The sequence below is a fragment of the Atractosteus spatula genome, chromosome 11 (assembly GCF_055471065.1).
Source record: "Atractosteus spatula isolate fAtrSpa1 chromosome 11, fAtrSpa1.hap1, whole genome shotgun sequence".
Taxonomy (NCBI): Eukaryota; Metazoa; Chordata; class Actinopteri; order Semionotiformes; family Lepisosteidae; genus Atractosteus; species Atractosteus spatula.
Genome location: NC_142716.1, coordinates 993666 through 1135709, shown reverse-complemented (window position 1 = coordinate 1135709; position 142044 = coordinate 993666). Strand labels below are relative to the sequence as shown.

The following is a 142044-nucleotide window of genomic DNA, read 5'->3' as shown; positions in this document are numbered from 1 at the left end:
CAAAACATTACATTTTAACAGCTCAAGCATCCTTCTCATCAACAGCAATGAGTCTTCAAAGACAGAGAAGACATGCTCAGGAAGTACAGGTCATTTGAGAAGAAAAAGTAATACAAAGAGGGGAAAAACGGTGCAGTTCCCCACGCAAGAGCTCAATCAAGCCTTTGAAAAACATACAGCAGGTTTAATAATTAATTCTGCAGGGGGGTTGAGCAGCTCTTTTAGTGTGAAAATCTCCAATCTCCTGATAGAAGATGGGTCTCAAAAGGCACATCTCCCCCAACCCCAGCCTGCTTCACGGAGACTCAGAGAGCACTTCCAGAAAACCAGTGCAGGCATCAGTGCACCGGTGTGAGGATATAGTGAAAAACAAATTAAAATGTTGCTCAGACCTATACTTTGTTAAATGTGCATTATTTATGATTTGCAAAACGAATCAAACTCTTTTAGCTCATTCCCAGCAAGGCACAGCAAAGTGAAAACCTGCAGCCCCAACTTTTGAGAGCACACTGCAAACCAATAAATTAAGTGCAAAGTTTTGCAGCAAAGCAATTATTGCAGCTGACTAGCATCTTTACTGGGGTTGCAGACTAACACGGGGTTGTAAATATTTAACTAACTTTGCACCCTAAACACATTCATATTTCATAAGTTTTTTTCCAGTTTATTCTCAAAGCAAAGTGTTGGACTGCATAATTATTTCAGTTTAGCATTTTTTTCAACCTATTACTTACATAAATACAAGAATTTTAGTTATAGCTCCTCCGAGGGCTAATTTAAGAAAAGCATGCATTAATTAAAACAGCCAAGACAGAAAATGAGAAATCCCTAAATAAGCTGTTGGTGAACATCAAGGAACGGTGTCTTATTTCTTCAAAGGAATAAGAAAAGATTGCACACTAAATGAGTCCTTTCTAGGCTGCTGTTTGTGCTCCTGGGAGACAGGTATCTCACTCTGAGGCACCTCCAGTCAGCTAGTGCGTCAGGGCAGTGGCGCTCTCTAGTAAGATAAAGGATGCTGTTAAAATGTACTACTGTACATAAAGACCTGAGTTCCTCATCAAGGATGTATACAATCGTGTGCGCAACGGTATAAGTAGCAGTCGTATTAATTTCTTACATCAAATAATACCGATTCTGCCATCTCCCATCAATAAAAGGCACAGGCAATAAGCAATGAGCCCGTTAAGGTCATGTAAAGCCGAGCTCGCTGAGGCGATCCGGAATGATACAGCACCTGCAGGTGAAGTGTCTGGCGGTGTTTTTCTGTCGGCCTCTTTCTCCCCCTCCAGCGGATTCGAGTGAAGAAATCAGTTCCGTTGTTTGCGAACAGAGAACTAGTGCATGGAAAACCAGACTGAGAGCTGTGGAAACTCCTGCTGCCAGACCAGGCTTCTTTCTGTCACGACGTACTGGACACAGTGACAGGCCTGATCCATCATGAACATTTCTCAGCAGAAAAGCCCTTTTCCAGAGGTGTCTTTTCTGCAAGGGCTGCTGTTCAGGCAGGGCCCTGGAGAGCCAGCTACACAGCGTCTCTCTCTCAGACACCCTGCTCCTCCACCGCCTGTCCGGGGAACTGCTCGCTGCTCCCAGCCCAGCGTGAGGAGGCCCAGCAGACAGAGCTGGAATCTCGCAGCTCGTCTTTCATTAAGGGACACTACGTGTGATTAGAACGTTTTCTTTACCCTTTAAAAGGAGAATCTAGGTTCTAAGATGATTAGGCTTACTGTGAAAGATACAATACAAATGTATGTACTCCACCTGTTTAGGCACAGTGAAAAAGTTGGAATTTCCACCAGGAAGGTTTGGGGCACAGGTGTGCATTTCAATACCTTCATATTCCATTGTTCAACCCTATTTTATAATGCAGCTATTACTCATAAATAATAAATAATATTTATATTTCAACATTTCACCAGGAATGATTCTGTATGATGGTTGGAAGTAAAGATGTTATTTCAGGTTGGCATTTCTTTGCCTAAAGGGTCATAATCAAGTGGCTTAATCTGTCAAGTGTCTTGTAAAATTGGTAAAAGCAGTTTTACATCCGTCATTACGTGTAATTGTATTTTCTCTCAAGGTTCATTTGCATTTAAGTGGGTGAAGGTATTGGGTTTAAAAACAAGAGAGACATCTTGAACCTGAAGCCTGGATTAGGGTTAAAGGAAGCCCAGTAACTGGGGCTGTGTTCCCAGAATCCCCAGGAAGAAGGCAGCAGGGAGACGGGAGGCGAAGCACGATGGTGCTCACTCTCCCATCACCCCTGGGCTCTCCAGGCAGGTGGATCTGACAAAGATCTCTTCCACTCAACTTTAACAGGAAAAATTAAGCTAAGCTCAAGAAAGATTCCTGGAACACATATATAAATGCCCGCTTTCTCCCTGGAATGGAAGAAAAATTAGTCAGGGTATCCTATGCTGACTCCTCTTCCTCTTTAAGACCTCTGTGTCCTCTTTCAGCCTAAGAATTTGGTCCCCAGAGCGACTGTTCAAAGGAAACGATTTATAGCCTCCAGGGGTTGTTTTACTGATTGCAACAGTAAGTATTTAGAGAATTTCTGTGGGAATTCAGCCCGTTCAGTGCTGTCAAATGCAGAATACTCCTGTCAGGTGGTATTAGTTTTAAAATAGCCTTGATAAGAAATAATGACCAATTACAAATTCCAACAAACAACAGGCCTACACAAAACTGAGGCTACTCTCTGTACTAGTCAATTTATAAATAAAAAGTGTTCTTTTAAACTGCTGGACAATGAACCTCCTTCGAAAACTGATTCCTGATATAAAGAATCGGGTTGTGGTGATCAGAGGTCTGTTTTTAGTTCTCTTATGAACAGTAATCAATTAAATTAGCACAGCTAATTAAAAGCATGAGTGTTTCCATGTTTGAATAGGAATGTCAATATAACTGAATTATTCAAATGCTGATGAGGATTTTATTTTCAATGAATTAGTGCAGAGTTTAATTAATAATTTAATTTCACAGGTTAGGCAAGGCAAAAGAGTTGTTTGCTTCTTATTTTAACCGTTTAATTTTTGTAAACACCTTTTGGAACATATAACTGCAATATAAGCAGTGTTTCTACAATCTCCTTCATAAAATCTATAAAAACACATTTGATCTTTTATACAAATGGCAGACAACATTAATTAAATCAAAATACATCACCGAATTTAAAACAATTTTGCAACGACGATTTTAAATATAATCTGTAAACAAAACCTGGTCTGAACCGTCCTTTAGTTTTAAGAATTACAGTTCTACTTGGAAGTTTAAAGTTGTGGTTTGAGCGCCCTCTATCGTCTACACTAGGAATAACAAGAGGGCTCGCTGTTGAGGGATGGCAGTTTTTAAGAGTTCACGTGTATTATCACATCGGCAAATTGAATGTAAAACATATAGCAGGGATAGCGAATGGATGTTGTTAGGCTTTTATATTATTTATATACCGCTGAAAGATGAAGTAAGAGGCTTTAAAAAATGTTTAAATAACATTTGGGATTTTCTTTCTGTGAATTCTCAGCACAGGTTGTGAGATCCTGCCAACAAAAACAAGAAGACGTCGTCCTACGTTCATGAGCAACTGTTTACTGTCGGCTTTCCCAGTAAAACACGAGTCCCTCCAGTTTCATGCGCTGGGCCGAGCTGGACCAGCTACTGCCCTCCTCCGGACTGACGCAGAGGACCGCCGGACAGCACAGCTCACAGCTCACCTTCCTCCTCTGCTTCTCCCCCCTTCCGCTCCATTCCCGCCTGGAGATGCCCCTGCTCCAATGTGAGGTGGCGTGTCTCGCTGGAGGCGGTGGTGCTCCACAGGCATGGGGTTTTCTCGGTGTCCGAGCGTCTCCGATCCTGAACCCGGACCCGACCTGCTCCCTCCGGCCACAAGGCCAGCCGGAGAGCCGGCAAGGTCAGGAGCTCCTGGACCGGAGATTGTCGCCGCAGCTCCGTTCTGACCTTCACGCTGCCCTCCTGACCCGGTGACTCACCATCGGACTCCTCCAGCTCTGCCCATGCCCGGGCAGCACGGCCCTGTGGGTAATCAGAGCTCCCGCTGGGCTCGTGGGGCTTCCGGGACTTGCTTTCTGGGCAGCCTTGTCATGACAGGATCAGGCATCGTGGGCCGTCACAGTGAAGCAGACCTGGCGCTGTGACTCAGCACGTCAAGAGCCCATCAGATCCTCCTCCAGACACCACCAATAATCTGGTGTGTGTCCTTGCATGCCTGTTTTAAATCCGCCAAAATATCCAATTTGCTTTTTAGACATCTGTGGGAACTGAACGAGATCAATTTAGCTTTTGCATGCATTGGGGTGATGGTTATTGATTATGTCTGATCAGCCAATGTGCCTCCTCCAGCTCCCAGTTTGCAATACCTTATAACGTCTACAGGGAAAAGGATATTTATCACCCCTAATCATAATTATCTTAAAGATTGTTGTTTTGATTACGGGAAACTGCTGTCGAACACTAAATTCTGGAGAGTCTGTTGGGACACTGCTAGGATGTCAACAAGACGTGCAGAAATAAATCACAAATAAACACAAGCAGCTTTGAAACTGCAGGGCTGAAATGTGAAAGCAGCCATCAGCCTCACCTGTAACACCTATGACATGTGAACTAAACACAAGAATTTAAGATCATTTACAAACGAGAGGAGGCCATTTCACCTGTATAACTAGTAGATCCAGTTCTTGAGGAAGAACTTCAACAAGGTGGTGGATCATGAGAAGCAGCTGGTGTGTTTCATAATTAGACAGCTACTGAAGGCCCGAGTCTGTTTCCCATTTGACAGTAAAGTTAACTGGGAGATGTTGCAATGTTGCATGACAAAAATAAACATCGACTTACTCAGGTTCCCAGAGTGACCTCTGTTCCTCTCCCGTCAACAGAAGGATGTCCAGAAGAAGACTGCGTGGGCCAGCAGGTGTCCTCCAACAGAACAATCATATTAAAAAACAAAAAGAACAACACAATTTACTTTCAGAGGCCGATAAGGTCAACAGGAACAAATGCAAATCTTGTTTGTTCATTGCCCGTTTCATTCACCTTCTTATTATGAGTATCAGCAGAAAGCTGTCTTCCAAAAATATTTTTCCACTAGTTCTGTTCTTTACAATACAATTTTCCTCTTTCGTGGCACTATCTGCTCACCTGAAGTCAGGGTGACCTTCTGGAATTACCAGCGTTGTTATATAGGTCAGTTCTCAGGGGCCTTGAACCCAGAATCAAAAATCCATTACCGGGCGATTTCACTCCCAGAGGACTGTGGGATTGCCAGATCTCCTCCAGCGGCACCTGAGGACGGAGCTCCGAGGCCTGCGTTCGGCTCTCCCGGCGGGGCCCCCAGGATCGGGAACCCCCTCTTCACAACCCAGGCGGGGAGGCAAAGCAAAAGATGGAAAAAAAAGGGAGATTTACGAGCATTTCAGCCGCGCTGGAGCTCGAGCACCAGGGCCAAAGCTACTGGGAGTGAGGGTGTCTCTAAATTTGGCGGCGGAGGCGAAGACGAAGCAGCGAGTCTGGCGTCGAGGGATCGCCCTGGGAGCCCCAGGACCGCACGGCAAAGCCCCCGAAGAACAAATTTATCAGTTATTAGAGAACAACACCCCTGCCTCCGCCGCCCCTGAACTCGGCCTGCTCACACAACAACAAGAAAAAAAGAGATGCAGGGGATTTTCATCAAGACATCTGTCATTTTCTAGTGACAGTGACCTTAATAAATGACAAGCCATCCAAACCCCTGGCGACTGCGGAGGACGAGCTGGCTCGCAGCAGGCGCATTGTAAGGCTGTCGTCAAAGTCAGGCTGATGCCCTTTTAAGCAAGTTGTCCTAATTGCAGCGAGCGGCCCATCCGCACCTCCAGCAGTGGGCGCTGGAGAGGAACGAGCAGCCTCCTTCCCCGACAGAGAAGATACTTCTGCAGCAGGCGCTTTGTACAGATTTGCCTCTTTTTCTGTGCATGGGTATGAGAGATGCCCCCTCCCCAAAAAATCATTAAATCACCATGACGGCGCTCCTGCTGCGAAGCCTTTGTGAAGTGCAGCCGCAGAGGTTCCATTAGTTCAACTGAGGCTCAGATTTAAGGAGGCGGCTCCACCCTGCTAAAGGCAGGCCTTGCCAAGCCGGGCCATCATGGTGATAGAGGTGCCGGAGAGCCAGCTGTCCGTCATGTTCCACAGCAGAACTCCTCTCAGAACCTGGCGCTCGTCCTGCTGCTCCCTGTTCATCATTCTCAATTAACCTCAGCGAGCTCCGCTCACTCGCCCATCAATTCGCCACTCCGCCACGCCATCCCCGTCCCGCCGGTCATTATCCACCGTCTCCCTAAAGCACCGCATCCGAGCGCGAGCAGAGGCAGCAAAACTTTCTCGAAGCAGCAGAATAACTTGAAGCAGAACAGCCAGTATAATGAACACAGACGAGAGATACAGCCGCCATGCTGTTGTCACACTTGGCTATACTCCGACTGCTGCTTTTCTGGCATTTTTTTTTAAAGAGGGGACCGTCTCCGGCGATGTCAGGAAAGGATCCTGCTTCCCAGCCCGTTCACTGAGCTCACGGCAAACACACATGCTGCCAGCGAGGATTTGCAGCACCGGAACAATAAACCCCTCATGAATGAATGGACGTGTAACAAAATGTTTTTTATTGCAATAACGTACAGAGCAAATCCATAAAAGGTGAAGTTTCTGGAGATGTTATAACACAATATCTTAACAAATAGATTAATCAGGATTTATATCTGTTTAAAATTAATACTTACAATTATATTTTATCAATGCTCTTTCTTTGTAATGTAGTGCAGAGAATAAAAAAGGACTGAAGATCAAGTGTATTTCCTGGCCTAGATGGCAGTCTGGATTTTAAATCTGTTGCAAGTACTCATCAGACAACTCAGGTAATGAAATTAAATCTTCCGGGCAGTAAACCTGCAAACAACAAACTCTCAACTCGGGTTACACAAGAAACAGTTCATCTTTTGCCAACACTTGTTCTGCAGTCTAACAGATCAACACGTGCCCACAAAGAATTCAAACACCAATACAAGAGCAAAATGAAAAGGTCTCTTTCAAAAGGAACGTTTTGTCTTTTCATGATTACCCATCCGATGAAGCTTTTAAATGATGGTACTTGGAGGGTTTTTTCTCGGTACTCACTTGCTATAAATATGGACACATAGCTCTGCCTGACATCATCATCTGATGCTCTGTGTACTGGCTATAGACATTGGTACCATTCATTGACTGCTAGCTTCATTTGAAAGCAAAATTTTAAAAAATAATCAATCCAAACATTCTTACACATAGGACTGCTCAAGTTTTCAGACTTCTCTATACTTCTTCTACAGCTGAAGCATTTTTTCGGATTTCCAAAATTAAGACCTTGTCACAACAAGATGTACGCAGGCCTAAAAGGTAGATTTTTCATTTAAAAGATTATGGTATCTTGCAATCAAATGCTCAGATGTGAAATCTGTTGTCAACTTCAAGTTCATTTAGGGTTTCATTGCAGCTGAATTGAAAACATCTGTAAGGGTGCCACTTGTAAGACACTACACTCTGTTCCATCAAATCACACTTAAAGTATTACTGGCGACCACAGAATAAGAAAAATAACAATGTGAAGTCTCGTGGTAAGAATGAAAGGCCAGTGCAGACAAAATTTGAGCTTTCTTTTAAAACGAGTTGTGTCACAGATACAGATATGGTAGCATTCCCAGGCTTAAAGAGAACAGTGAAGAGATGTCTCCTAAGACGCTGGGGGGAAGAGGCTCCATTTTCTGTCCTCACCAGTTGACTAGTGTTTTGATCACTCACAGTGTAAGACATTAACAAGGAGAGTTGTCAGAAAATCAGGATGTGCACCTGCTCCTTACTATCAAATGTACTGCACATGCAAAAATATCACGACTCCAACTTGAAGCCAGAACGAAAGGAAAGACTCACAAGCCCTCAACTCATTACGTTTTGTAAGTTGCCATCAGCTCAGGCCTCTTTATTGATGCAGCTGTCACTTAATCGCTTAGAATGCCCGCTAAGGAATTAATCCTTAATTACACTTAACAGCAGGGTAAAAACGTCTTTGATGCCCCTCATCTGCATGCTTTAAACAATGCAAAGTTGAAAAGAGGACAAGATCTGAAACCCTTTTTTTCCCTTTTTTTTAAGGCACTCCATCAAAACTTATAAGATTTTAATGTGATTTTATGTGAGTGAGCGAGTAACTATTCCATCATGAGACGGGCAAGATGCATCAAAAGCCGTACCCTCTAACGAAAGCTCTGCGTGCGTGAGACAGAGCCGGCCTGTGACAATTTTTGGCATGATAATTATGCAGAGTGACAGAGAATGACATGCTGGTTACTGAGGCCGAAGCCCATTAATCCTTCCTCTGCTTCAACCAGCAACTTCAAACCGCGTGACATTAAACAGCATTGACTGTGCAGTGATTATGACTTTCCCATCTGGTCCCCTAAAGAGGCGCTACCCTCTCTCTCTCACACAGACAACTGCCTGTTCTTAGAATAGCATTATTATCTTAGAATCAGGAGATCACTTCTCCAAAGCTGGTCCGTCCACTGGGTTCAATGTCAAAGAAGAGAGCTTTCCGGCACAACCATCATCTCAATTGCTGACATCCGTACCCCTCCTTTCCAAAGACAAATAGATAACAAGCTCTGAGATTTTCCAACTGGTTAATGGTCCTGGCAACCAAGCCTGCGACCCATTTCAGCGGCTGCAGATGTCAACTTTACATTCCAACAGCAAAGTTTATTTTTTTAACGACTCCTGGTCCACACAGCTCCCCCCCCCACCCCCCGGCGCACATCAAGGAGGAGAACATGAAAAAGACTGACACTGCTTACTTACCTGCTTGTGCTGAAAACAGGACTGGTGATGGATGCCTGGAATCATATCATGCCCGGCAGAAGGGTGAACACAGTGAAGGTCACATATAAATATCATAATTCAACTTGGGATTATTAAACTACTGTTGGAGTTTACACATAAGCACAACATGCCGAAGTGTGAGCTTATCACTCTTCCTGCTGTAGATGTAATTTTTTAGCTCACAAAAAGGGCAGTAGTGTAGAACAGGGGTTAAGGGCCTGGCCTTGATGCGACCCCAAGGTTGTGGGTTCCAGTCCCAGACGAGACACTAATGTTGAGCCCTTGAGCAAGGAACGTCACCTGCAGTAAAATGCCCACTTGTATAAATGGGTGTGAATGTAAGCTCTGCATAAAAGTGTCAGTGAAACACAAAGAATACTGCAAACCCTGAATCAGCTTTTTGTGCACAATACAGATCCTCAGGGGTCCCTGCAATTCAGCAACCCAGCAAATCAATGGAGAACTCATTTTTGATGGCAGCATTCCACAGCAAGTACTGAAAATCACTGACCACCACAGAAAACACGCAAAGAAAAACAGTGGCTGCTTCTTGCAAGGAAACCACTGTACCTGGAAACTACAGGGCTATACTAAGTTTTTCATGCTAGACAGGTAAGGTAACATTTATGAGGAAATACAAATATAAAGTGTACAAGTCGCTCCAAATAAACGGTTTTAATAAGAACTGTAATGAGAACGCAATGATTAAACATAGCTATTAAACACAGTTTCACAAAGACTTCTTTCTTTGCAGTCTGTTTTCTACAGAGCACAGGAATGAACAGCTTGTTCCTACTGGAATTCCTCTCACAGTACAAATGTTCTTTGACTCAGTCTATGATCTGCAAGTTTATTACTTTTTTTTCTTTTGGTCATCATTACTGCAGCCCCTCTCACTCGCTAACAAACCGAGTTTGTCCGAGTGCAAAAAGGATTGGTGGGTTTTCCTATCCTTACTTTAGAGTAGGGATATAACTTAATTCACAGTTGAGAGACGCTGTGCACTCCTGCTGCGTCAGATAGAGAGTGGGCTGTCGACAGTTACACACTGCTTCTGTGGACACTCCGCTCAAAAGACATCTTAAGCCGAGATTTCACTGCACTTTTTTTTCCTTCACTCCTGACAAATGTCCTACTCCCTACAGATGAGACAGCCCCATAACACTGCCTCCACCGTACCTCATAGTAGGAGTGGCGCTGACCTGATATACTGCACCTTTCTGGCCCTCTCCCAAGCATGCTTGTTTTTCCAGTAATGGCTTGACTCCTGCCACTTGGCCAATGTGTGCTGTATGACTACAGACTCCCCTTTCAGACACAGGACTTCACAGTTACTGTTGGCTTCACAGTCCTTGATTTCCTGCTTGCCCAGCTGCTCATTTTTGCAGGCCGGCTTTTCTGCCTCTTGACCACTCAATTGAATTTTAATTTTGAAAGCTCCTTGGACCTCTTGGTTTGTATGTTCAGTCACTGTGTACACTGTGCCTTGAAATACTAGATCTAAATGAGAGAGAATTTAAATTGCAAGATTGCATTACTGTGACGCCAAGTTAAACACCTTTAAATGCACAGAGATCCTTACCCTAATTTATGTGACCTTTCCAACTACTCAACTGAAGCTTGTATTTAGTTCTGTACAGTACTGATCAACACTACTAAGAGTAATCTCTGTAAATACCACTGCGAAATGTAGTTGCTAACACATGGTGCAGTAAGAAATGATCAGAAATAATATTCCACTGTTTAAACTGTTCTCACGCAATACTAAAATCCTAAAGGACAACTGTCATTCTTAAAAAAGAATGAGCAGCACTAGATGAAAACCTGAGCAACTTTGAGTGTTTACATCTATATTGCAGTTGAGATACACCGACTCATCACTGCAAATGTAAAACGCAAGATCAAGATCATTGGTATTCCAGACACTGCCATTTGAACTCTACATGGAAACTGGGAACATACACTGTTCATTGCTTGAACTTTGTGAATGTGATAAATCTTTCTTTTTAATCTTAAGAACATTGAAAAGGTAAATTATACAGAGTGTTATGCTCAAATATCACTAAATTCTGACAACACAAAAACACACACACTTCAAACGGCAATGTGAGCCCAGTTCAGGTATTTTCTTCTCAGCTTAAATGTTACATCTACCTGTGTGTATTGGTACTGCTACAGTGCTTAAAAATATTATTCAGTGAGTCGACTTGTAAGTGAAGCACCTTGCTCAAGGGTACAACAGCAGTGTTTTACTCTTACATTTTTAAAAAAAATTGTCAAGGGATCCAGGGCGGATTGAGGATCCATTGAAAAGTGCAATGAGTATATTTAGCATAACTGCCAGGCTTTTGGATGATTCAGGATCAACACAGAAGTATTTAAGACCTCTCCTCAGGTTTTTAGATTCTGCTTTATCATAATATTTAACACAGATGGGCTAGATGGGCCATATGTTCTAGGTCGAGCAAGAGATGAATTCCAGTGCTCAGTTTATATATGCAAAAGATTTGAGTAATAATATTTTGCCCAAAAAATTAAAACATGACAGGTGAATTTCAAAAGTATTTTAAGGCAATGAAAAAACACCACCATACCAAATAATTCTAAAACATTTATTGCCAGGCCCTACACAGAGGAAAGTAGCACACTTTTACCAACATTCTTACAGTTGTACTTCTTTACACTAAGAACACAATCACACATTACTAGATACAACATCCTAAAAAAAGACATGGAATTCATCACCATGGAAATTCCTCACAGAATTGAAACAATGGATCAACCTGTTAACACCACCACTGACAAGATGGACAACACTACTACAGGCCAAAAGGGGGAACAGGAAATCTGTGCACTGATAATACATGTGCTTTGTGCCTAAAAAGTTACAGAGTTTAATTTGTACCCATGCTAGGCAGTTTAAAATGAGCAGCGAACATACAGTATTTCCGATGCCCCTGAGAACAGGCATGGATTTCTTTTAAGGAAGTGTTCGTGTTAAAAACAGCTCCCCCATTTGTAGACCAAGGGATTCAGCAAACTGTCGTGTGGACGGTGTTCAGTTACCCTCCAGCTCCACACTGTCTTCGCCTAACCCGTCGTCAAACTGGGTCAGGTCCGCGTCGTTCTGATAGCTGTCCTGCTGGCTGCCTTCCACGGGCTCGTCTTTGGCTTCGACCTCGAAAGGATCCTCCCCCTGGTAACACAATTATCACCAAATCTGATCAATCAAAGAGTACTGCCCACGAAACGCGTCGCCCCTCAGGTTAAAGAAGATCCACTTCAGCAGCACAAAATGCTTCACTGTGTCCCATGATATCTAGGAATCGATAATAAAGCATAATGTTCACCCTGGAGGATCCCCACGTGATTTACAAAGAGAAATCAGCCCCACCTGGGTGACACGCGGCAGCCGTTCTGCGCCAGCAGAAGTGACAAACTAATGCACCCATTGAAGCAAGGGGGAACTTCAGGGGTGCTGCACTTTGGAAACCCAGGCAGAATTCAGCCAGGGCACCTCTGCTCTGACAGACACTTCCACTGAACCATTAATGGCATAAAGGACCTCTTCTCATCATTTCATCCAAAGAACAGCACGTTTACCACAGTGAGGCGCTGGAGATGGTCACCTACTGTCTCACCTGATCAGATCAGATCACTTTATTAGCCATATACAATTTCTTGCATTACGAATTTGTCTTTTCACAGACCCCAGTTTGCTCTCCATAATACACACAGACAGGGAGAGAAGCTTGGGGTCAGAGAGCAGGGTCAGCCATTGTACAGCGCCCCTGGAGCAGGTGGGGTTAAGGGCCTTGCTCAGGAGCCCAACGGAGTAGGATTCCTCTGCCGGCCGCGGGATTTGAACTGGCAACCTTCCAGCCACAGGCGCAGATCCTGAGCCACAGAGCCACCGCTCCGCCCCATGATGCAGATCGATCTGACTTATCTGTGACTTGTTTTGGCTCTATGAGCTACATACCGACATGACCAAAACACAGTTTCGAACCTTGGTAAAAATGACTGAAAGAGAAGATAAACAGTTCAGAGAGACACTATGTACTGTACATGTCAATCCCTTTTCACATTTTTCTTTTCAAAAATGAAGACTTGATCTGACTGACTTTCTGACTATTGTTCCTTAAGGCACTGTTAATATGATCTATCAAGATCACCCTAGAGAAAAAAGTTTTTCAGAAACTGCAATTTATTCTGATAAAAAATGGTCAAAAACCAAAGATTTAACCAAGCGCACATCTGATCTATAATTATCATCTACACTAAAAATAAGGAGGTTCATTACAACTACCAAAAAAGTAACTGCAGTCTTAACAGCAAACTCAGTCCCTGAGACTCCATACACATCTGCACTATGCACTTTTTGCATAGTCACCATTTTTTTCTCTCACTACTACATATTTATTGTCCCACAACATATTTATTGTTCCTGTTATTACTATTTATAGTATTAGTAATGTACTGTGTACTGTACATCATGTGGTGATGTCTGCTGTACTGTGCATATCCCAGGAGATAAGTACGAATAAGAATTCCAGCGTACATGTATAATATGACAAGAAACTCCTCTACTCGACTTATTTTAAGACCTGCACAGTAAAACATGCAGCCCTAGTACAACTTTTTCACACTTATAAGCACTTCCGCTGGCAGCTGAAATAAACTTACGTTTTCACTGTGCATCAATGCAAGATTTACACTAATTACCCACAAGGCATATACGTAACACTACTTGCATTTTGAAACATACTGTAAGGCAATATGGTAGAGCTCGCATTAATACACACATCACGAACTGTCGACTTGGTAAAGAGAAGACAGACATTTTCAGCCTTTCCAATGCGACAGTGCACAAAAAGAAGGCACTTTACCTTAATATACTTCTCGTAGCGAGCCTTGACTATGGGGTTGTTCAGGATGCTGGTAGCTGTCAGCACGCTCTCCTTCTTCAGCTGCTCTTTATACAGCTTTTGGGGAAAGAAGATTTACAGAGGGGTTCATGAAGTTCATGAGATACGCAGGTCGGAGCTTTAACAAGGCATAACATAACATAACATCACTTTATAAGCCCTATACAATTTTTCTTGCATTAGGAATTCGTCTTTTCGCATACCCCAGCTTGCTCTCCATGAGACACACAGACAGAGAGAGAAGCCTGGTCAGAGAGAGTGCAGGGTCAGCTATCGTACAGCGCCCCTGGAGCAGTTGGGGTTAAGGGCCTTGGCTCAGGGGCCCAATGGAGTAGGATTCCTCTGCCAGCTGCGGGATTTGAACCGGCAACCTTCCAGCCACAGCCGCAGATCCTGAGCCACAGAGCCACCGCTCCGCCAAGCAAAGTGACACCAAGATTCGATACCAAGCAAATTCTTTTTAGTTTTACACCAGGAGCCTTACTGAGTACAAGGTCTGCTAATACAACTGGGAAGTGCGGGTTCTGCATGAAAGTAACCCCCACAGCCCCAATCCAAAGGGAAACCCGGGAGCCGCTCCCCGCCGCGGGCACGTACCACTTTGTTCTTCTGGTGGTCGCTGGACTTGAGGTGCTGCTGCACAGAGGACAGGACAGCGGGGACATGAGCCCGGCAGGCCACGCAGTGGATGACCTCCACCTTCCTCATGTAGTCCTCCTCCGTGACTCCTGCACAGCCAAAGAGAACGTGAGGGACCAGAGCCAGGCCCGGAGACCCCGGAGAGAAGCCGGAAAAGGAAAAGACCAGCCGGTAAACTGACTCGCCGCGCACTAACCGGGGTAAGAGCATGGCAGCAATTCCCATTTTCCGATCACACGTGGGAGTCACGTGAACGGACATGCTAAGGGGTGACTCAAGAAACTGATTCTACGTCATTTAATTCTTGTGCACAGCACCACGTCAGTGGAATTCACTGCCAGGATCCATCAAAGACTCACTGACCATTTCAAAACCCGCCTGAAGACCTCTCTTTTTTTAGTACAGAGTTTAACATGCCATTTAAATAACGTACTAAAAAAATGGGTTTCGTTGGGTCAGTCTGCCGGCCATTTCCATTTTATATTGTATATTGTGGGTGCTCTCGTACAGAGCTTTGAGGTTTCTGAACAGCTTGCTGAACCGACAGCTATTTAACCAGCAGCACTGCACTTCCTGTGATTACAAGTCTCTTATTTCCAAGAACGGGACCCTTCCAACGCCTGGTTTTGGCGACTCAGCACCATCCCACGACTGCTGATTATTTGGACGTTTCCCCCCAAGACGACTACAGCCTGCTGAAGAAGTACACCGCCACAGGATTTTACAGCTTAACATATCTGACCTTCACCTAGTCCTCACCAAGTCCTAAAAGTAGATCAAGCTAACATCATTTGACAAATGACACAAAAGAATTCTACACTGTCATTATTTATTTTTTAAAAATGAGCCAGCACTCGGACGTAACTAAACAGTGCCAGTTACCTTCCATTAACTCTTTATGAATTTCCTCTAGGGTCTGCTCAGGGTGGTTGTTATTCAATTTCCGGGACACCGTCTTCCGAAATTTGTTGACCATGGACTCCTGCGGGGGGACATTCCCAACGTCAGCGACGGATCCACACATCACCGAGAGCTTATAGTACAGTGTTCATCTTAAACTCCTTATAAACAAGGATGGTGACTTCTCATTTTCTCTGACCACACTTGAATCTAGCCTTTGTTAATGCAGAGTTTTATTCTGATATTCGTCATTCATTGTTTTGTTTTCTACAACATTATCGATGACTTTTTCAGTGGATACTTAGCTGAGAGAAAATAAAGTTTAAAAGACACCACGTTGAGATTAAGGAACGTGAACAGTACTTACATGCAAGAAGTTAATGACGCCATCATCGAATTTGGCCTGCTTCTGGATGTAGTCGAGCGTTTCCTTGTGAGAAGGGCTTTCGAAGTGATTCTCGATGTCCTTCTCTTCAAACGTGCGGAACTTACAGAAAGTGCACGTGAACGCCAGTCTGCAGAAAACACACAGGCTTCGGCCTCAGAACTTGCAATCGCAAACCACACGCGTGAAACTCTGCAGCTCCTTCTGCCCATAAAAAGCATAAAGCACCGGGTCTGCATTTTCCCTGTTACTTACAGTTTTAACCTTAAACAAAGCAAAAGGTTCTTCACAAAGACCGAAGCAGTCGCACCAGAACACACACTAAAACATCTGAAATACCTCTCTGCTACTTACATGTACGTCAATTACAAAGCTCTTTGCAAGAATGTAGGCACTAGCAGTGTAGGTGTTGAAAGCAACAGTAAACAAGGTGATGTGTCAGGAAAAGAGTGAACCTTCTCCATCCAGCTTGCCCGCATCACAGTGGCATTCCATTAAAGGAGCTGTCGACATCACAAACTGACTGCGACCACGATTCCACAAGCACGAGCAGTGGTAAACAACTGAATGGCTTCTGCCAGGGTTGGCTGGGCTTGAGTTGCTAGGGTGTCCTGCGCCGACCACACAACAAAGAATTCTGCTGGTCATCTGCGGGCTCGTAGCGTTACTCCTCTAACAGATGCTAACTCCTGTGCAAGGCACTGTGGGACTAAGAGCGTGGAAAAGGGCAAAGAGCCCTGAAAGTGCACATGCTGGAGGAAGGTGTGTGCTGCCACCACTTGACCCTTGTTGGTCTAAGACCATACTGGTGAGCCAAGCTGGTCAACAGCGGGACATTTCAGACAAGGACAGGAGGAGAAAGAGTAGCGACTCTTGGTGTTAAAAAAAATTCTGCACCTGTATCCATCTCCATATTTTTCATTGTTCTTCTCACGTCTCCGTCTCTGCTTCTCTCTCCTGGCCTCAATTTTTCTCTGCTTCTCCTCCTCCATGGTGGCTTGTAGGAGAAAGGACAGTTTTAGAAAGACAGGCCCGGGAATGAAAACCGCAGGCCCGGAAGACAGGAAAGGACAGTAATACCTTCCGATTGGCTGCCGTTGTTTCCATCGTCTGTTTCACCACCAGCCTGCAATGGAGACGGGCAGCTCAGCACCAGGACAGAGAGGAAAACACCACCAAAGCCATCCAGGCAGCCTGCTCTGCAGCCCGTCCACCACAATGCTACAATAAAATAGTCTGATGCGAATCTCTCATGCAGTGAAAAATAACTTTACATTGAAAAAGACACAGACAAGGCCTCCCTGAAACACCGTCTTCAGTTCACAACACTACCATTCCATGTCAATCTTTAACAAAGCATTACCTCAGAAGGGCTGTTCGTTCCTGGAACAACAGAGAGGAAAATGTGTAAGAACAAGAGTGCACACAACCTGTTATACACTGCATGTGGCAAACAGAAAATGTATTAAAATTGATTGAAGTTGCTGAAGTGGGTAATCCAATGTGCTAGCCAAACACTTCATTAGAAAACTGCAAACCTTACTGATATACAAAAATAAAAAAGCACAGGACAGCTGAAAAACGACTGTAGATTTTTACATATAAGACACGACATGCCAATTCAGGCAATCCTAAATGAGCTGTAATTCTATGATGAAATCACTGTTCATTAAAGGGATTAATTGGAAGTGTAGATGTCCACTTCACTGTCAAAAGGTAAGAAAAGGGCAAATTCTGCGTAATTAACCAGAAAACTACTACATGCGAAATCATACTGACAGCGAAGTATCCAGCTCTGAAGGGCCCTAAGTATTCCCCCAGCTGCTGCATGACAAACACACGCCCACGTTTTACTGGGTCCAATTCCAATAAAACCCCGAATTTCCGAATGCGATAACAAACGGATCGAGTCGTTCTATTCATTTTACCCATTTTGCCTTTCGGGGCCAGGCCAGTTTTGGTCAGCTTCTGCTTCTTGACGAAGGTGTTGGGCCTGCTGGGCGCCATCATCTTCCTCTTCACGCCCCTGAAGGCGGGCTGGTGCTGGTAGTCGATCTGGAAGCCTGGTGGGGGGTTCCCGAACTGGCCCATGGGCTGCAAGGAGAGAGACCGTCATCGTCTCAGCACTGCAAGAGCTCAGGAGCAAACAGCCTGCGGCCCGGTTCAGACCTACACCTCACACTGCGGGACAGGGCTGCTCTTTTATTGCAGGGCAAAAACACGGAAAGAAAAAAATCTCTTGTGTACTGGAGTACATCCTGGTTCCCAGCTTCTGCTCTTTTTAATATATGCCGATGTCTGTTTATTGAATGAACAAGCTTTGATTTGTTCGTTCAGTATATTAGTTTTAACAAATTAAGAGCCGATACCAAAAATCACTTGAATTCAAGTTCAACTTTCTGCTACTGCAGAACGACTTTCGGGGTACCCCAAAAGAATAAAACAGTTTTCCTATCTTAAAGTCAAAAGAAAATATGTACCTTTAAAGGATTTACACTTCTAGCATTCAGGTTTTTCACCAACTTACTAACATATCAGCTGTAAAGTACTGGTCCAAACACCAGGCTCTTAGAACATGAGCACTTGGCTTACAAAAACAAACCTGTGAGCCATAAAATTCAGTCCTGGTCAAGAACATTAAATTCTAACAAGTAAATTTCTTAGAAAACGGGGTCTAATTCAGTGTCATCATCAAGCCCTGTGTTTTCTTCACAATGAAGTATCTTTTGTATAGAACTTTGGCACAGAGCTAAGAGAAACTTGTCCAGAGCTTTTCCAGGTGTAAATACTGTACCAATATGCTGCTTTAGTATATATGAAGAGGAAACAGAATTTTTCATGTGGAAAGGAGAAAATCCACTTAAAACAGAGAAAAGATCAAAATCTCACTGAAAGCTTTACTGGAGAACAATGATTTTGCCAATTCGATGCATGGTGTAAGTAAGAAAGCACAGGACAGCTGCAAAACTGTTTTTGCAGTTACCATATTTTTACAAACAAGACATGACACACAAGTTCAAATGATACTACATAACCTGTAATACTATGCTGAAACCATTAATCTCTGAAGGGTTATTTGAAGGTAGCTGTTAACTGCACTGTTTCACGGTGAGACAAATATAAGATCTTTAACAAGCAGCATAGTTAACCGGTTGTAAAAAGATGTAACTCTCTCTGACTTTAGGAACGTAAAGTACTCCTACTTTGCATACCTAAAATGGACTCTGCTTTGCAAGACGGCTGTAAAAAACAGACCGCATCACAAAGTTTCAGTGGTTCATTTTTTTCCGCCTTTAGCAATCACTTTCTAGTGTCAGAAAGCTGTTTTCTGGGCTCTGCATCGAGCACCTAAGCACAAGTAAAACATGCTGTTCTCCACAAGCACCATGTCCCACAGTCAATGAACCGCCGTTCAGCCGAAGAAGTGCGATTTCAACCAGAATCACAGAGCTAGAAGAACACAGTGAACCGGAAGGTCTTCCCTGATGACACTGCTCAGTTCCCTCTACAGTGGCGAGACCTCGACCAAGATAAAAATGCTAGGGTTCAGCATTGCCAAGCAGTAATAAAAACACACACATTAAAAGGGCAATATTCCAAAACTATACAGGAATGAAAACTGTTCCTGGAACATTTAATAACCAGATAAATGTGTCACATGGATATCCAGGAGTTCCTTGTTTCTTAAATGCGATAACTCAGCCATAACAGCTCATCTAACACATTAATTCACACGTTTAATGATATTAAAAACACAATTTATCAAAGTCCAGGGATTTAAATTTAGAATGATCGCCACAATGATAACCTCTCTCAGAAAAAAAAAACTTCTAGTTCTTCAGAAATTTAAAGTGGAGTTAGAGTTGGCCAAGTGCTTCAGAGTAAAAAGGTCTTTTCATCCCAGCCCTATCCAAGCAGTGTTTCCCTTCGCTACTGGCAGATCCCAGAGCAGAGCAGATGGCTTTGGTCCTTCTCTCTCTCACTGGAACGCTGCACATGAGCACTGGCATCAAGAACTAATCACCACAACACCGACCAGCTCCACAACCCTGACTTGCAAAATCTTATATAGCTGAAAGGAGGCTCTGACCATTACAACCAATAATTACAATAGCTTTACTGTCTCAGCAACAGCCAGCCTAGTTAAATGATGTCGGCCAGAAGATGTCCATGTCCTGAAGGATTCGACTCCCTGACCTTGCTTCCCAGCTCTTCCAAAGAGCCTTGGCTCAGTTATTAATACAGCCCTTCTGACAAGAAAAACAGAAAACAGAAGCTCAGAGCTCAAAACATTTGGGATTTCTTCAGGTGAAACTCCTTTGTGCTCGTTTATTCAGACAAATGGAAGATGAACTCTCCGCACAAATTCATCTCATGTCCACTTGATTTTATACAACGACAGAAAAATACGCGTGACCAACAATACAGCATAAGGCCACTTCACATTAACACTTCAAAACTTTCTTTAGATTTCGAAAGTGGGACTGATGTAAAACTAAGCATTTATTTGATGCGCCAAGTTATAGAAATACAAAACTCGTCATGACCATCAAATTTCTTATCTTTGCCAGTCTGAAATCCTTGGCCAGTTTTGTTCATGTTCTAACAGATAAATGTAGGAGGTAAAAGAGCACTGAACTGGCAACATACTGCAGCGCTTTAATGGCAAATTAGGCCCAGAAGCAGTCTGGGGAGCTCGCAATCCCATTTCCGCAATGACGCAGAATGACACAAGTACTGGTTTAAAAATAAATGACTGAGCCCGGTCAGGAAGGCCACACACACTGCATTGCTTGGGCGCCAAGTTCTCTCTCGGCTGATCAGATACGTTGCGGCTGCAGCTGTTGTCGTCACAAGGGTTCAGAAAGGGTGAGTTAATAGAATCCCGAAAGATTCTGTACTTACTCCTCTGCCTCGGCCTCTGACTGTAGTCGGTCCGCCCAGGTCACTGCTTCTACCTCCAAATTTGTTTTGAGGGTAAGCAGGCATCCCTCTGCCCCGAGAGCCTACAGGCGCAGGCTTCATACGGGGTGAAGAAAGGCTGCCGTAGGAAGAGTAACCACCTCTTCCAGCATTATCCATAAAGCCAGACCTTAAACCGGACCTTAGGTAGGACGACTCCCAGCTAGACACGTCATTATCGAATTGGTTATTCGGGAAGGAGCTGTCAAATCCGCCACCAAAACTACTTCCAAAGCCAGATCTGTACAGATCTCGGCTACCTCTAGAAGACCCGGAGTCGTAAGACTCGTAAGGTCCGAACCTGGAAAAGTCGCAGAGTGAGGAGAGAAGTGAACGGTTGCATATGGAGAGAGAGATATCACACAAAGCACAACTTCAAACAGAAAAATCAGGCTGATGCTTTTTTTTTTGAGGAGTGTCAGAACTGTGTGCGCATATCTTGGAACAGGACTGGGCACAAAATCCAGGAGTTGAGTTTAAATAAAGGGGGGATTTTTCCGTGAACACTGTACTGCAGGCCTAACTCTCCAAATGAAACCATGAATAAATGCATCCCCACCAAAGTGAAGCAGAGGGACCACTGGCTAAAGGGAGTAGCTCTTTGCGATTTGCACGTCGGACATTACTCTCGGCTCTGCGTAACTCCATCGTGGATTTCCATGACAGCCCAGTCCTGATTCAAAATGATTTTGTACAACAGCCTCCAAATATCAACAGCATGAATAACTTCAATATTAATGCTTATTCTAAGCAATACATAACATAAACATATTGAATTGCTAACAGCTTCATTAAAACTATCACTTTGGAAAAACATTCAACAATACGACAGCACCACACGTAGGTTTGAAACATTTAATTTTAAGCTGACATAACATCATGTTCGAGAAATTAAATATACATTTTTGCACTTCAAAACCTTCCTCACAAGCACACACAGGACTGCTCATTAAATTAAAAATTGCAAGTAACAATACAAGCTACACCAATGTTGAGTTGAAGTTCAAAAGCTGTTAGTAATTTGAAACTACTGGGTTTAATTCTAAAGGCAACAGACCCTTCCAATGATTCTAGTAACGTTACATATCTCCAATTGTTTTGGAAAACATGATGATTATATGCTTAATCAGAAGCCCTAATGCAAGGTGACTCACAAAACAGATTAGCATCCTTTCAATTTGTGAACAATGAAACATCCATGTATCACCTCTTTTTCTTCCTCAAGTCTGAATATCACTAGCTAATGTCCAGTGTATGCACACACTTCTGTGTGTGCAGCACAGGAAGACAGCATGCTGAATTCAGAGCCAATACCTTTTCTTTTACAAACCAGTCTTCCAACAAAAAAAAGTCTGGAAAATGTGATTAAAATTAATGTCACGAAAAAAACAGTTTGTCAGCTTGGTTTTAAATAATATCCATCTTGTCCGAGGACAGTACGATGATAAAGCCATGTCTCTTTAAACTTGTGTTTTTTTTAACTTTAAACAAATCTTTCTGGGTTTTTGAGTAAATAAAATATTTCATTTTCACAATACAGAAATACAGGAAGAAACTAAAGAGCTCTATTTCAGCTTGTTAACTGTGAAATAACTAAGCAATATCTATTTTCTTTATGTACATATTTAGGGAAAGAGCAAATCACATTCAGCTTGTAAACTCCGTTTACAACACTACAGTTCTGTCTTGTTCCATGAAGTGTAAACATTATACACAGACATGGAAAAAATACTATCCATTCAATGCAGCCTGAAAAACAGAATAAACATTTCTGTCTTGGACAAACTAGAAATATCCCCTACCTTTCAAGACTGTTTCCTTCGAAGCTGTCAAAGGGCCTTGAGACTGGGCCTGCGTACCTTCTCTGGGAACAGCCATGGCTCATATCTGCAGACCAACAGAAACCAACAGCACCTTTATGTTACAGGGATAGATTGTACTGCTTCCAGAAAAATCATGTTAATGTTACACAGCACCTTTAATGACAATGTCACTATGGTTCTTCCAGAGATAGAAAAATACATCTCTGGAACCACTGCAGTCCCACATCTTCAAATTAGCACATTGTACAGTTTTAATAGGCTTTAATAAGACCTCATTTAGCACACTCACTTAGCCAAGGCTGGAATAAACCTACATACAATTCAGCTAAACTAGAAGATAAGAAAAACCCATCACAGGGTTACTTGTTATTTTTTCCCCAAGTCCAAGAAGGTTTTCAGGGAGCAAAGACAAGATGAGACAGGAAGCGTGCTATGCTAGGCACAGCAGATAAAACGTGCTAGGCACAGAAGGAAAACTCAGTAATACAAAGTCATGCAACCACAAAGCAGAAACTTCAAATTAAAAAGCACACCACGGGGTCTTTTTTTTTTCCTCCAAAAGCTTCAGCAAAACTGACGTTTTTTTACCAAAATATTTAATTGATAGCACACTCTTCAGTGTACAACTTTGGTCACGTTATAAAAGAGAGATTGCCGAGTCTTAAAAAGCTGGAAAAGATCTTCAGACTGCTTGGCTACAAGCAACGAACAAATGAGCTAAAAGAGTGGAAGGGCTTCCTTCGCCTCTGTGAACTCTCGCATTCCTGAAATGCAGGACTCGAAGGTTCTCACCTCCACTTCCCAAAGGTGATGTCATCAGGTCTTCTTTGTCCGAGTACCTGCGGAGAAAATGTTTGCTCTTAAGTTTGCATGTAGAAGAAGAAAAAAACAACACGCACTACTATTAACAAAACTTAGCTCCTAACTGGAGCACAAGCTAATGACATCACACTGAAGCACACTCACAACTGGGACAAAACTCAGCTTTGAAGCATTGAGCCTGGACTGCAGCACTCGTAATATTTCACATAACAGTTCCTTGTGCGCTTGAACTCACCTTTCAAAGGAGTTGTACGGTTCCAGGGGTCTTGGAGCTGGTCCTCCGAACCGTCCTCTGCCATTTCCACGAATCATTTCTGTAGACAGAACCATGTCAGCTTTGTTAACCGAAGGAGCAATAACAAAGACACCAATTGTGATGGTATGAAAGGGTTTTTCAAGAAACCACACCCCACCCTTTGAGAATACTGATATTTAAAAACACCTGAGGTGCTACAGGTCCAGCAGATCTTATACGTCACCTCTAAATAATACATTTGTGAAGATTTTGGAACACGTCGGTTTTGAGGAATTTAGAAAGTTCAATGGTTCAATTAAGGCAGCAATGGGATATTTTAATTTCATGTCATTTTCATGATTTACTTATTTCAACAAATCGCCTGCAGAAGCATGAAATGAAATTCTGTTCCAGCTGTTCAGGCACTGGAATTTGAGGGTGACCCACAGAGTCTGCTGGACTGTGGTTGTCCGGGACCTGGGCTCCCCACCGGCGAAATATAAAACGTATCACCTTATAAAATACAAAATAACTGTTTCACAAACCACCAGTAATCATGTCACTATTGGGAACAAATATAGTTATCTGTTTGGTTAATATATTTAAATACGTACAAAGTAAATGTTAAAACACAATAGACCAAAGAGAACCATAACGCTAGGTCTAACTTGGACACACCCTAGTCTTCAAAATATGATTACAGTCAAAAGCGTATGTTTGGTTTAAAACGCATTTGCATGTGGTTATAATACAAGTCTTTAAATATTTAAACAGGCATCCGATTGCATTATGAATCCGCCTGTGTAAAACTGGATGTATTCACCACGGCATCCCAGTACAATCGGTCAGAGGAGCGTCGTTTTCCGCAGAACCAGTTAATTACGAATTATTTTCCGCCTCTATCCCTAAATCAAGAAATCAATAGCTTCGTGTAGTACAGTTTCTCATTTTCGTTTTTCACCATGAAATTATTGGTAGACGTTTCCACACATTTTCAGTTTAATCATATTCAACAAAGGCCCGGTGAGCTGCGCAAAAATGGGGAAAAAAAATCGCCCCGCACACATGAAAGAAAAAATGGATACGGAGATATATAAATATCAAGAACATTTAATATTGTTTTAAATTCTAGAAAGCGGCACACTTAAAAATGAGAAAATCTGTATCATGTTCAGTATTTACCTGCAACATCCAGATGCTATTCGCTCCTTTGTTGTTCGTGTTACAGACAGAAAGGTCCGGCTGGAATTGCGTCTTTCACTTTTCACGTTCCGGGCTACAAAAGCGTAACCTTTCACCTGGCGTTAGAGCTAGACGTTATGTACAGTATCAGAATATAAATGCGAGTTGAAACCTTTACTAGCTGTCAAACCCGTAACTGCTTGACTGCTTACTCGTCTACCCAGTTCATATTACGCGCACAAAGGTTTTTAATTTGTAAATACCCATTCCTGTTTTAATCAGGGTATCGATACTATGGATTCTGTTCTGTGTAATTACAGGCAAAGACTAGAATTTACTACAGACTACAGAAAATTGATGCAGTTAAAATGTAATACTTCATGTGTTACGTTTAACGAAAGTTGTTACTATTTCATGGACCATGTTAATAAAATAAAAACTGTAATGATCAGAAGTCTACCAATCCTATTTCTTAAATGAGATAATTTTAAAGTTTGGAAATTTGTGAGCACATTTTGTGAATGTGGATTTCAACTGTCGTACAGTATGAGCCCTTGAACGAACCCCTGAACACGCTTTGAAAATCTCGGTTTTCATTTTGTGCATTTAATTCACTTTTCACTAAGAAACTGTATTCGCCGTTTTTCCCATTAGGGGGCGCTCTGGGCTTCAGGAAAAATACACTTCCCAATACTTCTTTGTGATGGTCAGCCTGGAATCGGCGCAGGTCCACCTCGATAATTGCTCCGTTGTTTCCAACATGATCTTTAAATTAGATTCCTCGTCCGTCCAGGCAAATGAAGTTGACGAAAAGTCCTTGGAAAAAGTCCTTCACCTGCACTGAAGGCCTATATTTTAACAATAAGTAATAAACGCTACCTTCTCCTAAAGGCTTTTTAAAATTCAGCTGTTCATTCCATTGAAATAAAACGTAACAGGCCGTTTGTTGACGGTATTTCTAAGCATCTAAAAAACAGGATGAAATATAGTGAGGCACTTTAAATTAAACAGTCTTTAAATTAAACATAGTATCCGTTTACACATATTTTAATGAACAAGTTAAAAGGAGGAAGCAAATCACAATTTAGTTCTTTTTAAATATTGTATTAACGAAATAAATTTTTAAATTTCCTAGATTGGAATCATTAAATATTGGTGGCATTTCTACACAGCTTAACACATAAGAGGGAACCTATATATACACAAACATATTACATGTGCCACGGTATTTCTTAACGTGCACAACTAATTTTGTTGATAAAGTTTAAACAATATCCTAATTGTCGGGCCATCGACAACACTGGAGTCAATGCTATGCTTCCCAGCTTTCACGTTCTGCACAGAATTTTTAATTAGCACAAATCACAGAACTCAAATATTCATGTTTTTACTGCATTTATTCTTCCAAAAATCTTGCAAATTATATACAGCACTTAGAAAAAAACAAACAGAACAAGTAAGAATTTACAGGAGAATTTAGTTAAAATACATTTTTCAGATTATTGCAATATGCCGACACTTTGTCCATGGTTTGATGTCAGATCAGAATCTTCAGACATACTGTATACTGCACGCAGAGCTACTGCAGCATTTTTGATCAAACGTGCACAGGTCATCCTTATTCCTTGAAACACTCAGTGGGGACACCTTGGAAGCCAAATGAGTCCATTTTGCTGCATTGATTTCAGACAGGTGTATAAAATATCACGTGGAATGATTTACATAAATTAAAAAAACATTTGGTGGGCCTTGGTATACACAAGAACACCAGAAGAAAAGACAATCATTTTTGGTATAAAATCAGACAGGTAACTTCCAATCATTATTTGGCCACAGTTATGCCTCACAGAAGGGATTTTTAGGTTCGATTTATCCTGATACATTTTGCTGATGTTATTAAACAAACTGACCCCATAGTCTTTATTGTACAATAAAAAACAACCTTTTACATTGATCCTCAGAAACAAAAGTTTTATAAGTACAATAAAAATGAAGTCCTTCCCCTAGTACTTCCTCATCAAGTTTTCAATTTGAAGTTGCTTTAAATATTGATACCATATGGGTGAATGTCAGAGCTTTTACTACACTAAAAACACAAAGAAGCAAAACAGATTTGAGGTAAAAATACTAAACTAAACCTATGAGCTTGCTCCTGCCCTCTGTAAAACAGGAGTGTATAGAGAGCTTATACTGTGGGCAGAAATCTAGAAAAGCCAGTTCAATCTTTGTCCTATTTTGTTCAAATTCTTACACTTAGAAGTGTGGGCTAAAAGTCCTACTACATCCTCAAAGACAAGCAAAATGTCAGTAAAGGCTCGTCTGTGCGAGGGCCTGGTCTGGTGAGGCTGTAAACAGAGGGGATATTGTGTCGCGGTGTCAGATTTCCCAGGCAACAGCGCACTCGGACACGAAGCGGGGTCCTTCGATTCCGGCGGGTCCTGCACTTCCAGAGGCCCTGGGGCCGTCACACGGACACACCTGTTCCACAGGCCCAGCGGAGCGACATGGAAACGAGAAGCCATTTGGAAGTTTAACAAGGGTTAACAACGTCAAAACCAGTAACAAGCAAAATTGGTTTATCCCCAGCTGTCAGATCTAGCTAGCTTCAGGAGGAGTTAATGAGGGATATTTAATCACAGGACGAGCAACAAAGTCCCTGAAGGGGAATGGAATGAGAAACACGTCGCTATTTCCTCCTCTCCTGGCTCTCAGAGTAAAGCTGAATATTCACTCACATCCGCCTTGATTCAAGTCACATCAGGCTTCCACTGCATTCCAAGCACAGCTCGAGAGCTGGAGCTAAGAGGCCTGTTTTTAAATTGTGGGGCTTATTTCAGTCCAGACTGAGTAGAACAGGGAAATCAAGTCCGTAATGAAGCTCTGTAGAGAGACTGTCTTGTTTACTGAAGACATAGAACAGTGTATGTGAGCTAGATGAGCACAGATGAAATGATAAAAGCTGATATAAAATGACGTTTCTGGTCATTTCTACCATTCACACATAATAGTAAGCCCCGTTTACCGAGCAGGGACCATGACAACCCACAGCCTGTGCCTGACGTATGGCTTGAAGATAATGTTTATTGTTAAATATTAATTACATATTTTATTATTTTTAAACAACCACTGAAATATTAACTGACCACACCCGGGTCGTCTTTGTCTCATTCAAAATGAAAGCTCTGTGTAAAGTAGTCTCACTAAAATATCGAGTGACATAAGAGGGTCTAGTGTTACTTCACCTCTTTCGGCCCCGTCTCTACACCATGCAGAAATAATTTCTGTTGTTAAATATCTATTAAACGCAAGACGCCAACAAGAGCTAATCCTATACGTAGGATGTGTGACAGATCTGTCTCAACACTTACTACTGCATATTTCGCCTACTCTTAGAGCATGAACTCTCCCCACGGAAGGTATCTGTTCATTCAGAGATATGTGCTGTTCATGCGTTACCTTTTGCATACTCATTAAAATGTACTGTGTTTTTTTTGGAGGGAAAATGAAATGCCTTCCACGGTAAAAAAAAAACAAATTTTTACGCAAATTTGTATTTAAAAAAATCACAAAAAATGTACAAAAAGCCTAACACTAGACAATTCTTAAAGCTTTATCACTCTCAGAATGGATGAATATTATCATTGCCCTGTCTGTATACATTACCCTTTTTATTAAAATCTCACCACACTCCTTTTCCCAAGGATGTATTCTAATCAACTGCTGCCATGTGCAACTTAATAATTGAACCGATTTGGTTTGTTCACACTTCTTCTTTAAACCCTGAACGAAACATGAAAATGCCACTGTTGAAAGAAATGTGATGCTTCAAGTGAATTATGGCGCTTTGAGGACAATCAGTATGATTCTGAAGCACTGGTGGTTCGGTCCTGAAAGCGCCGTAGCACAGGTTGTGGTGTGTGTATTCATGAAGGGTCCTCTAACCTGAACCATGATGACACACTGCTCAAGAGACCTGCTGCCATACTGTTTGGAACATGCAGGACACCAAAGGAGAGGTCAACAGCCATGTTTTGTCTCCCCATTTCCTGAACGGAACGGTGCACCAGGGTTACAATGGTAAATGTTGGCAAGTTTGCAGCATGTGGAATAACTTTGTCTTTGGCTCTCACCACTGTGCACACGCCGGGAAGTTACATCAAGAGCTATGAGCTACAGGGGCTCTCAGGCAGATGAAGCCCCCGAAGGCACGTCTCTAAAACCGGTTATTCTGTTGAATGCGTGCACTGCCCCCCCCCCGCCGCGAGCCGCCGTCACGCTGAGCTGCCAGGGTGCAGAACGCGCCGCCGATTATTTGCCAGGGTGTTTGCGCGGGAGCTGTCCAGCGGGAGTTCAGATGCCTCATGGAGGCAAGCTGTGTTAGAGGAGCTCACCGCTTCTTCTGCGATACTACAGAAACAGAACGTCTCCCCAGCAGGCTGCAGCCCGACGAACAGTGACCGACACCGAGAACTCTGAGCCAGGAGGTACAGGTACTGGCAGCAAAGAATCAGGTCAAGCATAAGGAACAGAAAAAAACGTTTTAACAAAGCAAACTCAAGTTTGTGAACTATATTCGGATATAAAGCTTTTTAAAAGCAGATTACAAACAATAGCTCTTATATTCTTAAAGCTTGGTGATGGAGCCCCCTCAGTGAGACGGCATAAAGCTATGAACAGCACAAGTATTGTAAAACAAATCACTGGTCTTTTTCTGAAAAAAAAACATATAAAATGGACAAGAATGACCAGAACTACTTTCTTCAGCAGCTACGGGTTTCTCTCCAGGTTTCTAGACTTCAGCTGCTTTATTTTTTCTTTCAGACATGTAGGCTCTGTTTGTCCACACATCCTGAAACACTGCCTGTTCTGTCACTACTACCCACAACCCTACTTATCTTGTGTGGAACAGGCTACGCTGCAGTAACTGAAGTCTTCAGCATGCTAGCTGGACCCTTCTTGATCATGTCAACTGACTTCCTACAGTTCAAACCATCAGCTAAGTCAAGCTAAGACAAACCTCCCATCCATCAGATGTTCCGCCTGACTAGCAGCACGAAGATGGGATCTCTTCCTGCTCCTGAGTACAGGGAGCTTGTGCACGAAACAAGACTACAAAGAACATCCCAAAATTTAACCATTGGAAACACTTTGTTCTGCGAATTTATCGCCTATATGCCGTTTGCAAAGGGAACGTTGGACTCCTGATTGATCATTTCTTTAGCTTCCAGAGGCAGAGTGTCAAAAAGATGGTCTTCAACGATGAGGCAGGTCCTCCTGAGGAGCCGACACTGTCCCAGCTGTGAGGGGAGACGGTCCAGGCAGTTTCCCTTCAGTTCCAGCTGGGTGAGCTGTGCTAGCTGGCCGATTTTCTCAGGGATCGTGGAAATGCAGTTCTGTCCAAGAAATAACGTCTTTAGCTTAGTGCATTTAAACAGCTGTTTGGGCACAACTTCCACTTTGTTTCCAGTGATAGCAAAATGCTGGAGGTTCTGCAGAAAGCCGATTTCTAGTGGGATTGCTGCAATGGTGTTGTGACTAACATCTAAGTATCTCAGTTTCTGGAGGTTGAAAAGAGGTGGAGGCAAAGATTCCAGCTTGTTGTGTGAAAAGTAGAGAGATTCCAGGTTCTTGACGTGACTTATGGACAAAGGAATGGTGATGATTTTGTTATGCCACAGTTTGAGGCATGTTAGTCTTTTAAGATGTTGAAAACTAATGACTTCTTCTATCGTGCGGATGTTATTGGACTTCAGATCTAGCTCCTGCAGGTTTGTCAGACTAAAGATGGCGTGTGGGATTCTCTCCAGCTCACAATTGTGCAGCTCCAGTTCGGCTAAATTCATCATCTTCTTCAGGCTGTTAAGTACCAACAGTTTTGTCCCGTCATTGTGCACAACCAGTTTGGTTAAGTGTGGTGAAAGATCAGTGATGTTTGTCGGGACCTTGGTGAGGTTACTCTTGAGATGCAGGGTCTTCAGATGCCTCAGATCTCGAAGGGACTCCAAACCTATCATCTTGTTGTTTTCTGAGTTAAGGTTGCCTACTAGGTATAGCTCCCTCAGGTTCCTCAGCAGGTAGACCCAAGAGGGGATCTCTCCAACGTCTGTAAACTTTACATGAAGGCACCGGAGGTGGTCACGGAGAAAACTGAAAGCCGTCTGCTCGACTTTGGCAGGACAATGGTATAAATGCAGCTCCTGGAGGTTAATCATTTGGGAAATCTTGGCTGTGAGCCTGGCTTCAGGAATCAGTTCCAGCTTGAGTATCTCCAGGTCGGTGAGGTCAAAGACCACGTCAGGGACCCCTGAGAGCATGAAGAGATGAAGTTCGAGCTTATCCTGTGTATTCCGTGTTACATGCTGCCTCAGCTTCTCATAGGTCCACTCATGGTTCAGGCTGATCTCCCGGAGCTTGTTCTCGCTCACTTCAGAGAGGAAGACCCCAAACCTTTTGGAATACAGCTGGTCATACTGGTCAACCATGTGCAAAAGAAAGGCAAAATCATTCTTTACGTCGGGAATGTCGCTGAAGCTACTCTCCTCCCTCACCTTCTCGAAGGAGTACTCCTTCAGCGGGCGTCTGAAGAGCCAGAAGAGGGTGTACAAGCAGACCAGACCATACACACAAATGAGAGCAATGTAGCTAATGAGCAGCTTCTTCAGCATGAAAGCCATGTTGTGAGTGCAGCAGAACTGAGAGTACCCAGTCAAGTGCTTGACGTCTGGCTCACAGATGTGCTCAAAATGGATCGTAGCAACAAAGTTTGAAGTGTAGCCTAAGATCAAGATGAACTTGCATGTTTTGATCACAGTCTGAGCAACGTAAAGCTTGTAGATGAAGGCGCTGTCCTCCACATGGGCACGGAACTTCCTGACCTTCTCGAAGAGGGCTTTGGCCTGCTCCCCGTCTTTCTTGTCCAGAATCGTCATGCCCGGAACCTCAACGACAGGCTTTTCAGCGGAGAATTTTATGCCGGTCTTGGCCAGCATCGGGGTGGTCGGGCTAGGGCTCCCCTCATCGCTGCTGGTCGACACGTGCTTGGGCAAAGAGGTGGCGCCCGTCAGCCTCTGCTTGTTCTCCTCCGAGTCCTCGCAGGCCGTTTCGGACAGCGCCTTCGTCGTCCACGGTGACTCGAAACACTTCCCCAGGATCGACACGAAGTGCTCGATTTTGGAACTGGTCTTTGGATATTTGAACCAAAAGTTACTGCTGACCATGAGTACGATCGTGTGAATAAGAGCTAGGTAGGGAAAGTACTTTGAATACCAAGGCAAGGCCACGTGGTAGCACATCTGGTTGACAAAGACATACTGCTGGAAGTCCAAGTTTGTTTTCACCCCTGTAGGTTGTGGTTGGCCCACTATTCTCTTCCCATCAACAGCAGGTGTTAACTGCGAGACACCTGTGGGGGTGGGAGCGGTCATATCCCCTGGCTCTGTAAATGCATTCGATCCTCCGCCTCTTGTTCCGCATTTTTCACCCGATTCCAGAAAGGGAAGGCAGACGACCTGGTCTTTGGTTAACTGCATTGTCCCGGCGAATATCGCCACCATCAGCATCACGACAGCGAGATAGTCCATAAACACATCCCACCATGGCTTCAGGATCCGATATGTGGGCTGGATGTCATTGAGAGAGGCGACTTCCGTGAGGGTGAACATTCCTGCAAGACAAGGAAAGAAGAGAATCATCGGAAAGGCAGCAAAGAGGAACAGGTGGACTTCAACTTCGTAAGCAACGCCAGTCTTCCAAATAGTTCCAGCAAAAACAGGTGAAATGATAGTCGCATGGACCTAGTGACGGAAAACTGACCAGAATTGCACACTGACAAGAAAACACCACCGCTGCCCATCAAACAGGCTTGCCTCTGCCAATGCGTTTAATTTACCTTTATCACTAAACACATCAGCATGCACTAACGAAGCAGATCAAGTTCCACATGAGCCTCTCCTTCGATCCCTCAGTGCAAGCACACTGAAGCCCAGGGGACAGACAGGAGCGCGTGATGACCGCACCAGCAGCCTAGCTCCTCTCTTCTGCCTAGTAAAGCAATCCCACACTGGAGCATTCAATTAAAAAACTAACTAAACTAAACTGCAAACTACTGAACACCAGTGGGTCAAATGTCTGAGAACATCTCAGCTTGCACCCTTTCCATTTTCCTTGAAGAATATGTTAAACATCAATGTGTTCTGTGTATCGTCTTTCAGAGCACCGGACGCAGCACAATGCATTCCTGTAAGTGATGCCTTCAGCTCAATAAAACAACATTATTTTAGCTAGAAAAGCTGAAGTTCTGCAGACAAAGAAAGCTGGAACATTATTTAAAAAAATACAGTATCACAGTTACGCTTGTGTGTGTGATGAGGGTGGTGTGGTGTCGATATGAGTCAGAACACTTGCATGTTAATGGGATGTACTCCAACTCTAATTAGGAAAAGCACCCAGAAAGAACAATTATAACATGCATTTATACTGTACCACTTATGGTTTTGCTCTGCAGTCATTTGGAATAGAGCCATAACATTCTCATTCAGTAAAAACTTTCTACCAAGTCCACATCTTCAGACCTTAACAGGAAATCTGGTTATTTTTTTATTACTTAATTGCTTTAAGGATGAGTTTGAGCCCAGGAAGGTGGAAAAAAACTATTGCCTCAAGAAGCTCTTAAGCAAAGTCAGCAGTGCTTTGTTAGAGCAATGAAATTCAACACTCCTCTCTCAGCCATGCAGATGTTTTTCAAACATCTTCCGCCAGTTTTTACACTGCTAAATAAGAAATGGTTTCTCTGGTGTAACACCTTTTGTTCTTTTGTTAAGGAGAAAATTTGTTTTATACATAGAAGGGTGCCCAGCCCAATCACCACTGCACCAGCAACCCCACCTGAGAGAAACACAGTGGCCATTGTGCACCAGCAGCCCCACCTGGGAGACACACAGCGGCCATTCTGCACCAGCAGCCCCACCTGGGAGACACACAGCGGTCATTCTGCACCAGTTACCCCAATGCACAGCAAGTCAGGCAGAGGAGTAAGACACTGCTGCACCAGCTGGATTAAGGCAGAAATTTAGAGAGACCACATTGTGTAGCCCAGGGCAGAACTAAAACAGGCCACTTCAGAACAGTCCATGGGGAGCAAGACATTGTTAACCAGTCTTAGGTATCACCAAGACTTCATCTCATAGGTTAGTCATAGTTAGCCTGTGTTTTTACTAAGATAACTGAAGTTTTATTTTTCTTTAAACCAGTTCAACATCACTTTAATGGTCTGCATCATTCAACCTATTGGGAGTTATCTAAGGACTTCAACAAAAAGCACATGCAGTCCAGAAAACCACATGGCTCCACACATTCATTGGCAGGCACAGACTTTAGGAAGCTGTAATCCAAACCCACAACGTTGAAAACAACTACATTCTCTAAACAGCTTAGCACTGAGAGCCAGACTAAAATACCCCAACCCCATTTTCACCCCATGTGCTTTGTTGCTTCTGACAGATTTTCTCCTGTCTCATTCCTCCTCATCTCCAAGAATAAATGCACCGAAAGTGTAACCACACTAAGTCTAAGGAGCTGCAGGGATGATCCATCACAATCCTTAAGTGCTGCAATGGAGGACAGCTGGAACTGTGAGTATCGAATGCAAAGAGAGGACTTCAGCATAAATTAAAAACCTGACTCTTTTTGAGAGAAAATGGTCATGTTTTTGTTCATGTCCATTCAGTATTTTGCCTAACTGTATCTCTAGCTACAAAAGTAACTACTGTGTGACCTGCAGCTGGACAATAAATTGAAGTGTCTTGCTCTGAAAGTAACTAAGACCTTTTCAATCACAAATACAGGTGCTCAGCAAAGTTATTCCCACAACCCTGCAAAAACAAAAAGCCCTCTATGGCCTACTGTTAACCTAGGCTTGGAGTTAAGCTTCAAACTCTGTTTTCGCTGGAGCAAACATGACCACAGCTGTTATCGTTGGTGAATGTTGTTATCTGATAGACCTCATAATACAAAATGTTCAGCGCAGCCCCCAGTCAGTTTATACAGCTCGTTGGAGACAGCCTGCCGAGATTCCCGGGAATTCAACGTGAATAGGTAGGGATGTTGACAAGCCCTTTCATCATATATAATTAATGTTTCTTAATCCAATTCACTGAGTGCAAAGCGCTCAGGCTAATCTGAAATATAAGAAGGTGAAAAAGGATCCTGCCAGTGTTTTTCCAGTCAAGAGTCTTTGTAAAGCCAGACTTCATGGCGAAGATCTGCTCACTCGCTGGGTTTGATCTTATGGCACAGGGATCAATATCTATATTCTGCAACATTGCGATCTTGCGCCTCCTGGGACAGACCTTTGCAGAGACTGCCCTGGTGAAGATGAGAAGTAAATATACAGAAAGTAGACACCGACCCTGTCGCTTTCATCATTAATATATTTTAAAAATGCATCTACAGTATAAGGATGCATTTAATTTGTGGCATCATGACATCAGCAGAAAGAAATCTTCCCCTTCGTTTTTCCAGGACACACACACGCGCTGCGAAGGCGCCACCACTGCTCGTTTCGTTCGGATCGAGCTTCTCGAGTTTCACTTTCTCCCTTCCGGTCTCTGTTGTTCACTGATGGCGAGAAGAGAGGAGCAGCTTCCGCAGGCAGATTATTCGCTGGTCCCTGCTGGTGTTGAGGGGCGCAGCGGGTTGGGGAAGGCAGCCTCTGTACCCCTTGATCCGTTTCTCGATTCCCTGCCAGCCCCAGAGAGTTCAACAACTGAACAACTGTCTGTCTGGGTTTCCCACTGCATCTTCCTCCCTCCCTTTCCAGCACAGCAGCCTTCCAGGGAAAAGAACCTTCTCCAATTAGGAAAGCGGATATCTTAGATAAATACCACCCCCCCCCCCCCAACTTGAGTGGGATTTAAGAAAATCTTCTTTTCCTCTCTCTGGCCTCTGGCCAGGGGAGGAATTTCTAGGTAAGTGTCTGCCAGTGAAGTCATCCTGCATGAAATTACATTAAGAGATCTAAAAGAAATAATGGCAAAATGAAAGAAAACTGGAATGAGACAGGTCACTTCATTTGCACTTTTGTCTATTTATTCTAACTCGGCCTACTCTTATTTCTGATTCCATCTCTGTTGTCTGTTCTAACTATCTCAGGAACAAACCTACTTCAAAGCCTGTTCCAGCAAGCGTACACGTGATGTAACAGCAAGTCTCAAGGTTCTGGCTCCACCCTGATGAAGCTCTTAAACCCGTCCTAAAGCAATGCAGCTCCCGCTGTGTAACACTGTCCCTTCATCGCCTGTGAAAGCACTTTGGCGGCATTTCCACAACCTCACCAAAAACCGCAACAAAGACATGTAAATACGACATTGAGGTACGCAGTCATTAAGAAACTAAACAACAGACTGTCCCTTTAAGTCAAACAGATTGCTTTCTGTGCTCAGTATAATTGCTCCCTGTTACTGTCGCAGCACTCTCCTGATATCCTGCTAAAGCAGCTGGAGAAAATGGCTAGCCCTCGCTGCCTGCGGCCTGAAGAAACAGTCCATCGGCTCGTAAATAAAAACAAGACCGCACACCCTGAAGAACACAACAACGTGGCAGACGCCCCCTAAATTGTAGGGAAGTAGATACAGGTGTGAAAAAGTCACATTGCTGTGCAGTAGTCCAAGGGACAGCACCATGGAATGGGCCATGTTTAATACAAGACCAAGGACAACACTGCCAGGAACTTCCTGGCGTGGGCTTTTCCTGGAAGATACACGCTCTAACAGACAAATGCTAAAGTAGGCCTACATGAAAATCATTCTTGTCATCCTATTTTTCAGCTCCAATTGTCAACATTACAGTAATTTAAACATAACTAGTCATTTCAATTTAACCACAAGTCAGTAGACATTTATGAAACTGTAGAAATCCTTTTTATATTCTTTGAAAGAAACCTTTATGATTAAGAAATAAGATGTACCTTAATCAACTGAAGATGAATTCATAAGTCTTTCCAATCAACTGAAAGGTGCGTTTGCATTTATTTATGGATAAAGATGCATAAAATTAACTGGGAGGGAGTACTTTAGGCGACACAAAAGAAACAGAATTTAGTTCCTCCTTCTGTGAGTGTTGAGAAATAACAAGCGAACTGTGAAATCAACAGCCTCCACACCAGAGTCATTTCCACACACATTGCGATTCACGATGATGACATGTAGAGGCAGTGGAACCAACCTGTAGCCCGATCCCATCAGATCACAGATGCTAAACAAGGCTCAGCCTGTCCAGCACTGGGATAGAGACTTGTAAGGTAAACCTGGTTGCAACAAGTGGAACTTAGCTGTCTGGACCAGAATTTTCAAACCAACGGCCCAGAGTGCTGTAGGACGTGCCAGCTTGGTCATTAAAGATCCCAGGGCGCTGCTGGTAAGAGAAGGAGTGTTAATCCCTGTGTCCTGGCTAAATCCCACTCTGGGCAAGCTCGGTCTCGCCTCCCTAAAGTCCCCCTTAAATTTGGTTGGTGAAGTCATTTCTCCCTGCCCCCAGACAACTGCTGGTGCCAAATGGCGGCAACAGTGCAGCGATTTCATCAGTCCCCCCTGAGAGATCATGTTGCGAACGTTGGGAATAAGGTTGAAGAATTCAGGTCAACTCGCCCGCAGAGCGTCTCCGTTCCCCTTTTAAAACTGCAACTGTTCTATGTTTTGTATTGGCGTGGTGTGTTTCTGGTTGGTGTGCGTGTGTGGTTTTCCTGTCCCCATGCTCCTGGATCTTCTTGCTAAGCTCCCCGCTTTCTCAATCTCCTGAATTTTGCGCGTTCCTCCCGGCCTCTAGAATGTCCAGCTCTGCAGTGATTGGCTCCCCCGCTGTGGACGCGCTCTCTGATTGGCTCAGTAGAAATGGGCGGACCTCATAACGATGGTGTGGGCTGGCCAGTAGTCTCTTGAGGTCTAGAAGCCTGAATTTATTTTAATCTACTTTTTTTTAGTATTTCACTTTGTAATAAAATATTTTAACACTTGTTAATATAGTTACTATAATATGACACCTGAAGAAGGCTCCATGGCCGAAACGTTGTGTTTTCTCTCTTCTTTTTTTCAGCAAGGAATAAACCTATTATTTGTTCCTTTGCAGCCTACGCATGCTGACGCAGCTCCCCACCTGAACTACTAGTTAATATAATGCTTATTGTGTGGATTATCTGTGTTTTACTTTCCTTTTTACTTTTTTCTCAAATGGCTGCTTTGGCGATACATTACTGTAAGTAGATGTGACAGTAAAGCAGCTGAATTGAATAATTAATGCCTAAACAGAACGCTGAACCTTTACAAACTTGATGCTGCATAATTACTGTAGCGGACTCACAATACAATAGCCTTCCATGAATGTAAAAAAATAAAAGTGTTTGGAATAATTATAATTTTCCATTTCACTTGATCATTTGCAATCGGCCATTTTTCAAAAACTGCCTCATCGTGATTTAAGTACAATCCTAATTTGCACTACCAAAGCAACGTGCTCTTCTGGAAAGTAAGCAGTGCGCAGCTGATTACTTATGTAAACAGCAGACTGTGCAAATCAGGATACTCATTCGAAGACAATGTAAATGGAGCTTTTAAATAAGGATGGCTGCAAAGGACAGATGCAAATGAAATTGAAATAAACATCCGAGATGCTTTTTTGCTTTAAAAACTCATACTACAGTAATGACAGGCCTCCCATGGTAATTCCACACAATACCAATTCAGTAGATTCCTACAGCCTTGAGTTTGATCTCTAAGCGGCCCGGAGTCACGGGCACATCTCTCCCGAATCGTCCTGAAACACAATCTGCTCTCTGGACGTCCCAGGGCTGTGGTGCTGCTGGAAATCCATCCCTGCCAGGGGTGACTGAGCTGCCTCACCTCTGAATAAAACCACAGGCAATATCATCTGTACTGCTCTTACACAACATGCACCTCCATGAGGCTCCACAGCCTAGACGATCATTTCACCGTCCTGGACTGAGCTCCCGGAGTGTCAGAGGGAGCTACACCAACTCCAGCGCTGTCTGAGCTGAGGTACGGTCCCTCTCTCTTCTACTAGGTAAGAATGGCAGATATGTTTTAGACTGCAGAGAAACGCAAATGCTGTATTAGAGATATAATATGAAACAACAGGACCACGTACTTCGCTTATATTGTACATTTTCTAAAATTGCTTATTAACTGGGAGTACCATGAGTCATTTCCTTTCAAACAGACATGTGGCCACAGTCTCCACGGGCCGCGGTGGTAGACAGGAATATAGCAGCTGCGATGCCTTTTTAAACACTTTGATGTTTGTAGTTTTCACGACAAATTAGCTGTGTAATGTCTGTTAAAGTTTGATTACCGGTGGACCACATTTCACTACCGATACTGGATCTTAATAGCCGTGACCTGGGAGGGAATGGGCCCTTTTAAACATCCGCAGAACACAGAAGAGAAAGGGCTCTTTCTTCAATAATAAAGCACAGCAAAACCACTCTGCCAATAATATAGACTATAAAACAAAGCAGTGAAATTAGCCAAGAGCTCCACTGTTTTTGGCCGTTCAATCATTTTTGTGCTTTGTCTGGGTAGGAAACAGTTCAAGGTAAAACTGTGGGACGGCGCAATGAGCTACAACTGCCAGAGGACTACAGATATACAGATATACAGCACGAGCCTCCACACCCGCCACCCACATTCCTAGAACTGGAGCCTGCTAGGAGCTGAAACTCGGTTATCACGTGGGCCTAATGGACACTCAACTCCTGCACTGTAAGTCACTGTCAAGCCCTGTACACTTTCAACCCAGTCTTATTAAAAAAACACACACCTACTTTATTAGTTATTTTAATAGAAGTTAAAACCCGAGTTGTGGTCTCAAGGCTGTAAGCACCCCGGGTACAGCCTGAAGCCGAATGCCGCTGTGCTGCAGAAATGAAACGAAGCCCATGAGATCCTGACTCCCTGGACACACCTGGTCCAGTATCGGCCAGCCGGTCCTGCTCCGTGGGCCACCTAGCAACAGGCGGCGGCGGTGAGCGGAGGCGGAGCTGGAGCCACAGTGCCAGCAGGAGTCTCACGTCCTGTTGCACGTTAGGGCCAGCGCTGGCTCTGCACCGCGCCTGCTGGTGCACGCGCACGAGCGACGACAGGGGCGGGGCAGCCGGGCCTGGTGTAACCGTGTGCTCGCCTCCACACCTCCTGAAGAGAGTTCATTAGAAAGCCCCGTTTGTCGGCAAAATCTACATAGCATATCGCAGCTAGGACTGCGAAGCAGACTGACACCGTGCTTGATAAATCATTAAAATCCTGAGAGCAAGGTTAAACTTTCTAAAAGTTACAATAGGGAACAAAACATCCTTCTTCTGATGAGGTTCAGGTTTTTTCCAGCACAAAATAAAAACCCGGATCTGGATTTCACTCCCCAGATTGGGATTCTCCAGCTCCGTTTTACCCAGCATGAAAGGACGGAGGACATCAGCCATCTTGCAAGGCAGAAAACAAAATAATGTGCCCTCAAGCTAATGAGCAAGAATGTGAACAATACAGGAAATCGTTTGTTGAGGCTTTAATGCAGAACAGACCCTGCCTCCTGTTTCCTTGCCTGAATGCCTCCAGCCAGGCACTCTGTGGAGCTCAGGCCCAGCCTGGGCCAGCCTGCTGCAGGGTGTTCTAACCCGTGCTCGTCCTGATCTACGCAAATTGTATTTTCTTAAACAGAACAGGACACAGAATTTTTACAACTGCAGAAGTTAGCACGTCTGGTGTAACCAACAGAGCAAAATGAACATGGCCAATTTCACGTGAAGGTTTTAATGCTCGAGTTTCAGCTGGGCAGAGAGCTGTCCTGTTACCTTCCAGTCTGACACACGGACTACAAGAATAAACCTATTAGCCGAGTTGCTGAAAACATGATTTGGCAATTTTGTCACTTCTGTTACTGTCCTCTTGTATGAGCAAAGATTCACACATCTACAGCAGCAGACTACTCTAAATACACTGCTGCTCAATGAAGGTGTCAAGTGATGTATCGATTTTTTTTCAATTTACAATGATGATAAAAAATGAGACATTGCCCCAGCCTCATCAACAATGTTTGCAGAAGGAAGGACTCAGTAAGGGCAGCACAGGATCCTGTGGGCATGACCTTTCTTGATTTTATCTTTTCCAAGTTCCACTCTTAGAAGCTGGTCTCATCCTCCATTTTGCAACGATCTCGGCCCATCAGGAAACAACTGCTTACAGCACCAGTGTGATCGAGCCGCACAAAGATGAGAGAAGCCCTTCCCAGCTCTGTGAAACACACACAGCAAACTGCAGTCCAGTGAAGACCATGGCTAACTGCACAGAATAGGCCTTGCTCTCCTGCTCCAACAACACACCAGCCCACGAGTGTCAGCACAACACTTTCTGAAAGGGATTCTCTTGCCTGGCGCTTGGTATCAACACTGGGCGGCACCACAGTCAGTCTGCTGCCCTGATATTACCCTGGGGGCTGAAGACTACCATCAGTTCTTCCCACAATATATTTTGCCTTTAAAACAACAATTTCCAATATAAGCAATCTCAAGCTGTTTTCACAAACACCTTGAATGAAGAGAAGATGTACGTGTGTGGCCATGTTGTTAACCACAAACTGTAGACAGTGTCAAGCGGCCCAGGCAGTGTTTCATTTTTATTTTTATTCCCAGTTGTAGACTTGTTCCCAGCACGGAGAGAGTGAGAACAGAATTACATGAAGAATCGGTTAGCAGCGGAGTACATGTTCCAGCATGGACAAAGATCAACTTGACATAAAATGGGGAGGAAAGCATTTCTACCACACAAACTTCAGAGACGCCACAGAGTATCTTAAGGTTTTGAACTGTACAGGCATGTTAATGCAGGTAAACAGAAAAGCATAAGAAGTTTTAAAGACAAGCCAATAACAGCTTTCAATCTGGAAAATACCCCAGAATCGTATCGGAGCTAAGAACACAAATTTCAAACAGGAATATTCAGCTGTAACCCTGCCTTTCCCTGCCTGGATCACATTGCAAAACATTTATTTGTTCATCACAAAGATGTGTTCAAGTTGCAACAGCTTTGAGGAGGCAGTTTCCAACAGGTCTGAGCTGAAAGCAAGCCGTTTGAAGGAAAAGGCACAGAGCTTACTTGGGCACTCTCTGAGGAACAAAACACTCACAGGAAGAAGAGAGTTGCAAGAGAGAGAAGGCCATTGTGCTCGTGCAGCTCTGGGCTCGATTCAGTTCCTTTCCTGTCCTGTTCTACTGCTTCCTTTCCTATCCTTTCTGTCCATCCCTTCCTATCTCTGATGAGGCCTACTTACAAATGAGCACGTCTGACACGAGCTGTCTGTCAGGACATGCACTGTGGCAATAATAGCACCAAATTCACTGCCCAAGGGGTGTTTCTTCAAGAAAATGTTATGGCTTAGCTAAACAGGGCCTAGAGCATGCTCAGGACTGGCACTGTATGTTCTTAACATAATGGTCTTACATGCCTTTGGTTTCTGTGATTAGGTGCTCATTTAAAACAGAGGGGTGCTTAGCACATTGGTAGAGAATGCAGTGCAAGTCCTGACCTGAACAAGCCCTCCACACTCCAGACACAGAGGGGGCCTCTGTCTCTACAGGTTTTCCTTGCAGTTCAGCTCTTACACACCTCTGACAATGCTTCTGATTTATAGGGGCCTACCGTATATACCTGCTGGACTGTCCCTCCAGGACTGGAGTTGGACAGTCCTGATCTTTAACATCTGCTGGGCTGTGTCTGATCTACACCACACTCAGTCCTGCATTCTTGAGCAAACCCCTCTCTCCCGTTTAAGGGCAAAGACATAACCTATACTATCATTTACTAACTTCCACCCCTTCCAGTTTAAAAGAATAACCGCTGTTATGGAATTAACAGACTGAAATACGCAGAGCGACTCTACCCCACGAATACTTCTTCTTAAAAATGATGTACAAAATATCATGTTTTCAACAACCCAAAACAAATAATACAGAAAAAAGTAACTCTTCGGTGCCTGGGCCATCACTTAGTGCAGTAAATATATGCCGGTCATCTCACACGCACGTCAGGTATCAAATTAAGCTGCAAGTTTCGCTACCGAACACGAACATGAGAGTAAAACGTTCAAAATTGCTGACACGTCGTCAGGTCCCAGAAACGCTTCATCGCACCGTGACGTACCAGTGACTCGCTGAGCTTTGCAGGACTGATCTACTTTATCAGCTAACTCGAACTGGTTATCCGTGAACCAATACAGTAGAGGGTCCGCAGAGTTGGAGAAAACCGACGTTTTCACTCGCCCAGATTTCCTTGGCGGAAGACTCACTGAACGACATTAAAACCGACCTAAAAGTCCAGTCCGCCCGTGTCATCAGCCTGCTACTCACCTGCTTTATGGCGTTGTTTTCGCCTTGTGCGAGTTACACGCCGTTGGCATCCTACTTTACAGCCTAAAACACCCGACAAATAACGCCCGGCTTTTGCAGAAAGGTCGCTCAGACGAGCACGCCGGGCAGACGTCGGTTCCCAGCGAGGTGTGCGGTGAAGAAGTTTTTGGCGTTACGCAACCTCCTCTCTCGCACAACTGAAGCCATGTTGCCGCAAACTCGACCCGCTACCATGTTTACCTCGACTTTGCAATAAATCCCGCGAAAAAAAAAAACACTAAACTACGGGCAGAAACACGACCGTGCCCGTTTCCGCGCCGGGCTTCAGCGGTCGAGTGAAATGCAGGCAACTCCGACAGCATTAACGCACGACTACGGGGCACCTTTGCACTTCGGGAGACACGGCGTTTGAAAATCAACACTTACTGTATCGTCAGACCGCGTACACGGCCTTACAATTAGGGAGTCCCCCCCCCCCCTCAAAATCACCGGCGCCTCCTCGACAGCGGTCCAGCGGCAAGTGCGGCTCCGGCTCCGGCTCCGGCGGCGCCCCCGGCGGCTCGTCACTGCTGGGCGCCCCGCTGCGCCCGGGCTCCCGGCTCCCCCGACACCATCGCGCCGCAGCCGCCCTCCCCTCCGAGCCGCTGCCCGCCCGGGTCGAGATCCAAGCGCCGCCGCCGCCGTCAGGGGCTTCGCGTTGTTTTTCCGTCCGTCTTTCTGCCTTTACATTCACCGCAGCGGCGTCAGCGGCATGGCGATAGCAGAGGCAGGTCCTCGCAGACACGCACACACTCGGGCACGGAGTGGGGAGGACTTGATCTGCGCTGCAGCCGACGTGTGGCACGGCTGGCCGAGCTGGCTGCAGCCCGGATCCGGGCACCGGGTTAGCGAGCGGGTCTCCCACCCTCACCCACCTTGGGCATTACATCTTCACCTTCCGGAGGGTGCAGACGGATTCCGGTTTTGTCTGGTAGCTGCTGGCATGTCTGCGGAGTTTCCTGCAACGCCGAGGGTAACGCGTTCAAATGTCCTGGAAATAATTCGCCAAGAAAGCGCTCGATTTTTTTTTTGTACCAAACCGCCTCAGGACTTTTATTTTCCCTGCTGTCTGTAGGCAAAGACGGCAACAACAACAAAAAGAAGCGACGGAACACAGGAGAAGAACAAGTTATTTTTTCCCTTCTTTAAAGCACAGTGAATCAGCCTTTTGTCCCGTTTTCTTATTCTGATAGGAGGGTGCAATTTAATGTGCGCCTGATACGGTTAGCTAACCAGTCTGGACCAGTTCTCAAAGCACGATGCCAGCGCTCCTCTCTCCGTTCACAGGGGGGGGGAGAAACAGGCGAAGACCAGACTCGACAAAGCGAGGGGGTTGAAGGTGGAGAGGGGCAGGTGTTGCTCTCCGCCGGTCTGGTGAACAGGAAGTCCGGGACGAACGCTTCTGAAACACCAGACCGGCATCCAACTGCCGCACCGGCCCAAACACTTATTTCAGCACTCGCCGCAGAGCAGTGTGCGCGTTTTTAAATTCAATTATATGAATGTTGGGGGGGGGGTTGATCTTGCAAGCCCACTGACGGCGATGTCCAGCCAGCACTGGGTCCTATTCGTATATCCAACCCTCACTGCGAACTTACATATCCATCCACCTGTCAGTGCATACAGTCGATAAGAACAGCAGCCACATGCTAACTAGTTTTTTAGGTGTGATTATTTGCATAGATACAGCACATTTCAGAGAGTAGTGGGTAAGTCTGTGGACTTCTAACCGGTGGGTTGTGGGTTCGAGTCCCTGCTGCAGACTCCAATGTTGTATATCAAGTGAGGGTACTATACCTCAGTTTCTACAGCCTTCCCAGATACACAAGTGAGGACCAGTGTTGCTGAGGGGATCGTCCCTGCGATTAATCAGTGTCCCACCCAGAGGAGGAGTCACAAGCTCTCTAGACTGCTTAATGCCTCAGACGCCAGGATGTGTGAGCTCTGGCCCGATTAGCTGACGTGACTCTGCTGTGGAAGTTACCTTCCTGTGGACCAGCACAGTGTCCCTGGTCACCAGACGGGGGTTTGGTTTGAGAGTTCTGGCCCAGTGGCCCAGAGAATTCAGTGCCCCCTACTGCTCCAGGAGCACCACTTTCAGGAGCAACTGGGTTTTCCCTGCTCAGGATTGGTCTTGGAGAAAGCAAACAGAAAATAAAATACTTCATAAAAACATCTAGCGTTCAATATTTTTGTATGGGTGCTCTTTTATTTGCTTGCACTTGCAAGAGAAATCCGACCAGCTGACTTGTCTGCGGTCCTCTGTCATCTACACGTCTCGGTGGTGTAGGGGTTACCAGTGTGTGTTTCTGATAAGCGGTTCACTGGCTGGCAAACAGATGTGAAGTCTTTTTATCTGAAACCATTCATTCTTATTTAACATATTCATGTAACACAACTTATTTGAAAGCCCTGTCAAAGTTACCCTTATACTGCAGTTTAAAAGCGATTTATCAATGTGCTGTAGAGGTGGAGCACAGCTGTATTTGCTTTCTTGTTTCGCTTTACAGTACAATACACTATTGACCTACTCCCATTACCACTGCAGCATAAATCAGCAGTTGTAACAATTAGTTGTCTTATCTTTGATAAAAATGTAGCCTAGTCATTTTAGTGTTCACACCTTAACTTAACTCAGGGGGACATTGCCATTCAGCAACAAGCTGACCAGTGTTTTAAAGAAGAGGTTCGGTTCAGCAGCCAAGCAGAAAGCGCACACTCTTTCAGAAGAGACGGAGAGAGAGAGTTACATAAACTGCTTGAGACTTTAAAGCCAAAAAAATGGAGACCTCAGGGTCCACCTGTTTGCAGACCTTCCTGCTTGTGGTGCAGAGCCGGAGCTCACAGTACTGGTCACTGTGGTGGCGGGTCACTGGCATACAGACAGAGACCCACCTGGGCCCTGCGCACATGAGTTTAACACACCACCTGACTCCAAGTAAGAGGATTAAAAAAGATTCGGCCTCATCTGCCACTGCAAGTCAGTGGACTGTGGCCAGCGGGGGCTGGTGGAGAATTCCAGGGACGCAGCCCAGGACTGGGGGGGAATGGGTTTCAGCAAGAGCAGATCACTCAGCACAGCCCTGTGCTGAAAACAGAAAACACAGCCTTCTTCCCTCTGATGCTTCGTCTTTCAGCACAGGAGCGTTGTACGGTGCTGATCGCACACTGCCCACACAGTGTCACTTTATTTATGAAACCCTGTGAGGTCTCACCCCCCTGCAGGGTCTGGGTGAAAGTGTGGGACCCCCGGGGGGCCCTAATCTCCCGGCTGCAGCCTGCGGCCACACGGCGCTGGGGGCAGGAGGGCCCCTGTGTCACAGAGGAGACTGAGAGGAACACAGATAGCAGAGTCAGGGCTCCTTCCAGGGCTGGATGCTGATGAGGAGGATTCCCAGCTCCCAGCTTCCAGATCGCCCTGTAATTGGGAGGTTATGCAGTTCTTGGCACGAGGCCCCGAGCTGAGCTGCCTGCAAGTGCAGGTCTAAACCTGTTCAGACTGGATGGTCTGTCGCGTGGGCTGGAGGCAAGTGGGCGTTAGACACAGACTACAGGCAGCTCAGAGGGTATCGGCCTGGCCTGGGGAATCTGGCTGGGGGGAAAAAAACTCCTGCTTAGTTTAATGCAGCATTTAGGCAATAAGCCTGACCATGCTATGGCCTTGCTATGGCACCACTCTGTCAGCGGGTCACAGTCTGCTAAAAGCTTCAGCCCCTGATCATCGTGCGCCTGAATGCAATGAACATAAAATCCGCAGCACATCTGTGTAATACGGCGCACAAGAGCGCAAAAAGACAAGCGCATTTGTTAACACACATCTTGTAGAAATGATTAGCATCTAGAAAACTGCAGTCCTTTATCTCTTTAGCAAGGGACGAGTGTTGCTGTGATTGCAGTCTGCCCCCTTGCCTGGCTTCGTGCTTGTGCTGTCCCCCCCAGCTCGGACGCCGACCGCTCACTCCCTACAGGACCTGCAGGCTCTGCACCATCCTCCTCTGTTCTTCTTGAACAGCTGAGTAATGCACGGCACACGCACAGAAGCAGCGCAAGCACTACCGCCGGAGTCTGCTGGAAGGGGAACAGATGCCGAGTGATGTATTGCTGGGAGGGGCAGCTCCATGCAGGGGTTGTGGGAGACTGAGAGCAGGCAGCACCTCTGCGTGCAGAGGGCACAGGCGACAGGCCACACAGTCATGATGCCCTGGATTCTTTGACGAAAACGGATGAGATGAGGTCTTTGGATGAATTAATGGAGGAAGCACAGAAAGGATGACCCTTCCTGTAGCCGATGATGGAGAGTGATTTGTAGTGAGCAGGAATGGCTTCTCAGGCAATAGCTTTTATATATTTATCCCTGCAACAAATAAGACAAGCTCTGTTGAGAACCTTCTTATGAACCCACTCTGTTATGCTGCAGGAAAGGATAACAGAAGCCAGAACTGTAATGTGAATACTGCTACAGCAATATTGACATTTTATTTTATCAAAGCAAGTATTTGGAGGCAGATTTCTGCCTTTGTTCAAGACAAGCCTTCAGTCAATAACAAAATGAACCTCACAAATGCTGCTTTCAAAGTGTTAGAGCTGTGGAAATGTAAAGCAAAAGATTTGTTGAAATATTAATTTGATTTAGAAAAATGTTTCTGCTACTTGAATGTAACACGCAGCACCTTTCCACATTAAATGCTATCTTCCAGTTGTGTGCCTAGTCTTGAATTTTGTTTAAATCATCTGGACATTCCTTTGCAGCTTCTACATTGTTTGGATGGACATGTTTATGGATCTACTACATGAGTAATTCCCCCCTCCCTGGGTATGACCCCTGTCTAGAGTGACAAGTCATAGAGTTTTTCTAATGGTCTATAAATGACATCTGTTATAGTGCTAATCTAATAACATTTCCCAACATACAATTGGTAGTATCTAGTACCTGTAACATTTTGCCTTATCTGTTTAAATATAACTTAGTGTAGAACTTTGTCTTTCCTCAGCAAGAGGCCTGTTGTTGATTTCTTCCTTGGTGAGCACCTGAGTTAAATACTCAGTTAATACATCAGCCATTTCCTCATTGTTATGTTAATGTTTCCCATCCTCAACTCTGGCATCCTTCATCTGCTGTTCTTCTGTTGGTTTAAAAATATAAAAGTATTGTAAGTATTGCTTTCAAATGTCCCTTTTTACCCGTGTTTGCAGTTCATCCCTTTCCTCCAGCTGGATGCTGTTCTATTCTGCCCGTGTAAAAAGCCGCTCAGACAGTTTACAGGGAAGCTGTTGACCTGTGGTTAGAGCGTTGATATTTGTCAATCACTAGGAGACGAGGAGTGCTATGCAATCATTTTACATCTGTGATTTAACATCTGTTTTTTGCAAGGTCCATATTTAGAGGGGGTGTTAGAAAGGGGTAATCGGGGGAGGAGGGGTAATCGCCCCCCACCTCCAGCTACAAAACACCTGCTGCCCCTGCCCAGCGCCCCGAAGTTAATTCATCGTCCTTTCACCGTCCGCATCGGACTGGATTTGTGAAGAGATGTCCCCTGGCCCTGCCCCGCCCTGTCTGGCCTCACGGTGGCCTTCAGTTGAACGGGTTGTGTTAACGTGACCCTGTGTGACTCTTCAGCTGGGGTGACTTCTGACCTGGGCCACTGTGGGCCCCCTCTCTGCCAGCGGACACGTCTGGGGCTGCGGTCAGCTTCGGTCCTGGAATGTACTATATCACTCGCACCACTTTCATTCTGTATTCCTGTAGGTAACACTTAATATTTCACTAACTGATGACATTTTATTTTAAGAGCAATGTTTTTTTTGAAGTAATATTTTCACTAAATAAAGAGCCATTTAAACACTAAGTCCAGCTTTATGGACGGTCGGGTTAAGTAGGGAATTGTCACGGCTGAAACTCCCGCAGTCAGAACTTTGTACTTTTCGGCTTTTCAGCTGCTGGCTGTCCGCCTGTCCTCTGAAACACAGCGGCTGAGACAGCTGTAAATCAAAGGTGAAGGCTGCTGAAGGAGATCCGCGGCTTCCATTCAGGGTGTGTTTTTACTGCCTCTTCCCTGCGGCCCACACTAACAGAGACAGTCACGAGGCTGAGGCCCTGAGGCCTCCTCACTTTACAAGCTTTTCCCACAGCTGCTGGTCTCCACATATAGCCGCTGTTCTGTCTGCAGAACCGCAGGGGATCTGGCGAGATACCTTTAAAAACAAGCAAGCCTGTGGGACCATGAACAGAACAGCAGGAGTTTAAGACTTGACTTCCATCTGAAGTACAATTAGCCCCTGTGCAACTGCTTTACTCAGGAATTTACAGTTTTTGATTATGGCTGATCTGATAGATAACCGATCTCTGACTTCTGTCTTTTTTTCTTTTTTATTGTCTGGCTTGGTTTTTGATGAAGATCCTGAATTGTCGACATTCCCTTCCTGAATAGTCAACTATATTCCCCTTTCAGCTGAAAGAATTTATTCTTCCTTTTAATACACTGGTGCATTTTTCCATTATAGCAGCAGCCATAATCTGGGAGGTGTCTGGTTCTGAGCCGCTTGATCATCAACCCCCTTCCACAGTTTCTCAGGAATCTGGCTGGCCTGGCTCCGGGTTTTTCATGCTCGGTCTTGTCTGGGCCCATGTCTTGTTAAGTAAGCCAGATGAAAGGCCATGGCGAAGATTGATGGACCCGGCCACGTGTTTTAATCCAAGAGCAAGATTCACATCTTTCATTTCAGCAGCTCAGCTGCGCCTTTGATGTTTTTTTGTACACTTCATTTCCTATCATGTTGCAAGTGCACTGGGTCTTGTATCTCACTGGTTTAGCACCAAGAGAAGTGTGGCAAACAGGCACAAACAGGGAAGTCTTTTTCCTGCCTGTGAGTAGTAAAGAAGTAAAGCAAATCAGACAACAGAAATCAACATTTTATCGTGCTGGGAATCTGGGGGCTCAGATCCAGTCTCCGGTGGGGCAGTGCTGTTGTGCCATTGAGCGGGGTGCTTTACTCAGAGAGATCCAGTAAAATGCCCAGCTGGATTAACGGTTAAAAACTGAGAGTCGTTTTACATAGAAGTCTTAGCTGATTGACTTGATAATAAAGATCTTCAGATGTGTAAATGCTGGCTGAGATGTGTTGGAATAACAACAGAAACATGCAAAGTGTGTGCTGATTAAGGCACCATAGCCACAGCTCGCCAGTTTCTTCTCTTTCTCCTATTGCTCTGACTTGCATGAAGATCAGAACGAATGTTGAAATTTTGAGTGTCCTTCCTCCTTTCCTCAGCAAACAACGAAAATCTTATTGCATTTTAAAAATAATCTCTGAGCAAGTAAAAGTGAAACCACCACCACAGGCGTGGTGAACGTGCAAGGCTGTATGTAAAACACCTGGGTGTGATTTTTATAAAGATGCGATATCAAAATAATTTGATTATGGGTGTCGTTGTGATGACGGTGTGGCGAGCTGAACTGTTTACTGAGCTCAAGGCAATCTCTTCAACAACACTGCCACCTAGCCCCTTGTAGAGTCCTGCACACCGACCGTCAAAAACCAGCAAAACCGCCAGTCATGAAATGTGGCAGACTATTCTTATTGTGCTTTGTTTGTACTGCAGCCTAGCTCACTCAGTGAGACTGGCCTATTCTTTTGTTAACGCAGTGTACCATGACAAAAAGCTAAATTAGCAGGGTCTTTGTTATGAAGTTTATGGGAGTTTTTTTTCCCACGTACTTTTTTATATTTATATGCGAATATGCGAATTATTAGGCTATGCAGAAATGTCTCTAGAATATGTGAACCTGGGTTTGGTGAGATGGTATTATTTTGCGGGCATTAACAGTACTTTGCAGTCTGCGTTCGTCAATTTCCTGTGGATTTTAAATTCGGCTTGGCGCAGTCCGGAAACAGCCCACAGTTGACTGTACTTTCTGTTCAGCAAGCAACCACTCTCTCCACCTCTGCTGCTTCCCCGCTGTCTCCTGGGGGCTCTTTTTGCAGAGCTGATTTTTTTTCATTATGTTTTTTCTTCGGTAGCGAAGAGAATTGTTATTGCTGATACAGTAGCTCCAGCGCAGAGGGCGTCTCCGCAGGGTGCCGAAACAGCAGGAGGAGTCTGTCCAGGGCTCTAGAGACACGATGCTCCACTGGAAACGCCTGTATTTCCCTGTTTCTGTGAACCTCATTTTTAAACCATCAGCGGACAGTTTCACAAGGAGGGGTAGGGGTAAAAGCAGAGCTAGCCCTGAGCTAGCTCACATCTGCACCCTGACAGTTTCTCATGTATATTTAGTATCAGCTCTTTTTGTGATGAGCCACAGAAAAAAACAACAGATCTGTCCTTCCGCTGATCTAATAGTAAGAGATGTCCTAAAGCCCAATTAACACAACAATACTGCAAAACACTCAGGAAGTAATAAAAGAGCCAATTGCTTACTTCACCTAAACAGGAATGCAAGGTCTGCTTTTTTTAAAAAAGAATCTAAGTGCTTTGACTTCAAAAGTGCCTCTACAGGCTCATTAATAGTAATTGTGATGGTACCACAGTAACTACAGTACAAAGTGTTATGTACACATAACTGCTGTAGCCTGTTTTCCAGATGTGCTTAGAGGTACTTTAACATCATTAAAAGAGATGGAAAGTGTTCCCAGTTTCTCTCTTTTTTTGCTGCTGTGTACCAGATCGGGGAAACGCAGGCTAGTTCTAAAGCTGTCAGTGGCCGCCAGGCTGTGGCACTAGTGATGCTGCAGTGCTGGCAGTGGTGCCACTTGGCCAGATCTTGGAAGTTTCAAGGCTGTGTGATTCCCGGGGGAGGGTGCAGCTCAGTGATAAAACTCACTCTACACTTGTGAGGTCCTGAGTTCAATCCCCAGGATTAAACACAGAATTAAAAAAAAACAGAAAGAATTTGTAAAAGCAAACATATATAACTGACCTGCACTTAACAGCTTGCCCTCGCTACCCATGTGCCAAATACCACAGAAACTTGCTACCCGTTAAAATGACGCAACACTTAACCTTGTGGCAAAATGCAAGAGAATTATGCCAAACCATAACTGGGTACCTTCTGAAGGTAATGTTATATTCTCACATACGTGAGCAGCAGTTTACCTGTAACATGCTGGGATGTGTTTATCACACAGCGCCGCTATCTTGTATTGAGTTGCACTGTCATTGGCAGCACTACGTGACCTGCGCTCTGAGCCATAACGCAGTCTGTGTGTACGACAGGTATGTCAGACAGGACCTGGGGCCCTGCCTCAGGGGCCAGCAGCTCAGACTCACACTGGTTCATTGAGCTCATTTGGGTGCTAGTAGCTAATGTCTCTTGAAAGAAGCCAGGGTATGAGCTTCAGCAATATGGCTGGGTGTACCCCCCCCCCCCCCCATCTCTGTGGTGAGAGAGTGGTCGACTGGCGTGAAAGTCAAGGGGGATGAGCTTTCCAACCGGATTTGCAGAAGTGTAGGTGCAGATGTGGTGACACGGGTCAGCGGTTTACAATGTAAAATGTTTCACTCAACTAAAATAGAAACGTGATTATAGGAGACGCAGGTTCAGCCACTAAGAGACGTATTCTTTGTGCTTGTAAACATGGAAGTGAACTCTCCTGACCCGTCACTTCTCTGCTTCCTTGGACACACCCAACCAGACAGACCCCCGGCCAGGAGCCAAGGTCACGCAGTGTCCCAGCAGGCCACTCAAAAGAAAACGGCTTCCTGCGCACACCCCAGTCATTACCGCACTGCTCGAGTGGGAGCCCGTGCGTTAACGACACTGTCCCAGCCCAGGGGGCACGTGTGCCGATCGGCAGCACAGCCAGGGCAAGCCTGACGAGTAAAACAGAGCAGGGCCCCGCACGTCCACGAGGTGGTAATGTAGCAAACACCCTTCATTACCAGCCTAAAACAAAATCTGTAAAAGGGAAGGAAAAAGGGAAGGCAAATGCCATGACAGTAGCAAAGGCAAGAGAAAAATGGTTCTTATCAGTATGTTTTATTGCTTTTTTTTCCAGCCCGTTTCACTGAATTCTGATTCATCCCCATGCAGCACTACAGCGTTGTGTATACCTGTACACAGCTCACACGGCGAGAACTGCATTCTTAACAACAGGGCCACACAGAGGCCCCTGCCGGTCAGCGTACATCCGAACACGAGCAAGTTCAGACAAGAGGAGGCCTTTCAGCCCACACAGCCACACAGCCCGTCTGCACCAAGAACTGAGACACTGTATCGGACTGAGACGCACATCATAAGGCACTATATCAGAGGGGAAAATGGAGATGAAAGTGGAGGAATTCTTATACTCATAGCTGGTATTATACCAAAAAAATCCTTCTAAAGGTTGGAAATTCTATTTCAATCCTATTCTCAGCCTGGCAATTTTAATCATCACCGGTTTTTCTGCATTGCCATTCCGGGTTGTGAAAAGGATGAGAAGAAGTGGGAGCTGCTCTCTGCGCTGCTGGGTGTGTCTGCTGTGGCTCAGAGCGGGCAGCCCATGGCCCACAGAGGACTGCTGCTGTCCGCCAGGTTCCAGACTCAGCAGACCAGGATTCTCAATTAATCACTCTTTATTGTTCAGAACAAGAGCACAGAAACTGCTAAAAATAAACATTTGTGAAAACATTTTCTAACATGCCTCTCATACCAATGCTTTAAAAAAGAGAACATAAAAAATCAAAGGTGTAGTAAAATTGTAGTTTTGTAAAATTAATACTCTGGGTACTGCTCCTTGGTTCAACAATTTCAACCTCACTTGGAATATGTTTAAATACAGAGACACAAAATGCTAAAAAGTTTAACAGTGTTAAAATCCTAGGTTCAGGTAGTGATGTCAGAGTGGCAGAAAAGCAATTTATCCAAACCAGTTTATTGAACAGAAAAACTCATCTTTCTGTGAAACTATTGTAGGTGTTTTTGTTTCTGCTTATTGGCCTTGTAACAGCTTGGTCCTTTGAAAGTGCACCAAAGATGACTCATCCAGGAAAATTTAAGAAGGAGAGGGCTGGGGAAATGAACTGCCATTCCACTGCCTTCCGATTTTCTGCCCTGAAACCTTACCACACTACATATTTCCCTTCTCCACTTCTCCACATTGGTTGGCACATTGTACAGAGACAGCTGGAGAATCGCTTAATCTGATAGATCACTTCATTGGGCATATACAATGTCTTGCATTAGGAATTTGTCTTTTCGCATACCCCAGCTTGCTCTCCATGAGACACACAGACAGGGGGAGAGAAGCTGGGGGTCAGAGTGCAGGGTCAGCCATTTGCACGGCGACCCTGGAGCAGCTGGAGTTAAGGGCCTTGCTCAGGGGCCCAACGGAGTAGGATTCCTCTGCCAGCTGCGGGATACGAACTGGCAACCTTTCAGCCACAGTGCAGATCCTGAGCCGCAGAGCCCTCCGCCCCAAACTGATGAGTCAAATCAAATATGTCATTGCAGGTGGCACTATTTCTTTTAAATAAAGGATTTCTTTAAAATGCAATCTGAAACAGCGGCTGACACAATTAAACTACAATTAGACGACACCCTGCTGTGTGTGGTGCTTGTCTGTCTAATCTGTCTAAGTTACAGTTTGTTGGATGATTCATGCTTTACCAAAAAGACACTGGAGGAGCAGTGATGTTTCCTTTCTTCTTTTTCAAGTCATTCAAGCACAAAGCCAGGTGTGTCCTTCAAAACAACTGATCCAGTCAGTTTCAGCCAATATTTTAGCCACACAGACATTCACATAATGAACCATGGAGGCAATAATTCAAAAGAGTCAGCAAGAAAATTGTCCAGGCAGCATCTTACATGTTTGAGCAGCTTATGAGAATTCATTTGTTTAAAAAAAAAAGCTGTATTTCTTCATTTTTACTTGTATATGAAAATAATACAAAATAGGACTACTTTAGAAAGGCAGCGTGGTATTGTCCTGACTGTAGGCCACTCAGTGTTACATGTGGTTAAGGCAGCACTGAGACATTTACACACTACTGATGTGAATAAACACCATCGCAAATAGACACGAGTACTGTACGGACACAAAGACTGGAAGAATAAACCATGCACAAGGTTTTACAGACATTATTTTGCAAGATGACAAAAGACTACCTGAGATGAGAATACAGAAGACTAGTTTGGCTGTCATTCCAGCCTTGAGGTAGTCTCCCTTATAATTAATTACAAGAAACACAGATAACATTTAACACCCCTAATGACAGGTCCTGGATCAGCAGGAGGTTTGTGTGGCTGGGAGACACATGAAGACAGGTGGCCTTACAGGTAGCCCGTTGTATTTTGAATCTAAGATCAACAGTTTCTAACTACACAGCTAATCACCCCTTATCTGGTGTGCAAAACTACGCCTTGACTTTATACTCTGTAGTAGTTTCTTACATACGTGATAAATATGATAATAGTATTTGTCATAAATATTTGGATAAACAGGAGTGAAATTGTAATGATAGTCACTTGCTTTAGGAACACAAAAATAAATATTGAAATGCCATTAAAAAGTACTCAGTGTAATTTCCAAAGCCTCTTCTGTAAATTTCATGGCTTAGATATGGATATCGTATCACCATGTTTAAAAAAAGAATGAAATTAAAAAGTTGAGTGTTACATGTGCAACCCCAGAGAGAAAGAGCTGCAGCTCAGTGCACCCTGATTGGACACCAGTCCATCACACGACACACACACACACACACACACACACCCCCTGGACAGGCCACCAGTCCATCACACAACACACACACACGCCCTGGACAGGCCACCAGTCCAGGGCGTGACACACACACCCCCTGGACAGGCCACCAGTCCATCACACGACACACCCACACCTTGGACAGGCCACCAGTTCATCACACGACACACCCACACCTTGGACAGGACACCAGTCCATCACACGACACACACACCCCTGGACAGAACATTAATCCGTCACAGGACACACCCACACCCCCTGGACAGGACACTGGTCCATCACAGGACACACCCACACCCCCTGGACAGGACACTAGTCCATCACAGGACACTAGTTCATCATAGGGCACACACACATACAGAGTCAGTCTAGAGATACCAGTTCACCAGTCCGCACCTCTTTAGGAGGTGGGAAGAAACCAGAGAATAAGTGGAATACCCTGGCAGGCACAGTAAAACACGAAAACTCCACACAGAAGATACCCACGTTCAGAAGCCATTTCCACCAAGCAGCTGAAAGCGGCCGAGCTGAACAAACATTCTTTATATGTCAGTTTCTGCACAGTGTAACACCCCTGATTATTTTATTAAAAAAAACCTTACCAGATTTGAATATAAACCGAAAGAGAAATTAAGATAATTTTGGAGACTGAAGCTAAGTGGTGATCCAATATTCATACCTAGGACACGCAATATGAAAACACATAAATGTAGTTCAGTAAACATGTATACCGACAGAACTTTCTTCAAAACAACTGATGTCAACAACATAATAGACTCAACTAAAAAAAGTCAAATGATAAATTGTAGTTTGACAATAAACAAATTTGAAATGTCACACAGTCTGGATTGTCAGTTTAAGACATTTGGCATTTTGCAGAAAGCAAGCGAGCTACTCTGCTTTCATCTGCTCTCGTACTTCAGAGGGCAGCGTTTCAAACAAGGCGTCTTCCACAACAAGCCCACTACGCCTCAGCGCCCGGCAGGCGCCCAGCTCAGCCGGCAGGCCTTCGAAGTGGTTGCCTTTCAGTTCCAAATGCGTCAGTGAAACCAGGTAAGAAATCTTTGGGGACAGCACTGACAGAGTGTTCTTTCCAAGCTTCAAGGTCTTCAGCTTCTTGCAGAAGAAGAGCTCATCTGGTAAGCTCTCAATTTTGTTGCACATGACAGAGAAGTACTGAAGGCTCTGGAGCACTCCGACCTCGGGTGGGATGAACCGAATGTCATTATAGGACAAGTCCAGGTATCGGAGCTTGTTACACAGAAAGAGGTGGGAAGGGAGAATCTCGATCTTGTTGTGACTCAAGTAGAGTCTCTCCAGGCTTGTCAGCTTCTTGATGTGCTCAGGTATGTAGGTGATCCCGTTGTGCCACAGTTTCAGGCAGGTGAGTTTACGCAGGTGCTGGAAGCTCAGGATCTCCTCGATGGACTTGAGGTTGTTCTCCTTCAGGTCCAGCTCCTGGAGGTTGGACAGGCTGAAGACAGCATGAGGGATCCTCTCCAGGTCGCAGTGCACCAGCTCCAGCTCGACCAGATTGACCATTTTCTTCAGGTTGTTCAGCATGACCAGCTTGGTGCCATCATTGTGGACGTAGAGCTTCTGCAAATGACTGGACACATCCACTATGGACTGGGGGATTTTGGTGAAATTGCTTTTCAGGTAGAGGATTTTGAGGGACTTGAGCTCACGCAGGGAGTCGAGGGTGATGTTCTTGGACATGTCCGGGCTTAAGGACCCGATGAGGTGGAGCTCCTCTAAATTACGTAGAGTGTACAACCAAGTTGGCAGCTCCCTGCTGTCATCAAACTTCACTCTCAAGACCTTCAGGTTTTCTTTCAAAAACGAGGCAGCTGCGGAGTGGATTTTCAGAGAGCACTGATACAGGGAGAGCTCCTGCAGACTCTCCAGCTGGGCAATGGCTGCTGGTATGGTGACATTATTGATGATCTCCAGCCTCAGGGACTGTAACTCTGTCACTTCGAAAATGGTGTCTGGGAGGCCGGACAGCATGAAGAGCTGCAGCTCCAGGCGGTTGTTGGCGTTGCTCTGCAGCCTCTGGCGCAGTTTCTCGGCTGTCCACTCGTTGTTCAGGTTCAGCTGCTTCAGCTTGTTCTCGCTGACCTCGGAGAGGAACACGGCAAACCGCTTGGAGTACAACGGATCGTACTGGTCAATCATGTGGAGCATGAAGGCGAAGTCGTTCTTGACATCGGGGATGTCGTCGATCCCGGTCTCCTGGCGCACGTACTCAAAGGAGTACTCTTTGAGGGAGCGGTGGAACAGCCAGTACAAGGTATAGAGGCACGTGAATCCATAAACGCTGACGAAGCACAGGTAGCAGAAGGAGAGCTTGGAGAATAAGTGTGCCATGGTGTGATTGCAGGAGAAATTGGTGTAGCCAGTCATGTCCTGTATGTCCACGTTGCAGCTGACCGTGAACTGCACCTTCGACACCAGGGCGCTGTTGTACGCGATGATTATGAGGAACTTCAGCACTTTCAGCACTGTCTGGCGGACGTACATGATGTACAGCAAGTCTCCCTCTTCCACGTGCAGACGGAATTTTTTGACCTTCTCGAACAGAGCCTTGGCCTGCTCTCCTTCCTTCTTGTCCAGCGCTCCCGCAGCGGGCTTGTCGACGACCAGCTTTTCCGGGATGGACTTGAGGGACTGGGTCTTCACCAGGTTGCCTTCGGTGACGGACACGTTCACGGCGGACTTGCTCAGGCTGTTTTTCTTATTGTCCTTCTCTTCCGGGTTCTCCCCAGACACCTCCGACAGGGCCCTGGTTGTCCAGGGTGAATCAAAACACTTTCCCAGGATGCAGATGAAGTGCTCGATTTTGGAGCTGGATCCCGGGAACTTAAACCAGAAGTTGCTGCACATCATGAAAATCAGAGTGTGGATCAGAACCAAGTAAGGGAAATATTTGGCGTACCAGTGCAGTGCTCTCTCGTAGCACATCTGATTGATAAAGCTGTACTGCTGGAGGTCCAGGTTGGTTTTCAAGCCCTTCATTTCCTGGGGATTTGGCACAGAAGAGGCTGGATTGGGGCCTGTTAAGGGAGGCTCTAGGGGAACCACAGTACTTATGTTGAGGAGAGTTTGGTTTGGCGTGGACATCCTTTTGGGAAGGCAGATGATTTTGTCTTGCATTACCTGAAACACAAGATAAAAAAGACAGATGCTGAAAATCAAGTACAGTATCATTACAATTTAAAAAAAAACCCCATCTCTCCTCATTTTTCTGCGTAGCCCACAAAAGAACTCTGGTTTCACGTATAGGTTATGGAGATGTAACAGATTCGGTAAGAAAAACATGCTCAGTTGATTTCTTACGAAGAATGCCAGGCTAAGATTTAAGAAAATAATAGTGTTGAGCCACAGCACTTAAACAGAGCAATGCAGCCTGTGTCAGCTAAAACACTGAACTAATCTGTACTAAAGACCTACAACTTCCACCTAGACTTCCACGCCAACATTCTTTCTCATAGATTTAAATGTCTTTTAAAAAAAGACTCTTTAGGAGCTCAGCAAACAGAACTTCAAGCTGAACAATTCTCCCAGATGCCTTGAGAAAGAACAGATTTCCTTTGTTCTGTTATGATAAACACTGACGCAGTCCTGTTTATTTTACTTAAAGAATATATTTAGCCACTGTGAAGAGCTTAAGATGACCGTAATTCAACATTATATTTAAAGAGCTAGACGGCCAAAAGGCAGTAGTTTCAGGGCCGAGTAAAAAACAAGTTTATTGATAATAAATCTTTATTCCAAAGTAAACAAAAGGTCGGACTAGTTCCCGCCAAACTTACAACCGCGACTGTCTGCTGGATTTGGCTGCTGCTGTATCTGCAGGATGTCTTTTGCATGTAAGACTGAATCTCGGTGTCTGTGTTTCAGTTCTTCTTGTGTGAAAACATTTAAAATATTGATGCCAAAAGCAAGGAGAAGCACCAGAACTTGTACATCCCAGAGGGAGCCACACTCACTCAAAGACAGTTGGACAAAAAGTACATCTATTAACCTGCCTGCCTATTCCAAACTCTTCCTTCTTTTGGTTGGCTCTTGCCGATGTCACACCCCAACCATGGTCAATCACATGTGCACCCCCATTAAGTTCACAATTAATTTTCACCTTCACTTACGCAAATATAGAAATACAGCACGAGGATCACCCATAAAGTAATATCCCAGTTTTATTTTCAGTCACAATGTAATCAAGGACCAGGCCTAATAGTCTGACAGGAGCAGCGCTCTGCAGGAGTACTTTGGACGCTGCAATAAGACAAGGTAAAGTTTAATTCTAAGCACCTTCCTGCCAAAGGATTTTTTTTAAATGAGAAGTATTAGCCTGAGTGACCCTTGTTTCATATATATATTCACACATGCCAACAGTATTTCCAATCACAGCCAGTGGTCTATTTAGCCACAATCGCAATGACTTAGTATTTCAAGGTTTTGCACTATCGCCAGAAAATCTATTAGAATAACACAATCAGCTTTCTGTAGCCTTTTCCTAGTTGCTCTGTCTGCCAGTTGTAGTCCTGGAAGGCTTGGGAATCTATCACTCATCCTGCAGATTCAATTATTTATACATATATCCTCAACAAACAGCTGCTCTTAAAATGTCCAAAAAAAAACACACGTACCATCTGCTTTAGGGTCCATTGTGCCCCAGCTAGGCATTATTTGAAACAATGAATCAGCAGCAAAAGTCACTTGAAAAAACAAACATGTAGCAAAACACAACGGAATATGCTGCTCTGCTGAACAGAGTTTCCAGAAAACAAAAACCTTACAATACATCTGGGTATCACAGGAAATGCCACAATTTTATTGTATGCTTTTGAACTCTTATTTGACTGCTGTGTATTTATAAGATTTGACATAGCCCACATCCTGTCGATGTTTTTTCAACGGTTCACACTGAATTCTCCATTACTCAGATTCCTCTAGGCATGGAACCATTTTTCTCTCTTTAGTTCTATTTAAGTCTCTGCAGCATGTAAGATAAAAGAAAGTGAAGTAAATAATTAGGACCTCCGTGAAGCAGTCTGCCATCAAACTGATGGTAATCCGATGTGGTACCTCAGTACTGAAACAGTCTATATCCGTGTACATCACAGCAAAATATTTAGCCATTAGAATTCCTTGTTAAATCCAACCAGCACTTCCGCTGCTGCTTCAGAGCAGTGATGTTCTCTCCTGACATGTGACTGCCAGCACCACACAAGGTTTAGAGCAGTAGGTTTCCAATTTGGGACTTCTGGAGCTCTGGACCCTCCTGCAGAATTCTGCTCCAATTTAACATTGTCCCAGGCAAAGAACTGTTTATACCTCAGAACTGCGAGGGTCAGAGCTGGCAACCTCTGGATTAGAGGTGACATCATACCCCAGCTGCTGACCGGGAAACTGTGATGACTCAGACCTGCGACATCGTTAGGAGATCAGGGGAAGAGAGCTGCTAAAAAGGCCTTCAATGAATATTGTGTTAAAAACTCTTCTGTCCTGAAAAGCTTCAGACCTCAATCACAAGTCTCCAGATGGCCAGCGGGGCCGATGAAACAGACCGACTGCGAGCCTCTGCAAGGAGGGCTTTCACGGCTTCAAGCACCCGCCCCGAAACCCCCGCCCTCGTCCAGCACCCTCCCAGCCTCTTCCCCAGCACTGGGCCAGCTGCCCCCCTCGCCGGGGGTCACGCAGGTTTCTAAAGGGCACCGTGCTCCCTCCGTCTGCTCCCTCCAGCCGCGTTTCCTGGCTCGGAGCGCCCGGGTCGCGCTGCCCGGCGGAGCTGACACACGGGAAATTGGAATCCCTGTCGTCCGCTTTCACCTCAGCTGTGCTGCTACTCAACTATCATCTGGTAACTCAATCCCATCTGCCCACCAGCTCAGCTCCCACTCGGCCCAGCAGCCGCTCGCTGCCCTGAACCCCAACTCTGCCTTTCTGTTACTTCATACACACGGAAAGCATCGGTGCTTTGACACATCCTGAATCTCGCATGCTTGTCCTTACACAACCCATTTCAGCTTCAGTGCGATGCAAGACAAGATTACTTCACAAAGACAGCGACATCAGGTATTAGCTGAGGTGGAAAACATTCAGGTTCAGAAAACCTGTGAATCTAAACGGGCTTGCACTGTCACACCCCTGTCGTGACTACAGCCCTCCTGAAGGAACGTGCCTGGAAAAGGAGAAGCTTGTGGTTGCTGGGAGGCCTTCTCAATGAAGCTGGAGTTCTCCTGTGGATGTTCAGCTTTCTGTCTGCGGGGATGAGCAACAGTTAGCAATAAGGCTGGCAGGACCCTTGAGCCCCCAGCAGGTAAGGAGAGGGGAGCTGGAGAGCGCTGTCCCAGCGGAAAGACACACACTGACCTGCAAAGTGCACCCGAACACCCCGATCATGAGCATCACCACCGACAGGTATTCCGTGAACACGTCCCACCAGGGCTTCAGAACCCGGAACGCCGGCTGCTGCTCCGAGAACTGCCGGAACTCCGTCACCGGAATCATGGCTCCTGTCAAAAAAACACCGGGACGTCAGGAGCGCCGCTGCTTCACTCCCGCCTGGTATTGAAGCTCCGTGAGGACAGGACAAGGCTGGGAGTGGCTGTCAGAAAACAACTCCGCCGGGCCACGCGAGGCGACTTCTGTTCCCTCTTCTCCGAGTCCAGGACCTAGGAGTGACCTCGGGCCCCGTGCTGCCATCTGGAGCTCACGCTAGCTAACATAGCAAGGGCAGAAATACAGATACATGCCTTTACTCAATGAACCGCGGTTGGACGCCGGTAAGACAGCAGCCTTACTCTCTTACAGGAGGGGTGGGCCTGCTCTGTACTAGGATGTGCGGTATGTGCTGTTGCTGGGCCAATAGGTGGCGCTCCTCCCTGTGGACTAGAACTTCCACACCAGTGCTGCTGTGTGGCGACGGAGACACCGCGCTGCAGGAGGTGCTGTCTTTTTCGGGTGAGACGTCAACCCAAGGTCCTGACTACAGACTCATTAAAGATCGGATGGCTCTGTTTGTAAGAGCCGAGGTGTCCTCTAGTGTCCTGGCCAGACCTGTACCTCCCAGCCTCCCTGAAAGTTATTTCCACTGTGTCACCCTGGTGGAGCTACACTTCAGTGCTGGATAAAGTGGGTCCCCTCCCGTATAGTAAGGGTTCTGGGATCATTTGGGATGAAAAGCACTATATAAATGTAATTAAATACTACTGGGTTATTATCGAAGGTACTAAATAGGCTTCAGTATGTCCAATATTCTGTGGCTAAAACTCCCATCCTGCGCACATTACTCTTCAAGTGGACTTTAAGGTTGTCCTGTTTACATACGGCACTGAACAGTCTATCTCTAGGTTATCTTAAGAATTTATTTAATGAATTTAGTCCAGATGTTAATCCGAAGCCTGCTGATTCAGGCTTTCTCCCTCTGCTGAATGCCAGCACTATTGCTCTTGTGCAGCCACACGTCTGTGAAACCCACTGCTCCAAAACACATTTCAAAACGTGCTTGGAGACCCAGCCTTTCACGAGAGCTTTTTAAGGATACTTTTCAAAGGTTACTTTACTGTGCTCTGCTCTTTTTACTTTTAAGTGCAAGATGCATGTGCGTTTTTTGGCAGGTTTTTGGAAAGCACATATAAATAAAAGCTGTTATTTTAATAACCCATGGTGTGTTTGGAGGCAATGAAGCTGCACGTATCTTGACACTTGTGAGTGTAAAGTGTAGATAATAACCTGTGAAGACAGAATTCACCCTAAAGGACTTGGGGACAGTTTTCAGGAATCAGTCCCGTTTGCACGAGCCTGTTGGCAGCCCTTTCAAGAAGGAGTGACTGAGGGATCCTTCTCCCCTCAGAGTCAAGATTCATTTCATATGAGAGCAGAGTTTTGACATCTCTTGAAGTGCTAGAAAGGGGATTCGCTAACATTTGCAACGACCTTCTGGAAGCTTCCCAGAGCTGAAAGGATGTACAGTACTGTACAAAGTTGCCACCACCAAAAAAAAGCTGATGCCATCTAATCAACCCATTGCTCTGTGAGCGACTCTGTTGAGAGGTGCTCGCGAGGGGGGAAGGACGGTTTTGGGTGGGGAAGCCCCAAGTGCTGATGAATGATAAGCGTTTTCAAAAGCAAACATTTCTAACCCACCAGAATCCTCGGTTAAAATACAATCTGCCTAAAATCTCCCATGACAGCATAACAGCAGAGCTGTAAATAAATTAAGTGAGACTATTAGCATTTAAGATCGTTTAAGCTCGGGACACTGTCAAGGAGCACTGAGAGTGGTTTTAAAAAGACCTTTGTGTATATTAACTGCTAACAACAAATGAGCTTGCTAACACTAAATGAGTGCTGTTACTTCGGTTAATAAATAATCCCCAATGAGTCAGTTATCCTCAACATGGCCTGCTCTGCCCAACAGCACAATCAGGCTGTCAGGGACTCCTGCCTGTGTCGTTCTACTTTCTCCCTCTGCAGAGCTGCTCAGTGAGGCCGTCTCTCCCCCGGGAGACCCCACCGATCACAGAGGACTTCTGTTCCCCTTGGCGACACCTCTCTCCGCAACACACCGCGGTTTCTTTTCAGACACTGGGCAGGCCACCCCTGTGGAGTCCCTGGAAGTCCTTTGCCGACCATTTAAAAAACCACAAGCACCGGGGCTGTGCTCAGCTTCCTGTGTCAAAGCCACTGCAGTTCAGGAGCTCCTATCCAGTCCAATCCCCACAAAGCCACAGGCCAGGACACCCTCGTCCCTCGCGCACTACAGCACAGTGATGACTCCCAGACACCGCCTGCCGTAACCACAGCACAGTGCAGTGATTATTGCAGAACACAAATGTGAACAGAAGCCTTCAAAACTGGCCAGTGCGTTGATCCCATTCCTTTGTGGGGAGTATGACCACCATGGTTATAAAAGCTGCTCCCCTGGGCAGGAAAGCTGCGGACTCGGGGTCCATCAGAGGTACCCCGGCCTCACCTCATCAGGCTGCTGCTGCTGGACTCACGAGTGGCACAGTAGCATCGGAAGCACACATTCACTGAGCCGCACCGACCACTTCAGAGCTGAATAAACATGCCTCCGACAACAATGTTCAGCGTGTTGCATAACCACACTCAACACGACAAAGAACTATTATTTAAACTATATACAGTTTAAAGTACTGTAATATATTGCACAGTATTACCTGTCTGTGCATTGCCACCTTCTGTGTTTTCGATGATGAAATATTCTTACATGAACACAAATTGACTCAACAGGTGGCAGCTTTAAATAATTCTGTGAGGTACATTTATTGTCATAGCAGAAACAAAAAGTCATTTTAACAATCTAAACAGCCACACTTACATACACTATTTCTTACTGATATATATATATAATTATACAGAATGAATTGAAGGATCAAACTGAGAGCTAATACAGTGATCTACCTACACAGTAATGCTCTTAATTACACGATCTCAGTTAAATATTTATACTGCAACTGAAAGCAGGAATCCTGCTCTTCTCTCTCTCTGGACATTAACAGGGTTTAGTTATATCCTTAAAAGCAAATGTAATTACACATGGCAAAATCGAACCATATTAATACGTTGATGGGTTTTACTAAACTGTGCAGCAGGTGTGCACACTGAGTCTAAAATGAAAGTAAAATACTTTTTCTGCATCATTAAAATGTCCGAGTTAGCAGAATTGTTTTAGATTTCACAGAATAGGGAACTGAGGATGTTGCTTTACGTTTTTTATGGTCACCGCCCAGTACTGTTTCAGAAACCCTTCTGCCACTGCCTCAGTGTGCTGAACCAGGAGATGGAGGTTCTCTTGAGGTCCAATGAGCAGAAATACTCCAAGTGCACTGTGGGAGGTCTAAACATGAGTGATAAGAGACCATCAATTTTCTATATCAGGGACTTTAATAGCCTTTTAAACGAGGAGCTGAAGGTGACCTTATCGAGAAAACCACTACAGGCTCTCTAGTCACCGCAGAACTAAAAGCATGTAGCTTGATTTGATAACTACCATTTTTATAACATGTTCATTTACATTTTCAGATGTATTGTTTTTCTTTTTTCCAGCAGACTTTAAAAATCCATTCCCCATTTTTATTTTTAAAAATCAGTCTTTTCGATTTTTTTTTTTACAAAACAAACCTCCAAAGTGGTTCACGGTTAGCCTTGCCAGATAAGGTTTGAATATTTTCTCCTTGTGTACTTCACCTCCAGAAAGCAAATTCAGATTTTCAGATACTCTCCTGGCCTCCATGAAAGGAGACATTGCAGAGTTTCATATTTCACAAAGAAAAACACAAACAAACACACAGTAGGCTGTCCCCACCCCTAATTCCAGTCTCCCACAAGGCCTGTCGCCATCTTATCCACTCGGTGTGCAGCTCACCCATACTGAAACACAAACTGCCGTGGCCAGTAAGAAAAGCCAGATTAGGGCAAAAAGTGAATTCGGTTTTTGTGTTGGCATTACTGACAAAAAATGTTTCGATATTACTCCTTTAAATGTTGTATAACAACAGCTAGTAAAAGTATTCTACAGCGACTGTTCCCCTGAACATGCTTCAAGTACCATGAAGCCACCCGAAAGTATTATTCAGTGGAAATTTGGAGAACTCAAGCCATCATCTGTATGTAAGTTCCTGTTTATGTCAACTATTCTTTAGAGATATTTTAAGCTGCAATGGGTGAGATTCCTCTTGATCAAGCTGGATGTTTGAGATTCCATGGAAGAGACGGCTGTTTGTTTGCCGGTTCTGAGCTCTGCGGTGCTGCACACAGCCACGCACAGTACCGCACACTGTGTTTGTGTCTACAGCACAGGAGGAAACTCCACAATTCCGCAAATTCCACACCACTCCCTGTGACCTGGACCGCTCACAGTCGCATCATCCCTGCTGTGTATAACACAGCTCCACGGCGGGGTGTTTCACTAACACGCACTCCAAAAACACGAAACAAGGAGACCTCCTTATCCCCGCTATGACAGGGTGTAACCTCTGCCGGGGACGCCGGCCTCCTGAATCAAAACCGGCGCAAGCTCTGACCCTCCCCCTCTTCTCCAGAGGCCTCCAGGAGAATTGAAACCCCTGTTATTATAATGGATTTCAGCACATAATTAGCACATGAGTAAGAAACCCGACTGAAATAACACCTTCACAACCGAGCCTGACGATAAAATGATCAAATAAAAAAAACATGTTATGCTGGTTACTGCAATATTAACATGGATTGAATGGTGTCCATGTCTGAAGTTAATCTGGAACAAAAGTTGTTTTCTTCATCTGTCGCGCCTAGTGCGTACGTACACATGTATCGTAGTGTTGTGGCTCTCCATTCCCTTCGGGTGCAAACGCTCACAGAGGACGTAACGTGACCTTTAGGCGCTTAGTTTTAGGAAGGAAAAAAAAGTTTTCAGTCGTGCCCAAGATGAATACAGTAATATCCAAAACCGCCGAGGCCGACAAGCCGCACATGTTACAGTGAGCCACACGCGTGTTCTCCTCCCGGGTCCCCACGAAAACCCAGCTCAAACGTGACATAAACACAACTCACAGGAGACTGCGATGCCGGGGTTAACTACAGTGTAACTAAAAAAAAAAACTGTCTTTTTAAAAACAGAAATGAAACTGAGCTCCCCTCGTGCTTTCCTTACAATGTATCAAAATACCCTCGTTAGAAAATTCGCTCTCCTGTGTCCCAGCCCGTTTCCCCTCTGTTTGCTAGCAGAGAATAGCATCGGTAAGACAAAGGGTTCTTACCGGGCAGCTCTTAAACTGGGGGGTTTCTCCCGCACGTCACCACGCCTGGAGTAACTGTATCTGAATGAAAAACTTCAAAGGGTCCGTCCGTCCTCCCGCCGCCTCCCTTCGCTGCTTCTGCAGAGCACGCCAGCCCCGAGCAGGAGTGGGTCGGCACCGGCGCTGAACACCGCCCCGGGTCCGGGACCACGTCCACAGCGGCAGGCGAGGACGCGGGATTCAGGGGGGCGCCGGAGTGAGATCTGACGTCAGGTCTGCTCTCACCTCGCCCCCTCGCCTGCGTGTTTGCTCGGCGCCGCCGAGGTGTCCTCACGCCCCTGGCCGAGGTGTCCTCACGTCCCGCTACTCGTGGAGCTCGCAGATGTCTGCGGTGCTACTGGCGGGGACGGTCCGCGGGGTGGAGACTTGGCGAGACAATCTCTGAAAGGCTGTATTGTAGAAACGTAAAACATAACACAACCCGGAGCTGATCGGGGGGGGGAGGCAAAGGGGGATTCGTGCCCCGGCTCTGTTCCCCAACCAGAAACTGAAACGGGCTTCACCTCCACAGGACCGGGCTGGGGTGGGCTGGGACAAGACCACGGCTCGTCAGGCGCATCCTCTCCTTTTGTGTCAGCGAGACGCGGAGTAAAAAACGTGGCATATATATATAGAGAGAGAGAGATGTATTTCCGCTGGACCTGTCTCGCTGTAAACAAGGACTGAGTGGTGTACTGTAGGTATTCTTCTATCTGAAGAACGAATCTGTGGGGACGAATATCCTTCCCTGGCGTTAATTTCCGCTCTTGTGAGACGAGACCTTGGATGTACCCTCGTAAAGGAAGCGCAGCTCTATGACAGGAAAATGAACACACAGTCAGCAGCATCCCGGGAGACTCGCTGTGTCTGTGAAAGCGAATTTCCTTCAAAACAGCGGGTCTATTTTTATATACAGTATACGCCACAAAAGGTCAGTCTCGTTCTCGACAACAACAACAACAAAAAAAAAAATCCGTCTATAAATTTCAAAGCCTCATCTGGTTGAATCTTAAACGGCTGAAATGTCCGAAACTCGAAGGGCCGAAGTGGTGCTGAACTACACTGCTCCATGTAATAATTTAACTTTTCAGTTGAAGGCCCCGTGGAAGAACGCGTTATAATGTTTCAACACGTCGATGGCCAGGCTTTTGCAGTATTCGAACGAAAAAAAAAATCTGCAATTTGTGTCCTTGGTTTAAAGCTAACGTGTTACATTATTCACCGCCTCTGAAATTTCCAACATTGCAACAGGATGCTTGGATTATATGGTTAACAGCATACAATTTAGATTCGGGAAAGTGATTTAAATCCAGGAAAGTCCAATACTGACTGTATATGCTGTGGCAACACTGTAATTTGCCGGTCATGCCAGATTAAGGGAACCGAATCTTTTTAGCTTGGAACAGAGCTGGTTATTGTGGGGTCTTGATTTCATCATTGTCCTGAAAGGTCTTGACCAAGTGAGCTCAAGAGACTCCTCCAGCGTCAGCAGCTCCACAGAGAAACTGGGACACAAGTGGAAGTGTAGAGACATTCAAGACAGACAACGGGGAGACACTACTTTACACAGAGGGTTGCGGGAGTCTGGAGCCACGTCCCCGGACATGTGGTTCAGGCTCATCGTATGGGACCCTATTAGAAAGGGACACACAGAATCCATACAGTAGAACATTAATCTACCAGAGAGCAGGACAGGCTCTGTGGCCACAGATACTCTAAAGCTTTATGTTATTATAAAAGCAGACAAGAATCCACCTTCTATGTGATACCTACTCCTGAATTCTAGTTTAATTTTAAAATCATCTGTGAAAACTTTGAGTTTCAGAATCAGTGAAGAAACAGTTTGCAGTTGTCATTTTATTTACAGTTGTCAATTGTCATCCTAGGCCTGGCTTGAAATTAAAAATAAATTGGATGTTTTTCAGGTTAATGCCAACACAGACCACTTCTCTGTACCCAAAGAAACCCGCTAGTAAGAACTTTAGTAATATGGAGCTTTAATACTAACTACGGGAATCCAGACGTATTTAGATCAGGTGAGTATCATATGTTTTTAATTTTGCATTTTGCTGATTTTCCTCAAGGTGTACAGATACCTCAAGCTGTACAGATAATGCATTCAAATGGCTGAACCCTCTCCAGGAAATCGCCAAGTGCTGAACAACTTCATGGAGAGCCCCAGTAGTCACACCAAATCCAGAACACTATTCACTGTAAATCGCTGCAAAGCACAATGTTCATCTTGCCTCCTGGATCCAGTCCAAATTAATTTTCTCAAAACTGAACTGGAACTCCATCTAAGAGCACAGATATTCCCCATGTGTGATGAGGGTTTAACATACCTTCCTTGAGTTTAATTATGTTCACTTCTAGTGTATTGTACTGTTCAGCATGCAGAAGGAATCTGGATAAGAAGCAAAGGACTAGCTTGCTCTGATCACTGTTCACAGGAAGGGAGTTCAGTACGGGCTCACCCTCAGCCTTTGTGTGGGTCACAGATCATTCAGAGCAGTCTGCTGCATTTTGTTTATCACGGGCTTCCTATAAGAAAACCGAAAACCTTTTGGAAAACAGGAGGTTGTACTGGTCCAGCAAATTAATTATTTAATTAATGCGAAATTATTCTCCCCGTCAGGAGTGTCACTGGGGCTGCTTTGATCTCAAACAGAATCAAAGCAGTACAGCTTGAGGGATTTTTGGATCAGCCACCACAAGGTGTACAAGTACATTAGCCCGTACACTGTGACTAAAGCCACATGAAACAGAAGCTTTATTCTGAGAGAAGCAGGCAGGGAGTGGGCACAGTGATGCCTGTTATCTGGCTTCACAGTCAATTTGAAAAAAAAAAACCTGAGACAGAGAGAGGGTGTAATCCAGATTAACCCAAAGGGTCGTCGCTTTTGTCAACACCTCTTTCCTATCCAAATGAAAAATAATGCCCTTCTCCTTAAGACAAAAGTCTCTGGCTTCTTCACTTTTCCAAAAACTGCTTTCTCTTGCTCCCTATCTTCCTTGTCCCGGATGCTCTAATCCCGCTAGATTCCTCTCGTCATCTGTGGACGCTGATCTTGTGCTCCGGGCCGGCTGTCTGTCGCTCTGCGCAGAAACAGTGTCAAGGCGGCGGGGGCCTGGAGCCAGACATCTCTAACTTTGACTGTGAGATGGCTGCTGCGATGGACTGCTGTCCTCAGCAGGGTAGATCTCGCCTTGCGCCCCCTGCTTGCCGGGTTGGGCTCCAGCTCCCCCGTGACCCAGTGCTGGATAAAGCAGCTCCTAAAGTGGACGGCTGGATTGCTGGGACTGTGAGCGCCAGTGTCTGCACCATCAGAGCAGCTCCTCCTGCCTCACAGGATCAATGTGCGTGAGGCTAGAGGTCGAGGCTTCTGCAAGTCCTGCCCTGCTGCCGAAGGTGTTGCGGTGCTGCTCTCTGCCAGCTCAGCCTGCAGACTGAAACAGGGGGCGCACCTGTGCTCAGAGAACACAGCCAGCACAGCAATCAAGAGCTTTCGGATGGAAAGACAGCGGGCGAGGATGCCCCGCGGTCTCTGAGGAGACTCAGAGCGTTGCGCTGAGCCTGTGGACAGAAGAGAGGAGGGTCAACTGGGATCGAGAAACTCATTGAGGTCCCCTTCTCTCATCTTGGCCTGGTTGGAACCAATCTCTCCATTTTTCTGCAAAAGTTTCCAGTTAAAATAAAACAGGCTGGAAAGTTATGAATTGTCCAGCACAGAAAAATAATATATCATGTATAAAATTAGACAAATTGCAATGATATTGACATTCCAGACAGTTTCCCATTATCTTAGTCCTTCAGATCTGCCACTGACCTAGGCAAACTGAACTGAAGCAAAAACAGGCAGTTTTTACTGGAAAGCACAAAAATTGAATACATAAATAAACGTGTACATTTTTCTAATACTTTTATTTCAATAATGGTGTTCAGATAAGCCCCCGTCAAACAGAAACTAAACAGCTCCCCTACAAGTTAGATATCTGTTCTGTTGCCACACGGGGTCTGTCTTTGTCTTGCCCTTGGCTGTAGTGTTTGTCCAGCCGGGAGACGAGACAGGTAATGTCCTACATACAGCAGGAGATAAAGAATCCCGCCAGGGAGAATTCAAGCTTTGTTGCATCAGTGATCAAGCGCAGCCAGCAGGCAGCTCTGAGACACAGAGGCGCAGGACTTACTAAATGACCCTAGTTTGTTTGTTTCCTTTGTTCTGGGCAAAAACACATTACGTGAACACGAACTTGTATATCATTTACCTGGGATACAAGCACCTACCTCAATAAAACATCAAACAGGCCATCAGAGAGCCAAAATGTTGGAAATATCGCTGGAGGCTCACAATATGAAGTAATTGGGATGTTGTCTACGTTTTTATAGAATATATGTCATGAAGTATTTATAGTTCAGGTGGGTAGCTGCGTCAGCATGCATAGGCTGCAAAGGAACAGGTAACGTGTTTATTCCATGCTGAAAAGAAAAGAAAGGAAACACAATGTTTCGGCTGAGTAGCAAAAGGCTCCACAGCCGAAACATTGTGTTTCCTTTCTTTTCTTTTCAGTATGGCATAAACCCGTTACCTGTTCCCTTATAAACTATTTATTGAATACACATTGAATAGGTACTGTACATTTGTAAGCTTAGCCCAAGTTCATGCCTCATGGATTTAATTGGTGTGAAAACGGTTCAACAGCAGGTAAATGTTATTTTTGTTGTTGATGCACCAATAATCCTAGTGGGCTGTGGCAAGTTTTTTTTTATCTTAGTCATAAGTGCTGTTAGTTCAAAAAATATTGCAGGTTACAGCGTTTGGGATTCCCAAGTGAACGATGATTAGGAGCCAAGTACAGGAGCTGAAACCATATGTTTCTGATGGATTCTGCACAGCAACCCACACGGGGTGTGTGGCAGGAAACAATTAGAGTAGAGTAAATATCTGGCCAAACGTGCTGACGTTAGAAAAAACCGAGGAGTGTTTTAATTTAATGTGACTTAAGAATTAGCAACTTCGAAAGCCTATTAGCTCAACTGAAACGACACTGCGGGAAAGGAATTTTGCATACACGATGAGAAGGATTATAAATCGCATATTTAATCCAATCTCTTATGTCTAATGTTGAACTATGCAACATCTTGGAATGTTGTTCAAAACAGGAAATACAGGGAGCTCCCCCAAAACCTCCAAGAGTCCTCTATCTCTGTGTGGTGTGTACATATTGGGTAGGGAAAGTAAACTGTGTTTTTTTTCTTCACTTTTTCGCTGTGTTTCTGCCCAGTTCTGAATAGAGTGTTTATTCAGAACAGGACATAATTAGTCACTAAAAACGCTGTGCGTGTCTTGCTGTTTGAAATACTCTGGACTCAGCTGAGATGCGGAAAATGCCGTGACATTGGGACTGGCGTCAGAAGCTAACGGATAGGACTGAACGTGGAAATGTAAAAAAAAAACCAAACACAAAAGAATTAAAGAGATGTCAGCACGCTTTAACCTTGATACGGTATGTGCTCTGGGCACCGAATCCATGTGGGGGGTGTAGATATAACCAGGTTATGGAGAACTGAAATAAACTGCACGCAAAGCTCTTCTGCTTGAACAGCTGCTCAGTCTGACCCGCCGACACTTGCGTGCTGGAAGCTCAGCTCAAACAGGCCAGAAAATGTGCGTCATTCTACAGCCATTAAAAAAGAAACACAAAACCAAGCTTCCTGCATTGCACCGATCTGTAAATATTGATTTGCCATAACAGACATTTTTCAGCGTGCGCTTCTGCTGTTAGTATGTCTCTGCTGCGTCTCGCTGCTCTCTCGTGTTTCAAATCAGACGACAGGACCCTGCTGAAAATCTGCCAAGCTGGCTATCGGGCTAATGAGTATAACCCCCCATGACTTTCTTCCTGATAGACTCGCATATGTCTCTGTGTTATGGTTTGCTCTCAGCCTGGATAAGGGTGTCCACTAAACTCATAATCACAGTGTGAAAAGGCACTGGCCTCAAATATCCAATACATTCTGACACCGACACACACTTCAATATAATAATAATTAATAATTGCTTAAACTTACATAGCGCTTTTCTGGACACTCCACTCAAAGCGCTTTACAGGTAATGGGGATCCCCTCCACCACCACCAATGTGCAGCCCCACCTGGATGATGACGGCAGCCATAGTGCGCCAGAACGCTCAACACACACTAGATATCAGTGGGGAGGAGAGCAGAGTAATGAAGCCAATTCATAGATATAAAGAGCTTCCAGCAGAATAAAAACAATGTCGACAGCACTTGTGGGTTAATGAGTTTGGGGAAGTTGGCTGATATTTGTATTTATAAAATCGTATTTATTTTTGCGGCAGCAGTAGTACTGTAGCAGTGTTGTTCACTGGGGTTGTAATTGTGCGTGGATTTCAACAGCCCGCTTAAACTCTCGTGTTCTACTGTATTGACCCAGAACACAAGAAATTAAGAACAAAGTACATTTTGATTCCCTTTCAGAAGTCCTTCTTCTGACCGTTAGGGTGCATATCTTATAACTTATTTGCAAATAAAAAAAGAACGGTTACAACAGTGCATTGGCGCAAGTTAAACATACAGCTGAACATTTTCTGTAATCAGAACAGCTACTCATAATGTTTTCTAGTCATCCAAGACTCGATAGTGACTTTAGACAGGAAACTATTACAGAAGAGAAAGCGGGATACGGGTCAAAAATGCCCTGAGCTTCTAATCAAAACAGCTAAATAACATATTAGCAAACCGCCACAGAAAAAAAAACATGCTGAATTTAAATGCGCATGTTCAATATTTATTAAAATATAAGCTTTAGAAGCTGAATGTACCAAAGGGAAAAGGAAAAATATATTTAATCTTTTTAAACTAAAAAAAAACAGAAGAGAATTTTGCTGCAGGCAGCTCCTTGTGCTTGTAGCCAGTGTGTCTCGGCGGAGCGCAATTTTCCAATTCAGAACGGAGTGGAAAACTATAAAATATTAAATTGCAAGAGCAGTGCGAAAAATTTCTAAGCATTATAAATTCACTTTAATTTCGATAATTAGACCCAAAAGGCGCATGCTGCTGAGATAATGTAAGAAAACCTATCCTTCAGGATTCATTTTTAATGTGTAACTTGGGTTATAAATAAATGAGTAAGTTAATGAAATTTAAAGAACAGACAGTTAATTAAAAGTTGGGCATTTAACTTGGTTACAACTTTGAACATGTACTGATTATCAATACAATCCGTGAGATGCGTCTGACAGCTCAGAGCACGTCTGAAGACAAACGGGGATCTTGTGCCTGAAAGATTTCTGAGCTCTGTCTCACACACTGAACGAGGTGGTCCACGGGATTTCGTAATGTGATTTTTAAATGAGGATCCTGAGGATTGAGCAGTTTTGTTAGTTTTCAGACAACTAACCTGAGTAAAATTGCATAGAGAAATCCAGCAGGGGTCTGAAATCTGTGAGCAATTTATCCTAAATTGGGTCCAACACCAGACTGTGTGCTTTTGAATTACAATTAAACACACGTTCAGAACCTCCATTTTCTGCACTGGCTCTTGTAAACTGTGGGAAACAATCACTAGAATTCCTGTTTTAAAATCTGTTTTACCGAAGAGGGCAAAATGATGTGCAATTCAAAGATTCAATGTGTTGTTTGCAATTTGTATCTCTATTGATGAATGCTTTTTGTTACAGTTTAGTAATGACGTATATTTCTTACAACGTGAATAACTATTATTCTATTTGTGTTCTAATTAATACTTTGTTCTGAATTCTTGTTGAAAATGGATATCCTGGGCATTGGAGACCTTTCTGCTCAGATTCTGTGCCTGATGTGCTTCATAAATGTAGTTTCTAGTGGCCCATTCTGACTTAAGATGTCCTATAGATTCATTAAAAATCCATGATCTACAGGCTGTGAGCAAATTCCCAGACTTTATTTATATTCTTTGCATTAATAATCTTCCTTCCCCTATCTAGCTCTGCTGTTCACCATTACAGATGACACAGATGAGCCCAGAAAAGGTTTCTTCTCAATTCGGCACTTTAAAAATGATCAGGATGGGATGTGAAAAACATGTCAGGCCTCCTATGTTAAGTCTCTTCAGTGCAAGGTTTTTTCCAGTTGTATTCTCCTTATTTAATGTCCCAGTAAAACCTGTAATATAATCCTGTAATAGCTAGTTAATTTAGTTAAATGGTTGGTGAATGTGAAAAGCTCTCTATAATATGACTGTTTGTGCTCAGCAGGGGATACGACAGAAACTGAGATCCCTCACACATTTAATTAAAAACAAAGCTTAGTGCAAAGCATTAAGCACCAGATTTGCCAGTTAAATTGTTAATACGATGTAAATTGTACAGCAATAAATAAAGATGGCTGCGTGGGGAGAAAATTAATTATTGGTGAGATGTTTTATTTATTAAAATGTTAATGTGGAATTCAGTATACATATTTGTTTCAGACCATAATCTTCCCCAGATATGGAATCAAAGTTAGGTCTCCAGTAATTTTCAGTGATGTTACTAAAGCTTATTTGGATTAATGTTTTCTGGTTTTGCTTGTTAGGATTTTGTCCTCTCTGGGATACAAGGAAGGTCTGTGTTTACGATTTAAACTGCGGTCTAGGTTGCACTGTGGGCTCATTGTCTTTAAATATTAAGCCCGTGTTGTGCGTTGTGCACTATGTTTGCAGAGTCGTGCTACTGCTAGAAGTGGTGTAGAATCTGTGTTTGCAAATTCCCATAATGAACAGAAATGTTCGACATTTTATGGTCAGTTATTCCTGTTGGCTGATACCAGCTTAATCCTGTCTACGCGTTAGTACTAAAGGGCTTTAAATGACAACCTTATCATTTATCATGTTTCTGATAGATTGTGGCCCCATACGACTGAGTGTCATTCGTCTACATTAATTGCTAAAGTATTTGCCATCATCACTCTGTTGATATAAACAACACATTTCTAATGACTGCAGCATATTTTGTGTTAGTGGACAGTCCAATAGAATATAAAGGGTTAGCTAGGAACTTCAAAATATCTGCGTTGAACACCTTCCACCTATAAATCTGTTTCAGTTGGTATTAAAAAAAAACATCCAGGTGTGGACTTATATATTACTACTAAAAAACTACTTAATGGTGGGGCTGCACATTGGTGGTGGTGGAGGGGAGTCCCCATTACCTGCAAAGCGCTCTGAGTGGAGTGTCCAGAAAAGCGCTATATGTGTGTGAGCAATTATTATTATTATTATTATAATTATTATTATTATTAAACGGTTTAATTGGGCACCTTCGTTACAGACTAGGCCGTATTTTATTCTGTTAGCGAACTTCAGGAGGCGCAGCTTGGCCAAGGAAACGTGCCCAGCGCTAATTAGGACCCGCCCATACTCTCAGATTGAAACGTACTCCACCCCTTAACTTCCCAGACACAGTGGAAACATAAACGCCCTCGGAGCGGAGGGATGAACTCTGAAGGTTGAGAAGACACGATCCGTTGGCCTCATTCATCAAAAGAATGCTTTAGGTTTTACTGTGCGTAACAGGAAACCTTCAATGTAAGCAATCTAAGTCAAGTCACACAAAACAGGTCACTGGCGCTGCGGTGGAATCAATCACAAATGTTTACATGCAGGCTTTGGTCTGTAGTTTATTAATGCGCTCATTTAAAACATATCATCTATACGGACTCTGCGGAACTGTTCATTTTTTAAATGTAAAAGTCCTTGTCAGCATCGCCGCGGCACTCGGTTGGAATATTGTCTCTCGCCAATTGCTCGGATGGGGCCGGGTAGTGGGTTTCCATGGAGCTGGCGCCCTCTGCTGGTGCGCTTGTGAACGCCCGGCTCCGCGCTGTCCCCGCACAAGCGGCTCTTGGTCGCTTTACACACGAGATCTCCCACGTTTTCACAAACCCTCTGTCGACAGGGAAGTTATTAACGACGCATTCGTGAAAAGATAAATTATTTCCGCTCGGTTGGGTATTTCTATGCCTTAGGCTGGTCAAAGTCTTGATCCTGGCCGTTTTTACAAATGTGCAGGGTTTCACAATATCTCGGGAGGGTAATGACCTCATGGGTCCAAAGCACAGTTTGAGCTACCCGTTTGTGCTACATGTAGTGCCTCTTTAACACCATTAGAGTCCCGTGTGACTGGCACACACATCTCTCTCAGGACATCGAAGAGCCCTGCACACATTCAGCATTGTAAGTTTTTTTTTGTTACAGATACAGAGTATCATTTTCCTAAGTAATGGGTGCTTCGTTTTGGGATTTTGTTTTTCCAGTGGAGACAGAAAAATCGAAAAGCAGATTGGACGCATTTGTTACCATGCAATGCATAAGAAAAGTCTTGTTTTGTGTTATTAATTATTGCAGGACAGTTTTAAAAATACTGAAAAGGTGGCGATGGTGGTAGCTTTGTGGCCCCTGGGTTCAATTTCTGGCCTGCTCTCTTCTGTGAGAACATTATATATGGTTTTATATGCGAGTGTCCCACTCTAAAACCTTCAGTATTTTTAATTTACAGATGTAAATATGTAGACTTCCATATTTAAAATTAAATTGTGGCGTTTATTACTATTTTTGAAAATTATGTACATATAAATATTTATATGAACCTTTAATATGGCCCAGATAAATTATAGATTTCCTCACAGTGTCGCCTCCCCTCTCGCCTAACAACAGGTGTCGTGACTGTTGCGAGAACCTGTTTCCCTTTTGAACACATTTTTGTGTGTGTTGTGTAAGGGGTTTTTTGTTTCTCATTCTTGTGTGTTGCGTGTTTGGTGATGGCACGTCTGGGCCACCGTACCCCGGCGGCTCGGAACGGGATAAAGCGGAAAGAAAAGGGACGGATGAAATTTGGGTGCAGTACTTTCCTCAAGAGTGCAACAACGAGGTCTCTCCCGCAACCTGCCAGCTAGCCGCCGTTCCTCATTACAAACTGCAGACTTATGCCACCACTTCACCGGCTCCTCCCACAAGAGGGGAAGGGAAACAGAATTAAAACTGAAATAAATTGCGCGAAAGTGCTTTAGTCAATCTACAGACGGGAAGAGCAGAATATCTGCAGTTTCTGCGCAGTTTCTGCATAATGGAAGCAGCTAGTAGGACTGAGATTTAATCCTCATATTACTTTGGTCGGAGATCGACGTGCTTGAAGCTCTTGTAGTTACTGTGAGCAGGAAATTCTAGTCCATTATCTGCTTATAAAGGTTCACATACTTTTTTCAGGCATAAATAAATGTGTTTTATGTGCTTAGCTGTACACCGGACAGACGAAAAAAGTGGAAAGCTACGATGCAATTGAGGGTCCTTAATTGATAGTTGGTGCGGCTGTGCATGGTTGATGGTACGCCGGCGCGTATCACGGCCCGGATCACGTTTTCGCTGAAGCGTTTGCGTCGCCCTGTTGGCTCAGGGCCGCAGCGACCTGCAGCAGCTGCGCAGACGCGCAATAAAATCTGCACCGCTGCAGCTCGGCTCTGGTTGGACGGGCCGAGGGGGAGTGACTGTGCCCGGCGGAGAGACACCGACACTTGAGAACAGTGAACACCTGAAAAGCGGTGTTGCCGTTTTACTGCCCTGGGAGGTAGTGATCGCAGCGCAGGGGACAGGGGTCGGGGACAGGGCTCTTGCTGTGCCGCGCTCCTGCATGGCTGTGTAGCCAGGAGGGACATCTAGAGGGTGAGGTGTCTGGAGTTTAAACTGGATTAATCCCCTTCTTTCCGTGTGCAGTTTGTAATTCGACAAAGCCTAGAAGTCAGGTGTAAATGCTATCTCCCCCGTATCGCAGTTTTTTTTACTCATCACGGTGCCGTCTCCAAGCCCGGTTCTGTTCGGATGATCTCAGTGTGTGTGGACCAGCGGTCACAGCAGCTCTAGAAATGTTTCATGTTTTTACTTTAGATTTGTGTTAGGTCAGTTCTGTCTTGGTTGAAATTCCAGCTGGTTCCGGTAACTGATTTCCGATGGTCTGAACGGACTATTATTATTATTATTATTATTGGGTAAGAGGTTCAAAATAGCTCACCCATTAACGTGTGCTGGTAATGATTTATCAGTACTGTGTAACTGTGGATGTAAACGCGGTGCTGTAATAAACGGGTGACTACAAAACTGGGTTTTAAAACTCACTGAGCTACAAGCTACTGGTCACCAGCACACACCAGTTAAGCCTTTTGCACTGGAATTGACATTAAGGTGTGTATAAGCAACCTGTTTATCTTATGTGTGTTGCTTTAAAAATAATCCAAATACAGGCATTACCGTTGTGCCTATAAAGATGAAATAATATTAATTAATGTGATTTTAACCAGTATTTTTAATTCAAATGTACAGTTCGCTTTAACTCAAAATATTATAGGCTTGAAAATGACAGAGCGGTGCATGTGTCTGCTGCAGATATGAACTTGCGCCACACCCTCGGCTGCTGTCTTGCTGTGTGTAGCTTGCCGAGAACAATCTTCTTGAGACGTCAGTGCCTGTCTACCTCTCCAGTGAGTCTTTGTCTTTCACTGTTCAATCACAGTTCGACACTGGGAGCAGAGGTGTCAAAAATAAAAGACAACATTCTTATGTTAAGTTACAGTATCTCCTTCAAGCAATGTTAAGAATTAAATGGAGCCAGAGGACATACTGTACCATGTGTTCATGTGTCTGCCATACTTTAATGCCTTGTCTTTTGACTTTCTTTACATCAAAGAGGTTTAAATATGTCCGTAATATACTAAAAAATGTTTAAAAAATGTATTTTATGTTTTGAGTCAATGATTGAGAAAACCTCATTTCTGATTCTACTTTTCTCTCTTAAACTTCAGATGACTTCGTTCAGGCACAAAAATACCAAAAGAATCCAAGGCCTCGATAAAAACATATGGTAAGTACAGGGGAGATCCCCTTGAGAGCTTAAACGTGTCAGTTCTGTACAACATCAATCTGTCAGTTGTGTCTGAGGATTTTTTTATACTTATTTCACTGGAGCAAAGTTTTGAAAAGCTACCAAAGAGAGAAAAGATCTGCTGAATACTACGGCTTTGAAGAATGCTCTTGTCTCGCCACTCTTCTTGGTCCGTCTTGGTGGTGGATGGAGCTTTCATTCTCCTGTGCTGCAGTGAGCCTGAATCCATGCGCATCACAACCCAGGGCGCAGGAAGTGATCTCACAGGGCTGCAGGGTTAAAGGTCGCCTGAGCTGGGGATTCGATCTCGGGGCTCGGCCTCGGTTGTGTGGAGCACAGCGCCCTAGACCCGAGTGACGGTGTCTGTCCGTCCGTCTGTCTGTCCGCAGGGTGACCTTTTCTGCTGTGGCTGCTGACCCCTCCATCGTCAACCTGGGGCAGGGCTTCCCGGATCTCCCCCCTCCCCCCTACGTCACGGAGGCGCTGGCCAGGGCGGTGTCCGTGGACCGGCTCAACCAGTACACCCGGGGCTTTGTAAGGGCGCTGGGCAGTCGGGGTCACGCTGGGGGGCTGGGGAAGATTGCCACCTCTCACCTCTCCGGGAAACATGCACTCTTCTTAATTAGCACGCAAGTTTGTTTGTTTGTCCAATAAGTCGTGGATAACTTTCACAGACTTGTGTCTGATCTAGTGTGTGGCTGTACGTGTCCACAGATGCAGTAGACGTGTGGCTGTTGTGTTCAGTGAAACGTCTGGAGCGGGGGGGATGCGTCGGGCAGCGTGGCCGTGCTCCTGGACGGGTGCATCAGGCCCTGCCGACGGCTCTCCTGCTGCAGCCCGCGAGACGCAGGTCTGCCTGCAGGCTTCGCGCTGGGTCGAGCGCCGGTGCGTCTCTCGCGGCCTGAGGGCCGGCAGGAGGCTGGCGGAGGCGGTTTGTTGGCGCTATACCCGCTGAAAGGCGGCGCTCAGCTCGCCCCCTTGTTCTTCCGGCAGGGGCACCCCTCTTTAGTGAAGGCGCTGTCGCAGGTGTACGGCGCGGTGTACGGCCGCCAGGTGGACCCCCTGAAGGAGGTCCTGGTGACGGTGGGGGCCTACGGGTCTCTGTTCGGCTCCATGCAGGCGCTGGTGGAGGAAGGAGACGAGGTGAGTGCCCCCCTGGCCGGGCTGTCGCCGCTCCTGGCGACTCCCCCCGACGTCCCACAAAGCCCGGGTTCTCTCGCTGTTGCAGGTGATCATCGTGGAGCCCTTCTTTGACTGTTATGTGCCCATGGTCCGAATGGCCGGAGCAAAGCCCATCCTGATACCGCTAAGGCTCGTGAGTCTGATCATTGTATTTCATGTAGAAAGAAGCAAATCCGTCTAATCTGTCTGGGGCTCTACACACTGTGTGTCAAGGGATGTGTGTAATGTTTGTGGTTCGTTTTAAAATTTGTCAGTAATGCTCTTGAACCCTGTTTTCCCTTAGGGAGCTCTCCTCACGTACAGTGGAGTCCGACATGCTTTGAATTTGAATGAGTCAGATGTGCAGTAGATTATGAGTTATTGTATCTGTGCAGAAGACCTTTAACACTTGGGTTTAGCTGTTAGGGCTCAGTACTAGATAAGGTACCTCCTGATAGCTTGTATGCAGTTCATGTGCTTATAATAGCTGAAGCCTTTTGTTAGATGTAAAGGACCTTAAAATACAAAACTGATGCTTCTTTCCACCTCTCTGTGCTGTTTTTAAACACCAGAAAACGTCTGAGGGCTCTGCTATCACTAGTGCAGACTGGGTGCTCGACCCAGAAGAGCTCGCTAGCAAATTCAGCTCAAAGACCAAAGCCATCATCGTCAACACACCTCACAACCCCTTGGGAAAGGTGAGAGCTCTGCCCCTTTCCACTCTCGCAGACTGGCCCTGGTCCCGGAGAGCCCCCCGTCCTGCAGGTATCCTCAATCTCGAAAGGCCTGGAGCAGTTGATCTAGGATCAGCTGAAGTAATTTAAAGATCATTTGGAAGAAAAGATTGGAGTATCCTTCAGCTTCGGGACCAGTTGATCAGTTGCTTAAACAAGGGTTCCTAATCTCTTGAGAACAGGCGATTTAGGGTGACCTGCGAGACAGGGGCTCTCCGGAGTCCGACTGGGGGCCCCTGACCGAGACTCTGAGAGCTCCCCTGGCTGTGTTCGCAGGTCTTCAGCAAGCAGGAGCTGCAGATGATTGCCCACCTGTGTGTCCAGCACGATGTGCTGTGCTTCAGTGACGAAGTGTATGAGTGGCTGGTGTACAAGGGGCAGGAGCACATTAAGATCGGTAATGCTTTCGTGACTGCAGTACAAGCACAGCTTGTGGGCTCATAATCAGTCCTTACAGAAATATCTTTCTCATTCTGTGCAGATGTCTTTTACTGGTGACCTAGTGCTCAGCTTTATAGTTTTTATTTGTAGATAATTAGATTTTGTCCATATGCTCTACAAAATTGTTTTTTCTGAGCTCTACAGGAATCGGGGAAAACATACAGCTTTACAAGGAAGCAGAAATTTCTCCTTTACTCAGTCACCCACTCCAAATAACATTCTGGAAAAAAATAATATTTTGAGTTTTAAGAATCCTGTGTTAAATTTCTGATGGATTCCAAATATTTGAAACCCAAAATTTCCATAATCGGTTGTTCTTTTAAAATAAAATATATGCTTATTTTTGTGCGGTTCCTAACCAGATGTGTTCAAGAAGCAGTAAGGCACTCTACTGTCAGTAAATATTAATGGCTTTAAAATGTGATCAGGAAGTCTAAGATTTGCTTCAAATTTAAACTGTTTGTACTGTTTTGGAGTTTGACCCGGAGTTGTTTCTTTAAAGCTACACTTCCTGGCATGTGGGACAGAACCATCACCATCGGCAGTGCGGGGAAGACCTTCAGCGTGACTGGGTGGAAGGTACAGTGACCCAGCTGCCCTCCGCCTGCCCCTCGCCGCCGTCGTGGCCTGACTGGCTCTAGAAGTGCGTTTGTTTTGGGAAGATGGCTCCCTCTGCTCCAGGTCTGATCGTGCACTAGTGGGAGCAGCTGAGTTCGGCAGAAACGTGTGGTGGTGTACAAATTGTGTGCTTGTTCACTATGCAAGAAAAAAGACAGGACCCACATCAGTAGTCCGAGAGACAGAGTGTGTGAGCTGTGTGTCTGGACTCAAGGCAGCTGTGGTGAGAGATCTGCGGTCAGCCTGGACAGTGGTACTGCCTGACTATCACTGTGCGCTGACGGACTGGAATATGACCGCATTTACCCCACCATGTGCATGGAGACAAGGTTCTGATAGACACCTGCCTATTGTCAGACAACTCTTCTAGAAATATACACTTTATTTATACTTTTAGTTTAGGTTCAGAGTGCTCAAATGATTTTCTTTTTTTTTTTTTCAGCTTGGCTGGTCAATTGGTCCAGAACATCTAATCAAACATCTTCAGACAGTCATGCAGAACACACTGTATACCTGCCCCACTCCCTTACAGGTAAAACCTGTTTTTTTGCGTTTGTGACATTATCTTATATTCCACATTTGAAACTGAATGTTTACTTTTAATACTGAAGGTATTTTTAATGAACAGAATTCAAAGGCTTCATTTTCAAAATAAATCTGCAATTTGCAAGTTTAAAATTTGTTGCCTTACCTTGATGGGATCTGACCCCGTCTTCTGAAGTGCCAGATGAAATGTAAACCGTCCTGCTGAGGACTGGTCTGTGTGATCCTCCTGTTCTGTTCCGACAGCAGGATGAGCCGCTGATGACGTCACACCAAGCGAGTTGTAGAAAATCAGGTCGTGTCCCTCGGTCGTTCTTCCTCTAGTGGCATCATGAGAAAAACACTGTTTATAAATCAGAGGAGCTATTCAGCCCACCTGGCCCAATGTGGTAATGCAGTTAGTAGTTACTGGAATTGAATATCTTGTGCAGGCATTGTGTGAAAGAAGTCAGCTTCAATAACCTGGCCAGACAGCTTGTTCCACACTCCCACTACCCTCTGTGTAGGGAAGCGTCTCCTCCTCTCGGTTTTATTGTATTTTTGCTCAGTGTCCGCCTGTGACCAAAGTGCTCCCGTCGGACAGTTGAGGGAGGATGAAGGGGAAAGTGATCTGGCCTTGCACTGATTTTTGTGCTCTTGCGACTGAGAAGAGGAGAGCGCTCTGACCCCAGCCCCATGTCTGCTCCGCAGGAGGCCGTGGCTCAGGGTCTGCTTCTGGACTTCAAGCGTATGGGTGACCCCGACTGCTACTTCTCCTCTCTGGCCCGCGAGCTGGAGGGCAAGAGGGATCGGATAGCTGGGATCCTGGAATCCGCTGGCATGAGACCCATCGTTCCCGAAGGCGGCTACTTCATGCTCGCGGACGTGTCTGCTCTGGGTGAGTCGGCTGTTCCAGCGCTGCCTTCGTGAACGTGCCCTGCCCTTCTGGAAAACCGTCCCAGGCTCACATAGCCGCAGATCAGGGAGGGACAATGTGTCCAAGTCGTCATGAGGGCACTTTGGGCTCATCACAGACAGGTTGTGGGTTCGAGTCCCTGCTGCAGACACTGCTGTACCTTCAGTGAGGTACTTTAGCCCAGTTTCTCCCTTTCTCCCAGCTGTATAACTGGGCACCTGTACTGCTGGGGGGTCATCCCTGTGATGGACCGGTGTCCCGCGCTGGGGGGAGTTGCCAGCTCTCCAGACCAGTAAACGCTACAGGAGCTGGAATGAGCTCTGTCCCAGTGAGTCACTGTGGCCCTGGTGTGAGCCGTGAGTTCACCTTTAGTGCCTCTAGGGCGAAGAGCTTGCACTCGCAGTCTGTGTGAGCCCCTTACACGCACGTTTCCCAGATATTTGTATGTCATTTTTAATGAGTGAAAAGAGGGAATTGGATTACATACATTGCTAGCATATTTACCCCTCAGCTTCATAGTACATTAGACACGTGATGGGTAAAACATTTAATCAGCAGTGAATCAAATATTTTATGACACAAGTGGAAATTATGTGCATTTAGGACACAGATCAGGAGACCCATCTCTACACAAAGGGTGGTGGGTGCTTGGAACTGGAACTCCTTGCCCATTGAAACTGATTCCAACAGTTCTGACACAGGAAAGCTGGCTGAGAACCTCAGACCAACGGGTTGTGAGTAGCAGCGAACACAACGGGCCACACTGCCACCTGTAATCTATAATCTTGTGTTCTTCTTACAAAAGCTATGACAGTGTTTGGGCCCTGTTCTGACTGAGTTTGCTCACAGAGGGGAGGCAGGGCCCTGGTACGAGAGCTGAAGAGCCCAGTGGTGCTGGGAGACTGATTTCGGCAGAAGGCGATGAGTGTGAAGGAAACAGACAATAAGCTCTTCTGTCCAGCAAAGACGAGAGCTGTCGCAGTTCAAGACACTGCGTACTGCCAGGACTGTGTCACAACGCTGGCTTTGTTCACATCAAACAGGACTCCTTATTCTACACATTGAAGGAACAGTCATGCACAGCAATTTGTGTTCTGTTGTCAGTGAAGTGTAGTGATGAAGGGGATTGTTTTAATTTTAACAAGTAGCATAGTGATTTTTTCTCAGAGTTAAAAACTGTGCTTGTGGTCCGAGGGCCGGGGCAGACTGCTAATCTGTATCGAGCAGGGAGAGCACATCATAGCACCACCAGGGCTCTGGTTCCTGACTTCCCTTAGAGCCTGTCCAGCATTCCTGCTCACAGCGTGGGAGGGTAGAAGTGTGCAGAAAAGTAGTCCAAGAGTATGGAAGTGTAAAGAAATCGGTGTGAGGAATGTCCTCTGCACACTGACCGTCCGCCTTCAACACGATGCACTAGAGAGAAATGGCCTGAATGACTTCCTCTTGCCTGTGACCCGTCTGCTGGATTCTGAGCACTGCAGAGCCTGTGTCCGAGCGTGACGATGTTTTCTGTCTGCGCAGACGTGGACCTGCCTCACACGGGAGACGACGAGCCGTATGACTACAAGTTTGTGAAGTGGATGATCAAGGAAAAGGTACAGCTCTTTCCTCCTGCTGTGCTTGGGGAGTGCTGAGTGTGTGCTTTGTGCAAGTTTTCCACAGTGGCAGTGAGGATGAGGCAGACACTACCGCAGGAGCAGGCAATTGGGATGTTACTGGAGTCGCAGAAACCTGGTGCCCTTCTGGACTGTTTCTTCTTTTCTCTTCCAGAAACTCGCAGCTATTCCAATGACTGCCTTCTGTGGAGAAGAGTCTAAGAAGCAGTTTGAAAAATACATCCGATTCTGTTTCATCAAGGTAGCCTGCTGTTTTTCTGCCTTTATGAATGCGTCTCCCCCTGCTGGCAGCACACCTGTCCTGCAGGCGATGGGCTGCCTGGCGTGGTCTCCTGACTGGCCTGTGGACAGCTGGAGATTCCCTGAGGGTAGCCGAGCAAGACGAGACAAGGCCTTGCTTTGTCACGGTCATACCCCTCTTTTAGGATGAACTTAAAATTAAACAGGCTTCTGTTTAAAAAAGGATACGAATATGTTAAAGGCAAATGCCAAGACGTGAACTTGTTTTTGTCTGAGGGCAGATGGTAGCAATGGTAAAGGCTACTGTGTGCAGGCAGTTTAAGCGCAATAAACGTGCCGTGTGTAAAACAGCAAATCATAGCTGAGTGACCTTCATGTTGGCCGTATTTCTTCTGACTGGGGGATACCAGATTGGTGACAGTGATCCTTGCTGGCCCTGCTCGTGGCTTGTCAGGACTTCAGGTCCAGTCCAGTTGTATTGGATATTACTGACACAGTACAGCTGATCACCTGAATTCCAGTTATCTGTTTAGGCCAGCTTGAAATGAATGGATACTGATCCCGCTGGTGAGTTTTATACAGTTTGAGCATTGTGCTGACTTTTTGTTTTCCCTTATTTTGCAGCGAGACGACACATTAGATGCAGCAGAGGAGATTCTTAAGAACTGGAACAGAGCGGCGCCTGTCTGATGGTGGAGAACTGGCCCTGGCCCTGGCCCTTCGCCGTGTTAGCTGTTTTGCAGGGAATGCTGCGTTTTGAGTTTGATGATGCGTTGAATTTGGGCTAATTGAAACATTTCAGTATTGCTGTTTTGCATCACCAAGTTTATTACCATGATGGTTTGGGTATTTATGTGTGATGCAGTGGCCTTTTCCATTATACCATTAAAGCATTTTTACCTGCAAGTGCTACTTAAAGTCTTTTATTATCCTGCGTTTGGCATTTCCCCTGCCTTCTCCTCAAGGTTCCTGCAGTTATTTCTGTGCTGTGAGGTGGTTTTCTCCTGGGGAGCAGCTCGTATCTCTGCGGCTCATTGCACTGGGTGATGAAACTGCTGCTGCAGCCGAACTCTGAATCGTCTTTTACACTGACCCTCTCCTGCCCCCTCACCCTCATGCCGTTTAAAGGACGTTTATTATACAGGTCTTTTCGGTAGGAAATTAACAATGGGTTGAAATGCTTTCCCGTTCCTAAAAATGGGAAATAAAAAAAACGTCAGTTCAGAGTTATTTACACAATTATCACAGCAATTTTACTATGAGAGACTGATGAAATTAAATAAAAAATAATAACGTTTACGAAAAGCTTGTTGGAGTTAGATAAGATCAGATCACTTTATTAGCCATATACAATTTCTTGCATTAGGAATTTCTTTACGCATACCCTCCATGAGACACAGACACGGACAGGGAGAGAAGCTGGGGGTCAGAGCGCAGGGTCAGCCATTGTACAGCGCCCCTGGCGCAGCTGGAGCAGCTGGGGTCGTGGGATACGAATCAGGAACCTTCCAGCCACAGGCGCAGATCCTGAGCCGCAGAGCCACCGCTCCGCTTCCAGTTTGAGGAAGAGAAGGACCGTAGATACGGTTTGGGCAGTGAGGGGGTTTGAAATGTGTCACTCCTGCCGTGTCTTTGGGTCTGTGTGCTGACAGCCGAAACGTGTTGAGTTCTGCGAAGGCTCGAGGCACAGGAGCGAGTGAGCAGGAGCAGACCTCCGCCTGGACCTTCGGAGTATTTTGATATTTGAAATATTTTTTCTTTAAAACTTTCTCTACCCTGACTAAATCTATGCAAGTGAAAAATAATTTCTGCTCGTTATGAAGTTTTTATTGTCAAATATTTGTTTTTTTTTTAGCTTTCTGTTAATTATTTTAATCCTTCCATTCGTTATTTTTATCTTTCTATTGCCTTTTGGAAAGTCACTCGAAAGTCAAAGTAGCATAATTGATCGTGTTGTGTGCGTCAAATAAATTAAAGTAGTTAATTTATTTTGGACAAAACGCGGTAAAAAAATGGGAAAAAAAAAGATTTTTATTCACGTACGAAATGAAAAACCTTCATTGCATGCCTACCGCCTGTCATTCCGTAAAAGTCAAAGTGGTAAAATGGTGCACGATTCATGAAGTGCATTTGGAGGGTAAGATCTCAGATTTGTATAACATGTAAATGGAAGTGGTATTGAAACTTCAATTATGATTTTTTTTTCCCATTTGGAAACTTGCACGACAAAGGGAGTGATTAGGGACGTGTATGAAGTTTGGGCCTCTTGGCTGCCCGTACGCCCCCGGGCACGTGACGAGCGAAGCTATAAATAGAGGTGGGGCGCAGTGCGTGTCCGCAGTCGCTGTTGGTGAGCTCGACTGAAGGCAATATGGCGTCTACTAGCCGGTTGGTATTTTTTAATCATACGTTTCTGTTGTTTCTAAAGGCTTGTGCGGTAAACAAGACAGGGACGGGGGGCAGATAAAAGTATCGAAAACAAGCTCGGAAGGGGTGGCATTAAACGGGGGGCGGCGGTACTGGGTGTTTTTCAGCGTTTCGGGGTGAGCCGGAGGCGTGTTGTGGGCGCCGTGAGCAGTCAGCAGACTCACCGGGGCCGCTTGATCCCCTCTTTGTGTCTGAAACACACCTGCCCGTGGGACCGGGCGTGTGCGTGGGCGCGTACACGGGGGTGCTTTTTCGAAGGTGCGTGACGAGCGGGATTTAGGCGTGTTGGTTTAGTCTCTGCCTGGTCCTCCGTGCACGTCGGCTCGCCTATTGTCTGGGGTGCCTGCGTGGTGCGGATCACGGCTGCCCCGCGATGCGCTTTTATCCCCTCTCGGACAGGCTGTCTGGCTGTCAGTGCGGTGTGATGACCAGCGGGGGTGTGAGTTGGGGAAGCGGAAAGCGATGACAGAATCGAAACAGGAGCTGGTGTACCGACAGGGCCCCATCCCCCCCCAGCACACCGCTGCTGTACAGACACCCCCCCGCCAGCGCTCTCGGTGCCTCCGTGTTTCACTTCTGATCTGCCTTGACGGCAGGTGTTCTCTAGTATCAGACGTGTTTTATAGTTTCGAGGAAGGGCATATTTCTAACTTGAGCTCATTCATGAGAGGGAGGCTTCGGTTCAAACACGGAACGTGAGCTCTTATTTACAATGCGCGGTGCTACGCAGCAGTGTGGGTTCGGGAAACCTCAGAAGTAAACAGCACGGCGGCGCTGGGGCCCGGGGCTGCTGTCTGTGTGGAGTCTGTATGTTCTCCCCGTGTTCATGTGGATTTCCTCCCACAGTGCAAAGACATGCTGGTAGGTTAATTGGCTTTTGAGTAAAACTGGCGTCCCGTCCAGGGTGTATCCGGCCTTGTGCCTGTTGCTTGCTGGGATAGCCTTCGGCTCCCCTGCCACCCTGTCCTGGATAAACCGGTTAGAAAATGGATGGATGTGCAGAAGTGAAAATATGGGACTAATTGTCTTGGAACTGTACCCTGTGTGCTTGGTTTAAATAGCATGGATGTTTGGAACAGTTTGTTCATCTGGTTTAGTCTGCATGTTTACAAAAAAACAACACGGACAATATAATCAGCTTAGAAGTTCTTCCAAAGGTTTGCTGCTAAACAATTCTCTGGTCATATCTGGCTTTCTGATCTGCAGTAGGACACAGTGTACTTTGAAAGCCATGATGTGTAGTTTTTGTTCTAGGAGTATTTTGCAGGGAGATTAGGGTAATTGTTTTATCAGCTAAGTAATGAAGCTTGTAGTCAGTCCAAGATGGCAGAGCCAGACACATTAGTTGCATCACTGTCAAATCGTTAGGAATGGGATTTTGCCCTTAATCAGAAACACATTTTACATCGATAAGAACATTCTAGATAGTTGTACAGCTATTGATAAGCTAAAAGACTTTGTATACTGGCAGCATTTTAAACATTTCTTTATAGAAACCCTGTGTACAAGTATTTCGTGCAGCTTGTGCACCTTGAACTTCAATAGAACGGTTTTCACAACAAAACTTCAAAAATTAAGCTACTTCCGTTTCGTTTCTGGCACAGTATCTTGAAGTTTTTCAAAAGCGCTGATCATTTCGGCCTCGTTTACAAGTTGCTGCTGTACAGTTAGGCCTCTATCAGACTTGCCTTGAACTCCAGCGCTGTCACCTTTGACAGAACTGGGAAGTTGGCGGTCATTCCTGCGCAGGTACACCTGGCCGAGCACTGAGGTCAGTTTGCTACCTGGGGTTTCCTGTAATAACCTCCGTCACAAGGCAGTGCTGCCCTGTCGCTCTTCATTAGTGTTTCCTGTTAAAGACCTGCTGACCACTGCGTTTTGAAATGTTCTGGCTGTGGCGGTGCTGGTACGTGCGGTAATGGCGTGTTCGGGCGGGTTCTCTGTTGGTCTGACATGTGGTTGCTTCTCCGCAGTGGAGATGCCCTTCCCAAGGTCCAGTGCCCCAACCACCCCGATGCCATCCTGGTGGAGGACTACCGGGCCGGAGACATGATCTGCCCCGAGTGTGGGCTGGTTGTGGGTAAGACAGCGAGGCGCGCGTCGTCGTTCGGAAGCCCGAGAGCAGCAGGCTCTGTCACAGTATAGAGGCTTTCGGGCATCAACAGGCTTTGACTTGACTGCCCCGGCCCTGTGACATCACTTCTGGTGCGTTGTGTTTTGATGCGCACAGATTCAGGCAGTACAGGAAAATGAAAGCTACATCTGCCAACTGGAGAACGGAATGTGTCCATGTTCTAACCATGACTTAAGCGTTTTTATTTTTATTTAGGCTGACTATATCAGCGGTTCTGGTCACAGGGGTCCTCTTCAACTGGACACTGTCAAAAATCTGTTGGTCTGGGGTTTGAAGTCATTTCAGTCTTAAGTGGTTTATTTTTTATCATTTAAAATCAACATTTGGTCGACCAGTTGTGTGCTGCAGCTCAGGGAATCCTGGTTGTATTAATACTAAGCATCGGTGCTTTTGTTTTTGTTTGGGGTGTCTGTTGACCATCAAGGCTGCCCAAAGCGGCAGATTCCAGCTTGTGGACAGAGGGACTATGTGCCAAACCTGAGCTGAGCTCCCTCCTTGTGCTGTCACCCCCCTGTGCTCATGTGCAGAGCGTAGGTTCTGTGAGATTTCCACAGCATCTTCTCTAATGCTGGTAATGGTAAAGAGTGAATTTTATATACCATATTTAAGACAAGATCCTTTTCAGTGCTATCTGTTTAATTCTTAGTTTTTATTGCATTTTGTGGTAATACAGTGCTCACAGAAAGGTCTGGTTTGTTCTGAAGCTAAGCTGAGGCTCTTACTGTCTTTAAGGTTTCATCCCATAACAGAATTATGAGCTTTGTTAAATTTTCTTACAGAGTACAGACTCATTTTTTAGTGTTAGAGTGGTGAACTATGGAATTCTTGTACCCCATCAGAGAATGAAGGAAATTTCTATGTGCTTCAGGTTCATAATCTGGTCTTTCCGTATTTAACTTGCTACGCACCGAAATGAACTCTTCTCTAGTTCTTACAGTCGTTCCACAGCTCTGTGTGCCCTCTGTCCCCTCTTGCGGATTGCAGAGAAGAAAGTTAATCGTTGGCGACAAGGAGTGACTTTGTTCTGCAGAGTAATAGGAGTTGAGATACCAGCGACTGTTGAAAGCTGTGAGGTTTTGGAGTCTGCAAAATGTTTGCATGAGTGGATTTGGTTCCTGCCCTCTGCGTCTCTCTGCCACATGGCAGTGAGTGGTCGAGCGATGCCCAGGACAGTGCACGGCACACGGCGGTGGCGCACGAGCCGCTGGCGGGGGTCCTGCCGCCGCCCTCGCACTTCAGCGCTTCCGCGACAAAGCCAGGAATGTGTCCCTTCTCTCCCGATGTAACACAACACACAACAGACTGTACTCTTGCACCTGGGAGAGAGCAATTATTTTATCGGTCTTTTATCCCGTTTTTGAATTTAGGCTTCCTGTCAGTTATTGCACTTTTTTTCCTTAAACACTTCACATGATGGATGTGTTCATCAGAATTGTGAAAGTTGCTCAAATAAAGGATTTTTTTATTTAAGATTAAATAGTGTTTGTTTGGTATTGTGACGTGTGTTTCATGGAATCTGTATAAAATACCGTAGTGCTCTTCTGGACATCTGTCTTTTAGGAAACCCGGGAATGATGAGTTTACACACCTGTGATTGTGCAGAATAACACATCCCATTCACACTCCGCATGTCCACGCAGGAAATGTGGAACTGGAATCATGGATGTTACTGAGAAGTTCCTTTAGTTTACACTTGACCACCTTTCACTACAACTGCAAGTTTAAATGATACTGTACTTCGGCTGGCCAGCACCTGTGTTGTGGCCATTAACAAAATTCTATTTTAAAACGATCCTTAAAGGCGCTGTGCAGTACTTGGTGTGGGAGGCTGGACCCTGCCCAAGTTTAAAAACAAATTTTTGTTCAGATGACAGTAAGCACTAAACAGCTTAAGAAAAAAGAGGCTGCTGAGAGGTTACTGGAATGGAGTATAGCACAGTGGAAGAGATGCAGTATTGCATGGACTTTTGATATCGGAAGCATTTAAGGGTAAATATTCCCCTGGAGGGAAGGCCTTCAGCCCCTGCTGGCTCGCAGTTAGGGGTGCAGGACCTGCCCGTTTTAAGGAGTTCACACCTCATGGGACACATCCTGTCATCCCAGATCCCGTGCTGTCTGATCACTGGCTGGGCCCCTGGCAATGGAATAAAGAGGGAGTGAGAAACGGAGCCACAGTCGAGAGGGATGGATGCCTTAGTGTGGTGGGGACAGGGGGAGTCAACGGGCATCTGAGACGTTCCGGCTGTACCCAGTACACAGGGAGTCCTGGTTTCAAGCAGTGTGGCGAAGGTAGCAGGGATACACAGTATAAGATTTGAAGTGTACTGAAGTCAGTCCAAGCGCATTTTACTGATTGACATGAGAAGGGCTGACTCGAGGTGAAGAATTCATTAGGTCACTCGGTGATGTTTGTTGTTTACATTTGCTCATTATTGTTTTGCAATTTTCAAGGCATCTAGTCAGTAAAGAGTAATGGCCGTTATCATTAACCGTCTCTGGGATATGGATAAAAATGTTGCTGATTCTGTCAAGAGACCTGCAAGCTTTCACCCGAAGGCAAATCCAAACCCATTTCATTGCGTACAATGACGATTGTAGGTGATCGCTGCAGTTATCTAAGTTTGCCACTAGGTGGTAGTAGACCCTCAAAAATGAATTCGTTCTTTTCACAAATGTGGAAAGCAGGATGTTTTATGTCCTGTCCGTGTTTCAGGTCCCCGTTTGGAATTAAGATTAGCAGCTTGTTTACGCGAGAGAAAATTTGACATGTTCTGTTGCTCTGCCATAACGTTGGGTTAATGTTTTAAAATGTTAGGTCACCACAAACCATCTTGTCTTGATGTTTGAGACGCCTTTAGCAACGGAGGATGTATTGCACTTTTTTCAGGCTCATTTTTGCTCTAATGAGGAAGTTGATAGGTGACAAAATAATCCTGAATTAGCATTCTGAGAGCTGAGCACACTTTTTCATTCTTTTAACAAAGTGAACAGCAGATTACCAGCACTGTTCAGACTTAAATACTGGAACAAAGAAGAACATGACCAATTAGTTCTCAATTCCCTTTCTTAGAAAAATAGTGGGTTGTGGTTGAAGAAACAGAGCTGCAGAACTTCTAGCAATGCAGTTCCTATTAAAACATAAAATAATAATTTTTAAAAATTGGCATTGGAGGAAATTTCTGATCCATCTCTGCTGAATCAATGCAGACTGCGAGCAGTTTAGTTTTTGAATTCCCTGACCCCTGTACTCTTTAGATGTAATGATTTATTGATTTCTGTGCTGACAGCAAGGCTGGGGTGCAGTATGTAGCATTTCTCTCTGAGTGTTGACATAGTTGACGGCTCATTTTAGTAAGCTGAATGTTTTGTTTAGCATAACTGTTTTAAGAATGTGCAGTAATATGGTAGTCTTTTTTTACTCAACAAATGATCAATTCTAAAAGATCTGATAGAGGTTCAGCACATTAATTAGTGGTACTTCGAAACTGATGTAATGGTCCAGAACATTTGGTTATGGTTTTATACAGTCAGTGTGGTGTTGGTGTCTTAAAGTAAGTCATGTAATGATTGATTTCTGTAACGCATGAAAGCTCTTTTTTTGTGAACCGACAGTATGATATCTTCTCATCAGATGTATCTTTGTGTCCTTCTATGCTGACCTACATCAGTCTGCCTCATACCTCTTTAATACCAGCAGTGCTCTTAAAGCCAGACGGGTTATAAACGAGAGCAGGCCAAGGTGCCCGTCAAGCAAATTAATCCAAAGATTTCATCCAGACCTTTCATGAAAGAACACAGGGCATCGCCTTCAACACCAAGGCTGGGCTATTTGTTCCATAGCCCTTCGTGTAAAGAAGTACCTTCTGTTCACAGTTTTAAATGTGCTTCCACATATTTTTTACTTGTTTCCTGCTTTATGTCAATTCTCTGTGCTGTTGAGGATTATAAATTCTTGGATCAGTCCCCCTCTTGTAATTTAAAGCATGGCTGTCTAAACCTTTTGGTATTTACCATTGTCAAATGGCTGTCTGATCACTACAGAGCTTGCAGAAACATTGTCTGGCGTTAAACTAGTTTATTGTAATTTTTTATTTTATGCTGGGGATGTTCCCAAAAAGTAAGAGAGGATCCTTGCACCCTAATAACAGTGGCCTGTGGTCTAGTTAACAGGCAGTATTTCCGAAATGTCAAGATCTGTCCATAAAACTTAACATGCAGTTTCTTTTAAATCTAACAGCAGTTTTGGACTGGCTGTTGTGGGATTTGTCTTTCATGGTTGTATTTATTGTCACAGTTCTTCCCGAATTGATTAATTCACCTCTTGCTAGGATGGATGAGTGGTTTTTAAACTATTACTCTGTAAAAAAATTCTAAATGGCCTTGTCTGTGGTAAGGGGAATGTATAGGCATCCTTTTTGTGACAGCTGTGGGGATGAGGCAGTATTTCGCACACATCAAGATTCTGGCTCTTTCAGCTGCTCTCTGAAGTCCTGGGGCTGCCTTGTGTGCGCGCCCTGGCCCCAGTCAGAGTAAGGTATAACATCCCCAGCAGAGGCCTGGATTCCAGCCTAAAAGCGGCACTTTTTTTCACATGGAAGTGAGTCATAGTTTAAAATTGGAAACTTACAGAACTTCCCACTTGCTCCATACAAAATGAGGAATAACGTCATATGCCCCCAGTGAGAGTGTCGGCTTTTCCAAGGAGCATTGTAATGTCCTGCATTCCATAGCAGGCCGGTAATCGGCACTGTGGATCCGAGGCTGTTTGGTTTCCAAGCATCTGCTGAGCAAAACTGAATAAGATTAGTTGGGACATGTTAGGGAGAATCCGTGTTATTTCAGATGTAGTGTTTTTCATTCTTCTGTTCACTAGGCTGAAGGCTGAAAACTGGCTCCAGCAGTTTTAAAAATGCTAGGGTCAGTATCTCGGCCTTGCTCGTATGTGACTGTGTGGTTGTGTCCCCACCCCTCTTGCAATAGGTGACAGAGTTATCGATGTGGGATCAGAATGGAGGACGTTCAGCAATGACAAAGCTGCCAAAGACCCGTCGCGAGTTGGAGACGCCCAGAACCCTCTGCTCAACGGAGGAGACTTGACCACGATGATCAGCAAGGTAAAATCACAGACCTCATACCTGACCTGTGCAGAAGTCTGCACCCATTTGTTCTGACCCTTGTGAAGATAGGAAAATGTTTCAGCAGATGAATCCCACAGCTCTTGTTTCTCCTGGGAGTGAGGACAGTAAAAGAAAAGAGACAGGAGAGCAGAGCTTGGGAGTGGAGCTCCATCTGGTTTATTTTAAGCGTGATCTTGTTGAGATGTCCTCAGTTTGCCATCTGCTCTGCTGATTCTGCTGATGTCCTCAGTATTTGTACTGCACATTGCATCGCTATGAGAAGCACTGCAGTGTTTGTAATTGCGAACTGTCTGATTGAAGGGCACTGGGGCAGCAAGCTTCGACGAGTTTGGCAACTCGAAATACCAGAACCGGAGAACCATGTCCAGCTCGGACCGGGCCATGCTGAACGCGTTCAAAGAAATCACCAACATGGCAGACAGAATCAACCTTCCCAGGAACATCATCGTGAGTGCGCGATGGCTCCCATTGTTTTGCATTTGTTCTGCTTAGCATTATGTAACGGGTGCTGGCATTTTTAATGGAGGCACTAAGTTAAAGGTCTGAGGTTAATTAAATGTTACATCTCCAATTCCCAGGACCGAACAAATAACTTATTTAAGCAAGTGTACGAGCAGAAAAGCCTGAAAGGAAGAAGTAATGATGCAATCGCTTCTGCTTGCCTGTATATCGCCTGCAGACAAGAAGGGGTTCCTCGAACATTTAAAGGTAGGCAGATTTTTTTGTGGGTTATTATTCAGAGTTCTGCAGAATCTTAGATAACTCTTGTCACTGTTCACTGCATCCTACTGCCAGACTTGTTTTCAAGGCAGTGTGGGTTAGCAGGATGCAGGCTACATTAATTTCAAGTGATAACTCTCATTGTTTTCTTCTTTAATTGTAGTGTAACTAAAGGAGGTTATGCCCCTTTAGTTTAGTAGTTGAATAATATTATAAATCCCATTTGATTAATGTTTTTGCTAGAGTAACAGAATTAAAAGCATGTTGCTACAATCACGTTGACTTGAAAACAGCTACACTCCTCCCTTTGCTTACTGTCAGTTAACTGATTTTCTGATCATCTGCTGTTTCTGTCCCGATCAGAATCAAAACCTCCTTAAATCCTTTCCCAGTCTTTTTACCTTGGGATGTTGGCAGGGGTTCAGAGATCATTTCAGTTTCTTACAGTCAAGAAGCAAGTCAATCCAGCTATTGTCCTGTTGTGGTTATACTTTGGTTTCGTGCTCAATACATGCAGACGCTTTAAAATCCGAGCAACTAAACTCTAAACTATATGCAAGTTACTTTCTGCTTCGCGAAACTATTTTCTTTCCTTTCCCGTGTCCTCCTAGAAATCTGCGCGGTGTCCAGAATTTCCAAAAAAGAAATCGGCCGGTGTTTCAAGCTGATCCTGAAGGCCCTGGAGACCAGCGTTGATCTGATCACCACAGGAGACTTCATGTCCAGGTTCTGCTCCAACCTGGGGCTGCCCAAGCAGGTGCAGATCGCCGCCACCTACATCGCCCGGAAGGCCGTGGAGCTGGACCTGGTGCCGGGCAGGAGCCCCATCTCCGTGGCCGCGGCGGCGATCTACATGGCCTCCCAGGCCTCCGCGGAAAAGAAGACCCAGAAAGGCAAGACCCGCCCTGCGGTCCGCTCTGTTGCTGCTTCGTGGGGGTGCATTTCACAGTCCAAAGCCCAAGTAGCACGGAGGTGGTCTATTGCTTTAACTTGCATTTCCCCCTTAAACATGTGGTGTGGCTTCTCGGAGGGCTTGAGAGACCTTGAAAGATATGAGGCTCTTGGAGAGCTTTGTGTTAAGAGCTTTGTATCTCGCCTTTTTAGAATTTCACTACTGAAGATCTGCATTTGGAACTGAGGCAGGAGCCCTGTGTAGCCTTCATGAAGCTGTGCTTTGTTGCTGTTTGTCAAGGAGCACATATATTTAACTCTCATTAATTGCAGCATAACTTAATGGGCTTCTCACCGTATGCCTTTCAGAAATCGGAGACATCGCAGGAGTGGCTGACGTCACGATCAGGCAGTCGTACAGGCTCATCTACCCCCGCGCTGCCGACCTCTTTCCCCCCGACTTCAAGTTTGACACCCCCGTTGACAAACTGCCCCAGCTGTAAACTGACCTGTGCTGCCCTTTTGCTTTTAGGGTTTTTTTTTTACTAATTCAAATTTATAAGGAATAAAACTTGGGATTTTTTTTTTTTTTGCTGTTTAAGAGCTGGAACTTTTGTAAAAAGAAAAATGTTGGTACATGATGGAGTACAGGAGACATTCCAAAGCTTTGAAAAAAGGCTGACTGTACTTGCCTAGTTTTTCATTTGTGTATATATACTGTATATATGATGTCCATGTGAAACGTATTTACATATTTGGTTGCAATAACACTGATTTCATACTGTATTTACACTTTCTTTTGTAGGAAATAAGCAAGTTCTATTTTGTCAGTTGTAGGTAATATACTTAGTAAATTAAAATTCCATTATCATGTTGATACAGTTTCTGAAGAAATTTCATTTCAGCCCTGAGCTGTGAACAGGTGATACTGCTACTGGGTAGTAGTCCATTGCCTAGATGCCACCCCACAGGGGCAGAAACTGAACTTTCAAAACTGAAAGAATTACTTCACTTTTACTGCATCACGATTGTGGCTACGGTGCACGCAGGGGTTTGCCAGGACTTTCCTTAGACCAGGTACATGACACTGCGTTCCTCAGGAGAGCAGAGTTTCCTGTTTCGCTTTGCCCACATTGTGAAGGTCTGACTGAGCACCTTTCTGCTTTTCATACAGCCTGAGTTTTCTGCCCGACTCCACGTAAACCCCAGAGCGTTTTAAACGGCGACATTCAAGAAGTTGCATTTTTCTTTTCTAGCCAGTTCCCCAAATCGACAAGATCTTCAAAACAGTGAGTTTTGTTTTATGGCTGAAGTACTTTGACACAAACTCCCCCCCCCCCCTATTAAGGTGGATTCATGATCAGTTATGCCTGGATGTTAATCGTCCTTGTGGACCAAAGCTGTTTGTAAGTTAAAGTTCTTATTAATTGCAGCCTGTGAGACGGAACATAAAAGTGTGTTAATTCCAGCTTTTTTATGCTAAATTTGGGGGTCTACAGATTTTTAATGTTTTTTTTATAAGATTCTTTCTTTGGACAGTAAGCATCACTGACCTGCTCTCTCAGTAATAGGAGTTAATCCTTGTCTGTGAAGCAGGTGCCATTTAAAATACAAAACTTGGTGGCTGGTGGGACTTGTTGAGCAGGCTGCTGTAAATACAGCTTTATCACCCATTCCAACAGCTACATAACAGGAAGCACTCTTTCATCTTAAAGCAGTAGGGCTCATTCAGGCAATGAGTGCTCTTTCACTGCCTTAACGTGGATGAAAGTGAGAAACCTTTCAGTCTGATGGGGAAGTTTGGGTCTCGTGCTTCGGCAATGGTTTTTGTTCATTAAGTTAGAAACTAAATGTCACTTATTTGCATTTGATCTGCTGTGGATCAGCCGTGTCCCTGAGTTGAGGCTGGTTCTGCTTGCCTTCTGTTCCTGGCAAAATTGTAAACAGCTGAACGCTAAGCTCCCCTTTCGCCCTCCTCCTTATTGATGCAATTTTCTATTGGCACTCTTAATTTGTGGCTGTTTGTTTAAACAGCAAGCTGAGTAGACGTCCTAACTAAAGCCTCCCACTGGTCCTTCAGGATCACCTCTTTGTGTAACTTGAAATGTTAAAGCATTCATGTTCCTGCAGTGTTCCAAGAGGAGACAGATCTTAACCTTTTCGAAGATCCCCATTATTCACTGGATGCTCAGAAACCTGGCTCTGTTACTGAGATATTCATGCTGCAGAGCCTTATTTTAACACGATAGCCATCTGAGTGTAGTCTGAAAGAAGGCAGTAGAACATCAATAGAAAGTCACCATGAACTTATTTGGAATTGGGGATCAGGCGTTACCGTTCTCCATCAAATGCTTTTTAAAGATGTAGATTTACAACTCACCAGACATCTGTGATTATTTTGATAGGACCAGATGAATAGATACAAACCCCAAATGAGGTCTTATCCAGTGACGGACTTGTATTTGCTTATTAAAGCCTTCGTTAAAATGTTTTGACCATCCGAAACAAAATAGCGGGGTGGATTACTGTGCTGGAATGCAAAATTGGACAAGGTGAAATTCTGACATGCACAGTGATGTTGGCAGCACAGAAACATTTTTCTAAAAACTATATGGGATGGATCAAGCCTGGATGCAGATTTGTACTTCATTGTCCACATTGGACAGACATTTTAAATAAGATAACAGAACCTGAATTAACATGAGTAGGACTCAAACTGCTCAGGTTTTACATTTGGTTTGAATACATACCTTCTAAATAAATCCACAGCAAACTGGTTGAAAGGATTTTCTTCTTCCAAACATTTCCTTTTTGAAGAATACCTAAACACAAGTTACACTGGTGTAACAGGACCATGTCATTATTACCATCAGTCTCACACTGCAACAGTACTGATCTCAGTTACACGATGAGCCTCATTACTGCTCTCAGGCTATTAAATTCATGCTTTTGATACTCGGCTCGACTGACATCACGTTTATTAAGGAACATCGATATCCCGTTTTATCCACACGACTGTCTGCAAAAGGAGTTTACCATCCCTTTAAAGAAGGAAAGAAAAAAAGCAAGCAGGTTTTCTATTACAAATTTTTAATTTGTGCATTCATGATATGCATAGTGACCGCAAAAACATTTTCCACCAGGTCACAGCTGTGAGCACTTGCATGTCTCCCACTCTGTGGACCAGACTGAAGCATCAATCCTTCCTCAACATGCTTTCAAGCAGCCACTTTGAAAATACAATATATAGAAAACGTATTTACAAACCATGTTCATAATTAGGATAAAAAGTTGATCATTTTAAACCTACATAGATAAAATTAGTGCTTTCAGCTCAATTGTGTACATAAATCCTGCCCTCTTACTTTACCCCTTAGTGATTTATATTTAAAAACATTTATTTACTGTACAACTTTTTGTTAGCTGAGCTAAGTAAACCCCATTTCTAACATGTTCCCCACCTTTTGCAGGTGCCACCGAATTGAAACACTCACTGAAAGTTCATGTCAGGCTGCATCTCAAAACGCATTGCTTTGAAAGGTTTTGGTAATGAGCACTGTGGCCATTAGTGGCTTGGATCTGTTTACCATCAAACACCCTGCTATCTCCACTGACGGTCTTCACTGCCGTCCAGTCCTTGTGTCTCTCATGCACTGTCTTCTGTAGGAAGCTTTAAATGTTAAAACTTGTGGCACAGAGACTGCGTTTGTCAAGTTATCATTTGGAGACAGCCAAGCCCCACAGTATCTGAATGAAAGGTGCCAACAGGTTCCCTGTTCCAACAGAATTACTGCCACCAAAGACCGATTCCAACACCAGCACAACAACCGGACTGCTGCCTTGAACACAGCCGAGACTAGGCACCATACTTGTAAAGCACCACCAATTTAAAATACAGCCTGCTTTGGCATGTTGTACGCCAAGATATACATTTATGAATATACATTTTTACATTCCATTTCAGGCGTCCAGAATTGCTTTCAATTTCTGAGCTACTTTTCAACAAGTTGATAATATCAATATTATCTATATATAATATATATAAAAAACATGGTCACCCTATACAGCAGATGCAAGATTCGCTGATGTACTAAAATACAGTATAAAACTATAACTTACATTTGTTCACTGATCATGGTACAGAGAAGGTGGGATGATGGAAAGACATGAATCTGAAAACTGCAGAGGAGCAGAATGTCACGAACATGTCAGACCGGTTTCACAAGGACGAGATGGTTTGTAGAGATTCTGCAGAGGGGTCTTCTCGGCCCACATCACAGCTGTCAGTTCACATTCACAGAGTCTGGGGACGGCCAACATGTGGCAGCCGGCTGGGGAGGATTTCACTGTCAGCTGTCGACTGGAAGCCCTTTACTGATGACTCACAAAAAATTAAGGCATCTAGGAAACAGACATAATAAATACAAGGACAAGGCAGGGTAAAAATATTAGTGTTCTGAATAAAATCTGAGATTAAAACCCCTTCTGGCGAGGCTGCAGGTTAAAAAGTAGTCAAGACAGTCGCTGCCTTTTAATTTGGTTAGACCACGCTTGTGTTTCTGCATTTAACGCATCTCGGCGTCGAAACCTGGCACGTTGTGGCCTCAAAAAGATTGAAATGGTTGCCATGACACTTTTATCTAAGGCAGAATGTTGAAAAAGTTTAAAAAAATAAAATCTCGGGGATGGAAAACTCGCTGGTGCAGTACCAATCCCAAGGTATCGGCCTACGGAGATTTGGGCTTGCGGTTTCAGAACACGAGTCCATCAAAACATTCCCAGTGCTCAGACAACAAAGTGGACCAGAGCAGTTTGAAGCCACTTCTGTCAGTTTTGAAATGGCAGCTCCTTATATTAAAAAAAACAAAAAAAAAATCTTCATTTAAGATCGTGGGTCCTTGAATGGCACAGAGCGCAGGGGAAGGCTGGAGGAGCTCCGGTCCGCGCGGCGCAGCAAGCGACGGCCTCTCTCGGGGGGGACAGGCCCCGGGCTAACACCAGTCGGCGATGTAGTCGAAATCCCGGAACATCTCCTGCTCCTCCGCCGTGAGGACCCGGGGCTCCCGGGGCGGAGTCAGGACCGGCACCTCCGAAGTGAACTCGTCGTCGAAGTTGCTGACGTCCTCGCGGCCCCTGATGGTCGGGACAAAGGGGGGCCTCGCCTTCTTCGCCAGCAGCGCGGTCCAGTCGACGATCTGCCGACAGAGGAGACAGAGCCGCAGTGAGGAAGGGCAGCTGGCACGCTACAGGCCGGACCTCACAGAGCCCAGGGGGGAAGAAGCTCTGTGCGGCCCGGCTGTCCCGGGAGGGGCTCCGGCTGCGGCGCTTCTGTCGGGAGTGGCGTGGGAACGCACCCGGAAGAAGGGATGCTTCTTCACCTCCTCTGCGTCTCGCTCTCCTGCCCCGAGGCGCCGCTCGGGGTTCCTCCTCAGGAGCTGGGGACAGGGACAGGGAGAGAGGGAATCACCTTCACAGCCCACACGCACGCGTCACTGCTCTCAACAGGGCCGAGCAGGAAATCACCACGGTCCGGCAACGCGATTCATTTCAGCAGAACCTTCTGCTTTAATTGAGGGGGTATTACCTGCCTGCGGACAGGAGGAGGGAAGAGGATGTTAATCGGGGAAAGTCCGTGTTGACGAGCCCCGAACACTCACCCTTCTCATGATGGAGATGGCCTCTGTGGACAGGAACCGAGGATAGCGGACTTCATCGTTAACGATACTGTCAAACACCTCTTCTTCATCATCGCCAGGGAATGGAGACTACGGAGACAGGGAGATGAGTTACACACATTGAAGAAAAATCATACTGACAGAATCCATAAGCATTCACATGTTAAAACCAGGAATATGCCCACTTCACAAATCACACATGTCCAAATGATTCTAGAACCAACCAAGCATACACCTATTCCACACCTATTACAGAGAAAGACATCCTATACAACAGTCAGCTATAACACCCTTTACAACAGTTAGGTACAAAGAACTTCACAGAATCATACAGCAGTTGACGATATTGTGCAGAAAAGGAGTGAAAAGGTCCGTGGGCACCAGTACTCAACGACAGGAAGGGTTTCTGCAAACAGCCACCCTGCCTGAAACTCAGTTCAAGGCCATGCCTCTGCTCCCTTCTCAATACCCTGATGCTTTATGGCCTCACACATGCCTGTGGGATTTAAGTAACAGCGCTCTGCCTCACCCCCTCTCACCCAGGGACCCTTCACAGAAGGCTAGGAATTCCCCAGCAGCCACATCCTGCCAAAACCTACTCCTGGTCTTCGTCCCCGGCTCCTCACAGCCTTTATTAACAGCTCGCTGCTGAAGCAGAGGCTTCCTTGCGCGCACGCATCCCTGTCACTTCGCTGTACTCCCCACGCCGCCAGCCAGCGGGAGGGCACCCACCTCGCCCACCAGCATCTCGAAGATGAGCACCCCCAGCCCCCACCAGTCCACGGCCCGCGTGTACGAGGTTTCGGTCAGGACCTCTGGAGCCAGGAACTCCGGAGTGCCGCAGAACGTGCTGGTCCGGTCTCTGAAGCCCATCCCTAGCAAGACAGAGAAAAAGTCAACCGTGCTCACACAGGAAATGTAATGAGCTTTGAAGGCAACTTTTACTTTCCATTACATACCTTCTTTACAAAGGCCAAAGTCAGCAATCTTCACATAGCCCTCTGTGTCCAGCAGCAAATTATCAAGCTTCAGATCTCTGAAAATGCAATTCAGAGACGATAATCAGAGCAACTGTTCAACTAGCTACTCTGGATACAAAGCGAGAAAGGCCCGCAAATAATTTGTCTCTAAAACAAGAGAAAATACAGCCTAAACGGATTCATGGAGAAATTAATAGAGGCAGAAAAGCACTGCAGAGGCTAAAAATAAGGCCAAACCATTTTTCAATACTTTTTCCAATAAAAACTGTAAAGACTGAAGGAGTTTCCAAGATAAAATTGGGCTAATAGTAGATGACAGAGACCGTGTGCTGAATTAATATTTCAGTTTTTATATAAATGTTGTAACAATCCCCAGGTTACAGAACAAGTTTTAGCATAACCAACACAGGGGAATAACTGGGACCAGAATTCCTAGAATTCTGGAACTGCAGATGCCTGATATTTTCTCCGCTGTGCTGAAGGAAATGAGGCACAGTATTCCTAGACACACAACGAGGTCATTTCAGCTGAGGAGCAGACTGTAACCACAGAATGTGGGAACTGAACACCGATTCATAAAACTGGGGGCAAACTGATCCAGGAAACTACAGACCAAACCCAGTCTTCTGTTACTGGGAACGCAATGGAAACGATCGAGCTAAACAAAAAGAACGTTTAAAAAAAAGGAAATATGGCAGTATCCTCAAAAGCATCTGACTTTTTTCCCCCAATTCTCAAAAACTACAGAATAAACGTACGAGTGTGGATTGATAACTGGTTAGATTGGAAAGACTGGGTCATCTTAGGGGCCATCATCTCTAGATAGGTCTATGCAAGCATTGGTGTACCATAAGGACCAGTCTGAGGAGCTTTTTCCAAGCTATACCTGAGTCCAAACTGCCGACAGTCTGCCACCTTGTTCAATATAAAAGCACACCGAGTAGCAAAGGAGTGGCTCATGGACTTTCCTAACAAAACAACAGCACGGCGACACTTGGTGTGATATTTCATGCGGAGAAGTGTGGACAGATCTACACACAGCAATCTGGGTGCTCATGGCGATTCTCCCACGTCCTCATCAAGACAAGGCAAGGGAGCAGTAACAAGCCAAATGAAATGGCTGAGTACGTAGCACAAGGCAAATCCAGGGAAGTTATGTTCAAGCTTCACAACACACTAGCCTGACACCACTGAAATACTGTGCTCAGTTTTGGTCACCAGCCCACAAAATGGACATAACAGCCTAAGAGATCAAAGAAGAGCAGCAATTATTCCTGCTCTCGGGGGATTGTCGCTCAGGCCTTTAACCTGTAAGCAGATTGAGAGGAGATTTGAACCAAGTCTATAAAACGCTAAATGCTGATGACGGGGTCGGCCCAGGACACACGGCTCAGATTCAGCAGCAAAACAAGGACATGGGGCCACAAGCAGAAACCAACAGAACTCGTCAGGAACACTTCAGATTAAATATCCATTAATAACTGTTAACAAACAAGCTATTCACATGTTGCTGGTGGCGGACTGGCTATAAAAATACATCTCCAGCTGTCGTCAAGATTAGAGTTTTGTACCAATAAAAAGTAATCCAGTGTAGAGGTTGGTTAACATCACCGTTATGTCACTGGTAATACTTCAGACATATTTCATTTACAAAGAGTTTATAAATGCAATTTGTAACCCCTCTTCCCAAGTCCTACCCCTTCATTTAAGAAGGAGAACAAGAAACACCCACACAGAGAGCAGTGGGCGTTTGGAACAGGCGTCATAGTTAGGTGGTTGTGGCTCAAACTCGGGGCTCTTTTGAGAAATTGCTGGACAAAAGCAATGATTCAATGAGCCACTACAATTAGAAGCAAGATGGGTCAAATTGCATCTTGTTAATAAAGGCGATGACCCCAGAAAGGTTAGAAATTAAAGAAATGACCAAACTATATCATGTTAGCAGTTAAAGAAACATGAGGTTGTTCAATACATGAAGTGTATTATAAGTAATATTTGTTCTTCTGTGCATTTGGGTTCTAACTTTTAATAAGATAATTAAGCTGGTCAAAAGAACAGTGTCAATTTTTATTAATCAGCAAAACCTAAAGGAAAGACGGAGCTCTAGGCTGGGCCAAGCCGCTGTCCGAAAGGCTACAAGACAGCAGAGGTAGTTCATCTTACCTGTACACTATCTTATGGTCATGCAAAAACTGTAATCCCAGGACCACACAGGCAGCATAAAACCTGTTCAACAAGAGATGCCATGTAATTAAAACACATTTTTTAAAGATAATGGTAAGAACAACAACAATCTATAACAATAATAAACTATTTACTGAATTTGTAAAGTGATTTTAATGCCAAAGAGCTTTACATGTAGCAGGGGACCCCTTTCCTCCCCAGCGGGAGAGACCCCCACCCGGGCAGCCCGGACCCCTGCTCTGGTGACCATGCAGTGTGTGCAGACCAGTGTCACCTACACAGCGCGGGGCTCGGAGAACACGTCGGCGTGAATGTGCATCATCAGGTCTCCGCCCGCGGCGTACTCCATCACAAAGCACACGTGCTCTTTGGTCTGGAAGCAGGCGAAGAGGTTCACCAGGAACGGGTGCCGCACGCTGTTCACAGTCTCGAAGATCCGCTTCTCACACATGAGGCTGAGGGCAGACGAGACACAGGCCAGTGAGCCCTTTCTGCCACCTCACTGCCCCTCTGTTTCCAAACAGATCCACAGCCATTCCGCACATTCAAAACAAGGCTCACTCCACATTTCCTCAAGCTGCTCAAAAGGGTCTGTTGTCTCACATTTGCATAATATTATTCAAATAAAGTCTGACATCACCGTTCTGCAAGCGCTACACCTAGAAGGGAAGCAGGAGAGAGAGGATACAAGGGCAGGGCTGAGCTCTCATTCTAACAGGGCTCCGGGTTCACGTGGATGATTGCCGAATGGATCACACTCCTCCCCTGAACGAGACCCAAGACAAGCAACCAGGGCGCCTCACCTGTCCACCTCATCGCGCGCCACTATGTCTCCTTTTTTTAAGGCTTTGATGGCAAACATCTCCCCTGTGTTTTTGTACTCGGCGAGCAGCACCTACGAAAGGGAGACAAGCTGCATCACTGAGGCCTGAAACCATGAGAGCTGCTGATCAGGTCTCTGCATCTACACTCTGAAGGAGACCGAGCCAAACAGCACAGCTCTCTTACAACATCATAAAAGCTTTTAAACGCTACCAAGGAAAAGACATTTACAGTTGTATCTTTTTATTAGTTTTTTGAAGAATGGGGTCGTGGAAATGAACTACGGAATTATTACTTATGACTTGCGTCTCATACCAGGACACCTGCTTCAAGACCAGAATTACTGGAGGATTTGCTCACCTTTCCAAAATGCCCACGGCCCAGGACAGCAACACATTTGAAGTCTGAGAGTCCAGAATGAAACTGCTGCTGCCCCCTAGAAAATTTAAAAACAGGGAGTTGAGGAAGATTTTTACTAAGCCTGTGCAGCGAGACAATTATACATCATTAACAAACAACCAAAGAGGTAACTACTGACTACTGATGTTATAAAATTGAATATGACAACTGATGGGATGTAAACCCGACAGAGGGCTCATGAGATTTAAGCTACAGCAGCTCTCTCCCTCTGTCAACACGTTGAGAAAATCAGCCTGGGCGCACTGGAGAGCGGGCGGGCCGGCGGGAGTACCTGACGTCTGTGGACGGGTCTGTTATAAGCTCCAGGTCTGGCTGCCGAACCTCGTGCTCCCCCAGGCCCTCGGAGTCGGGCTTCACTACGATGCTATTCCTGTCGTTCAGGAAGTCAAAAGTCGCTAACGCATCCTGCAAAATAAGCACCTCCATGGTAAGAGGAAAAGGAGAACGGCAGCCGCTTACAGCAGGAAAGGAAGGATTACGGCGAGAATTTGTGTTAAAGAGCTTAAAATGATATTTCGCTCTCATGAAAAAGGATCCAGTTATATTTAAGAAATACTGCAACTTCTTTAAATGAATAACAACTACTGTACACAGCCATAACTATCGTCCCCCTGCCTTACGGGTCACTCGCAGGCGTCCCCCTGCGTTACGGGTCACTCGCAGGCATCCCCCTGCGTTACGGTCAGTCGGTGTGGAGCCTCGGCTCTTACAAACAAGCCTCCTATTCAAGGCACCAGGACATGCCGGGATCTCCTGATCAGAAATCAGAGGGATTACCTGCACCTGGCGGTCAGGAATCTTGCTCTCCGGCAGGGGCTCTCTTGTCTCCACCGCTGTGGACTGGAGCTTCGGAGTCGGTGTGGGCTCTCTGTCGAAGTCTAACTTCATCACCGTCTGATCACTGCAGACAGAGCAAAGTGAATTAGAGCAACAGAGCAGGTCAGACAGGCCTACCTCCTACACTGAGCATCAGAACAAACACATCGGGGTCAGACATTCAAGCAGGGAGCTGGGTCAGCATGCAAAGGCTGCAAAGGAACAAGTAAAGGTTTATTCCAGGCTGGAAAGAGAAGAAGAGCAAAACAAACCTTTACTTGTTCCATGGTCAGACATGCATGATCAATTAATCAAATGATAACCAATATCCAACATCTATAAACATTTTTCAAAAACTGTTTTTGTTTTTGTTTTCAAAAACATACATGCACAGTGATGGGTTTCTTTTGACCATCAGTATATTTAGTGCATGCTGAAAAACCAATAAGAAAAATGTGTAATTTGCAACCAAAATTCCACATCTAACTCAAACCAAGTGCTGAAAACTAATGACCTATTCTCAATTTTATGAAATGAGTGCAAAAAAAAGTTTAGAACAATAAAAGCAATTTGACTAGTGTATGATTATATATAAGTCAAATTATAAAAGAGTGCTTAATTTCCACCAATTTTTGGAAGATAATGCTGTTATTCCTTTCACCATCGTGACTGGGTGAAGGACTGTGCTCGGGGCTGCGCTCGTGCAGTATTCCAGTACCTGGGGGAGGTGGGGGAGCTGGGCTGGGTGGTGGACGGGGACTCGGAGGACAGCTCTGACACCTGCGGGCTGAAGGCACTGGAGTTGTTGACCGAAGGAATCGCTCTCCTCATCAGACGCCCCCACGTGGCGATGTTAATGTTCATCTGGGGAGCTCGCGGAAAGGTTTTTCCTGGGAGTGAATAAGAATAGCTGCAGAACGCAATGCACAGCATCCAGCCCAGAATGATGAAGACTGTACAGAACAAAAACACTACCTGGAAACAAAGATTCTGATACATAATATTCAGCACGATGGAAACTTCTTAAAACATTTCAAAGCATCTCTAATACACAACAGACCTCTCCACATTGCAGAAATGAGTGATTTCAATTTGCATTGCCAATATTAAACTGACTGATGGATTACTCACTCAGTCACTCTTACTGATTGCTTTACAGTGAAGGAAAAAAACCCACCGCACACAGAAACTAAAATTATTTGAAAGCAACACAAGAAGAAATATTTACCTTGCTGCTTTGAAAATATCTTCTTTTGCCTCTGAAGCTTGGGCCGCCTCTCTATAACAGGGTTGAAGAATGTAACCTGGCGAAGTGCAGGTGAGAGAAGAATTCAGAGCGTTAGGTGGGGTGGAATCAGACAGGGAACCTCTTGGAACAGATTGTCAGACCACAGGCACAGCAAACGGCCAGCACCTCAGCAAAGAGAGTGCCCTGGGGCTCCAGGTACAGGCACATGCCATGTCGCTGGTTGTCCAGGAAATCCTCCAGCCGCAGGAACTTGACTGCGCACAGGGAGCGCCAGTCCCTCCAGTACACAGAGATCTCCAGCTCGCGGGACTGTGGGGACAAGACCAGTACAAGCAGAACCGTCACTGTCTTCCTTCCTCACATGGACAGAAACTGGTTCAGCATGCTGGCTCAACAGTGCACAGAAGAAAAAGCTTCAGTTTTGCAAAATGTTTTGGCATTATCAAAGCCCAAGTATTAAAAATAACCCCCTGGGATAAAGAGAGCCCTGAGGTTTGCATTTTTTGTGTGCATGCAGTGTTCCTTTTTTTCCAAGTTTCAGGACAAGACAGAAAAAAAGTGCTGAGGTGCTGCTATTTAATAAAGTAATTATTATTCTGCAGCGGGTAATTCCCAGCTCAGGACTGCTGCAATCACACTGCTAAGCAGACATAGCCTATAGCCTCGTCTGTCAAATCTGTGGTGCCCAGGACAGAGTCGATCAAGCTGTTTGAGGCTTTGTACATACTGCTGGAAAGACATCTTTAGGGAATTTACAGGGAGAAAAACACTGTGAAGAGGAAATGTTAGTGCCCTTAGACATTTCACAGTAAAGGAAATTCAGAACTTCATATTAATCACTGGTGAATTTCACCACTCAGTGATCTGACTCCTCTTTCTGCTCCAGTGTAAGATGTCAACTAACTAGTAATATGAAAACAAAAGCAAAAGATTGTTGTTATATATTGAAGGCCCAACCCACTGTTCATGCATGGAAGATAAGAAATCCTCTGACAAGAACAAGTGAATACTGTTTAGTTTTAATGGCAATTCCACTACTGCTGCAGACAGAGAGTGGTGGTAATGGCACAAAAGGAAAATGAAGTACTGTTTGTAATCCATTTGCCTTCCAGCTCCATATGGCTGCTTTTCACTTGCAGATCAGTCAGATCGTCTCCTCACGACAAGCAAATCCTGGATTAACATTTGCACACTTAATTCACGGGGCTGGCGGCCTAGTCTCCCGCCAGTACAGCACAGCTGACCCACCCGGTCCAGCTCCAGGGTGAACTTCTGGTCCCAGGCCTGGTTGCTGATCGGTTTCCAGCTGGTCTGCCCGACCACGGTGTTGTCCAGCTTCAGCACTGCACTGATCTCATCTGTTAAGAAATCGCCACCACTCAGCTGAACTCTCTAAGAAGATTTGGCTGCTTAAACAAAACATTTCACTGTTCAAAATTCTGCACATTGCATAACATCTCTTCGCTGACCGCTAAGAGCTTCTAAGTGGTGCTTCTTAAGACGAACAGGAAAACGATCCCGATCAAGACTGGGAGAAGAAAATCCCATTTTGTTAGTAACATTTTCAAGGCCTTAAAATGTTTAAAGGAGAGAAAGTAGCTGTGCACAGACAGTGATGACAGATACCAGGGATGACGATTTGAACTTTCAGAACATTCTCACCTCAGCAGTAACCAGCCCATCCCAGAGCCACTCTGCACTTCTGCCTATCAGCTTCAGAAAGAAAGGGGCCCGTCCCTCCTTTGCCAACACTGACGTCACGTAAAGACTGGTCCCCTAACTCTTCCCCTTTTCTAACCTTCTCAAGAGGCACAGCTGCTCCTCAGCAGCTGAGGTGACGCTGGGCTGGAATGTGACTACTCTGCCGAATGGGAAAGCAAACCCGAGCAGGAAATCAGCTACTCAACTGGACAGGTCGTCGGTCTTGGAGAGGTTGCGACTGCTCCCCCCCTTGTTCTTGCTTCCTCTGCTCATGAAAGAGGACCTGTTTTCACTGGGGCTCCAGCCGGGCAGGGGAACAGACGAGGCCTTGGATCGGCCAGGAACCACCTCCAGCAGGTCCTGGCAGCCCATCAGCCTGACGTCCAGCGTACCTGCAGGAGAACCAGCCCGGTCAGAGAGAGGAAGGCTGGAATTAGCCTCTAGGCACGCTTCCATGCAAGCAGACGCCGGGCACTTGGGCACGATGACCATGAGGCCTGACCTTTTCAAAGGGCAGAGCGAAGGCTGTGCTGCACTGGGAACTGGGGACTCCATAATTCAAGGAAGTGCAAGTTCACAGCGGCTTCTTTTGTGTTTTCTGGGCAGCTGTTCACAGTATTTTTAAACACAGTGAGGTATAGGTTCCTAGATGCGTCAGAAATAACTGATTGCCCTGTGTGCAGGCTTGGCAGCGATACGGTACCGGATACTGGATGCAAGCTGACACTGCTCACAGTATTCTTCACACTGGATACACACAGATTCAAGCCCCTTCTTGGGCTGCTTTCTCATTTTCATCAGACAATGTATAAAAAATGTTAATGTAAGACTGGGATGAAGAGATTGTACTAGCAAAACCATTAATAATTTTCAGGAAAATCCCATTTCTGTCTTCGATAGACCGATTTCTACCTTCCGTTCTGTTTAAATGACACTGCAGCTGCAGGCGTGAGGTGTCTATACCTGTCAACGCAGCAGGTTTAGCCACGGTGCTGTACTGGTTTTGTGTGGAAATGATACTCTGTCGTGGACTTAGCGCAGGAGATGCAACCAAAGACAGTTCCTCCATTATGAGGCTGCTCTTGGGGTGGTTCTTCGGGAGCTCGTTCAGCCTCTGCTCCAGCGAGTACTTTAACAGGTCCAGCTTCTGGCTTGACTCGTTAAACCTCGCCTGTGCCTAGATTAAAAGAAAACGCAAAAGGAAAGGTAAGTTTTTTTTATTTCAACACACAAGCCATGCCTTATCAACTATTTTTTTTGGGGGGGGGGAATGGTGGCCGGCCAGTTACTTCGGAGTGGGCCTTCCTCTCCGTGAGCTTGCCGGAGCCCAGCAGCTTCATGACGTTCTTGGCCCCCTCCGCCACGGCGTGCTCGATCCGCAGGTGGTGCCGCAGCTCCTCCAGCCGCAGCTCCAGCGGGCTGATGATGGGCTTGGCTGCGGGGACAGCAGGACGGCCCGTTAAACTGCGCTCTTCCTAAACCACACCGCTCTTTCTTCCCCCCGTCCCAGCAGCACACCCTCTATACCGCTCTGCTGTCTGCGCCCCCTGACCGGCGGCACCGAGCTCGCAGGCAGAGCCCTGACTTCACGCCCAGCGGCAGGAGGGCAGGCCTGTGGCCAACCTTCACAGACGCAGGCCCTCAAGTGCCTACCGCACTTGAACTTCCCGGGATGATGAGACGAGTGTGTGGTACAGTCCCACAAGAATGCTGGCTGGGAAGCCACCTTGCAAGATCTCTGCTGTTTGCCCTTTGATCCCACAGAGCACAGATTCATCAAGGCGAGAATATGTCCGCACTGGCACATCCCTGGTCTCACGGGGACAATCGCAGTCCCAGCACAGCTCCCGGAGCGCCAAACACACCAAGAGGGATCAAGGCTGGGAGGAGCAACAGTCCCTGCTCCCATGTTAATTCAACCTGGGCTTCAGTGGAAAGACTTGTTTCCTGACATTAGCGTCCCAGGAGAGCTGACTCACCAAGGCCGTCGCTGTTCTCGAAGTTCACTTCGCTGGTCTGGCTGGCCTTGAGAATCTGCATCCTAATGAACTCTATTTTAGTCTTACTGTCTTGGAGCATTTGTTGAGCGGTTGCAAGCAGTTTACGGTCCTGCAGAAAAAAAAAAGCAAACGTTAACGAAAAAGCAATATTTAAACAACTGAAAGGACGCATTGTTTTAAACAGAAGGACTCTCCAGATGTAACCGACTGCACTTCCCCAGAACAAGCGGAAAAGGGAAACTGGAGCCAGCTGCTGACAACGTGCTTGTGCAGAAAATCTTGCCGGTCTCTGAACTGGCATCGGGCAGGTTGTGTAGGGGGCTGCTGTACTCTTGAGTAAGGTCATACACTGGGATTGCATTAGTGAAACACTCGGGTGCTTTCACTGCAGGCATCAGATAAATAATAAGCTTGTTTACTTAAACCATAAAGTACTATGCAAGTTCAAATCTTTTCCAAGTGCAAACAGAGTTCTAAATGAAATGAAGGAAATGCTTCAGAAGCAGAATAAATCCATATCATCTTAATTACAATGTGCTGTTTAAGTAGCTTAGCTTTTACAACAGGTCCCACAAACCAGGAAATATGAGCAGGGAGAGATTATTTTTTGCCCAGTGGTACTAGTGTGGCTACAGCTGTGGTTTTCCAGAGAAGCTAAAAGTCAGGTCTGGACTGGACCATACCGTACTTCATTTGTTTAGTGCAAATACAAATACTTCAGACCTAAAGGATTCTTAATACTCAACTACTATGAATAAAAAAACTGTTAAGAACTAAAAGAAATGTTACCGCACTGTCACCTAAGTGTCAAAGGACTGGACAGAACAATCACAGCTTCATGTGCCCTCCTGCATTACAGTAAGAACTGCCACTCTGATGGACAATCAGGAAACACCCAAATTTAGTCTGTTTTTCCATAAATGATTTCATTTACAATGCTTGTAGAAATGACACAATATGATAATGTAATCTGACGTAACAAGAAGAACAGGCATGACTGTATTGTTCTCTAGCTCAACAGGCAGTCGCCACACACTTGGGCTGCAGAGATGTCACGTGTGCACTTATCTGGAAGCAACAACGTTTCTTTGAAAATGTTCCAGGAAAGCTTTCCACAAGTTCAACTAGACTGCTCTGAAAGTCACAATGTACTGTATGATGTACAGATTACACCCCACCTACTTCCTGGCTTACAACAAGACTGAAAGCAGGGGGCTTAACCAAATATTAGCTCAGAAGTTTTAGATCTATGAATTCAATGGATGGGGGGTTAAATTCTCAGTATGAAGACTCCTATGAACTGCTGCTGTAGCAAAACGAATCCAAATTTCTGCATTTTGGCTGTCTCAAAGGAAGCCCCTCCATTCTCAAGAAAGAAGCCTAACTCATTAGATAATGTCTGAGGCGACTATCCCCGTGAGTAACAATCACAACACACACACGCAGGGACAGAGAGCACAGGAGAGAGGAGAGAGGAGAGAGGAGAGAGGAGAGAGAGGGGCTGAGCGGAGCCCTATGTCTCTGTCGCGAGAGGCACCCTGTGATCTTCCACTTGCTGAGAATACCGCGACTGCGTCCACTGGGATGAGAGAGACAGACAACACCAGCCGCGTCAAGCACAGCAGAACGCTGTTTCCATGCTATTTACAGCCAGAAGCAAATACAAACAATACTGCAACAGCCCGCGACTTAACACAGTAACTCCACTGTCTGTACTGATGGACTCTTCCCAGCTTACAGATCCTGTAGAAAATGCCTCTGAAAACAGCCTAAAAACCTTAGGACATGTTCAAGTCTGACTTTTCATCCTGCATATACTGTTTCCTTCAGCATCTGTTTTCATTTTGATTGGTCTGTTGTCAGATCAAAGAATTTTGTTTTTAAGATTCCCAAGGGTTAAAAATAGTTTCAGGGCTACAGTCTTTTGGAAACATTGCAATTTGCTGTTTCACATTTGCCTTAACTGTTCTGGACAAAGTATCATCGTTTGTTTGTAAATGTTCATACTGGCCATCAGTGTTGTAATTATTCGGTGGCTCTTTTGAACAGATATAATGAATGTTTTGCAGTCTCGCCAAGTCTCTGTCATGAAAATCAGTCTCAGCTGATTGTCATAACGAAACTATTCTGGAAATACTAACATAGGTGAAAGTAAACTGAGGAAGTAACAGCACAATACACAAAACAATTCTTGTCTCATATCGGTGTATACAGTATAGAGATCATGGCCGACTTTCTCTTGTTGTAGACTGTATCTAGGTTCTGGTTTACATGAAGAAACAACACAAAGTCTTTCTCAAACATCATTATCAGTATTTAACCCACAGAAGTGCATCTCAGCACAACGGGTGCGTCATTGGCCCTGCAAACCGATTCCAGTAATCTGCAGAGTGACATTTCTGAGAGTTACCTTTGAAGACCCATTTGAATACATCAGTATCATGTTTTCGGCCCCCTGTTTCACTTTCAGCTCGATGTCATTCTGCTTCTTCAGCGCCGCTAGTCTGCTGCTGTTTGTTGATGTGCGCACTTCACTGTTGGGGGTGTCTGGTGTTCTGGGACAATCTGAAACAAAACAAAAAAAAACAGCTGTTAAAATCCGACAATTCTGCACCAACAAGCCCATGGCCTGCACAAGGAGTATGGTAATGGGTTAGAGATACAAACCCGACGGTGTTCTGTAGCGCTGTGACATCAATTTCACTTACTTACAGTATCCTGCCTCCCTACAAACACCAGCCAAGACATCCCCAGGAAGCAGCGCCAAGAGGAAACTGTAAGAACCTTTTCTCACGGGCATGTAAGTGTTTCATCTCAGATGTTACTCTTATTGTTGCGCAATTTTACTTGGGGGAAACAAATTATTCAAATGAAATGTTTCCCACGTTCTCTTTGCAGTCATAAGGAGATAAGAGACTTGATAAGAATCGAGTAGAGAGCTGTAACACGAGGTGCACTGGAACAGGTGGAGGTTAACTGATTTATGGACAGTTTAACCCACCTCAAGCCTTGACCTCTGGAGCTTTCAGACCCACAGGTGGCCTGACGGTAGAAGCTGACCTTCCAGATTCTAGTGTGATCTTGTGTGACGTGTCACAGCAATGTCGCACACCTCAACTAAATATGGTTAGCTATAGCAAATAAAATGAATACAAAAGCAATCAACAATTTACTTTCCGGAGCTTTCATATGTAAGGGTGCAATAAGTTAAAAAGTGTTCCATAAGTGATTTCACATTTTGATTAAAAATCTTAACTTTTGTGAATTGTGATTCAACAAAACTAGACCTCATTAGAAGGGAAAGAATCCTGTGAGTAAGGAGTACTGCTGATATACTAGATAAACAGGTACTGCTAACTTCAGATGGTGAAATGAGAGACAGGACTGTTCACAAAGCTATGCATTCAAATTCTAGATCTTCACCACCACCTGCCAGTGCACGATGCTGAACTTTAACATACTGTGAATCAGACTTGGGATTTCAGGTGTTGTCAAATTTAGACTTTAATACCACAAACAGGAACAAACGTTCTGCACTGTTACGCAATGGTCTTGACTTAAAAATGAATGCCCCGTTACTGCTCTGCCAGAGAGAGGCCTGTACAGGCAAGCCCTGTCACAGCCCTTTTCTAAGAATAACAAAGCAGGCCGTTGACTCACTTCGGTGAGAACGTCCCTGCCGCTCTGGGAAGGACCACAGTATCACCCCTCCGGTAAACAGCCTCGCACTGAGCCAAGAGCAAACGGCAATGGGATTAAAACCTCCCTCTCCCAGACCATTCGTTCAGACATCTAGAGTTTTAAACCTCTTCAGTCAAGATGCAGGGAAACTGAGGCTGAGCAGCTCAGGAGCCCTCCTGGAGTCGGAGAGGTCCACTTCTCCAACACCAGTAAGGATCCTGAAAGCTGGCATCAGCTGCTCTATGGTCTTTTTTGTTCAACACTCAAGAGGTTCAGGTCCTACAGCCTTCTGCACTGTGAACTAAGATCTAACTCAATGATAGAAAAGCACGAAGAATCCTAACACAGATCTTTGAGGTACTCCGCTAATTACAGCAATTCATTCACCCCTTATCTGTAATCTGTTTCCTGTCCATTAACCAGTTCTTAATTCAAGCGTATGCATTTTCTGTAATGCTTTTTTTTAAAAAAGAAAGTATCCTACACACTAGTGAGGCCAAAAGGCACACAGTACAATATTTCATATATTTATATTTTCAGTTCAGTATCATTCAAATTAGGCTGCATTTTTAAGACCAGTTTTAAAAATTAAAAAATTCACCTTAATTTACAACAATGGTACATAATATTCGTTCAACACATGACACGTTATTTAGATAGAATATATATATCAGTTACTGTTTGAGCATTTTTTTCTTGCTTTCTTTGTAGTACCTAAACAACCTGGTACTAATCAAACTTAAATGATTTAATTCCACTGCGCCTTGGGTCTCGTACAGCAGACAAGCGCATTGTTTCTTGTCCCACAGGGCTGTGGAGGAGGTCCCTCACCCATGGACGGAGGACTTTCAGTAGTGTTTGCGCTTTCACACGGTGTCGATGCACTCAGAGACAGAAAACAAAACAGTACTGGTCATTCATTCAAAACACTCCTTTAGAACAGGACTGAATGTAATTCTCCAGTATTGCTCATACAGCTGAAAATACAGCTTCTTCATAGGGCTGTATAAAAAAAAAATACAAAGACGTGCAGCAGTATTTATCTCCCGGCACTTCCATATTGACTTATTGTGAACTCATTTTCAACCCACTATGCAGATCCCTAACCAATGCAGTTGTGTATGTTTGATTTTATGCTTCCTGGCTGAACTGCGTGTCAGTGAAAAAACGATTGTCTCCTGACAGACCTCCCGTATTTCCCTGGCTTTTCACAAGCAGGTACTGAAATGGGGAAGTGGGTGTGAACTCCCTGGCTGCTGGCAAACAGGAGTGGGATTCCCAGCCTCTTCACCTCCAGCCACTGCAGAACGGGATCAGGCGATCCCAGAACTTAACATTCACTCCGTAAAAATAATCTGACGGTTATCTACACACAAACACTACCATGGTTTCTGTAAATCATTACACCAGATCGGACTGTGTGCTCTTAATAAAAAGGGATTCTCCGGGCTGGCTGTTCAAATTCCCGAAAGAGACCTCCTCCGGGGGGCTGTCCATACTCATTACACTCCTGCTGAACTTTCACACCAAAGCCTTCCATTACATTTCACAATCTACAGACAGGGATTTTTGTGTTATTTTTAGCACCAGTGGCTAGCATGAACCACTCCTGGGGTAAAAGATCGCTTTCTAAGGGACTGTTAAAGGTACAGATGTATAAGAAGCAAATGCTTTATTTCAAAATCTCTCTGCCTTTCACCTACGCATGCAATATGAGGTGAGAGGAGGAGATCAGCCTCCATGCTATCAAAGAAGTAAACAAGCACTCGCTCCACTCACAGCTGGTGTGTACTGCTCTTGTTGTGCAACTCCTGTAGCTGCAGCAGTTCCACAAAGTGCTTAACTTTTACCATTAACAAGATGCTCTCCTTTTATGATTTTTTTTCATAGAGTGTTAAAGTAATAAAATCAAAATCTAATTTAATTCTTTAAGCTGGACTGAGGTCTTGGACAGTCTGTGAACTTGAGAAAACTGAAGCTGCCTCCCCCCTGCTTCCCTGGACGTGCTTCAGCGCGGAGCGCCAGTGGATGACATCAGCGCTGGCGTGGAGACGAGCGCTCCCTGCCCCTGCCAGGCCGGCTCCTGGAGCGAGCGTGTGGCCAGCTGGGTCGCCACAGTGCGACGTGCTCTGGATTCAGCTGCTCACCACCCCCGACACCAATCCCCTCGCCAAAAACACCCCTGGGTGGCGCACTGTCCAGCAGTGCTCCTCAGCCTTTCCCATCACAGAAATATACCCCCTCCTCTCTCTCTCACACACACACACACACACACACACACACACACACACACACACACACACACACCGCAGACCAGAGCAGAGTTAGTATTCGGATTCGAAATGGAAGGGACTTCGCTGTGTGCTCTGAGCTGGCCTCGAAGAGCACCGTCGCCCAGTCCCGGCAGGAACTGAAACACAGCTGCCGCTCAGACGCTCCCAGAGGTCTTCTTTGGTCTCTCACGTCCGTCAAAGTGAACTCAAGCCACACGCGATTCCCCCTCGATTGGTCTCGCAGCACGACACTCTGGTTGCTCCACAAAACTAAGAGATGTGAACAATACCCCGTTTCTTCTTGTTTCTCTCACGCGACCCCTACAAGACGGAGCGACACACCCACGCGTGTCTGAGGGCACGCTGGCTCGTCCAGACTTCCTGTCCTCAGGGGACAAGGCCGGTGGCGCGGAGAGTCATGGACAGGGGCAGAGCAGCACACGTCCCCCAGGGCGGCCGAGAGATTACTGGTGGATAACTGATGGCAGTGATGAGCAGCCATTGTCCCGCAAGGCACTGGACAAGAGTTAGCAACTTTGTTTCACACCCTGAAAAGACCAACACACCTCCCACCAGGAAACAGAGCTGCAGACTTTGGTCCATGTAATTGAATCAAGCAGATTCTTTGAGAAAATGTCCTTCCTGATATAATCACTACAAAACCACTCCCAACAGTTATGCTTCTGGGGTTTATCTTTCATATAAACCACTTATGCAATGTACAGTATGTACTTTTCTAATATACACAGTTTAAAATGTAAGCTACTTATGATTATGCACCGGCAGAGAAGTAAATACTGTACATCTGCTTACTATACTGTGACTGCAGTGGGTTAGCATTGCAGTCTGCTGGACGAAAGCGAAATCAGTTCTTCTCTCCAGACTGCAGGGTGCCAGTAAGGTGTCTGCCTGCTCTGCTTTCTCACAGGCTAAGCAGCCTGCAGCACCTGCTGCTCCTGGTGTCATTGGAAGCACTTTGCTCTGTAGCACCTGCAAGAGGTCCAGGAACTACTCACTAAAAATGGTATTGTTTCAACAACGCTGTGTCAGGAAGTCTCTTGTACCGTCTTGTTTTATTCAAACCTGTATCACACGTACAGTATGTTGCCCTGGTTAAGGGTGTCAGCTAAGCAAATAAACAAGAGGGTAGCTCTACACCCGAAGAAGGCTCCACAGCTGAAAAGTTGTGTTGTCTTTCTTATCTTTTCAGCTGGGAATAAACCTATTACTTGTTCCTTTGCAGCCTATGCACGCTGACGCAGCTCCCCACCTGAACTACTTGCCTAATCTCTCTGATAAACAGTAATGAGGCAGGCGACCTCCACAAACTGTCTTCGTGAGATGTGCACATCTAGCGCTGCCCAAGCTGTTCACAAGGGTCAGCACGTGACATTCTGACCACGCACCGGCGGCCCTGCACGAGAGACTTGACAACGCAAACTGGCAATTAAGGAGGCTGAGACGTTTCCAATGGAGGAAGAATCAGGAAATGGGTTTTGTCCAATCTATAGAAAGCCATAGTGCTTCTTCTTGCCTGACCTGAACTTTGAAAATGGCAAGATGGTGTGTAGATCTTCCAGGTGGATCCAACAGCCTGCATGTTTCCCGAGTGTTTCAAACTAATTAGACTGGTTTTAACACGGCCAGTATCAACATGCACAAGCAAAAGGCTTTTTGCTGCATTACAGTGCCTAAAACATTCCTTAGGTCAACAATGACTCAGGCACTACTGAAGAGCACTATGGTGCCAGAATTCAATGCGATTCCGTTTCACTGAACACTGAAGGGTCTACAAATGTCCTTAGCAGGAATGCAATGTGGAGAAACATGCTGTTGTTAACGGTATGAAGCCATTCTCAATGGTAAGAAACACTTTATATCCGTTATGGTGCAAAGGGGGCAGAGTTAAATGTTTATACACAGACAAACTGCCCCCATCTCTTTGAATCTCTTTGGTGTCCATGACGGTAGGATATAAAGTCATCTGCACCTACGGACTGAAGGCAATTCATATGCTTAACTGGGTGTAAAAAAAGCATCAAGTATCTTAATCTGCATTTTATAATATTAGGAAGGCATTAGCAATGTTTAAAAAAAAGAGTTAAATATGTAGAGCTTTACAGATGCGACTGTTACTGTGCAGGTGTCTCCCCAGTCTGATACATCTGTAGGAGGTTTCATAAGCCGAAGTACTGCATTCTAAAGCAGACTCAGTCAGCGTATGAAGACCTGCAGCAGAGCCAGAGAGCCAAGTCAGATCTGTAACAAACAAAGGCTCCCTATAGGCAGACTCCTTCTAGTCTAGGAACTGAACCCAGACAACACGGCTCTTTCGCAATCACAACTCCTGGCAGCTCGCTATTTGCCTGGTGAGGTCAGAACAAGGTACCAGTCACTCCAGCGAGGTAAAGGAAACGACTCCACAGGGCTCCTGCAGTCTCTGAAAAGCAGTAAAACTGCCACATGCCACAGTGTTAAAATAGAAAGGGAAATCTGCAGTTTAAAGATCATTTAAACATAGATCACCAATAAATGATGCAATCTTCACCCCGTTCAGATTACTTCAGATTAAGTGAAAACAAAAACAGACCGTGGAGTTGTTTAAAGAAGCCTAGGCTGCAAGCTATACTTGTTAACTCAGTAAGCATTCGAGTTTAAAAATAAAAATGAAAAAAATATACATTATAATTCCTCTTTTTGGCCATCGAATCTTCATGTTTTAATGGAGTGTTGTAGATACTGCAACAGGCCCTGCACCACCTGGCAATCTCCCATGAAAACAATGACCGCCAGGGTCTCGGTGCCCTTGAGCAGAATAGCGTGTGCACGCCCCTGAAGCAGAGCAGAACTCAGGCTTTATCTGTGCTTAAGGCAAAGCAACACGCTGAAAGCGCTTCGCAGCATTTTCAGTTGTGAAGAGAAAGCAGTACATCCACAAGACAGCCCAACGTTTCCATTACCATAAACAGTCAAGAGGATTTCAGTGTAGTTCTAGAACAGAAGGCCAAGAAGACACGGTGTATGGAACTGGGCTTCAATTTTATATTTCCACTGTTCCTTCAGCGGTATTAAGGTGTGACATACAAAGTTTGATTTCTTCGTTTTAGTAACAAGATACAGTAGCAGCACTTAAGTACACACAAAGGTAATGATACATTTTCCAAACCTAACGTCTGGAAATATTTCCAGAAAACAGGGAGTTATTTGAGGAGGACAAATTAAGTCCCTTTTTTATTATTGGCATTACAGCTGCCCCTGTTCAGTGTGAATACACAATGCAATGAGTGTTAATTCTCTCCCGTTCAATACAGCAGAACCCTAGTTTTCCCATATGCTTGTGCTTTAAAATACAGTAGAAAAAAAAACAGCAAAAATGCAGTAAACCTTCGCAACTGCAAGCAGGACGACGTGCCTGGAGGGAGAGTTCAGAGCTGTCTCTCTCCCACAACGGCCACACAGGAACTCTATCAACAAGCTGTGCCTCATGACTTAGAGCTACTTCCTGCCTTAATCCCAGTCTCGCTCTGGGAAAATTGCTGAAAATAGCTACCTTGCGCTGCATTTATATATGGCTACAGACGGGCAGCCGTGCCGAGAACACACGCATGGCTCATTAAATAACACATGCAGAACAATCTTTGTCTGCTTTCATTAAATATAACACCTCTCTCAGTCTGGTTCTCAGTCTAGCCCTGCAGCAGAAAAACATTCTGCAGTTCCCACCACACGTGTGCCTTTGGAAATGCCACACTCTTGCACCAACACACAAAACGCACAGGTCCGAATCTCTCCCCATCACCGCAGAAGTCGAATGAACACAGACACCCCAAGCTGCACTATTGAACGAACAGCAATGAGGACCGTAAGCTGTCCTCTCGGGTCATGACTTCAGCGCTTGGCCTGTTCCACACAGTGTCTTTTCATTAATCCCATAAAGCTCAGACTTTCTCCTATTTCTGAATACTGGTCAGGTATTCAGTTTAGCCATTACTCATAACTAATTTTATTTGACAGATACACTGTCACCCATTTATACAGCTGGGTATTTTAGGGATCAACAGAGGCGAAGCACTTCGCTTACTGTGGCTTGAACCCACAACCATCCCAATGAAGAGAAGAGCCCTCACCACAGCTCCTCCCTGCTGCCCTGCGCAATTAATAAAAGCTCTCAAGCTCTCATTAACACATCCCCTTGGAGTCTAATTAGCGTGTGGGATTTTCAGATACTGACTCTGCAATACAAACCACAACGGCGCTTTAAGCATTAAAACTGTGATGCATGTTTTCACTTCATTGTCGTTTTAAAAGCTTACAAAAGCTAACCTCTGGCCTTCCCGAACGCTGGCCTGTGAAAAGGTAAGGAAAATAGCTCTGCAGGGTACTGGGCCGACACACGGATGCTGAAACAAGAGATGTGCCAGCTACATGCATGTTCCTCAGAGCGCCCGGGAGGTTTAAATAAAACAGAAGGAGACTGAACTGGTTATTCAGGGCTTTACAAAAGGGGTGATTCACCTGTGGCTGGTGCGTCAGCATGAGCCTAGGAGAGCTCCTGGGTGCTCCCCTGGGGACTCCAGAAATAAACCTCCCGCCCTGCTTCCGACAGGACTGCTTCCAAAACCCTTCGCCCACAGGAGGAAATTGAATTATGGAGGCTCATGGGTCATGCAGCTTCTCTGTAATGCTACTATTAAGGGCGTGTGGAGCTCCTACGGCCCAGACAGCAGTACCGTACCTAACAGTTCTTCTGGGTCTTTCACGACGATGTGGGCGTTTAGCTCCTGCAGCTCCTGGTGCAGCTCCTCCACCTTCTTGTTGGACTTCTTCAGCATGTTGTCCACATAGGCGAGGCTCTTCTTGTCCGTGGTGACCTTGCGGAGGTTCTCCGCCCCCTCTTTGATCTTCAGCTCCTTGCGGATCTCCCTCTTGATCTGGTCCTTGATCTCGTCCAGCTTCTGCTGCACCATGGTGTCGGACAGGTCCAGGTTGTGGCCCAGCCCGAGCCGTTCCGAGACGAGGTGGCTCCTGGCGTCGCCCTGCAGGGGAGGAGTCAGACAGGTTAAACCGGAGGCCAGGCACTGCTGCTACAGTCAGACATGAAGGGCAACACCTCCGCTTCGCCATATTCATGCAACTTACTGACTCTTGAACACCTGCCTCCGGCCTCCTCTTGCATGCAGGGGTATTAGTGAAATGAACACATGCTAACAAAAAAACCCAGGTCAGGACTATGAGATGATATACAGCAGGTGACAGTTACTAAGATTCAAACAGTTCACCACTGAGAGGCCTTGTGGCCGCTGGCACAAAATCATAACATTTCCAAAATTCGTTTGGGCATTCCTCTAGGTTTATGATCATGAAGACTGGGCAGAGTCCTTCAGCGCATGACACATGGACTACAAACTAGGAAATAAACTTTATGTAAGAATAAACATGCAGTCTCCCGGGGCATCATGTGATAAACTACCGAAGCAGTATTCAGCTATGCTGCTGAGTAAGTAGTGCACAGCAAGACTCAGCATGTGACCTCAAACACACAAACTGCAGCTATAACAGCCTGCATTTCAAGACAACACTGAGAAGCCTCATTTCTGAGAGCAAGACGTTTCTCCTCTAAAACAGCACAACATGCTGTGGGCGATAAGCCGCAGGTTAAGAAGTATGCACTGCAGCTTGACAGCATTAATGACACAGGCTGACTAACCTCTAATGAAACAAGATGTGGATTCCATTAATTTGAACATGTGTGTCCTTGATTTAAACATTTGCATTTCGTAGAATGTCATAGTTTGAGAAACTAACAAAGTAGTGCCATTTAGTGTAGACTACTTATAGCTCTGCTACTTTACTGAACCAGAATGCACTGTTAAATACTAAAATGGTAAAGAACATCTCTCAACATCCCTGAACATTTTATTATAAGGCAAAACAACAAACGATGTAAACGAAAATATCAGAATCTACAAAAGACCCCAGAAGAACACACTGACAGTATCAGGGAGGACTTTTTAGCAAAAGCTGAGAGGCCTGCACTTTTCAAAACCAAATTCCGCTTTCCACGGGATTGTTAAAAGACGTGGATTTCAGTTAAATTCAACATACCCCTAACTCACCCTAATTCACGTACACAGAAGCCATTTAAAGAACACTTCGCTAGCAACAGGCGATCCATTATCACTCGTCACACACTGCTCTTGGCATGCAACGGCTCGGCTATCAGCAGGGAGGGGTGGACTTGTGCTGCGAAGCCCAACAGCCTCACACAGCTGCTCTGAAGGAGCTCCACTGCTCAAAAACCTGCTCTCCTGCTGAGGCATCAATTCTCGAGCCTCTTAAATAGGAAAAAAACACCGTGGTGGCAATTCTAGTGAACTGAAAGTTATTTTCAGTCTCATGTAAGTAAAGGGCACAACTGTTGCTGCAAAGTCTTCAAACTGTTTCTAAAACATTTTGACAAAGTTAAAAATACTTCACATTTCAGGAACCACATCCAAACTTTCACAAGTCAGCAAAAAAAAAAAAAGAGGAGAAAGAAAACAGGCCCAGCAGTTTCTTACCATAACTTCGGCTGCACAAATAAATCCAAGCATGTTCCTAATTCCTCTCGTCACTGTGTTCCCTCCCAGAAACACCTCAATGATCCAGAAAGGAACTGAAGGCCCCCTCCACAAACTGCCCCATACTGCACGAGAAGCAAAAATCAATATCAAACCCTCACAGCCTCTGTCCGTTTACAAACGCCCCCTCACATCAGAATAGCCGATAAGCACTTTGGAGAGGACAAATCCTGCTTATCCTAACTCTGGATGAGATCATGCTGATGCAGACAGAGACAAGTAATGTGTTTGCGTGTACAGCACTTAATCTGACTCTTGGGGAAGCAGGGCCTTAAAATAAACTCCACCAAAGACAGCAGCCGCCTGTGGAGCCTGCCTGCTGAACTGCACCACCCTCATGGCTTTGCATGCTGTGTTGGACAAAGAAGCGCGGGAGGGAACGTGTTGCGTAATGTCAGGGCCACGCCCACAGAGCAGAGCCGCTGTCAGCCCTCCTGTCTCAGCGGACCTGTCTGGACACACTGGCCAGAGGGCAGCGAGCGATCACAGCAGGCGCTCCTGTGCAAGACCAGGAGGTGGGCTGGGTGTGGCCATGCGGCGCAGCCCTCTCTCAGCACCAGGGGCACAGGGGGCTCCGGGTGTCAGGCAGTGTGAGCGCAGATCTCACACGGACACGATCACGACCGCGTCAGTGACACCCAGCCAGAGGGAATTCAGGTCAGGGCTCAGCACTGCCTGCAGAGCCTCTTCACTTAACTCAGTGAAACAACCACTGTCAGTATTGTGTTTTGCTTTGAACTGCCAAGAACCCCAGTAATTTATGAAAGATCAAAAAAGAGCTGATGGGATTACGTAAATGGCTGAAGGCTGCATTTTCAGTACTATAAGGTCCAGGTATTACACACTTAGCCTCTCTAACAGGCCTCCTCTCATTTGTAACCTTTCGGGTTACAGTATATTCCTGTTAGTCGTGGACGCAAACAGGCGTCGCCATTTTAACTCGCGCTGTTTGTGTGCTAACTCTCTCACATGGTGTGTTTCTTACAAAGGCTATAGAACCGTATGTGGAAGAAGCTCAGCTACTTTCATGCAAGCTGCGTGAGAAAAAAAACGAAACAATTCACACCCTGCGATGGACCGGAGCCCCCATCAGGACGTATCCCATCCTGCCCCTGCACTGGACTGCCAAGAAGCCGAGCAGGAATAGGCTCCCCGCTGCTGAGTGGATACAGCCACACTGAGCTCAGACCCGGACCCTCGCGAGGACCAGCAGTCAAGACAGACAACAAGATGTGCATGAATCCAATTCACTGTCTACTGGCTCCATCACTAATCAAATGAGGTAAAGAAACGCACCCCTTACGAAAGTAAACCATCCACAGCGTGTAGAACACAGTTCGGACCTACCTGTCACTGCAGGAATACCGTGAGTCTGAGCTGACGGACTAGACAGTTTGTTCCACTTTCACTCCGGGAACTTTTTACAGTTTGAAACCCAAACTTGGAAAATGCTCAGGAATGTATGGTTCCAGATCCACTTGTCCCAGAACAGCACTCTGTTTAACGCACGGCCCTCAGAAAGTCCCTAGCAGAGGCAGGAGCAAGAAGAAAGACCAAAGCCAGCTGAACACGTCTCTCCCTTATTGACATACCTGCTAACGAAGGCCACTGGCTTCCCGAGAGACCGCGAGCGCTGTGCAAGGTACCGACAGGGAATGGCCTGACAGAAAGCCCTGCTGCAGAATGACTCACAGGTAAAACAGAGGTCACTTTCCAGCTATAATACTTAGAGAGTGTTCACTTTGAAAAACACAATCAACTGTTTAATTCAGCTCGTTCCAGCTTCCTGCAGACTGGAACATTTTACCTAAAAGCCCACATACTGAAAGACTGTCTCGTTTTAAATCAAAAGTTAATGGGAGTAGTCTCCAGATCGTAAAAAAAAAACCCAACACCCTCACCTCACCGGGCAGTCAGAACTCGAAAGTAAACCTTTTCAATCCCCAAAGCATTTTCCATTTGAGAACGCTGTCAAAATGACTCAACTCTGCCAGGAACACTTTTAAACTCTGACCTCGGTCCTCCCTCCTTAGAGGGAATTAGAGAGCTCTCCACTCCACCCAGCAACACTGGGGAAGCAGACTCGCTCAGACACCAGGCACGGCCAGACGCCCTGCTGCTTTAAGGACTCCCACCAGAGATAACAGGTGGCCGAGCTGGGGGCTGTCACAATGTGCCACCACACGGTTCAGTGTTCCACTGCGGCGCCGCAGAGCTTCACGGCTTTCTCACAGGCCCAGTACTGCAGTACTGCCCGGCGTGCCAGGCTGCTGCCTGGAGAGGACGCCTACGAGCCAGGACCACGGTTCCGGACCTTTCCAGACGTGGAGCAGACCCCCGGCAGCACTCACTTCTCCGGGAGCAGAGCCCTCCGCAGGCCGAAGAGATCGCCCCCCCTGCCTGGGGTTAACCTCCGCTTTGAGCTTCTACTGCTTCTCACTGGGGGCCCCAGCAGACCCCCGAGCTCCTCCCCGCTGGCCCCACACAACACGCCAAGCCAAACGGCCCGTCGGATAGAGGAACACGGAGAGGAGGAACCCAGTCTGCCCGGCGGCCCCCTGGGCTGCACACAGCTCATCCCCACAGCGGCACTCCCAGCCCTGACCCAACAGCAGCTTCCAGTCCGGCCTGCCGCTCCAGCTCCGACCCGCGACACCAGCTCTCTCTCAGCCAGGGACACAGCCGGGAGGCGAGCCCACACTGCAGCAGGGGGGAGGGAAAAAATTCTACAGCGCAACAACAATGCCGGAAGAGATCTGCATGAGGAACAAACTTCAGCACCAGCACAGAGCTGCTGTAATCTTCATTTCTGCTTGTACACCATCCAACGGCTGCTGCACTCATCCCGGCTGGACTGTGCCCTCTTGCTCTGAATAACTGCAAACCCTCACTTCATGTACAGCAGCTGCTCCCTGCAAGCCAGCCCAGTCTTCAGCTACACAGACGTGAGGCACGAGCTCTTGCCCGTGCTGCGGTTGAGAGCAGGGTCACCTGTGGGAATAACTTAGTTTCTATTTGAAAAGCAGTTTCTAAAAATTGTTTTTTAAAAAAACTGAATCCCCAGCAAAGTCTGCTGACTTACACTGTTTTGAAAGCAAAATGTGTTCCTGCTCTATGAGGGTGCAGGCAAAGTCACTCAGACAGAGTCAAATAAATCCAGGCACTGGAATTGTAAGACACAGAGAGTGATACGCATGTCAGCTCAATTAAATACAATTTTTCAACATGTTGTCTTGAAAAAAACTGATTTCAGACTGAAGTGTTCTGAGTGCCTTGTTATTGAAGGTTATCGGTCACTAAAAAAAGCATTTAAACAAAGCAGCAAAAGAGAAATCAAAATATTTCAGTAGTTCATGGAGGTCTTGAGTATAAAAAAACAATGCAACACACTCTAGGTAAGAAAAGTGTTATTAAACTGAATGCAGAACAAGATTTTCTTTCTTTATGGTGAAAACTCCCCGAAGAGCACTTGCGGCCGAAGGCTCAATCTGGCGACTTCCAGAGTCCACTCTGAGCCCCACGCTGGTTTATCCTAGATCAGTCCTAATATGGGCATGTAAACATGTAATCCTCTGTAGCCGGATAACAGTCACAGGAAGAAGGATATGCAGTTTTTGCTTTTGCTGTTCCTTAGCATGCAGTCTATAACATTCCCATGTGACAGAGCTCTTAACCTACTGTTAGAAATGTCTCCTGATAACTGAGGGAAAAAAACAGGGTAAATCCTCTAAAACAATTAAATCCTACAGTTTGGTGCACAAATAATTAAAGTCACTGAGTTGCGGCAGAACTGAAAATGGCTTGAGACACCTCATCTAAACCCTCAGTCTACAATGTGACTGAAACCTGCTTTTCTTTAATAAACTCAACCCACTTCCTAACCCTGTAACCTCCTCTCCAACGTCACACATGATTGACGAGCTTGAAGCACATCCCCGGCCAGAGGGCCCTGCCCCACAGAGGAGACCTGCTCAACCTGCTCTCTGATCCTTGCGAAACGAACTACCTGTAATGAGCCAAGGTGCTCTGCTGACTGCATCCCTCCTGAAGGGATCAGTTTCCTTTCACAGCTTCACTCCTTGCGCATTACAATTAAGTCTAGGTACCTGTCGGTAATCTGAGATCACAAGCTTTGCAAACCAGCCCCCCCAAAAACCAACCCACAAACTCCAGAGCCTGTTGAGGGCTTAGTTTTCAGAACTTCCAAGACACACCCTAAGAGTCTGAAAAAAGCTACAGCCGGTGCATGTTACAGGGTGTTATAGACAAAAGGGAAGGAAATCGGTAACCTGACTGAACACCACACTGTAATCCCTTAGAAATTCCCCGAGACTGAACCATCATCAGAAATAAGTAAACAACACAGAGAAGAGCAGCCCAATGGTCTTCTGGGCTTTACATTTCAGGAGAAGATGGCAAGAAAGTACCTTCTAGCAATAGGAACTGAACTGGTTACTCTTTTGCAACCTAGGAATCAAGCCTAGGGGCTCGTAAGATGAAGATCGGCATGGAGCTGGCTGGTACAATCACAGCTGCAAAATCTCTGCTCCTCGTGAAACAAACCAATTTTGCAACTTAGTCTTTGCTAAAAATATACCTCAACAAGCAACTGACACACAAAAACGGCCGCTAATTTCACAGCCACCCATCGCATTCTAAATACACTTTGACATATATATGAAATGGACTAGGATACAAAAAATAAATACTAATCCAAGGGTTCCCCCATCATGTTTTGGACACCCCCACACCAGCTGGTACTTGTTTCAAATAAGCTCTTGAGATTCAACACACTGCTTGACTCAAACCTTTGCAAGCTGTTCTATTCAGAAGTTGGGGGATCTTAAGCCATGAAAAACATAACACTTCAAAGTCAACCCCCTGCACATTGAGGAACTATTGCAGAGGTCAAATTCATCCTATCATTAGGTCTTCTCAGCTAATATCAACACCAGGAGCAGCCCTGAGAACCCTTCGCTGACCAAAACACTGTAAGGACATTTTCAGAGCTACAGTGAGCCTTAGAAAAATTAGCAACCCACACGGAGTGGCATCTGGGGTGCCACTCAGGGGATCCCAGAGATTCTAAACTTATGACCAGTAAGATAAGCTGCTGTCCCACAGTCCTGCTCACAGTGATAACTGTGACGTTTTTACATGAATGATAAGACACTGCCTGATCCTGGAACTGCAGGGAAACAGTCTGTGGAGTCTGTCTATGGAGTCTCCACCAAACTCCATAACAGCTTTTTTCCAAGGGCTGTCAGGCTCCTCAACACCCTGGTACCAATTGCACCTACTCCAAATCTGGAAACGTAGCTCTTTTTTTGCCTGATGTCAGGCACACTGTCTGATGTATTCTTTGCACAATCCTGTAAAGTAAATTGCACTATGTGCCCTGTACCCTGTAGAATGTCTATGTCTACACTGTCTATAGCATTGTCTTGTCAGTGCCTTGTCTGTAGTGTAGTTCGCACCGTAGACCGTTGTAAATAGCAATGTAGAAAAAAGGCAAAAAAAACTTCCCCTTGCTTATTAGCAACTTTGGAGTATACCTCTAATGAGAAAACTGCCAGGTATTGCAGCATTACTGTTTCTTCATCAAATGACTGCACACTAATTTGTTGTTGTTTCCAAACCGTCAAAGTTGTCTGTGATCACTAACAAAGCAGACTGCACTCAAACTTCGTCAATATACTAAAAGCTTCAATCCTCCATGATTACACTGCATAATTTTCTTTCCTTGCTGCAAGTGATAACTATCTGACAGAAACCGGACACACCACACACACCCCGGGCAGCTGGAACATCAGTGAACCAGAACTTCAAACAGCCCATCTGAAATCAGTGGAAGACGAGGAGCCAGACGGCTCTGAAGTGTTTACACCCCAGACCCGGAGAAGGAAGGGAAGCTGCAGTGATTTATACACAAGATGCTCGCTTTCTGCCCTGTATCTGCTCAATGTGTTTGTAAACACCCTGACTTCCACATCACACCTGTGCAACTGAAAACATCCCGGCTGGTTCGACACACAAAACCAAATCACAACAACAATGCTAAAGTGACTCCTAACCACTTTTAACGGTCTGATAAACATGCTTATGCTGCTTTGTTTTATTTTCACCTAAATGTACGATTTTCTACACGGGTCAAGGGATGGAATGGACAGTAAAGGTCACCGCATCACAACGATCCACACAACACGACTAGAAAAGACTCCGGACAGTAATTTTCATCAAGGCCTCCAATCAGAAGCAGCACCAACACAGGTCTGATGTGCCAGCTAGCAAAGGGATTAGGCTGCCCAGCAATTAAAAAAGAGGTGAAGAGGCTGTTTGCTGTGCATCTCCGCCTAATGAAAACAGCTCCTCAAAGAGACACTTTAGTCTAGTACACTGCAATTCCACTCCACACAGAAAAATGAGCTGCCGAAAGCCTACGATTTTTAGTAGCTCATAGATAGCAGAATCAATATAAGAATTAAGGTGCTGGTTGTTATGCAGTAGTGCTCCGATGTGAATCAGATAGGCCACTTTAATTACAGAGTACCACCGGTCACGCTGATCCCCTCTTCAATTCTCCTGACTGGGAGAAAAGGTCAGGAGTGGCTGAAGACTGCCACTCCACACAAGAGGAAAGTGCACCGACACCAACATGTTCTCTACCTAACTCTGATATTGGCAAACTGCTTTTGTAGGATTATAAACCAAGAAACCAGGCTCTTTAAGAAGTCTTCACAAGAAACCACTGAAAACAAAGAAAAAAACAAGTGCTGTACAGGTGAAAAGAACAGAGGACACTCTGGGACATGTAGTCTGAAGAAGAGAAGCAGCCAAACTGTCAGTCTGCACAATCTTCTATTTTGATGGATCACTAAAAATCTGCGCAATACTGTAACTGTCAGAGCACTGGTACTGCCGATTCAGAGCCCCAGCACTGTGCTCTAGACAGCGCAGAACAACTCACAGGCTCTGTAACACACGTCACGGCCAGCCTAATTCCACACCGCCGTCTGCAAAAGAGAAGCTTTCTATTTACACACACCAGCTCACTCACAGACCATTCAAGAGAAAAGCTAATGAACTGTAAACCAATGACCAGCAGCTAAGGCAGGAAAAAGAGAAACTGTTCACATTCGGACTGTTGAAGTCAGACAGGCAGGCTGCAGCGTGGAAACACTTATTTAATTCCTCCAACAAGACAGCTTTAATAAAACTGGATCCGTGCAGTGGATGCCGGGGTGCATGACCATAAAAACCTTTGAGTACTTTCTCAAAATTAAGCACGGATTAAAAGCAGTGCATAAAGCTCAATGATTTAACATGCCAAGACTTTCCCTCCCCTCTTCACAGTGAGCGAATGTTTTTAATAGACTGAGTTAACATGGTTTCCGATATGATCTAGGCCTGACTGTTCCATCAACAGGCACTTCTGCTCCATCCCAGGCGGTCCTCTGGTGTCCTTAAGCCACTACAGCTCGCGTGAGAGGAAGAGCGCTGCTTGAACCGCTGTACCATAGAGGAACAGCTTGGACCTGAAGAGCCGCTTGCCCAAACCCTCATCTTCCCAATGACTCCTGCAGGACAGCGCTCTGGGACCGAGATGAAACTCCAAATGGCTCCTTCCTACAAGACCCTGGTACTTTAGTGAGATAACTAAACTAGTGCATAATGTACATTTCAGCAAAAGCACAGCCATCTTGTAAAACACTCCCCTCCTCTACTCCACGACCGCCAGCACAGGCCAGTTTCCTTCAGGCAGCAGGTGCTGCAGACCAGTTCACATAGCAGCTGAGACATCGGCTTCCAGGAGGAACAGGGAAACGTGACCCGAGGTTGCACGCGTGGAAGAGCTTTCAAAACCGAGAACAGGAGGTATTTCTTTACATAAGGGGCTGTGGGAGTGTGGACCAAGCTACTGTGGTTGTGGAAAAATGATATCCGGGCTGCTTCCAAGAAACAACTAGATAAGACCCTTGGATCCATCAGCTAAAGGGCGAGATGACCCCCACAGGTCACAGACAAGATGGAGGCTGTCCATAAATAACGTCAGCGCGGACTGTGGCAGCCACCTGCCCACACCCCAAAGATGTTTTACTGTGCGCCTCTTTCTTCTTCAAGAAGCGGGTTCTTTAAAATTTGAATTATGTGCTGTAGGTTCTTAACTTCAATCCCTTGGGCCGGACGCTCCCTGAATGAGAAAAGACTCTGAAGACCAGCGATCAGACAGATCATTAAACATCACCTACAAACCCGAAACAAGCAACTTTGGTTCTGGCATTGCTGATCGCGCTACCCCTCCGTCACGCCCCCGGGGCACACAGCAGATTTCTTTTGATAAGTCTTTGCTTTATTTTAATAGGAGCGTCAGATAAAACAGTGCAAAATGTGTGCTACACGGCCAAACCCAAAAACACAGCGACATGAGAAACGTTTCAGCTGCTGCAATTAGTGCATCATTACTGTTTCTCTGCTGAGCTGAATCGGAGATCAGATAGTTTTGTTCTACATTCAGCAAACTAAGTTTCCTCCTTCCTTTGATCCAAAACCCTGACTCACTCGGCTAATAACGCAGAAGCCGTTACCGAGATCTCTAATTTCCGCAGAACGGGGTCTAATAACATCACAAACCTCTCAAGCGCACATACTCACATCAGAGATAAAGTCTGTGTAACACGGCAGAACACATAAAAGGAAGACGCTGTCGTACACAGAAACCTATAATTTAATTTTATATTTTGCACAGATTAACCAGAGATTTAGTCACGAAGCATAATTATAATTTGCTTTGCGCTAGAACATTAAGATATATCACTCGTGCTTGTTGCATCGGAAAAGACTTGGGATTCTTTTATTAAAGTAACAAGATTCGTTAGGGCACGGATGCTACAGTGGGCCTCCCGCTGGGATCCCCAACACCTCACGTGCTGCCCCAGGCTGGGAAGGACCCGCTCCTCCGATTGTATCACTAAACTCCCTAATCGACTGAAGTTGCAGGAAGTCCCATTTCTATTTAAAGACCGGTGCCCCGCTATACCCAGCCCGAAGATTTAACACATTCCCCACCCCTCATTTTACTTTTGTTAACCATTATAATTTGGAGCTTTCCCTCCTAAAGTAGGTTGTAAACCCGCCCCGAGAAACACCACCGAGAGGGTGAATTTCTGGGGTACCGACCCACCCGCAGGGTTCTGCCGGTAAGAGGTCCGGGGTGACATCTTGGATGGGTCGGGTCGGCCAGAGCCCTGCGCCCGGACACCCCACTTTCCGCTTACTGGGTCCGACAGCAGGAACTGAAACCACTTCCAAATCCAGACAGTATCGACATGTCTTTACCCTCCGTCTCAAGCTAGTTCCCGAAAAGAAACCGACCCATTTTAAAAAGCTCCCCCTCCCTCAGCTAATGTAAACGTCTCCCGGCTTCTCCAATGCGTTACAAATATGTGTGTTTATTTTAAAGTCGGCTGGTCTGCACGGTTTCTCGCCGCAGGAACAAGAGGGACACGGCGGACGCGGAGATGCTGTTTATCCGGCGACTAATGCTTCGCCCCGTCCCGATCCATCCCCTCCGGAGACGGCAGGACCGCCGGCTCAGACACGCCGCGGCTCCCCGCTCCGCCAACCGGGGCGCAACCGGCGAGGAAAAGCCCCGCCGCCGCTCCGCGGAGCCCCCGCGTACGGGATGCAACAGTTGGGATCTTGTTTAATTATTTTCCAGGCCTCAATCCCTACTTCCCAGGCAACCCTCTGGGAAGAGGAGGAGGAGGATGAGGGGGGGAAGAAAAGAGGAAAACTCATCCCGAAATTGATCGTCCGGAGAACAACCTTCCGCCGGCCCGGCCGCCCGTTCCGGCGGGACGGGGAGCGGAGGCGAGCGGCGATCCCGGCTGCGCCCGATCGGCTCCGGGGGGCATGGAAATTCAAGTGCAACAGTTGCTAAGTTTTCTTACCTGCACCGAATCGGCCGCCATCTTGGCTTCCAACTTTGCCTCAAACTCGGCGGAGAAGGGAGGTGAGTCACACACACACAAACAAGTCGGGCTACACAACTTCTCGCCTGCCTGCCTGCCCGCCCGTCCGCCTGCCTTTCCCGTGCTGCCTTCCTCTTTATCTCTAAGGGGCTTAAAATTCAAAACCATTCGAGCCCCAGCGGGCTTTTGTCCCAGCAGGACAACATCAGCCTGGAAAAACGGGAATCTCCATAATTCTGCTGCCCTTTTTTTGCGGGGGGTGGGGGGAGGTGTGTGTGTGTGCGGGACTTGACGGGACGGGGGGGTGCTTCTCTGAGTATAAACTGTGCGTAGTTTTGTTTTTTCTCCTGTGTTGTGGGTTGCTGGAGTGAGGACTGGGGCAGAGCCGGCGGTTTTCCTCAGCTCGGCGCCCTGCTCAGTCCTGCCAGCCCCCCAGGTCCGTCACATGACCGTGAACCCCGACTCCTGCCCGTCTCCCCAAGGTGTGGGCAAGGCGCTTCTGGCTGCTCTGGGGGGGTGGGTATCAGACGTCATACTTGTGACAACTCTGAAACAGAAGAGGCTGTTTTCTCTTTCCTTTTACTATTTATACGATAGGATAATAATAACCGGTAGAAATTCCTAGTAGTAACAATTGTTTCTCCATTAGGGATTTGGATGTATCTATTCCCACCCAGAATTTGCAAGCCTGGAGAGGTGTGTCCTGATGCGATTAATAATGCACCCCAGTAAAACTGAAAAAAAAAGAAGTGTAAAACTGGGTGCTTTCAGCTAATTGTTTTAATTCAATTCAATTCACCTTTATTTGTTATTATACTTACACAGGTGCATAGTATAATGAAAAGTGTTTCTTATTAGTCTCTCAGGTGCAGTATATATATAGAACAGCAAGTAAGACAATAGACAGTAAATACAATAACAATAACAGTGTAAACAACAAGTATGGTACCAGTGGGACAGTACCCATATCTGTTAAAAACTGCAGAAGTACACAAAACAGAGCAAACAGTGCAAAATAATACTGCGCTTATCAAATAGCACAACTCAATCAAGTACAGTTTTAAGTTCAAGTTTGGCTTACATTCAGTTGTCGGACGTGTGGTGTATGTAGTGGTGTAGGAGTACAGGAAGTAGTGAGGAGAGGTCATAGTTTGGTGGGTGGGTGGGAGTGGGGGGGTCACCAGCTTGACGGCTCTGGGGAAGAAGCTTGGTCATTTCTTGGGCATTGTTACAAATGCCAGGTGAAATGTGAGAAATGTATTCCTGCTCACACAATGAATTATTTTATTTACATTGGAGGTCATAATGTCACGGTGTTATCGTTTTTTTGTTTTGTTTCTGTGATTGAAATTTCTGCTTGAGTTATCTAAGGTGGTGACCTAAAATTAGGCGACAGAGACGCTTGTAGGAAGGTCATCTCACGCGCAGCAAGGTGATAACCGCCTGCAAGCCGGACAGCTGGCGTTATTCTGCTCTGTGGCATACAGCGCGTGGGCCCGGGGCGCCGCTGGTCTCAGTGTTGTGCCACAGTGCGAATTCCTGGGCCTGCGCTATCGCCTGGCGCCCGGCCTTTCCTCCACAGAGCGCTCAGGGGACTCTCGCAAATCCCTCTGTCATTGACTGACCTTTGTGGGAGCTGGAAAAAGAGAGCCATGGTCTTAAACCGGGCGCGTTTTCTCAGTGCCAAGAGAGGCCTTGAGCTTGTCAGCCTCCAGCCCCCTGTTCACACATGCGTGACAAGTTTCCAGTCCGTCTGACCCACAGGTGGCTGGGATGGCTGCTCTGAGCTGTGTGTTTGCAATATCTAAGGAATTCTTGTCCTGCTCTTTTCAAATAGCTGTATTATTCCACACTAATACACAGTAAAGATGTTAACCTCTGCAAATTGTAGCCACATGATGGAAGTGTGTGTTGCGATTGCAGTGCCTGAGTAACAGCTGGGACTGAGTAACTCTGATCATCTGTGCTGCAGTCTGGCCTTCTTTCTTCCTCTCTTTGAAGGGACACGGAAAGTCTCACGACTGGAAAAGGTGAAAATGGAGGTTATTTCCAGATTGGAGAATATCCCTATGATACCCATTGGTAAAGTGAAACTGGTTTCTGTAGTCCAGGATGTTGAGAGGGCTTATAGGATTCACTGTGCCACAGCAGCCCCTGCTGGTATCGGACATTACTGATATTGTTTTAGGCTGCGCTCTGCTCCTGAAGGACATAGGAAAATGGGCCATTCAGCCCATTTAGGTTGTTTGTAGTTGAATGATCAAAGCATCTCACCCACCAATGTCTTGTGACAAGCCAGGGTGTCAGCTCTGACAAAGCCTCGAGGAGTTAGGGTTTAGCAGCTGTGTGAGAGGGCAGTGGGTTCAGACAAGATGGAGAACCTTGTCTGGACCGCATTCCCCAGGATCCTGTGGGCAATGAGCTGCAGCCCTCAGTCACCTGACTGGTCGGTGCAAGGCGATTGGCTGGATGACAGTTTAAAAAGCAGGAAGCAGGGTCTCCCAGTGGCTGGTCTGTCTCCTGTCTGGAAACTGGTCAGATCCTCTGCAGGGCATATTCACCAGAGGGAGGAGAGAAGGAAGCGAACGACTGAGGGACAAAGGAACTGCGGAGCCTGTGAATCTGAGTAATTTTGGAAGTGAGTTTTGAGAGAGACCAGAGTTTGACAGTTGTCGTTTAGAGGCTGGTAAGCAGCTTAGCTGCCTGGGTTCTGCTGGGGATTGAAGAAAGGAACCGCTATCACACCTGAAGAAGACTCCACAGCCGAAACATTGTGTCTCTGTCTTTTCAGCGTGGAATAAACCTTTACCTGTTCTTTTGCAGCATACGCATGCTGACACAGCTCCCTGCTTGAACTTCAGGATCAAAGAAGTCTAGCTAGCAGCTCAAAAAGGTTTTTGTTGTGGTCTGGTTGTTATGAGTGTTTTCCTGCACACTGTAAATAAAAAGGAAATTTCTCTTTACCTTGCAGTTGCTCTGTGTGTTTGTTTTTACCCACACCTGCATATCAAAGTTCCTATTTTATGATGCCCCCCTGGGCTGGTTGCAGTGATCAGAACCTGTTTTTCTGTGTGCGGTCTCTTGTGGTCAGGGTGAAGGTGCCAGTGGACAGCAGGATCAGGGAGAGACACTAAACAGTAATAAAAAATGTGAGAATGTACCAGCGTCATAAAAAATGATAACCTCTCTCATAAGTCCCCAAGGCTTGCAGAAGTGGATATCTAAGACCATGTTTGTTAATACATGATGCTAAGAAACGTCTCCAGTAATTAATTCCGTTTTTGTTTGGCTTTATAACTGAAATCATTGTCTTGCTTCAGCATTCACAGGAGCTGCTCCTTTACCGGTTGCCAGGCAGGTAGCTGGGGAAAAGGTTTTGTGTTCCGCGTCTCCACAGGTCCAGCTCTTTTTCCTGGGGCAGGTGATCTCTCCATGCAGAACTTTGCGCTTTTTGAGTTTGCCAGTGAAACCCAAGATCCTTTCTCTCACAAACCGCACAGCAGCAAAATCAAAGCAGCCAGTGCCAGTAATTCAAAGCTGCTGTTGCTAACCAGGTGAGAAATCTGGTTTCCTGTGTCTGAAAGATAAGACTAAAACAACCACACGCACTTGTGTGAAAGTAAAAGCAAAAGCTCCCGTACTTACTGGGAGCAGTGCTTGGTGTTCTTGTGTTTGTGGGGTTTTCTTTGCTCCATATGACTTTTTAAGACAGAAGGTCCTGTGTTAAACTGGAGAGCAAAACGAAGGTTCAATGCAGTTCATTTACTTTTTAACTTCTGCGTTATGCGAAGATGATGTCTCCGTGACTTACCTGAACCTATGGGATAGGGATCAGGGTGACATTTTATGAACACGACAGAGGAATGACTTCTTTTAGCATCAATGTTGGCCTGACCAGTGAAGGTCTAGGACTCCAGCCAGCATGAAGCTCCTTTGTTAGTACTTTTGACAAGAGGTTGACTCTTAGGTGCTCGTCGATCTTGTGGAGGCAGCACAAGGGACTATCTCACAGGGTCTTTTTATTGCTTTCATTTCCACCCATTGAATGCTTTGTAAGTAATGCTAAAATAACTTTTCCCAGCAGTATAAACGTGGACCTGATGAAGTTCCACTCCTTGTAGTTGCTTATCGTGTAGAGATGCTGTTCCTCAGGTTGGAGAAAAACATCCATTTGAACGGCATGTGCTTGGGGACCTCAGTCTCTGTGCAGCTCTCGGGGCTCCTTGTGAAGGTACCCCTGAGCTAGCCCGGCGCATGGCGTCCGAGTCTGTTCTCTGCTGCCCGCCGGCCCACACAGGAAGCGAATGGCCGAGAGGGGAGGGCTTCTGGACGTCTCGGAGCCGTGGCGGGTGTGTGGCTGGCCGCGGCTGACCCTGGGGGAGAGCCGTTTGGGTGTGAAAACCCGCAGCCGGCTCGGCCAGCTTTCCGACACCACTGCTCGTTGCGACAGCGACCCAGAAGCTTCCTGTGTTAACAATTGTACATCCTGCGATAAACCATGTGCTGCCTTATCGCACTTGATAATCTCATGGTGTTTTTAATAATACCTTTTTATGTGGTATAAAAAAGGGTTACTTTGCAAAGGGGCACAGAGACAAAACAACCATAAATGTCTCTATTACAGCTTTTCCAAATAAAATAAACTTGATGAAATGTAAGCTGGTTTTTTGTGTGTAGTTCTGCTGTCTGTTCCAGATCGGTGTTAGTAACTCTAAAAACACAGTTGCTTTTGTAGATTACAGATAGATTTATGTGTTTGCCTGATTAAAAATTGGAAAGAGTTGATTTGTTTTAATGGTACTGCTTAAAGCTCAGTTTAGTCTTGAGCTGTTTTACAACCAGTCCTCTCCTGGAAGGGATTTCTATAAAGTGTCCAAGTTGGCAAACCACATCTCTTCCATTTCTTCCGTACTGCGTGTCTGCCTTTGAGTTCGAGTGTTCCTGCACTGTGAGAGTCGCTGGTGCAGCACAGGGAGCTGCCGTGATAGAAGAGGTCTAGAAGAAATGCCTGGTGCCAGGAGTGCATGCTTGCAGAGCTTACAGGTCTTGGGTTAATGCACGGGGGCTGAGCTGTCTGCTGTGTTGTCTTTGTCTTTGGGCCAGAAACAGGCTGAGCTGAGACAGGGCTGAGAGAGCAGCTGAGGGCTGTACTGTCCAAACTGAGGCAGGTGAAGGCGTAACAGAGGAGCTCCAGCTGGGCACTGAAGCCTTCTGGCTTGTTCTGGTGAGGAAGGACCTGCTGCAGATGCAGCTCAGTAACAGGGGTCCAGGTGTGTTTTTTTAACAGTTTCTACGGTTTTTATGCATGTTGTTTTATCTTGTTGCATAGTGTTTATAAAGACGTTATGACAGAGTTTTTATCCCTTCATTCAGGTAAAGTGTTACCAATGAAATACTCTAATTCAGAAAGCTATTGCACAGAGCTGCACTTTTTAGAGTCAAGTGTTTTAAGAAATATTTAAATTTTTCTGTATCTTGGTAACAATGCCTGCATCAATCAGTAGTC

General features: G+C 45.5%; 6 protein-coding genes and 2 long non-coding RNA genes across 18 annotated transcripts; 4 read left to right on the top strand and 4 right to left on the bottom strand.

Moving 5' to 3' along the window:
* Positions 1-11496: 11496 nt before the first annotated feature.
* znf326 (zinc finger protein 326) lies at positions 11497-24842 on the bottom strand. Its single transcript, XM_088927208.1, has 14 exons — positions 24775-24842; positions 23593-23671; positions 23328-23374; positions 22515-22599; positions 20656-21013; positions 17679-17844; positions 17114-17133; positions 16831-16876; positions 16648-16747; positions 15733-15880; positions 15348-15447; positions 14424-14554; positions 13788-13883; positions 11497-12094 (listed from the first exon to the last, which is right to left on the bottom strand). Exons 2-14 carry the CDS (start codon positions 23667-23669, stop codon positions 11957-11959), a joined length of 1512 nt encoding a protein of 503 aa, XP_088783334.1. The 5' UTR covers positions 23670-23671; positions 24775-24842; the 3' UTR covers positions 11497-11956.
* A 1312-nt stretch (positions 24843-26154) lies between these two features.
* lrrc8db (leucine rich repeat containing 8 VRAC subunit Db) lies at positions 26155-47887 on the bottom strand. 2 transcript variants are annotated; one of them, XM_088927891.1, is made up of 2 exons: positions 43175-47887; positions 26155-32437 (listed from the first exon to the last, which is right to left on the bottom strand). In XM_088927891.1, exon 2 carries the CDS (start codon positions 32433-32435, stop codon positions 29943-29945), a length of 2493 nt encoding a protein of 830 aa, XP_088784017.1. In that variant the 5' UTR covers positions 32436-32437; positions 43175-47887; the 3' UTR covers positions 26155-29942. The 2 variants fall into 2 exon arrangements, with proteins under 2 accessions (XP_088784017.1, XP_088784016.1); XM_088927890.1 differs by having other exon boundaries at positions 43601-47887.
* On the top strand, positions 38442-47909 carry LOC148823269 (uncharacterized). Of its 2 annotated transcripts, none has more exons than XR_016093766.1 (3): positions 38442-38844; positions 39363-39542; positions 40199-47909. It is a non-coding gene; the product is annotated as an uncharacterized LOC148823269 (long non-coding RNA). The 2 variants fall into 2 exon arrangements; XR_016093767.1 differs by having other exon boundaries at positions 38442-38819; positions 40199-44162.
* Positions 47910-53750: 5841 nt separating this feature from the next.
* Positions 53751-68266, bottom strand: lrrc8c (leucine rich repeat containing 8 VRAC subunit C). Its single transcript, XM_088927882.1, has 3 exons — positions 67663-68266; positions 62270-62412; positions 53751-59050 (listed from the first exon to the last, which is right to left on the bottom strand). The coding sequence occupies exons 2-3, from the start codon at positions 62405-62407 to the stop codon at positions 56783-56785; spliced, it is 2406 nt and encodes an 801-aa protein (XP_088784008.1). The 5' UTR covers positions 62408-62412; positions 67663-68266; the 3' UTR covers positions 53751-56782.
* On the top strand, positions 67957-71562 carry LOC148823267 (uncharacterized). Its single transcript, XR_016093765.1, has 3 exons — positions 67957-68611; positions 69606-69716; positions 70720-71562. It is a non-coding gene; the product is annotated as an uncharacterized LOC148823267 (long non-coding RNA).
* A 1330-nt stretch (positions 71563-72892) lies between these two features.
* LOC148823266 (kynurenine--oxoglutarate transaminase 3-like) lies at positions 72893-87742 on the top strand. Of its 7 annotated transcripts, XR_016093764.1 has the most exons (15): positions 78933-79375; positions 80093-80187; positions 80509-80567; positions 80978-81122; positions 81582-81731; positions 81817-81903; positions 82322-82447; positions 82760-82880; positions 83427-83503; positions 83985-84074; positions 84776-84962; positions 85584-85714; positions 86502-86575; positions 86751-86837; positions 87461-87742. XR_016093764.1 is itself a non-coding variant. In XM_088927884.1 (14 exons), the coding sequence occupies exons 2-14, from the start codon at positions 80095-80097 to the stop codon at positions 87524-87526; spliced, it is 1362 nt and encodes a 453-aa protein (XP_088784010.1). In that variant the 5' UTR covers positions 72893-73185; positions 80093-80094; the 3' UTR covers positions 87527-87742. The 7 variants fall into 7 exon arrangements, 6 of the variants coding, with proteins under 6 accessions (XP_088784010.1, XP_088784012.1, XP_088784014.1 ...); XM_088927884.1 differs by lacking the exons at positions 78933-79375; positions 85584-85714 and adding an exon at positions 72893-73185; XM_088927886.1 differs by lacking the exons at positions 78933-79375; positions 85584-85714 and adding an exon at positions 77657-77893.
* Positions 87743-89179: 1437 nt separating this feature from the next.
* gtf2b (general transcription factor IIB) lies at positions 89180-99020 on the top strand. Its single transcript, XM_088927881.1, has 7 exons — positions 89180-89224; positions 91237-91343; positions 96378-96511; positions 96836-96982; positions 97114-97243; positions 97867-98148; positions 98516-99020. Exons 1-7 carry the CDS (start codon positions 89208-89210, stop codon positions 98647-98649), a joined length of 951 nt encoding a protein of 316 aa, XP_088784007.1. The 5' UTR covers positions 89180-89207; the 3' UTR covers positions 98650-99020.
* Positions 99021-101219: 2199 nt separating this feature from the next.
* LOC148823264 (serine/threonine-protein kinase N2-like) lies at positions 101220-136784 on the bottom strand. 3 transcript variants are annotated; one of them, XM_088927878.1, is made up of 22 exons: positions 136518-136784; positions 124683-124983; positions 116404-116558; positions 113973-114102; positions 113283-113428; positions 112957-113170; positions 112200-112385; positions 111541-111650; positions 110458-110601; positions 110272-110347; positions 109762-109933; positions 109005-109128; positions 108499-108647; positions 108168-108243; positions 107789-107880; positions 107264-107440; positions 106965-107027; positions 104781-104857; positions 104554-104696; positions 103804-103911; positions 103501-103581; positions 101220-103341 (listed from the first exon to the last, which is right to left on the bottom strand). In XM_088927878.1, exons 1-22 carry the CDS (start codon positions 136704-136706, stop codon positions 103138-103140), a joined length of 3117 nt encoding a protein of 1038 aa, XP_088784004.1. In that variant the 5' UTR covers positions 136707-136784; the 3' UTR covers positions 101220-103137. The 3 variants fall into 3 exon arrangements, with proteins under 3 accessions (XP_088784004.1, XP_088784006.1, XP_088784005.1); XM_088927880.1 differs by having other exon boundaries at positions 108499-108632; positions 136518-136780; XM_088927879.1 differs by lacking the exon at positions 136518-136784 and adding an exon at positions 126508-126622.
* Between the last annotated feature and the right edge of the window lie 5260 nt (positions 136785-142044).

What these genes read in the sequence shown, in the direction of transcription:
- znf326 (XM_088927208.1), bottom strand. Translation starts at nt 23,669, where the DNA reads ATGATTCGTGGAAATGGCAGAGGACGGTTCGGAGGACCAGCTCCAAGA. An exon ending in GAAGGAAACAGTCTTGAAAG is followed by an intron (nt 21,014 to 22,514) that starts GTAGGGGATATT and finishes CGACTTTTCCAG; the next exon opens with GTTCGGACCTTACGAGTCTT. An exon ending in GCTACGAGAAGTATATTAAG is followed by an intron (nt 12,095 to 13,787) that starts GTAAAGTGCCTT and finishes TTGTGTTACCAG; the next exon opens with GGGGAGGATCCTTTCGAGGT.
- gtf2b (XM_088927881.1), top strand. An exon ending in CGAGTGTGGGCTGGTTGTGG is followed by an intron (nt 91,344 to 96,377) that starts GTAAGACAGCGA and finishes CTCTTGCAATAG; the next exon opens with GTGACAGAGTTATCGATGTG. An exon ending in GGTTCCTCGAACATTTAAAG is followed by an intron (nt 97,244 to 97,866) that starts GTAGGCAGATTT and finishes GTGTCCTCCTAG; the next exon opens with AAATCTGCGCGGTGTCCAGA.
- lrrc8c (XM_088927882.1), bottom strand. Translation starts at nt 62,407, where the DNA reads ATGATTCCGGTGACGGAGTTCCGGCAGTTCTCGGAGCAGCAGCCGGCG. An exon ending in TGTTCGGGTGCACTTTGCAG is followed by an intron (nt 59,051 to 62,269) that starts GTCAGTGTGTGT and finishes CTTGTGTTTCAG; the next exon opens with GTAATGCAAGACAAAATCAT.
- lrrc8db (XM_088927891.1), bottom strand. Translation starts at nt 32,435, where the DNA reads ATGTTCACCCTCACGGAAGTCGCCTCTCTCAATGACATCCAGCCCACA.
- LOC148823266 (XM_088927884.1), top strand. Translation starts at nt 80,095, where the DNA reads ATGAACTTGCGCCACACCCTCGGCTGCTGTCTTGCTGTGTGTAGCTTG. An exon ending in ACCAGTACACCCGGGGCTTT is followed by an intron (nt 81,123 to 81,581) that starts GTAAGGGCGCTG and finishes TTCTTCCGGCAG; the next exon opens with GGGCACCCCTCTTTAGTGAA. An exon ending in CGCGGACGTGTCTGCTCTGG is followed by an intron (nt 84,963 to 86,501) that starts GTGAGTCGGCTG and finishes CTGTCTGCGCAG; the next exon opens with ACGTGGACCTGCCTCACACG.
- LOC148823264 (XM_088927878.1), bottom strand. Translation starts at nt 136,706, where the DNA reads ATGGTTTTGAATTTTAAGCCCCTTAGAGATAAAGAGGAAGGCAGCACG. An exon ending in TGGCGGCCGATTCGGTGCAG is followed by an intron (nt 124,984 to 136,517) that starts GTAAGAAAACTT and finishes CCTCCCCTGCAG; the next exon opens with GGCGACGCCAGGAGCCACCT. An exon ending in TTCCTGACCGCCAGGTGCAG is followed by an intron (nt 108,648 to 109,004) that starts GTAATCCCTCTG and finishes CTTACCATGGAG; the next exon opens with GTGCTTATTTTGCAGGATGC.